At 40.6% G+C, this 121896-nt stretch overlaps 1 protein-coding gene across 3 annotated transcripts; it reads left to right on the top strand.

The window, feature by feature from the left end:
* The first annotated feature begins 19746 nt into the window (after positions 1 to 19746).
* Positions 19747 to 49753, top strand: INO80C (INO80 complex subunit C). Of its 3 annotated transcripts, XM_059856816.1 has the most exons (6): positions 19940 to 20068; positions 25270 to 25385; positions 39779 to 39889; positions 42801 to 42912; positions 44623 to 44690; positions 49039 to 49753. In XM_059856816.1, the coding sequence occupies exons 2-6, from the start codon at positions 25383 to 25385 to the stop codon at positions 49168 to 49170; spliced, it is 426 nt and encodes a 141-aa protein (XP_059712799.1). In that variant the 5' UTR covers positions 19940 to 20068; positions 25270 to 25382; the 3' UTR covers positions 49171 to 49753. The 3 variants fall into 3 exon arrangements, with proteins under 3 accessions (XP_059712809.1, XP_059712789.1, XP_059712799.1); XM_059856826.1 differs by lacking the exon at positions 25270 to 25385 and having other exon boundaries at positions 19747 to 20074; XM_059856806.1 differs by lacking the exon at positions 25270 to 25385 and having other exon boundaries at positions 19866 to 20068.
* Positions 49754 to 121896: the final 72143 nt, after the last annotated feature.

Here is a 121896-nt window from a genome sequence, read left to right as displayed (position 1 = left end):
ATTAAGGACAGAAAACCAGTGAGACTGGACCTGCAAAACTGGTCGAAGGCTAACCCTAAAGATATCATGTGGGATTGACAACCTAATAATTATTAAATCATTTGGCATCATGTGCAAGCTGCATAGCAGCCACATGGCACTCCTGACATCTATGTGGCAATATTGTACCACAGAAGGGTCAGGAGTTGCAGGAGACCATGAATCATTAAGGAAAGCTTTTGATAAAAGAGCATGCTGGTGGTGACTTTTGCATTTTTTTTTTCAATATTCCTAAAACTCATCTTGACTGATACTATATCTTTCCTATTGGGCCTACTGGAGGAAACCACCAGAGGGTAACATCTTCAGACTGTTAGTTCCTCATTGGGGGATAGTTTGTCATATCCCATTCCTTAAATTTTTTTTTTTTTTTTAACTCTCCTATTGAACAAGTTTCCCACAGAGGTTGTGGAGTCTTCTTTACTGGATATATTCAATAACTATCTGGACAGAGTTCCATGCTATGTGCTCTAGAATGACCCTGCTTGAGCAGAGAGGTTAAACCAGAAGACTCACTGTGATCCCTTCCAAAAAACCCATTCTGTGATGAAAACGAGCTTTCAGGTAAGATAACATCAGAGCATATAGGTATATTCATCAGTTTGGTTGTCAGAGGTCCAAGAGGATTTAAACCAAGTTTGCCAAAGTAGGAGGTTGCTTCTAGATAGAAACAATTCAAAGAATGTAAATACCAGTTTTCAAAACATTATTAAAAGGTTTTGGCAGGTATGAAAGTGCTTCCATTTCCATCTACATTAAACCTGGAACATATTAATCACTCTCACACAGCCTGTTGTTATTCCATATGTGGTAAGCTGTTTTGATACCTATTTTTAAGTTCTGTAACAGGAAAAAAGGTGAGTCCCGTTTTTCTAGGACATTACTGTCACAGCAATGTTTCAATATATTTATTACAAAACACTTGATCCACAGCTACAAAATGTGGATGTTCAAAAGAGAAAAAAACCCAAACCTATTAGGTTTCATTCAAATACACATGCGACCAAAGGACTTATGATTTATCACAAACAGCTCCAGCCTATACAAAGTGGTCCCATTCTGGAAGAAAAATGAATGTGCTTTCTCCCAAGAAAAATAGAGGCAGCCTGAGGGCAACATAAAGGTATAGTAAACTTATAAAAGATGAAGACTCTATTTTTTATCACAATAACTTTATGTTATGGATAAACGAAGACAAGATATAATTTTATGCAGCCATTTGGAAGTTCATAAGCCTGGCTAAACCTTTTCAGGAGCAGCCTTAAAAGACAACAGTAAAACTAGCAACTAATAAGTTAGCCTGATACACTGTCTCGTCTAGAGGATAGTAAGGTCTGTCTAACACCACCAGCTCTGCCTGCAGATGGGATCCCAGTGTTCCTATTTCAGCAGGATGTTTTTGTCACTGACTTAAAAATAATAAGCGATTAAAGTGAGAGCAGACACTAAATGTTTTCACATAAAAGCCTGTCACAGATTTCTCACCCAAATGCTTCCATCTATCCTTCACTATTTACCATCACTGTTCACACAGCGGGTCAGCAGTATAATTTTTTTGCCAAAAGTGAAACAAGGCAATTTTGCAGGGAATGCTTGAGGCCACTTGGAAACCAATTGCTTGCAGGAGAAGGTACCTTCTGAAAAGGAACTGTTAAAGCAGTACCCGAGGCTTCAACTTCGTACCTCGATGGCTCTTTTAATAAACAGGCTCTGTTTATAACATACAGAAGAGCAAAGGAGAGGAAATGGGCTTCCCACAGACAGGTCTGCATGGCGAAGGTACCGTCTGCTTCACACATCATAGATTAAGCAGAATAAAAAGGCTGAATTCATCAGTGTAGAGATGCACTGCATCATTAAACTATGCCTTCAGTGACAACTGAATAGTCCATTTGCCTTCAGCAGCTTTCTAGTGAAGGCAATGATTGGAACTTAATAAACACTTGTGTTAGAAAAACACTATTTGTTATATATATGGCTTGTTAAGCACAAGCAGCAGAAGAAAGCAGGAACATTGTTTGGTGGGGTTTTTTTTTGTTACAAGCACCAGAAGAAATTACTGGCAGATGAAGGAACTGGACTGATGTGACAAAAATACACTACTTACTGCTCAATTTTCAGGTAGAATAAGCCCTTAAGATGTATTTGGTAAGTCTTCCATTAGTCTGGTATTCCTAAAGTGTGCATTGAGTAGCATTCCAACATGTTATTTTCAGTAAAGTACTCCACCCTTAATCTAGATTCCAATTTCATGTCTCAGCTGGGTTTTGAAAATGATTAATACCCACAGCAATTCAATAATTTCATTACATTTACCATTTACCTAAATGGCATTGCAAGTGAGCTACACTGGCACTAATGGATGGTTTGGGACAGACCACAGGTGTGTCTAACTTTGTATCATCTCTGACGTCTCCCAAAATAAGTACCCTGGAAAAGATTAAGAAGGCCACTACAAACACATTGTGACACTTTCCCAGCTTCCAGCTGAACTTGGGTTTCCTTCCTCTTTTCAACACAAAAGAGATTTGCTGTTCACTTGTTTTCTACAACTTGTAGGAGTCTGCAGAGGCAATAACCCTGAAGATATTCCTTAGTTAGGTTTCTCCTGAAGTACCTGCCTAATGAAATGTACTAACAATATGCAATTGCTGCAGGTGAGCTTTGTAGACAAGCAAGCTGCTGGCAAAAGCAAAAGGCAAACATCACCCCCATGTCTTAATTCAGTTTCTCCATTATGATCATTCCTAGACCATGGGAATTCACATACCTTCCCAGGGGTTTGATTTCTGGAAACAGTGAATGATATCAATACAGGTCAAATAATTTATCCAAAGTATAAAGATGTTTTTCTGTATAACCGAGAAATAACCCATCACTCAGATTTCCTTGTTAGCAATTTTCAAGAATTAGGAAGATGTCTAAATTTTTACTGCTCCATTCTTATTAATAAATCCTCCTACCCCACTATATCAAGGTATATACAAGTATAAAATATTTGGCTCAGGATATGTTTAAGTGATAAGGGCATTCTAACATGTTTCCTTCTGTCTTGTTGTGTAGCAATGATTTTTGATCTTAGTACATTCACTGCCTCCTTTCCAGGCTTGCACTGATTTTAGACAAGGTGAATGAAAATCCCTCCACCTGGAGCTATTTTAATGCTTACTGCCCAATTCTTAAATCCCGTACAGGAACAGAGTGCACTGTGGCTGAGCACAAGCCCAGGATGGAGGGATTAGAGAAAAAAAAATCCTACACCTCGAGGCAGTACTTGGCAGCTGCTGTTTCAGCCTTAGAGCTACAGCAGCTGCCACAGCCAAAACAGCAGTGCTTGGCACAGACAAAATAAAGGAGGTTTGCCTGATGTGCTTCTTCCTTTGTGGAAGAAAGGAAGGCAGGCAAAAACCTTGTGGCTTGCCTGCATTTTTTAACTCATCCTTTACATAATGCAAACAGTTCTACCTGGAGAGTAAATTTGTGGATCCAAGAGAAAGGCTATGTTTTCATCCCTGTTACACAATACAGCCACAGAAACTCTCCTATATTCTCCTCAGGTAAATATTATGCTAAATTAAAAATAAACCACATTATTTTCAGAGATTATACATTAAATAATTATATATATCATACATTAAAATTATATATCAGAAATCCTAGAGGTGGACAGTAAGAAAGATCCTTTCCTCAAATGTAACAAACAAGAAGACTGTGCAAGCAATGAGCTATACTATTAGGAAATGGTGAGAAAAGATAGAGCATATAGTCTAGAACCAACAGAGCAGCATTAATGTATTCAGTTCTATATGAATCTATTTTCATAGTTTTCTTTTCCTCCAGCCTTTTCCAGAAAAAGGTTTAACTCTCCAGAGTGCCATTTCTGAGACAGCTTCCCATAATGCAAGAGGGAAAAGTCTATGAGCTATCCAGTATAATAAGCGAGTAGCAGATGTGTGTGAGTACAGCTCAGTAAGTAGGTATTTCCAGAGAGCTTAGATAAAGTGCTTAATACGATGCCCAAATACCACAAGTCCCAGAGGGACAGTGAAGCTTGCTATGGAAGAGAGACAATGGAAGAAAGTCAAAGACAGTGGAGGAATATGACCTTTTTGAACCGTTTCAAAATCCAACAGCCTTTGTGTGAACTTGTCAGTCTGATGCAGTCAACAGAATGATGCAGCATAGGCTGTGGGCATGGAAGGTAAAATAGTACCTGCTCAGGGTTATTAACTGCATTCCAACTGTCCTGTACTAATTCTAGGGTTAACCATCAGAGCCAGGAGCAAGCACAATTTTATAATTTCTAAAGTACAGTTTTAAAGTTGCACCTTTGCATCTAAACAAAGTCTAGCTTTTTGCTACTCACCTGAAGGCACAGGCACAGATTTGAGTTTTATTAAATATTGAAGCATTGGCACTGGTCAGTGCAGGCGCTAGGTGAGTAAACATGCACATCCCCCATGCTTTTAACCTGAGGTTCTCACAGCTTTTGCAGATGTAGCTGCCTCAGCCCCGTTCCTTTTAGACAGACAGCTACACTTGCACCAAGGCCAGGAGGCACCATACGGAATCCTAACTACACTGCAGGTGACCCTGTAATGCAGGGTGCAACCCTGTGACCTCCCTCCCTGCTTCTTGGGAGGCAAACTGGGGTCTTGCCTCAGGCTGCAAAGCAAGTCAATGACATAGTGCCAAAAGGATTCAAGATCTCACCCTGCCTCCCATTCCTGAGCTCCCTTTTTAAGTCATGCTTCTATTTTATCACATGCATCTCACTTTTCATTACAATGTATCACTGTGTAGCAGAGTTTTAACAATAAAACTTACTTTATGATTTTAAGTATCCTTCTTTGGATGAAGAGAAAAGCATTTTCTTCTAAAACACACTTCCATGTTTGCAAGTGTTAAATCTCTAGCTGAAAGACTATTTATGGTCTGCATAGTTATTCTTTCAGTGTATGACATCATCTTCAGCACATGCATAGCCCAGAACACGTAAATTATTCTTCCTGAAAATTCCTTTCATTACTCTCAGATTGTTTAACATCACCCAGTGGCAAATTTGTAACTAATGTCGCTTGTCTGAAATTGATTTGCATGCTTATTTCTTTTGTTAACTCACTGGGGTCTCTTACCTTTTGTGTCTACAATAGAACAAAGGATGTAAATAATTTAGGATTGAGAGAATAAATTATTCTAGCCTATTTACTATTTTCTAAACCTGTATTTATTTACTTCTTAAAAATGACTTTTTTTCTTGCAAACAATACTCTTTCACACACTTACACATCCTCTGGTATTACCTCAGATGCAAAATACTATTTTCTACCCAACCTTTGATATAGGACTTCAGCCTCATGTGCAGCCAACTTCTGCCCATGGCTACTCCCCCTGACTTTGCAAAGGAGTGACCTTTTGAAGTTAACACTGTTTTGTTCATTCAGTATTACTACTCCAACTAGCTGAACATTATCAGGATGATCTGAGGCCTCTGAAAGCAAAAGGTTTAATCAGAGCCCCTCATTCAGTCTTTGCAAGTATTCTTCAGAAAGATAATACAGGCTTAAAATTGATTTCTTGCAGGACCTGTGAATGGCTGCTGCAGAGAATAAGGAGATGGCACAGATAGGAGTCCCATGAGGAAAATCACTTTAACCTGAAGAACACTGGAATTCCCAAAAGCTGAATGGTGATTAAAGCAATTATCTGAAAATATAGGCAGTGTTTTGATATTTTTGCTATTGCCTTTTCTTCATGGCTTTTGGAGCTGTTTTCCTCTTAGTTCCAGTAGTAAAGCCAGCCGTGCAGCTTGCTGCTGTCTATCAGCTAAGCAAGTGGCCAATATTACCCTTTTGTTATGGTGGGTCAGGCCCTTAATCTGAACAGTACTGTCTGTAATGAATCAGAAAACCTCCAGGGCATTCTCCTGTATATGGTACAGTTATTTGCTTCCATGTAAAACATGCTTTTTAGTCACAAGTGCTGTGCTGCTTCTAATATCCAAACAGTGATAAACTCCTGGTCACATATTCAAACAGAGCAGGAAATACCTCTCCTTCTAAATTTCTTTCCCCTATGCTGTCAGCCAACCAGAGTTTTTATTTTTATTAAATGGGCAGATTTTCCTTCCCTCATGTGTCCAGCAAAAGCAACCTGCTCTAGTGGAAGATGTCTCTGCCCATGGTACAGGGATTGCAACTAGTTGATCTTTAAGGTCTTTTCCAACCCAAACCAGTCTGTGACTCTATTTTTTTTTGCTTGTTTGGGCTCTCATAGTCGATCACCTTGCTACCAAATAACACACCCTGATCTTCTGACTAGTGCCTTTATTAGGATTGTTGTGCTAGAGACACTTCCCTCTTCAAATTCAAACAAATTTTTGGACATATACAGATACAGAGGTAAATAATGGAAATGGACATAACTGATTATTTTTCTATTTGAAAACAAGTTTTCCTGCTGTTCTATACAGATGGAGAGCAAAAAATATAGTACTTAATGAGGTGGGACATATTGTACTTCTTGACAGTACTGCTGAGCCAGAATACAATTTTTAACATGAGAACCAATGAAGTAAGCAATGTGCCTTTCAAATACAGATTTAAAGAAAAAAACAATACACAAACTAAATAATCTCACCTAATTTTCTCATAACATAATGGCTTTATTGCCTATATTCGTGATTATTACTGCTCCCTCTTCCTCCCATTTCCTACTCCACTCTTTTTTCTCAGAAGATAACAGATGCTAGCAGAGTAACCCCTCAAGATAAAAAAAACCTAAGAAACCATGCACAATTTCCCATTAAATCTTTCAAAGCATGGACCTAAAGGAATATGCTCATGAACTGCAGCCTCATAACCGTGCTCTGGCCAGTGTGGGACATAGTTTTACACTGCTAGAATAGAAATGGTGTCCAACTGTAGGAAAAAGCTTACAAAGTTTATAAACTTGCAGTAAAGTTTTGGAAATTCTCTGCTGGCAAGGTTAAATTACCCCCTGCTCTGAAAGCAATGATTGAAACCATCTGTGAGGAAAAAAAAAATGAGGTGTCAATTATCTAGAATGAGCCTGTGCTTTATATACAGCTTATTAATAAATATATTATCAGACCACAGCAATTCTACTGAGCCAACCCAGCCTGCAGAAAACTTATTTTATGCATGTGATTTGGGAAGCATGGAGAGAAGAAAGCTCATCCAGGGCTGGTGCAGTCACTTGGAAGAATGTTGTTAGCTGGAATGGAGTTCAAAGGACTCATGGGTAAAAGCAGATATCTTTGGCTGCCAGCATCAGAGTTAACAAAAGCTGGGATCTTCTACACTTATACCCAGCTGAAGAGAAGCCAAAGTTACCTTGACTATCAACATTCATCAGTAGGTTGGAATCTTACTGTCCAAGGTCTACAATCCTCTCTCAAAAGCCACAAAGATGGCAAAAATGAGATGAGGCCTGGAGCAGCACTCAAAAACACAGCTCTTGAAATTTCAAAAAGCCAACTCAAATTCCTTAAATGTGATTTTGGAATAATTCTAATTTAATTGTTGTGTTTTGCCTCAGAGTTTTTGTGCCTATGTGTTTCAATTAACATTTTTAAGCCAAAACCTAAAAGCATTTTGCTGTAAGTAACAGTAGAAGCTAATGTAAAAGCTAATGGAGATTGTTTTTACCATTGAATAAGGCACAAAGGAAAATAAGAGCCCCAAAGAATTTACCATCCAAGGGCTCATTAAATTCAGTGGGACTACTTCCAAGATTAAATGAACACTTCTGGGCTGAGTATTTGTGAGATCAGTTTCATACTGCAGACGTAAGATACAAAACTTCCCCTTGAGACTGGAGAATAATTATGCATAACAGAAGGCATGTACTCACTCACTGTACTCTACAGCAAAGCTTTAATGATAATAGGAGGGTCCTCTGTGGTCTTCTTGTACACACTCACTCATACCTCTACATATGTGTTTATATAGATGTTTTATCCTTTTTTAAATACATAATTGTGTCTGCATATGTGACGTCCAATCACATAATATTGAAGTATATTTATATTTATATATTTATAAAACTATCACTAAATCTTTCACTGCTGTATGGCATACAGTAATATGAATTACTGAATACAGTAATATGGCATACAGTAAAAAGAATTCATAAGCTAAGAAAGCAAGGGGGCACTTGGAAACAAAGTCTTTCATACACATTGCAACTTCATTCTCGTAAGACATCAGAGCTCCCACTTCCAGTTTTAGAGAAATATAATCTCATTAAGTACATGAAGTAACTCCTCTTTCTGCAGGGATTCTAGCTGTTGCTATGGTCAAGGGAGAGTTTTCCTCTGCTTCCAAGAGTAATCAGACCAGGCCTTGCTCCCCCCAAACAGAAATCACACAGACAAGGCTATGGTGTCCCTTCTGATGCAGGAGTTACATATTGTAAAGCAGCAGATATTTCATTATCACCAATAAAGGAAAAAAACTTCAAACAGCATAAAACCCAAACCACACTAACCAAGTTTATTTATTCTATGTATTGTTTCAGATGTAGGAAAAAATTGCCTCTTTTTAACCTCATGTGCAATTTTAAACAATCAGAATCATATGAAAGTCGGAGAGTGGATATTGACCACTGCTTTGGGACTAGGCAGGGTAACATTCTGGCAACATTTAAGAATTTAAACCTTAAAACTACAAGGGATTATGATCTGCAGGAAAACCCTTGCATCTTGCCAGGCTGTTCAAACTAGTTTCTGGTATTCATACTGAGCTCCTAGTGGATTGGGTATTTTGTTTGTTTGAACAAAAATTTGGGATTTATGCAAACATTTCTGAAATACAATGAACTTGTATCTTTTTAATCAGGAGATTGAAAATTGCCTACCTGCCTACAAAATCATCATTGCTTCATCAGTAAAATCACATCCTATATTGCTCTCATTTAATCAAAAGCCAGTCTTCTTAGGTTAGAAAAAAGAAGTGGCTTATTGGCATTAGCTAACACCAACATTAAATAAATAAAAATAAACTAACAGCTCATTCAAAAATTAAAGCAGGAGTGGAAAGGGAAAAAAAAAAAAATTGGAATAGGCTCTTTTCTCCAAGAAACATAAAGAAAATACCATCAATTTTCAGTAAGCATTGGCAAAGCACACATTTAGAAAATCACTTAAGATTTCATCATGGCAAAAGCAGGATAGCATCAATATTTTAGATTCTGTAACATCTGTTTACAGTCAAGAATTTTTTCTAAAGTACTATAAATTGGCAATTGTTTATGTACAGTAATGGACTCAATTACTCCTACCCCAGATTATGCAATAAGCATATTCAGTAACTGAGATAATTAAGCAACACATATATACTCCAAGCTACAGCACAGCCTTGACAGCATTAATTCTGCAAAATCAGAAGACATGCACACATTGCAATGTCATTTATTCGCACTTCATTTTTCAGTACTTCGTCCTTCACTGTTCTCTTCTGTAATGCTAATGTACCATTGCCTTGCAAATAATTAAAATTATGGTCTGACCACATGCAGTTTGAAGAAATTAATGTGTGACCTTCAACACTACACAGAAGCACATGCATGCTAGAAAACAAGGTTATGTAGCATTAGGGAAACCACTATGCCAACTTCTGCACATTTTAAAAGTCAATACACCAACCAAAATTTTAAGACACCTTTTGATTGCATAAAGATGTGTGTGTTACATCCTTACATTACAGAAATGTTTTCTTCAGGTTTTTTTTTAAGTGTCCCTCAAAGTCTCAGCTGAACCACCATAATTTGTCTCCAAGATTTAAATCTGTCAGAAATCTTCTCCTATTAATTTTTCATTCTATTTTTGGTTTTTTTAGCCAGACACTTAAGTTGCTGATAGCTGCCTTTGAAGGTCTAAAACTCCTTAAATTTACTAAATCCGTGGCAGAACAAAAATGCTTCACATCACCAAACTCACATTATCTAACATCTCTTAGAACTTACTAATTGGGAGAGACTGAACGTCACTGCAGATTAATGCACCTCCTTTCAGTATGAGCACCTGAGTTGAATCTAATCTGCACAAAAGTGACTAAAAATCAATCTAATCTGACAGTGGTGAAATCATTATTTATAATTATATGCATTCTCAGATCCTTAGCTGGAGAAGACAAATTCCTTGAAACACTTCAAGAGAAGAATTTAAATATTTGTAGTTTTTTTTTGTTTGTTTTTGTTTTTTTTTAATAAAAGGCATGCAGATAACATTTTCAATCAGAAAAGATGAAAGGTGATCAAGACAATATCTTCTGTTCATATCAGCCCTCAGTATTTGCTACAGGAAACAACACATTCCCATGCCAGAAGTGTGCTGGAGGAAGGAATTGGGGGAAGGGAAAAACCTTGAAAAGTACTCAGATGCATAATTTTTAATTACCTGAAAATATGCATTACATTTTTAATGATGGGCTCTTTTCCATTAAAGGGGCAGAGATCTTAGCTTGCTCATATAATGACATAATCAGCAACATTTCCTGTTGGCAAAGGACTGTATACATCCATCTATTACAGGCAAGCAAATTCAGTCTTTTTACCAAATCCAGAGCAATGGACATGACTAGTAGAGCATAACCCTGATTTGAAGCTACTTTTCCTTTTGCGAGTGATATTCAACTACAAATTAGAAAATATAAAAGACAATACATCTATTTTTGTCAATAATGTCAGCAATAACACAACACCAAACAGTATTGAAAAAAAATGTAGTTTGTTTCAATAGGCATGATTAGTACTGAAAAGATTTAAATTGTTTTGCAAATTTTTTATTGTGCAACATGACATATTCAACAGCACTCAGTTAACAATGATCTTCATCAAAATCTTTCTTCCAGCAGTAAAATGCATTAATTTATAATGCCAGTATTAAAAAAAAAATCAAGACAGAAATGATGTATTGTATTCTGAGCATTAAAAAGCACAGAAAGGCCAAGTGTCAGAACTTGGAACATGACAGTGTGACTAAACCAACAAATTTGCATTTGGTGAGTAGAATAGCTTCTCATGCCTAAGATAATCATATTGTTTGCTACTACTGTCTTAATTTTATTCCCAAAGGCACACAGACAGTGGAAATCCAGATGATACAATCTATCAGGATTTCCAGAAGGCTTAAGGAGGCTAAGGACCTAGCAAAAAATAATGAAGGCTCTTGCACAGATGAAGAATTTTTCAAAAAATAGAATAAAATCACCTACAAGAGTTAGGGAAGTTAACAGTCCTCACAGAAATCTACCCTGGGACTCGTGCTGCTCATTGTATTTATAAGAAACCCAGAAAAGGAGCAAGAGAATAAAGCTTTCCAAATTTCAAATAAACAATAAGCTGACCAGTATTACTCAGGAAAAGGGGCCTTGAGGTTAGGACAGCAGATTACGGAAACATAAGCTTAGTGGTCAACAACATCACAAAAAGAAAAAAAAAAATCACTTATCTGAAAAGGAATTGAGAGTAAAACACAGAACATCTCTACTACCTATACAATGACTGCATCTTAACTTCTGTATGACTTTTGTGGCCTCCATCTGAAAGGATGTAGAGCTCAACATGTTCCAAAGAGGGCAACAAGGAAAATCCAGGCATCATCTGCCATATAATAAATAGCTATGTAAGCTAGAACTTTTGAATCAAGACACAAAAATGTTTCAGAATTAATAAGGTAGAGGTTGACAAAGTCTTCAGCTGCAATGGAGAGGATGGGTCTACAATGCCTGCCTAAAAGAACGAGAGCCAAGAAACACCAAATGAAGCTAAAAGAGGATCAGGTTCAAAACCAAGAGAAAGGCTTTGGCACAGGTGATGGAGCTGCAAGAGCTTCTGGTAGTGGAAGACCATGAACACCAAAAGCTCAAACTTGCTCAAGGGGCACCAGATAAGTACAAGGAACTGGAATCTAACAAAAGCTACTAAACAGGAACCATCTACAAGAAAAGTATCACCCTGTGTAGTCACCCTGTTTGTACAGTATTCCCTGCACATCTGCTTTCAGCTCCCATGGGGATGGTGCACTGGGTTAAACACTCTGACCCTGTCCAGCCAGCCTCACATTCTCACTGCTCTGTGTGAAAGCACATGCCTTTAACGAATAACCATGGAACTGACAGAATCACAGAAAACAGAACTGCAGAAATTCTTGAGAGGTCATCTAATCTACTCTCCTGTCTCTGGGTAGAATCAGTTGTGCAAGATCTTTTGTGGCAGATGTCTAACCTGTTTTTCAAAACCTTCAAAAGCAAGCTATTCTAGTGTGAAGCAGGCCTTCTCTGAAAAAAAGCTCTTTGTAATACAACCTGAATCTTCCTTGCTGCAAAGTTAATCCCTTTATTTCTTCATTGTTACAGACACAGAGAGAGATGGTCCCTCCCCTTTTGCAGTGGCCTTTCATATCCTTGGACTTCTCTACCAAAACCTAGAAAGAAAGCCCAAACCCTTTCAAATTGTTGTCACCTTATCATTGAAAGAAAAAACCAAACATTGTTCTTTGCAAATATTAAAGTTACTCTACATATTCCCACTTGAGCACATCACAAATAGTAACAAAACAGATTCTTCTAGTAGGGACATTCTTATTAAAAACAAATAAACAAGCAAACAAAAACCAAGCAAAACCAAAACAAACAAAACCAAAACCAAAATCCACACAAACACAAACCCAAAAATGTGTGAAGTCTGTTTTGTATACAAAGAATGGCCTATAGCACATAATAAATTGAGTTCATCTACAACAGGCACAGAGAACAGCTCTTCCTTTCCTGCTGGAACCTCCTCCAGTCCCCTTCTCCTCCTTATCCTTATGTTACATAGACAAACCAAATTCTCAACCACTTTTCATAGACTGCACTCCCCAGACCTCAGAGGATCCTCTTCTTCTCTTCAAGACAGGAAAGATTTGGAGAGAGCCCAGAGGTGTAATGCCCAAAGCTAGACATAGCATTCAAATTGAGCCTAACCAAAGCTTTGACAAGCAAAGGGAATACTGTGTGCCTTGCAGGCTTCCTGCTCGTGTGACGTGTGTGTTTCAGGGCACTGCAATCCTCTGATTCATAGCCAGCTCATAAATCACCCAGGCTCTGCAATGCCTTCTACTGCAATTGTTATCCACTCCTTTTTGCCCCAGACCATGATTTATGGAGTTCCAATCATTTTCATTTTTTTTTCCTTCACACAGAACAGTTTCTACTAAAGAAGACACAGCCTTTTTAGGAATTTTAGCTTTGCACTGACACTAAGCACTATCAATTTACTTCTTCTGGTCACTTCACATGAACTGTAAGGATTTCCCAGGATCAACAGGTGAGACTTTTAAAATTACTGGATGTGGAAATTTAAGTGTGAATTTGTGCTTGTTTGTGCTGATTTATTTACATATATATATTTTTTTTAAAGACCAAAAAAAGAGAAGCTCAGAAACATTTTCTCTAAGTTCTAATCTTATGCTCCAACTGGGCTCTTCTTGAGTATCTGCACATTTAATTAGGGCTTTTTTGTCCACCCAATCATCTGGTTTGTACAGCAGCAACTCAGACCAGACATGGGGTGCAGCCTGACTAGTTCTGCATACACCAGAGTAGTTCATCTAGCACTTGAAGTCCTAGCTAGCATTTAGGAAAAAAACAAGTGAAATTGACAAACAATCACCAAAGTCAAGACGTCATCAAGCAGATGTCAGACCTTGGTTGAACTCTGCACCTTCACCTTTTGAGTTTTTTTTCTTGTGTTGGGAATTAATAGTGAGAAAAGCAAGTAACATCCACAGATTGCCCACTAACATTTAGAGACACTGTTGGCATTTACTGACTTACTCAAATTTGTATCCCAATTGCAATAAAAATACCACAGGCTTAATGTACAGGCAAATGCAAAGTTACTATAGAATTAAGAGTGCTATAGCACCAGAAGACTTGCTGCAACAAGCAGAGATGCATGAGCTAATCCCTCTGAGCAATTTATTCAGTGACTACAACCCCTGTTCTGGTAATGAATTCAATGGGACAGTTTTATTTCTGTGAATTTATTCCTTAGAATTATTAATAAATTAATTATATAACTATGCTTAGTCTCCAGATTGCTTGCAAACTAATAGCCATCCTACCAAGATTTTATGTTCATAAATCAGATTAGCTATTCAGCTAATCCACATATTTTTCAGTCTACAAATCCTCAGCATTTTCAAGGTGGTTACTACATTAAAGATTATGCAAATTAGTATCATGACATTTTTATCTTTCTCAGCTGAGCCTTTAGGAAATCAAGAACTTGTTCACATGAATAACTGCAGAAAACATTCATCAGACTCTGAATGCAAACTAAATAGGGAAATTCTTAACCCATTTTCACTTTCAAAAAGAAAATATTAAATTTAATATGATAAACTAATTTCATAAATCTTTTGAGACAGTACATAAATATATAAAATATTGCTTAATAATTAATTATTTGGGATATAAAGAATACAGGATTCCATTAACTTGCACAATGGCCAGTTTCTTCCTTTCATACTGTATGCAAACAGAATCATGTTTAAAATCGAAGTCAAATACTACGTGTAATTTTTTTTTCCCAGCATAAAACTCTATTTTACCAAAGTGAAATCTGTATTTAACAAAACCTTTTGGGTTGCATTTCCTTGCTTCACAGTATTTTGGTAAAAACTGCCAGGCATAGCATGAATATAATTTTTGGTCAGTAGTCCACACTTCAAGTAACAACACTGACAAATATCAGCATAACTTTAGCTAAGTTAGTACCAAAAATTCAAGTAAAGTACAACTAAACTGCAAACAGAACAGCACTTTGACTCTTATTGCTCATTTCTGATGTGTCAAATTTGTCACATTTTCAAATAAGCTTTGAGAAGGAGAGACTACTAGGAAAATGACAAAAGGCATTTCTAAAGACCCTGCTTCTCTTTTTGTGTTACTAAGAATACAGGAATGGCTTCAGGAAGATTGCATTGTATGTTAGATATTTGATGTGTGCAGTAAAAAGGCCTTTAATATTACCAAAGTAGTCTCCTTAATCCACAGTTCAAATACCTATTTTAAAGGCATTTGGCATTATATTTAAACAAAGCTAGTGCAGTGCCTGCAGCTGCAAATTGCAGGGAACAAATGCAAATCACAAGAGTTCACACTGCAGGCTCTGAAAAGTCATCAAAGCTTCCAAGTACTTTTAAAGAATAAGGTACAAAACACCACCAAGACCCCACAAGCCACCCTGCAGGAATCCATTGCTTTGTACCTGACAGAGCAGTGAACATAAGAACTTCAATCCTTCCTTTTTCCAGAGCCTCTACGAAAATTCAAATGATGCCCAGTAGACACATACACAGCCAAAATGGGAAAAAAACAATTGTTTTTGTTTTTAATACAACTTGAGTCTTATTGAAGAGTTAAAACCTTACAAATTCTAGCAAAAATTGCACCTGTGCAATGCTGCTAAAAATGGCTAAATTAACAAAAAACTTGTCTGAACGTGTTGGATACTGTTACCAGGAAAGTGTAATACTACAAATCATCATGTAACCATCACTAGGAGCTATTTCTTAACTACCACAGCTTCCTATCTTTATTTCAACCTACCGTCCAATAAAAGGTAATCCCCACTTTGTAGGTACAAAAAACACCACCCAAAAAACCAGGAAGAGGTTATTTAAGAAGTCTAAACTCTTCATTCTAATTCAGTGATATACAGAGGGGTTATACATATTGTCTTGCTTCATTTTAGGTACCTGATAAACTTAAAACCTGCAATATAGCTAATGAGTAAAGCCATTAGTACATTTCTAATATACACCATTTTCTGCAGTACAAAAGTAAGAATAATAAGAATATTGACAGTTAAACAGCCAGGAAGGATGTAAGCTGGATACTGAGAGAGATTTAAGTTCAAAGCTTGAAATAAAATAAATACACAATTACATATACTAGCCTTTTCCTTTTGATGGAGCAGAAGAATTGCCATGCACTTGAACTGAAAGCATCCAGCACATTTCCTCCGAGGCAGCCTGAATGTGTCAGTCAGAGGGCCTCCCACCACAGGCAGCCACTCCACTGGGCCAGCTCACCGGTAGGAAGAGAGCTGGCACAGCTCTCCACTGGCTGGGAAGCTGCACTTGGGGCTGGGGCAGGGAGCAGCTCTGACTCACAGGGCTCCTGGGACCTTGCTCTCTCCACTCTGCTTATCCTAACTCACACAAGATATTTCTGCTGGCTTTCCAAACTTTTTTTTTTTTTCTCCCAGCACCTTCTTCCTCCATGAAAAAAATGGAATCTTAAATTGTGAGGCACCCACCACCCTTCACATGCCTCAAAAAGCTTCACATTGTACTAACCCCCCTGTGCATGATGAGAAAATTATCATGATCAATATTCATAAACCAAAGGGTAAAAAAAGCCAAAAAACCCAAACCAAACAAAAAACCCAAATCCTCACATCACAAATCTTGAATAAGAGCCTAAGATCTTCTTCCCTAATTCAGGAAATTCCTGCATTTTGTCCCAAATGTTACTAAAAAAAGTACCAGGGGCTCTTCCAGCTCCCTAAGACTATCCCAAACAGGCAAGTTGGAGACTATTCCCATCAGAAAGCATTTAGCGTTGTTGCTGAGCTGTATTTAATTTTCATATTAGCAAGATAGCATATAAAAACATACCTTGCAACACCAGTAAGGGACAGGTATTCAACTCAAGTCAGGTTCAAAATTAACAGCAGGAAGAGCCTTGTTGCACCAAGCCAGGTTAGGAATTACAATTTGCCCTTGTTCAAATGAGCCCTCGACTGTATCACAAAGCAACTGCTCATTTAAGTGTGTAACAGGAACCCAGCAAGGTACATATGACACTTATTCAGCAGAAAAACACCTCTTCATTTTCAGCAGAGCTGGTTATAGACAGCCATTTAAAGGAGTGGGGAGAATGTACCATGCAACTCCACAGCCCTTCTCTCATCCCTAACTCTATTACTCATCCCCCACAGACACCATCGTTGTTTACATTGTCATTGTTCCGATTTCTCAATGAGCAATGGGTGTTCCAGGATTGTGACGTGGATTGAGAAGTGGCTGAACAGCAGATCCCAGAGGGTCATAATCAGTGGCACAGGGTCCTGTTGAAGGCCTATCACTTGTGGTGTCCCCCAAGGTTCAATACTGGACACAGTGTTAACTTGTTCATCAGTGACTCAGATGAAGGGGCAGAGTTCTGCTCAGCAAGTTCCCTGATGACACAAAGCTGGGAGGAGAGGGTGATACCCCAGAGGGCTGTGCAGCCCTTCAGAGGCACTTTGACAGGGTGGAGATGGGCAGAGGGGAACTGTCTGAAATTCAACAAAGGCAAATGCAGGGTCCTGCACCTGGGGAAGCAGCCCTGAACCAGTACAGGCTGGGGGCTGAGCTGGGGGAAGGCAGCTCTGTGGAGAGGGATCTGGAGATCCTGGCAGACAACAAGCTGTCCATGAGTGAGCTCTCCATGAGCCATGGCCAAGAAAGCCAGTAAGATCCCGGGGTGCACATTAGGAAGAGCATTGCCAGCAGGTGGAGGGAAATGATCCTGCCCTTCTAATCAGATCTACTGAGGCCTCCTCTGGAGTGCTGTGTCCAGTTCTTGGCTCCTCACTCAGTACAAGAGAAACAGGAGCTCCTGGAGCGGGTCAACATCTCTTATGAGGAAAGGCTGAGGGAACTTGGCCTGTCCCGCCTTGAGAAGAGACAACTGAGAGGGGACCTCATGAATGTCTGCTGGTATCTGAATGAAGGGTGCCAAGAAGATGGATCCAGGCTCTGCTCAGTGGTGCTGAGCAAAAAGACAAGAAGTAACAGTGAAAAACTGATGTGAAGGAAATTCCACTTGAGTATGAGTAAGAACTTCTTTACTGTGCAGGTCACTGAGCACTGGAACAGGGTGCCCCAAGAGGGTATGGGGTCTCCCTCAACAGAGATACTCAAGAAGTGTCGGGAAACAATCCTGTCTCATGTTTCTGGGATGACCCCACTTGAGCATGGAGGTTGGACCAGATGATCCACCGTGGTCCCTTCAGCCTGACCCATTCTGTGATTCCACAAAGCATTTGGTACTGTGTAAAATTCTGTTGTACTTAACATTGCTGCAATACACACAGGCCTTGTGATTTTTTTAGTGAACCAATTGATAAAAACGGTACAGGTAAGAAAATGCCTGGCTAAGCACTATTTTAAAACTTTCACTGAGGCAGCACGTTAAGTCTCTGCATGATTCACTTGCATTAAAGCTGCTCCTCTCAGTAAAAACACCCCTGTGATAAGGTATGCTTCCTATTGAATTGGGCATGCCTGGGAGCTGAGCACACAGCATGTGCGTGGGAAAGGGATGGGACACAGCCCTGGGAACAAGAAAAGGCTGACTGAGACAAGATCAACATTTTTAGCGCACAGCAAAGCAGATCTGGCTTTACCAAGGGACACAACTCCCCTGTGATTCCCAGTGCCCCTGCTAATTCCACACTCAGGTCACTCTTTTGAGCATGCTGTCCACTGAAGTGAGAAGAAACATGAAATGCAGAGCACACACAACCTGAAACACTCACTAAGGGCAAATGCAATCCAGTCTACCAGCTGGCTTTGTGGTGCTGGTGGCAGCCTGGGTGCTCCGACAGAAAGACAGCAACCACAGTTAGAAAGGAGAATATGGGACTTGGATGTTTGTACAAGGCCCTGCTTATGCCCCTGGAAAGCAAATCTTGCCCTGCTTTTCTGCTACATACATAGGTGCCTGGAACACAGCCTGGAAGTCCAAGCTTTTGTCTTCAACTCTCTTTCAGGCCACCTTCAAAGTTTTTGTTTTACACAGCACTGCCTGGCACCCCTACTGTGCCCAAGCTCAGTCCTCATTACAGCACTGTCTATAAACGTGACCTAATTTTTATGCCTGAATATCAACTTCTTGGACCTCTGCCTCTCCGCAAGGCATGTGCTGGGACAGGATTGCATGCAGCTGCAGCTGGAAACCTGGCAGACTTGCACTGCGTAGAAGTAGCTCAAACAAACATGGCAATAAGTTGACCAGCATGTTAAATGCAGGTGCATGCAAGCACAAAGCTCGGGTTTCTCAGTCACTAAGCAGTTTAAGAACTGTGCAACATCACCTCGCCGCCAACCAGTTCTGTGGGGCATGGTGTAAAACAGCGCAGACAGTAAAAGGACCATGAAAACTCTTTAGAGCACAGTCCAACTTCCCTCAAATCTATTCTGGTATGTTTCTCCAGTGCAAAACTATTCCAGATTCCAAGAGGAAAAATCACTAGACCAGGCCACTAGCCACACCAAAACAATGTAGAAGCAACCAAATATTAAGCAGTACGAATTACCCAGACAGGCAATCAGTATCAGCCAGCTGTAGACATTTTTAATGTTAACTGTAATAACTTGCATTTTCAAACGTTACACAGTTAGAACCATAGAATTGTCAGCGTCGGAAGAGATCTTTAATACCTTTAAGTCCAACTGCAAAGGCCTCTCTGTGCTATAAATGACTCAGACCCAGCACCTTTTCCAGTCCCGCTCACCCTCTACGGGGAGAAACCCCTCACCTCCACACACTTTGCTACCTCCCACGCACACGGGCTACCCCGGGGCCGAGGCTGCCACCGCAGCTAGGTCTCTGAGACGGGGCCCGCGACACGGTAGGGCAACGAGGAGGCGGCACAGCTGCTTCCTTCCGAGCTCTACGCCTCACAAGCGCCGGCAAAGTCCCGCTCGCCCGCGGCCTCCCCGACTAGGCCCGGCCTAGGGTGGCGGAGCTGCGCCGCCGCCACTGCGCAAGCGCGTCCGCAGCACAGCCACAGCGGCCGGGGAAGAGGAGAGTTCCCGGCCCGGAGCGGCATGGCGAGCCTGGTCCCCGCCGCCGCCTCGTCTCCTGCCGGGGCCGCGTCGCGCAGCAAGAAGCGCCCGGCGAGCCCGGGCACCGGCGGCGGCCCCACCAAGAAAAAGAAGGCGACAGTGTCTGGCAGCTCGCAGGTACTGGTGAGTGGGGGGCGGCCGGCGCGCATGCGTGGTAGTGGCCTGCCTTTCCCCGCCCTTTCCCGCCCGCTGAGAGCGTGTTCCACAGCCCCTTCCCGCCGGGGCTGTCCCCGCTCCCGGTACCGGGGGTGTCCCGGGACACGCCCGCCTTCCCCGGCATCTCTGCCTTCTCGTCTCCCGTCCCGCCCATGGCCGCGCTGGAAGCTGCCGAGCCCTCTGCGGTGTCCCTCGGGCTGGCAGGGCCCTTCAGAGGTTGGGGCGCCGGCTGTCGGGCCTTCCTTCATGCCGCTGCAGCGTGGAGGTTGTGTCCCCTCCCCGCCATGTGCACAGCTGGACCGGTGGCGGCGTTCCCCTCCTTCCCCGGCCGGGTGTGTGGCCGGATGAGGCAAAGCTTAACCGGGGTGCTGTGGAAGGAGGCTGCGTTTCACGTGTGTTGGGTGACACCTGGTCCTGACCAAGCCGCCCCGCAGCTCGCTGTTCCCTGCGCTCGCCTCCAGTAGCAGCTCTGTACGAGGGGTTGTGCCGTGCCTGAGCTCCGTGCGTACCCCCAGATTCACAAATCTCTGACCCTGTGTGATGCTGATTGTAGAGTGAGGCAGTCGAGCTGTCGCGGAGGAGGAACTAGTGCTGGACAGAGTACAATCCAGCAGCTGCTAGATCTGCTGTGTGCAGTGCACATGGCCTTCTCCCAGTTGGATTGAGTGGATAAAAGATTTATTTACATGTGAAATGAAGATGTAACCTCAGAGCCTGAGTTTCGGGGATCAGTCAGGGAGAGAGAAGGGCTATTAATGTCAGTTTGTTCTAAACCCCAAACCTCAATCCCAGCAGGTGGTGCAGCCTTGTTTTCTGCATTGTGTCACACCAGCACCTATCCCCAATTGATGTCATCTGCCTCTTGATGATGAGGTGTAGATCGCACCATTATAGAAATAAGCAATTACTCAAAAAATTCTGTTCTTCATCTGCCTCTTGATGATGAGGTGGCATCTCGTGCTCCAGAATGAAGTCCTAGAAGATGTTCAGAGTCAGCGTGTACATGACATCTCTATAAACTTGAGACACTTTTATGTCTTGGATTACTTCTAGAAAGATTTTGGTAGCTACAGTGGTCAAAAGAGGGTTGGAAAAAAACGGCAGACTTTTTTCTTCCCCCTAGAAATGATTCTTCTCAGAAATATTTCATGAGCTGTAACAGTAGCATAGCTACAAAGTCTGCCCTACTGCCAGTTAGGTTGCTTGTTTTCACATCAGGAAAAATGCTTATGCATTTTTCAGCAATCTCCTCTCCAGGCAAATAGAAACCATTGTGCACGCATGAGAGCACAGACAAACTCTTCCTCCTCGTTTGAATGATGCTCTTGTGTTCACCCCGTGGCAGTTACATGGTTTCTTTTCTGGTGGGCTTATCTTAGGACAGGGAGTACACACCATAGTGCTTAATGTCACTAGTAAACTGCCCCACAACTGTGAAGAATTACTGCCTGACATGATAGAGGTGATGGTGATCTGAATTTTCCAGTGTGGAGCAGTCTGTTCTGTGCATATGTGTATGTGTGTATGCTGATATAAAGCATCATATATTGATACATAACTTAAATGTGTATAAAGTAGTTCATGCTTAAGACTTCCCCACACCCTTCAGCCTCTAAAACTGTTTTCCAAAGTTCACACCAAACTTAATCTTGTGGACAGTTTCCAGTGTTTTGAGACAATCCATGATTTCTTACCCAAGCTGGGTTTCAGAACTGTGTGATAAACAGTTTTTGTAATTCTTCTCACAAGCCATTTCAGTGGAGAAAAAAGTAATTTCTCAACACAACATCCAAGTCATCATATGCATTCATTGACTTCAGCAGTGCAGATCAATCCCAAAGGAAAATAAAAAAATGCCTCAGAAAATGTGTAACCTCAGGAATGGGACAAGAAACAGCTCATTCTAGCAATCTCATTCAATGTTGCTGTCTTGCTCTGGAGTAAACCAGTTCAAACAGAAATGAAATAGGGGCTCTGTATGCTTTGAGTTAAAAATGTTGATTATGCCATAGCTCACCAAAACATGTCATGCCATAGCTCAGCATTAAATGGTTTGTGTTTTAAGTAAACTGACATTATTTCCTTGGCTAACTAGCAAACTGCAGGGAAAATAATCCCTACTGGAAGGTTTAAAACTACCTGCAGGGGTCAACTTAGATCTGGGGACCTCCTCTTGTATTAAGTAGTAACTTCTGCTGAGAACCTTGTGCAGGCCTATGTGAAAATGCACTTCACATTGTGCTAGCTGTGAATATCCCCATGTCTCTGATTCCTTCTTTGTGAAATTAAACAAAAGGGATTTTTGTCAGTTCTGCAAATTGTATACTTAGTTTTTCTCTCATGTGCTCTATGTCACAAGCAGCTGTCACAATGCTCACCCTGAAAGACACACTGGTCTGGTAAAACTGCAAATTTCAAGAATGTGTTCATTTTTTTATATAACAAATTTGCTTAAGAATAGCAGTGTAATTAATTAGAGTGACTTTTTATATCCTACAAGAAGGCACAATTATCACACAGCATACAGGTTTTTATAAACCACATTTTGATTTTGTTTCTTCAACATGTGAATTGCTGCTTTCTCTAAGATACACCTTAGGAACATTACCAAAAAACATTCTTCATCTTTTCTTTTAGAGCACTGTGCTAATAACACCAAGGTTCTGGGTTCAATTCCCATATGGGCCATTCACTTGAGAGCTGGAATTGATGATCCTTGTTGGTCCCTTCCAACTCAGAACATTTTGTGTGATTTGTGTGAGTTACCGACCCAAAGGTATTGAGTCATATTTGTTTTGGAAGCACATTGCTCATAGGGCTTGTCAGTCATGTCTGCAGAAGGAGACACATGCTTTTTGGACATAATGCTGGTATTTACCAAATGTAATAGTAAAAGTGAGTTTACAGGAAAGCATGATTGCAAATTGATTACTTCACTTTCATCAGCATTACACAATTATTCCTCCCATGTTGTTGTGCCACTGCAAAATACCTCAGTCTTTGCTGCAGCCCTGTTGAGGATTATTATGTATATTAAATGGTAACATTAATATTTCAAAACCAGTGCTGTGTAGTGATTTATACAGCACCATTCCCTTAGATATCCCTGCCCAGTGGCTCCCAATAGCTGCTGATTCAGCTCCATCCCTGGCTGTTGTTCAGACTTGTTTCCAAGTCTCCTGTCTCATTAATTACGATCACTTAACCTGGGATAGAATCTTTGATACTGATCTTAAAATGCCACCAGTTGCTCTACCTTAATGTTCACACCATTATTTTTATAAATTATACTGCAACAGGAAGCTTTTAAAAGAGTATATTCTAGATCAAGATGTAAGTAATCAGGTAAAATGATTTTCTGTGACAGGTAGCAATCTTTAAAGATAGAATTTGCAGTAAGATAGGAGAATGATTTGGAAAAAAAGTTTCTGGTTTTATCATAGGAAAAATTAAAGAGAGAAATCATGCTAAATAATATGGTAAAATAAATTTGCTTACATTATTTGTGAAATAACTTCAGACTTAAACTGGTGAGGTATTTATGTTGATTTTATCTATAATTATTATTATTGCAGCAGTACTACTGGTTCGCCTGCTTAATGCTTTCTGTATTTCTCATTCTATGCTTAACAGCAAAAGCTTTTCAACAATGTTAGAAAATAAAATCAAAGTGGTTTTGTTACTATCCTGTTAAATAAGCTTGTCTAATGCACCACACAAAAATAAATGGAGTGACTCTGATACAATTAGAACTCCATTTTTATTTTAGACATATCTATATTAAGATGTTTTTATCTCATAAACTGAAGATCATCGGATTTCACAGTTCTGATAGACAGCTGTAAGTTCAATAAGTGGACTTAAATATATGCATATTAACTTGGTTACTGTTATGTACTCAAAAGCTGCCCACTAAAAGCAGGGAGCTTATCCTTAGTACATAAACAGCATAGAATTTGACCCTAAATTTCAGTAAATTTAATCAATTCTGTCATGCTATTTTACCAAGCCTAGCACTCTTAGTAGAAAACCATCAAATCAATTTCAAAATAACTTTTTTCTAAAGAGCCCATTTGATCTGGCTATTAGTTCCTGAAAATCAAGGTTAGGGTGAATGAGTTTAACTACAGAATTTGCAAGTACCACTAGAGCTACTGAGCTGAGCTGCTACTGTCACCATGTTCTGGGACAATCTCTTAGAGGACCTCCTTCAGTGTGCACAGTATGACAACTTTCTGAGTAAAAATTAAAAATTACCTACTTACCACTTCAGACCTTATTTACTGCAATCAGTATGATGCCAAACTTAGTCTAGTTATTTTGTATTAGACTTACTAGACTTACAGACTTTCTGCTAGACCATATTAATGTGCTACAGAAAAGCATGATTCTGCTTTGTAGTTGGGAATTTAATAAACAAGTAGCATTTCTTACCAATCCACCTGCCCTGAAAGACAGAAAGGAACCTGACACAGCATGCTAGCAGGGACATATAAGTACATATCTATTTGCCAGTTTATTCAAGTGCTATCATGTCATTATGCTCTAGACTACACTTCTTGTTTTAAAACCTCTCTCACCCTGTAAGATCGTAACAGTAACAAAAATACAAGAATTTAACCAGTGAAGCAGTTCCAGTCTGAGGCTTCTGCTTGCCTGGAATGGTATCTTAAAAAGATACAATGTGTTCCCACGGGATGCTAATTCAAACCTAATTAAATTGATTTAAATGACACTTCCATTGGATAGAATATAGATGCCATGATAGATTGCAGGTGATTGCTAGTTACTGATAAAAACTGCTAAAGTGAGCTCTTCGAGTTCAGCCACTTGCACAATTGCACCAAACCCTACCCAAGAGTTTTGGCTCTTACAAAACTAGCAGCCAGTTCAAGACAAATTGCTGTGTCTTAACAAGAGTTTTAGCAGCAGCATTTCAATTGGCAGAGCTATCCCACACATATTAATCTACTCTGGCCTCACAGTGCATGTCACCAGACCACAGAGAAAATCCCCCAGACTTGCCGCTCTCAGATGGAAACTCTCAGAGGGTCATTGCTTATATCTAATCCTTTCAGACTCTGCACCACAAAGATACTTTCTGCAACAAAGCTGATAGTGAATAGCTGCAATACTCTTCCCAAAATTCGTCTATTTTTCAGGCAGTCCACGAAGGAGAAACGGGATTATCCCGGAGTGCCATTTTTTGTCACTTGCACATTTGAAGTTGAATCTGTTAAAGAACAAGAATCCCTCCAGTCCCTGATGAGGAAAAATGGTAATTAAAAGACAAAAAACAGATTTTCTACAGAAATCTGGCAAAATTTATGTGTGTTTTAAGCTTAGCTGTATTTTAAAAAGGGAATTGCTTTTCTAGAGCAATCTAGGTTAAAGTGGAAACTGTCAAAACAGAGCTAAGAATTAACTTTGCTTGACATTTATCACATTTTGAAGGCTTCAGATGATCTATAATCATAAAAGTATGTGAATTTCTAAAGCAGACAATGCCAATCTCAAAGAATTACCTACCTCCCCCAACCAAATGTGAATAGATTTTAGTTTTACAGTAAACACAGATGTGTTATGTTGTAGAAAGGCAAAAGCATATATGTGTTACCTTTTACTATGAGCATCAGTATGCTGGTGTCATGGGTTTTTACCCTTCTTCATTTGTTCTAGCAGACAATTTTAATCTTTCCTTTAGCTAACACAAAATGGAGTCTTACTATGATCACACCTAGTTTCAGGATTCATAATAAACATGCAGGAAATTTAGGAGACTTAATAAAGATGGTTCGCCACATCAATCATAAGGAGATAACATAGGATAGGTTATCTTTTTGAAGGAGAAAGAGCAATCTAAAACACCTCATACATGTACTTTAGCGTGAAATTTTCTCTTGAGAGGTAGTACCCCTAAAAAGTGATCTCAGAATCCAGTTAGTGCTATAAAATATTCAGATTAACAAAAAAAAAAAAAAAATTGCAGTAACTTAACTGTCTAGATATTGCAGATTCGAAGTGGAGTTTGACAGTTTTTCACATTTTTCTAAAGTGCAATAATTGTGTTTGGTAGTAACTTCAATTCTTGCTGTAGCAAGGCATTTGTAGTTATATCAATTATATATTATATCAGTTTATTCAATGTGTTCATTTTGGATTAGAAAGGCTAATATTAATTTATTACCCAGGGAGGGTTGTGAACACATTTTTCAAACATTCCAAGAAAACAGAATGGAGAGATTGGCTGTTTACTTAAACCTGTCGAAAGCCATAAAAACTGTGACACACTGTGTTGGGAAGTATGCCTGGCCCTGACACAAGAATTTGTATCCATAAACAGCATGTCTTGCCTTACTGCAAAGCACACCTGCAACTTTAAGAGGCTCAATTAGGCAAATGGATCAGTTTCTCATTACTGGAATCCCACTATCCTCCTATCTTCTTCCCTGTTATCCACCTCCACAAGTCTCAGCTGCATTCTCCTGCTGTGTGCATCATGCCAGCTTTGGTTCTCCCCAGACCTGTTCCCACTATAGAGGTCTGCTGTCAGAATTTGCCAAATGTTCCCCCTCCCCTGGAAGCTGCATTGCTTGCTGCTGCACTGGTGAACTGGATTGATTCACAGGGAAGTCTAACAGCTGTGGGGTGTAGCACAAGGAAGAGGCACGACCAAGTGGCAAGGAAAACCACTTGTCCACTACAAGCAACCTACTTCATGAGTTTCATGAGAGTATGCATGAGTTTTCATGCGTACTCTTAATTCCAGATTTCATTAGTTGACTGTAACAGACTAAATGAAATGCTTGATCCCGTGTCCCTGCCTGCGGGAAGGCCTGCAAAGTAGCAGCTTCAGCTGTCATATTGCTTGTCTGTCAGTCTCTAAGTCCCTCAGCTGATTCTGCTAACTGTGAGATGCTACCAAAATAAGTTATCAAGATATATGTACTAGTCCTAGTTATACTTTTCCCTGAAGATTTAGGAAACTCATTCTACTTGGGATTCAGAACCATGAACATCTGCCTTTTTGAAAGCAGGTATTATATCCTTTCTTTCAAAAGTAGAAGCACACTTATGCACTGATACTTGCTTCTCATATCATCTGTCCTTACAATTCCTTAATCTGTCCTCCACTTGAAGTTACCTGTTCCTGCCACTGCCTGAATGAATTCAAACACTTTTTTTCCCAAGCACACCCTAACCACTGGGCTAAAAGCAGGTCTGATGTGGGAGTGTGGAAAGGTGTTCTCCTCTACAGCCAAGGATGGAGGTTTTCTCTCTGTTCCAAAGAGAACAAATCCATAATTTGGTAATTAACATGGTTATCAGAATGGTCTGCTTATGTATTTTAGGTCTTTTTTTCTGTTGCATGTTTTGTCTTGTGATAATTTTAATACAAAAAATACAGTTCTGCAAACAGGGATCAGAACTAATTTCCTTCTAAATTTTAGACAAAAAGTGAAATAGTCATGCCATCTAATGAATTAAAAGATAAAATTCCTTTTATAAAGCATTGTAGGCCATTGCCTAGATTTACCACATGAAAAGTATCATATTTGCCTTTTTATCATTTATTAAACAGAGAAGTATGATTTGTTGTGTAATTAATTAATTTTCAATAAACACACAAAATTCCATGCTTCTGTGTACAACCTACCTAGTATGTGTACTACATAAAACCTGATGTAATTAAAAAAGATAGCTCATTTTGCAAACATCCACAGGCCTAGAGGTAAAACCTTCTACACAGTTTTAAGCAACTTAAGTTTCTGAGTTTTTGCCCTTGGAGTGTTGACATGCTTGTAGCTTTACTTACCCCGACATTCATGAGGATGCAGTATGCTTATTATGACAGCCTTATTTATTGCTTCCTCAGATTTTTACTTTTCTGAGTTAATGAAAGAACAAGAAGAAAGGCAGGAAAGGCTAAGACACCTATGATAGTTTCTGCATAAATTAGACAAGGCCTACAGATGTGGCTAGTGTCACTTAAGCAGTACAGCTGGAAAACAAATCAAATTTCAGGCACTTAGGTGTTTTTTTCATATTTGGAAATGAAACAGCAACTTCCCAAGCTAAATACAGAACTACTGCTTGGAGTTTGGTTAGATATGAATCAAGGAGACCATATCTGAAGCAAAGGTTATTGGCATCTCAGGAGGATAGGTGATGTTCATCAGGCAAGGGAGAAAGTATTGTGAAAACACTCATCACTTAGGATAAAGGTGGAGGGAGTTAAAACCCTCTAGGAAACTGTGATAGTTATGTGCCATAAAAAGTCTTTCTGTTGAATCTGTGGTGTATTGGTATGCTGTCCATCCAAAAACTTGTCCTAATTTTCCAGATAAACTGGTACCTTTAATAAAAGATGACTTGTCTGTTTAAAAACTTTGTTTACATTTATGCCCCAAAACCATCAGGATTACAGCAAAATACTGCTGAATTGGAACATGAAGAAATTTGGGCAGTAATTAATGTAAATTATTACTGCTTATGACCAAAAGAGCTTTTTGTTACTAAAACCAGTGTTGTTTTTTTTTTTAATAAGATACTGATTTCTAGCTGGGGAGACAGAGAGCTGCACGGAGAGTTGTGCAATCTCTGCGCTTAGAAGTGTTTGGGGCCTGCTGGGGCAAAGCCCCAGGAATCTAGTCCAAGGTCAGTTTTGACCCTGCTTTGAGCAGGAGGTGAGCTGGTGACCTGAGACCCCTTCCAGTCTCAGTGATTCAGTGTTACTGTGTCAACTTCCAGATGTCTGATTGTGTGACTAAGATGGGTGTGTCCTCTCCCTAAACAAACAGTCCGACACCCCTGTCATAGGCTGATTCAAACGTGAAAGTTACCTCAAAAATCAACGACCACATTTAGACAGTATTAAGTCTCCCTATACTGTAACAATGGTTATGTTTTAGTTGAACTGCTCTTCACTTGAAAGGACGGGACAATGTTCTGACAACAAAATTAGCTGTTAAAGTCAGCAAACTGGAATAGAAGAAGGCCATTTTTCCTTGATGTATGCACAGTGTACTCAGGCTCCTTGAACTAAAGTAGTAAGGTCTTATTCTTTAAGTTGATTATCTTTATTCACATAGTCTAGAACTAGAAGTGCTAGTTTAAGTCTCACATTAATGACCTTGAATTTTCTCCACTCAGAAACTCCGTTTTCATCTGACTTTTTGTTAAACCTACTTGTTGCAGCCAGAATTGCCTTTTCTTACAGATACAGACTTGCCCTTTTAATGCTTGTCCTTTTTTTTCATCTGTCCAAAAGGTATTTTTTTATTTGCTGAATAATTCATTGTGGGAAGTGTCTTAAAGCAGGATCCTGTTAAACCCAACACAAAATGTTAAATACTATGTTTCCCCTCTCACCTACAATTGTGGATGTGATACCAAAACTTCACTGATTCAAATGTGGTGGCAAGTGAAGTCTTTTAATAGTTCTGTTTTTTTCAAGCAAAAAAGGCAGTTGGGATAGAAGTTAATTTGAAAACATGAACTGTCTGGCACTTTTCAGATCTGCTGCAGTTCCTCAACTTCAATATATGGTATCAGGGTGAAGTGCCACAGAACTTGTATAGCTGAGTAAACAACCACCTACTTGTACAAATGTTTCTGCAGAAATATGTCAGAAATTTGCCTTCAAATTAGCTCTACCATACAACTCCGTCTTCCCTTTTTCTCCCGAGCTGCCTCAAAATAGTCTACAAGAGATACTTATATTACCTTATTTTCATCTAAATTAGAATTTGCCATATGTTTATTTTGGTTCAGTTGTCAGGTTGGCTTTTTTTTATTATCCAGTTAAATGTAGGTATCCATCAGATAATGCACCTACAGTTCTGCTGAGTACAGGAAACTGGTGCGCTATTCAAATTTGGAATAGTTGGTAGTGAGGTTACTAGAGAAAGGAAAGTGAATGAAGTATTCAGGGCATGTGCAACCAGATTTTTTTTTGTCCCATAATATGAGACAAACAACGAAGATGACAGATTTAGCTTGAAGAAGTTTAAAGTCCGAGGTATAGTTTATTTTCTTGTCTTCTTTAAAAGACCTTTGGAGCATCTGATAAAATTACTGCTCTCTGATACATTATACCTTTGATAACTTTTTGAAGGTCTGTAGAAAGAATGTTTTTATTCTCAGTTCCTGTAGCATTGCAATGTTTCATAGATCAATGCACCTAAGCTTTGTGTTTCTGACATGGTGTTTCAGTATGGCAATCTTAAATACCTGTGCACAAATGGAAAAACCTTCTTCTAAGTAACTTTAGATTGCAATGCACCGTAGCAGAAGTAGTGTGGTTAGCAGTAATGAAATAAACCTAGAATTTTAATATCCTTAAAGTGACAAGAAAAACAGAATCAAGTGCTAAAATGTGCAAAAAAATAGGGAAAATGCAAAAGTGAATATTTGTTTTCTGTATTGGTTTACCCAGTAGTCCATAACATTTTGAAGGTCAAATTTAACTCTTCTAATTCCTTAGCAAAATAGATAGAGTAGAAGCTCTGAAAGATACCCTATGTTTTCAGTTGAAACTATTTAATTGCCTTTCCTTGAAGAAATGTTGTTTTGTTTTTCTTTGTTACTCAAGTGTTATTTCCCATCAGAATGGATAATGTTCTGCAGAATAAACTACAATGTGGAAACTGAAGGTTTTTTTTTTTTTTTTTTTTTCCAGAATGAAATTAGTCTCCCATCAATCATAGGAGCTGATAACTTTTTGCTTTCCTTGTCCTTGATTCAGTCATGTGTAGATGAATGGACTTGGATCCTTCTCCTACCTTGGCTGAAGGCTGTTACTCAGCACAGGGATTCTGGTATGCTCCCTGAGCAGCATTACAATGTTAATGGCACATGAGCATATTGTAATCCTCCACTCTTTTCTCCAGAAGTACTTTGACCTTAGCTGTGCTGTATCAAATGATGTATTTTAAACTTTAAGATGTAGTTTAGCCAAAGTCCTTGACTGATTTTTTCTGATAGAGAAAGGAACATGCTGGCAGTTTTTTTATAAAAATTCAATTGTGATTTACTGTAGTCTTTTTTGCTGGTATGCTTCCATCCATTTTCAGTCGTAAAGCTCATCAATTTAGGAGACTTTTTTTATTCAGAGGGATCAAAATATTCGGTTAGCTGAGCTCACTTTTACCCTTGATACAAGTATGACCCAACACATGCTTTTGGATTCTAAATATACTGTAAGTTTTAGCTCTAGGGCCACTTTGGCGATGCCATTCAGCTATTGCTTATGAATTTGTCCAAGTTACAATTTTCTTAATAAAGAAAACTGTCAAACTTTGTAAACAAGGAGTAGTCCCAATCCACCAAATTAAATCTAAAAGTGAGAGATCCCTTGCTATTATTTAAGCCAAAGGGAGCTTTGTGGCAAATGCAAATTAAACCAAGTTTTTCTGGGGTAGCGTGAAGCTATTCACAGTTGTGTCCCAATTACATTTTATTTGAGACTTTTCCCCACAGGAAATAGTATTTTTTTTCCTTTAAATATCTGTAAGTTATAAAAATTTGCCTATCACAGTACTTAAATGTCTTTAAATGGGAAAACATGTTTGTCATTTGAAATCTCTTGAGAATAAATCCAAGCTTTTTACTGAGGCTTGTTCTTCTTATTCCGTGTTTGACTGCTTAATAATTTTGAAGAGAATAAATTGAACTTGAATTTTTCTTGGTTTGTTTGTTTTTGGTTTTTTTTAAGTGAGCAGTACCATTATGAAAGGAGATCTTGTGTCATGAAATTGCTATGTCTTTTTCCCCCAGGTTTTTAAGAAATGCTTGAGAGGTGGGGAATGTAATTAAAATCTTATTCTCCCTTTGGTTGCATTTTTAATTTTGAATTCTAACCCTCGCACATCATAATAGAGCTTTGCATTACGGTGTTTTATACCTCTATCAAAGTGACTAAAGTAATTAGTATTTTATACATTTTGATAAGTATTTTGTCACTGGAACCACCAGTGCAGGTGAATGATAATGGTTTTATGCTCAGGCACTGACAGGACCCTAAATGAGAATGTCGCCTTTTAATCAAGAGCACTTGGAGTCTATGGTATTGAAATGCCCTACAGAGAGCATAGAAAAGCCATCCATCACTTTGTGACAGTCCAATCTTTTAGTGCATGAGTAAAATTTTATTCAGCCTTTCTGAGGCAGTTGGACTGTGAGATGTTTAACTCGCCTCAGAACAGCAGAAGTTCGAAAGCATAATGTCGAGATTGCTATCTGGGCAGCTTATGTGTCTTTGTGTATTCTCTTTATTTATTTAAATTGCAGTTGAAGTGTTTTCCACGTCCTGCTTCAAACACCTTCCCCCATACTCTCATATACCCAACAGCAGAGATTATATCTAAATTTTAGTCATATGTTTGAGTTAATTTACACAGTTGATTAACTTTTGATGCTCACTGGAAATACTCAGCAAGTCAGAGGGAAAGAACCACTGCTTTAGGAAAGGCAGGTTTTGTAAGTCTTGTATAGGTAAGTAGTACATGACTCAAAAATCCCCCAGGAAATGGTTAGAAGAAGTGCATTTAGTGATACGTGTACTTGGAATTGTAAATTATAATTATTATAATAGTCCAGCAGTCTCATTTCAAACTTTGTGCTGTTGTATTTGTTTTTAACAACCCTCTTTCAGCTTTCTTTATAAGTGAAAACAGCAGTAGCATCTGTGGACAATGTGGTAGTTTAAGCAAAAATATTTTTGTTGTCAGGCCTTTGGGATATTTACTTGTGATGTCAGTGGAAGCAGAAACCTATGCCAGGACTTTTGTCTTTTAAGATGAGTTGACAGTGATGAAACCCACTGACTTAAATGGATTTACTCCCAATTTAAACTATATACACAAATGACTTGCCAACCGTAGTAGCTGCTTGATTGAAATCGAGGACAAGGACCTGTACTGTACTTAATAGATGAATACTACTCAGATTTCAGGGGTTTTAAAGTAAATTCAGTTCTTCAGTGACCTGTGAAACAGAATTTGCTGTGAATGTGCAAGATTAGGGGGGTTTTTTTTGTTTTTTTTTTCCTTCTTGGCATTTGAACATTTTCAATTTTGTCGTATGCCCAAAATAAGGTAGGACCCTCTGTGAAGGGAGAACGTTGCTAAAAGCCTACCGTGCACCCAAATGCTGAGAGAGAAAAGAATGGGGAAGTTGCACTGGGCTTCATTTTAATGAGTGGAAAGGAAGAGGGAAAAAGGCTTTCCTGCTGAATCCAAGATCTAGTAAAATGCAACCTTACTGAAAAGGTCTTTCCAGCAAACCCTTCTGTCACAGATGTGGACAGAGTTAATCTTCTTCTAGGTAGTGCTGTTTCGTCAGTCCTGCATTGTTACTGAGTCTTCAGTAAGTTTGCTTTCAGAAATGTAGCATGGTTATACTGTTGGCAATGAGAAATTTTTTAACCATCATTTTAACTTGAGCTTAAACACATTTAATTCTGACACCTTTCTCAGTGAATTATTCCCAGTAATGTAAAGAGCTGCATTTTTGTCTGCCAGAGGGTACATGTTCAAGTTTTAATGGCCCCTGTCATGTCATCATGCAAAGTTAAATGATTTAAATATTCAGAATGTGCAAGAGCCTGGGCAAGCCTTGTTATAGTGAGAGCTAATATATTAATCAAACAGCTTAATATATGTTCCAGTATGAGCAGTATTAGCTGGCACTCCGTTAAATAGCTGACATTCAGGTTCTACTCCCAATTTTAAAAAGTCTGCTCATATCATTGCTGCTGTCATCTAGTGACATTCGTGCTCTGTTTCCACATGGCATTCTCACTCACTGTAATTGTCTGCTAGTGAAAATACAGGTATTATCCATCGATTTTATAAATTACCATTTTCTTCCCTGGCTGCATGCCACAGCTCTTGTCAGAATATCACAGAACTTACCCACAACTAAAAGCCAAGTAAGTTGCCACAAGTTGGATATTAGTTCTTTGGAAGTAACCTACTACAGGAATAATTAGACATTATTGAAGCTGAGTTAAAGAAACATTGTAGTAGTATTGTGATTATGAAAATCAGCTGCCAAAAGAAGGTAAAAGAAATTTAGACAATTTATTGAATTTCACATAGAAAGGTTGAAGACAAGTAGGTTCCTCAGTAAACTGGGTGCTTGGGGCCAGACCCCTCTAATAACTTTGTTTTCAATGGTGACATACAACACTCTCATCATGACTATAAGACGAAGCCAGCATTTCAGAAATACTGAATGCAGAAAAAAAACCAAACCAAAATCCAACATGTGCAATCACTTTCATCTATAATTCCTGTACTCAATGTATTGTCAAAGCTAACAAATTAATGATTTGCAGAAAACAGAAAGAATCAACGTTTTCTGTATTGTTTTTGCATCCTTAAATTAGAAACTCTCTTTACAGTTCTCATAGATTTTATTTATGCATTTAAATTTTGATTTACCAACACACTGTTCAGTTACCTTCTGGTTTTAATTTTTTTTTTTAGCATCTAAAACTGTTAACACCTAGTGAAACTGGACACTGATGGTCATAGTATACCTTCAGTGATGTGCAAATCCATTTTTTTTTCTAAGCCATGACATGCATGGTATGCACTGACAGGATGCCAGAAATGCATGTATTTACATCTTGACTTTGTGTTTCATATTTTCATGGGTTTTTTAATACATAGTAAAATCCTATTAGTCTAAAATAATTTAAAAATGTTATAGAATATAATCTGAAAGTAAATAGGTATGAAATTTTACTTCAGTATGTATCAGCTATTCTGATATATACTGAAGTTGTGCAATTTTAATTCTTGCTGGGGGAATTAAAAAAAAAAATTATGTGTGAAGCAAGCACTTTCATAATAAGCTAATTTCACCTGGTATTTAGTGTCATTGCAGACACCCATCCCAAACCCCACAGTGCTGATTCCACCTAGAAATAGCCAAAACAAAGAAATCAGCTTCCATGGTCTACAAGTTTTGCTTTTCCTCTCTAAATAAAACCAGACAGATGGCTCAGTTTTTGGAAATCATGTGAAAACATCTGCGGTAGGGAATTTGGAACAAAATATATACAAAAAATTAATAGCTCTACCAAAACCTAATACTGAAAGTAGTTTGTGAATAAGCACCCTCCCAGTGTGTTTCCTCCCAGTACAGACAGTATATACAGCAGGGTCCAAACTAGGCTCATTCCTGGGGTTTGGCTTTACTCTAAAGAAACCAGTGGAAAGGTAGCAAAGCTTAGGTCAGGTCTCTTCCCCAGACTTGGCTGCTTGTAAAACAAACTTATTATAATGACTCCCAAGCATTTGCTGCAGGTTTCAGGCTCTCTCAAATTTTTGCTCCCAAGTCCTCTGCTACCTTCCTCCCTTGGGCGACTATCACCCAGTCCTAGGACATAACAGGGAGGGCATTGTCCCACCCAGCAGGGATGCTCTGAATACTCCATAGATGGTCTTGTGAAAAGAACTGCAAAATAGAAGCTCATCCCCTCACTATTTCTCTCGTCTATCCCAGGAGGGATGGAGGTTGCCAACTTGCCATACTGTGATTGTAGTTAAAATTCAGCTGCAGCACATAAACACAACTTTACAGAGGGAATAAAATTGCACAAGTGCTCCTGTAAGAAGTATTTGACCTGCTGCCTCTGACTTTTAATACACGCCATTCCAGTCAAGGTTGTTCAATGCCTGGGGATACTGGGAGGAGGAGGAGAAGAACAGAGAGGGGTAACATGAGAAGTGGCAGCATGGACTTCAGTGGGGATTAACAGCCACAGAAGGAGGTGCTGGGAGAGGATGAGTTACTGATAGTTACTGATGACTTAGCTGCAATCTTTACTGCAGTGTTTTTTCCTTATTTGTGGTAAAACTAGCATAAGCATCAGCTGTACTGATGTCACATCTTCATTTTTCCATGCAGATGTAGCCTGTAAACGTAAAGCTACTCCAAAATCTTTGTTGCTATAATCTTCAACAGACTATGAAGAAAAACATACTGCTTAGTGACTAATGTAGCACAAATTCACTGTAGCCCTAGTTACATAAACTACCATTTAAAAGACACAATTTAGTTATAAAGTGCACGTTAAAAGCTGCTCTCTCCTGAAGTGTATATTGAATTTCCCATAAAGATTGTTTACAAGATCAGTTAAAAAGAAACTTTAAAGAAGCTTTTGAGCATTTCAGCCCATAGTTGCACCTTCTTTTTAGCCCCAAAGCAAAGCATTTGGGATTATCCCAGGAGTCTGGGGGTGAGGGATTTAGGTAAGAGAGTGGCTCGGTAGGGAAAATGTGCTGGGGATGGGCTGTGGACTGGGCAGGAAGGGGAAGCTGCCCCACACGTGACTGGGGGTTACAGCACACATTGAGCAGACCGTGTTCCCTGGTGACAGACACTTCCTCACTGTGCTCACGCCACCACCGTCACTTCACAGGACTACAAAGGGCATTTGAATTCTTCCTGTTTGTTTGTCCCAGCTCATGACAGTGAAGGATGAACTGTCTTCCAATCTAAACCACCAAGAGAACAAGCACATTTGGGAGAGATTTGTTCAACTGATATTAAAAGTTAAATATTACCTTTACTGTGCAGTAATTGTTCACTGAGGAATCTCTTTTCAGGCTGTAAATAACGGTTTGTATTATCACTGTATTATTCACTTTCAGGAAATATGTGTTTTGCAGAACAAAGGTAGATCCATATCCCCTGCCATTAAAAAACTTTCAGAAAACAAACCTAAAAAAATTACATGAAGTTTCCTATGCTTTAAATCCTGATGTTTAAAACATAGGCCAGAGAGATCTGTAGATTTTATAGGCACTTGCAGTTTGTGGCTATAAAGCTGCAAAGGATATCAGCTGAGACTTCTGCAGGCTGCACGGGAAGAGCTTTTCAAAGCTCTGTACTGCCAGAGTTCACGCCTCTGTGCAGTAGCACATTATTTGGGAAACAGTGCTTCTGCTCAACTCTTTAATTTTTTCCAGAAAGAGAAGTACATTAGCTGAGGGTCTCTCTGCCATGGTCCTGTTGCTAAAAATCAGAGTTTTCGTACAAGCAGTGCTGAGTGAGGGAACTGGCATGCCTCTGCAGTATGTCTTTATCTCAGTTCCCAGCATTTAACTGGAATCATAATACTCAGTCTTATTTGCTTCCCAGTCTGTCACAGGGCTCTGAAATCATGGTATCAGCTGCATGCCTCAGTGATATGAAAACTGCTTTACAGCCCTGCATCCTTTGCCTTGGACAGGAAACTGCTGCTCTCAAATTGTCCATGACAGATCCACAGGCTACTGCTGGCATTATGTCTCACTGGCACTGGAGGATGACTTGAGTGATTCCATGAACCTGATGCCTTGATGGGCAACAAACCCAAAAAGCAGCAGTTGCTGCTCTAGATCGTGCTGCCTCTGCCACCATGCAAGGGATACTGGCACCAACAAAATCAAGATCTGTCCTGTAATGAGAACTAGCCTGACTCTTAGCAGCTCTAAGGAGGTGGTACGGAAAAGAAATTACATGTAATATTTACATTGAGGAATTGCCCTGCCAGGAACAATTCCTTACTTTCCTTCCCACTGTACCAGCAAGATTGGCACTGAATCCACACAAAAAAAAATCACTGAACACAGTGAGGGTAGTATGTTAGTCTATCCAGCTGCAGAAATTACAGACTGTATGCGTAAGGAAGTTTCTTCCCCTTTACTATTTAACTATTTCTATTTGCTGAGTCTTAAAGTACTAGTTACTATGTTGAGTTATTGTTGAAATACTACTCAAAGCCTGTTTCATAGAAACCAGAATACTTACGAGAAGATCACTGAAGGGGCAAAAGTGATAAAGTAATTATCTGTGGAACTGGGTTTAAAACCAACCAGATGGTACCAAATAAAAGGCAAGAATGCTTTGAAGAATAAATCTGAGTGCTGATTCTTCTACTTAAGAGAATTTACACTGATAATGAGCAGTATCAGAGATAATGAATTCATGAAAAATAATCTTGTATTTCAAGTTTTGTCTTTCTCAAAGCTGACTAATGTTTGCTGCTGAAATCTGAAGTGCTGGAAGCATGCATGTTCAAAAATATACTTTGAAACCTAGGAGCTCAGTGTATAAAGCCACTTTATTCAGGATTGATGAAGATATTTTCTCTGCTCACTGCCACATAATGTACATGTTTCTAAACATCCATCTGCATTTGTTCTGTTTCTCTGACAGTCACTGCCTTTTAATGTTTTCTGTCCTCAATGGAAGAATCAAGTTTAAGCTACAGGCTTCAGTGTTGCTTCTGCTGATGTTATTATTGCCTTATCTCCTGTAATATGGACTCACAGACTACTGTGTTGTTTTGAAAACAGATTATTTCTATTCATATTTTTTATTTTAGTAAGGCACTAAAAACATTGCTTTTTTACTTTATACTTCCAATATTTAAGTCCTCTCTTTGCTATGTTGAAAATAGGCACTGTAGAGTGACTGAAGTATTTCCCTTAAGAAGAGTTCAACTTGCCTAGTCCCTAATCCTGTAATTACTTTTGCATGTATTGAAAGTAAAAACACTTCCCTTGTAGTCACATGGAGAAAGATATACTGAATCATGGCCTTTGCTCTATAGCCCAGTTTGTAGAGGTGCTCCCAATAAGCCACAAATAATAGCAGTCTTTTTTTTCATATTTAAATGAGTATTGTATCAACACAAAAGGTTGTTACAGGAAAACACTTTTTTCCCCTAAGTATTATCTCTCTAAACATAACGTGAAAAAACATTTTAACCATCCACTCAGTAAATCCTGACTTAGCTTTTACCCACGATTTTACTTCAAGTAAAAAAAATCAAGTTATGAATTCCTATTGACTAAACTACCAAACTCAGTGGCAAAATTCGCACTGACTTCAGGTTAGATGAGGATTTCAAGTAAACATTTATGTTTGTAGCTTGGGCTAGTTCTGGTAATGTGGAGCCTTATAGGTCACTAAAAATTTTTAAAAAACCCATAAACTCAGCCGTGCAGAATTATCAGAAATTGGTTAGACTGCTTAGACACAACTTTTTTAGCTTTCCAGTCACACACATCTTTTCTGACTGCTCTTCCTGCTAAATAAATAAACAAACCATAAAGAAAACTAGAAAACACTAACTAGTACCCGTGTAGATTTTGTGAAGCTTGCATATAAAAATAATGTATAATAAAATAGTTTTACTCAGTCCTTGCTCAAGCACAGCTGGCACCAAGGATGAAGAATAAAATGATTAATCCATTTTTCTTTAGAAAGTTGATGAAAAGCCTTTTTATAAATTTTATATATTCCTGTTAATACTTTATACAGAACATTCTAAAGCAGTGTGCATTTCTGCTGGTTTGGGTTGCACATGCTGTCTTGCACTTTATAAAGTGAGATGAGGTGGCTTTTATTAATACTGCAATAAACCCCATGCAGTTTTTGCTCAGTGGGCTTTGGCCACTGTATTCCCCTCCTCCCTTTTGTGTGTCAGTTGTAAATTGATTGAGAAATACTCTGTTTCATGCTTCCCCACTCTTGGCATACAACATCTTCACATCCAAAAGAGATAGGAAAGCTAAAAAGGCAATAGGTAGGTAGTACAGCAGATGCCTCCATCTCCAGTTAAACTTGCTCAGAGTAACAAGCAGTAAGACTGTATTTTTTCTGCAGAGTGCAGGTGGAGAGGCTGTGAGTGAAAATAAACTTCTGAACACAGACTCCAGCACAGGATCAGTGGAAACTACTGCCAAGCCGTTGCCATTTAAAGACCCAAACTTCATTGTAAGTATATTATTTTAACAATTTGAAATTCCAGACTTTTCCCATGAAAGACTTACTAGAATTCTATTTAACCATGTTCCTAGTGTAAATATTAAGAAAATAAACTTAACAGCCAAATGAAAGGTTGACAATTTTTAAGAAATTCACCTCAATCCATGTAACACCACAGTCTAAAGTGCACACTGTATTATAGCATGAGAATGGCACTGGTCCAGAGGCAGAACTGTTCTATTAAATTCTGGAACAGAGTGAGGAAACCTGTTAGGTGCAGGTAAGTGTGGAAGTTTTATGATATGGTATCTCACAAACTACCACAGCTAGAGAGGACCAATTAATGCTATGAATGTATGAATCCCATGTTCCAGTTCCAAGTCAAGGCAGGCTGCAAAGCAGTTGAGCTAGAAATTAGCCACAGAGCCATTAGCAAATGGCATTTTGTTTTTCTTCTGGTCCCTGAAACTCTTAACAGATTTGTGGTGTCTTCTTCCAGTCATGGCTAGATTTAGGAGCAAAATGCACTGTGCTCCCTAGAAGTCTGGCCTGCCAGCATTCAGTCATGTAAACACTGACAGCTGATGAAATGCAGGCTCCTAACACTCTGAGGGTTAAACTAGGAGCGAAGGTGAAGAAGATTAAATTAGTAATGCTAGGTTTGTTTTTGATATCTTTTTATCTTGCTGTGCCAAGGCCAGCTCATTGGCACACTGTACAAATGCTTTCTAGACAAGCAAACCTCTCAGACTGCTGGTCCTAAGCCAGTACTTAGAAAGAAGGATTTTATCCCAGATTTCACTCTGCATGAACAAGATACAATATCCCACAGCACATAAGGAGTAATCGGGCAACGCACAGCTCACTAAGCACAGGTTTGGCAGGGGGTATGAAATTAATCTCTGACATGTGAGTTGCCCTACATCTGCTTTGCAGACAACTTCAGTCATGAGAGGGGCATTCAAACAACCATATACTTTCCTCACTAATCCTCCAGCAAGCACCAGCATCTTTGAGAAACAGGGCTTACTGCAAAAGCTCCTTTTGTGCCCAGAGGCATCCCATGTAGCTTCCACATAGGATTTAAATATCTGTGAACCCCTGAGCTGATCCTTCAGTTCTTAGAGGGATGTCACCATTTCCAAAGAGGCAATACTAATGTCTGCATGCTTGAAATAATAATGAATGTACAGGGTCTTTGGCAACTGCTGCAGAAATAATAGGCAGTTATAATAAAAACCATGAAATTGTCCCCTCCAATACAGGAACTAATTTGAGAAGAAATGCATTGCATGTTAATCAGCATTGGTATGACCTGGCAGTAACAATTTGGATGGATTTTTGCATCTTTCCAGCCTAATTTGCCTTAAAAGGAAGAAAATAAATCAAATAGTCTCTCTCTCATATGTATGCCTAAGTTTGAGCCATTAGCTTACTGCAGAGGATAGACTTAAGAGAAGAGAAGGAGGAAGAAATTACCTTTTCCTAAACTTTCTGATTGGAATTTACATCCTTTGACAATGGGTGAGGGGAAAAAGACTTTCTGATACTTGTGTAGAGCAATAGCTGCTGTAGGGCAGTAGCTCCACCTGTCCTAGCTTTAGCTTTCTCTGAACTTTGTTTGGTTCATTGGTGCTTGGCAGTCATTGCCTTTTCATTGTAGGTGTGTGAGATGCTGTTCAGCCCCATTTTTAGGGGGTATAAGTTCATATAAAAACAGATTGGTTTTGAGAATACTGAACAAAAAATCATTTGGAGTGATTTGGGGGAACATTCATGCCATGAATTTGTAATAGTGGTGTGGAAGTATATGTAGTTTCATCTCATGCTGTAGCAGTCTCTATTATGCAACGATCTTTAGATGACTAAGGTCTTACCCTAAGAGCAAATATTTGCTTCTGTCTTTTAAATCAGATATCCATCACCAAAACCCAGTATATCATCAGCTCGTGAGCATCTTTTCTGAATATATCTTATGTCTACAAAAAAAAGCTTTCTCATTGAATCCTTCCTCCTGTCATCCTCATCAATTTAAGTAGTTAATTTATAAACATTCAAAGCAAAAGTGTGTTTACAGAACTTTGCTGAGTTTCAGTGAGACTCATGGTGTAAGTAGTAATTATTAACAGAAATAGCAACTTCTCAATTGTAAGAACATTTTCTTTTTCTGAAGTTAAGCTGTAAATCTGTGTCCTTTGATCATTTAGAAGTAGTACAGTATGTTGTGCAGCTTCTGTCTCTGGAGAGACATAAATAAATTACTCTGTAGCAATCGCATTTGATAACTGCAGCTGCCATTATAGTACCTGTGGCAAGCCTTCCATTAGTGCTCCTTTCAAAATGCAAAATTGTCTTGGCAGCCAACATTCTATTTATTATTCTTTTTCTATTATTCTGTCTTCTAGCCTTTGAAAGAAAAATAAAATTTCCAGAAAGTTTCTCAGTATTCATTACATTTTGCAAGATCAGTTGTGTTTTCTGCAGTCACGGATAATTTGTAAAAGAGCTGCACCTGTAATATGCCATAAAAAGGAGAGAGAAAATTTAGCTGTATAATCACAATTTTAGAAACAACTTCATAGTAATAACTTCTAATACGATAGGAAGTACATACAGCATCCTGTAATCTCAGGATAAGCCAAACCACATTGATTTTCTGTTTCCATGTAAAAAACAGATTTTAATTTCCTTCAGTTAATGGGAAACATGGAAGCTTTGACACAGTCCAAAAAGCTTTGTTCTTGCTTGCAGCCAAGATTAAAGTGTACAGTATAGTAGCCTGCTGATGAAATAAGTGAGAATAACAATTGGTTCATGACAAGATGAGACATATCAGAAAGACTATGAAATAGAAGTGTCATGCTCTGAAAGAGTATTGGTTATTTATTTTTTTCTCTAAACACCATATTTTTAATTCTAGCACTCCGGCATTGGTGGAGCAGCAGCTGGCAAGAAGAACAGAACATGGAAGAACCTAAAACAAATTCTTGCTTCTGAAAGGGCATTGCCATGGCAACTAAATGATCCTAGCTGTAAGCTGCTTAGACGCTTTGCATGTATTTATAAATAATAGAATCCACACAAATAACTTTCTTTAAAACTAACCTAAATTATTTCATCAGTGCATGCAGTATCCTGCTTGGACAGGGTCCAGTGGTACATTTAAGATTTCTCCAATCACACTCATCAGGCCTACGTGGAAAGTAGGGGGAAGCAAATAGTTTGGAGTATCATAGCAAAGTTCAAATACATTTGGGGGGAGAGTTTAAGAAGGAAAAAATATTTATCCAAACCAAGTCAGAAACCCTTATTCCCATGAGATTTTTGTCACCTTTTCACTGGTTAGGCACCTCTTCCTCTGTGTACAGTCGAGAGGTCTTTTGGTGGGTGGCTGCTGCTTGATTAGCTATATTTGACTACTTTTCAAATAGTTTCTGCTAAGCCACACACCTACAGTAGCTTAGACCTCAGCCCAAGCTTCCTATCCAGCTCCTTATCCTAGATTCTTGGGAGATTTAAATCCTACATCCTCTCTTTAGTGCAGCACAGCTGAAACTACACTATTAGCAGTGCTGATTAGCAGTCCTAGCTGGTTACATCCACAGGAGCAGAGTTACAGCAGTGGTCTTAATCTAGATACTCTTCAAATCTACTTGTAAAGTGGGGATACAGTTGAACATAGCTGCTGGCAGAATGCAATCCTCAGATTTTATTTAGGCAAGTAGAGGCATTTCAAAACTGAGAATATGCATACACTTTTTGTCAGACTTGGTGCTTTATCCAAAAATAGCTTGCCGTTTTTTTGAAGTGTTTTCGATGCAACTGTTACAGAAAAATGCAGACTACTGTGTCTTCCTGGCCATTGTAACTGACAATCTGCTGATGTTGCTATTTCTACTATGCTCTGTTTGCAACCAGAAATTTACAGTATTTTCTATAAGAAGCAGGAAAAAGAAACTCAGTTTCATATTTAAAACCAGCTGTCCATGGCATTAGGGTCTTTTGAATTGTGAGATGGTGGGTTAGAAATTTGATATGGATGGAGTGTTTGAATTGAACATAGCATCTGAATGAATTGCAAGGGATATCAGGAAAGAGGAAAAAAATCATTCAGGTACAAGATATTTTTGTAAACATCCAAAATTGACAATTTAACTACTTAAGCATACCAACTGTATCTTAAAAAATGTTTATGAATGATAATTGTTATCTAAAGGACACCAAAGAACAGCAATTTCCACCCCTCAGTTTAAACATTCAGACAATTTTCTAGGTCATTGACTGGGCTTAAAGTGGTACATGCTTAAAGATTTAACTGATTTAAAAGATTACTTTGCTTTTCTGGATTATAGTATTTCAGAGCTGCAATCTTGAGCAATGTTTCACAGTCTTAACATACAGTATGCATTTGATAATGGTTATTCTTTGCACGTGACTGACTGCAAGGGAATTCATTAAGACTTGGAAGAAATGGACACATTTCAAATGTCTCTGGCATTTTCCTTTAGGGGAGGGCAGTTCTGCTTGCTGAACTCTATTAATAGATGAGCAGGATCAGGCTGTGATTTACATGCTAACAGGCTAAATGTTTTCAGAGGTGATTCTGCTTCATATTTCTTTGCCTTAGTGTTGCTAGGTAATAGAGACCTCAGAGAGTAGGTTTATGTTATAGAATATATATATACATATATATAAATATATATATATATAGACATTGAGTTTATGCCTTTGTTTCTCTCTAGATTTTAATATTGATGCTCCCCCTTCTTTTAAACCTGCTAAGAAATATTCAGACATCTCAGGACTTCCAGTAAGTATGTTTTTTCCCTCTCAAAATTGACATCTCACCTTCCACAATGAAATAGTGCTGGTGCCTTGTTTTGTAAAAGATGTATATGCTGAAGTTCCTATTCAGAATTGAGCTTAATAATTATCCAGTGATTTATGACCAAACCCCAAATACTTGTCACTACATCACAAAATCCTTAGGTTGTTAATAGATTTCAGGACAGATTAAATACCTTGTCCTGCCAAGTAACTCCTTTGACATCTCTTTTTCACCTGTAGAATCTACATTGGTGCCCATAATTTCTAATTCTTAAGATAGCTTCAGGGAAGGCTGGTAGTCCATGGTCTCCATTACTTTTGATTTTGCCAAGGTACACCCACACTAACTGAAACTTTCCATTCTGTTTGCCTGATGTAGATTTATTTCGTTGTATCTTGGAGAGGAAGTTTTACAAAGATGGCTCAGCAATTTTCAATAATGAGATTAGGCAAAGTTTTATTGTTTGGCCTCTTTTCCACCAGGTTAAAAAAAAACCCAGCCTTGTTATCACTGCTCTCAAACTTTGCCTCAAACAAATCAGCCTGAAACAAACACTTGGCATAGACTGTTGAAAATTTCAGATATCCCTGTGCTTCAGAGCTGGAAGTTGGAGTTTGGCAGATATATAGCCTGTGTGTCACAGATGGGCTCTTTTACATGTTTTTGTTAAAGAAAGAGGAGAAAGGGGAAAAAAAAATACCCAAACCACATTTGACTTAGATATGGTTTGCATATGCTCCAGAAAGTCTTGGTAGTTACAATTTGGTGCCTGAATTCCCCAAAGATCCTGTTGACACAAAACAGGAGTAAAGTCATTGAATTCTGCCCAACAAAAATTTTGTATCTGCTCTTGAAACTGTTCCTATGTTACATGAATAATTTTACTTAGAACAAAACAGGTATGAGTAACAGCATATTTTTTCACTTTTCACCTTCAAATGCCAGTGATTTATTTTGCAGAAGTCTGTGCATTCCTTGCAATTGAAATGAATGGGAATGTTGTATTTTGGAAAAAACATGCTTAAGTAATAGTTACACTTAATAGGTACAATAATGAAAACTTTGTAATATCAAAGAGCCTTGCACAGAATTTCTGTGTCACTTCCCTCAGTTTGAACTGTTTCTCACCCATAGGGCACTAGCACACCTTCACAGGCTTGATATCACCTCCTGGAGATGTCCTTAAAGGTACATATTTGTTATGCTGATGCAGGTTAGCATACCACCTTGCATTCTGTGCACTGAATTAGGCAAAAAGTCCTCATTAGGACAGAAAATGAGTGAGCACTTAACTAAGGGCTGCCTTTTAGTGGATATTTAGTGTAAGGCATCAAAGAATAGCTATAGCTCCAACTGTAATCCTGCACATCCTGGCATTTGATCGTGATCTATATTTTCTTAGACTTTATTTTTTTAAGTAACACATTTAAATGAGGCACCTAGGAGGTGGCATGTGTCCAGCCTATGCCTCTAAATGTGGTTTGGAAAGGGAGTGAGTTGCTCAAATAAAGGCTGATAACCCTTGGTGTTCAAGAGGGAGTGGAAAAGCAACACCTCCCTCACAGATCAACTGGCAGACAGCAGATAGAAGAGAATGCTCACAAACTCAGGGAAGGTAATTCCCTCCAGCCAGGCAGACTCCTGCCCTGTCTCCAAGGAATGAGATAATGCTTTCCAGCACTAAACTTTGATGTATTTCAAAACTAATTAGTCATTGCACCTATAGTAAGCTGATGATGCAGGGTATAGATGAGAGTGGAGACCACATTCCTACCAGTTAAAGGTCAGTTAAACCTTAGGCAATTCTCTCAGTTCTTCACCTTTTCTTTACCAGCACCTCTTTTCCATCAGTGATTTATGTACTGTAACTATTCAAGCTTAGTATAGATTCTCTCTATACAAATCCATTCAGTGCTGCTTTTGTTTTCTTTTCTTCTCTTTCCGCCTTTTTCCCCTTAATTTTCCATCCTCTAATTGCATTGTGAGTCAAGTTTCCTATTTTACCTGGCCTGCAAGGTTTCTCCAGACTATGATAAAATTACCACATTTAAAAAACCCCTTTTGTTATTAAAATAGCTGAGACAGTGTGTCCTTTAAATTGCTAGGCTAGAAATGTTTCATAAGAAGCACTAAATATGCTTTCAAGATCATGTCCTAGTAGGAGCATATGTGGGACAATAGAAAACTGTAGAAATGTAGTATTAGAAAAATGCCCCTGTATTTTCTGTGTAAAATATAAAAGCATTTGTGTAAGAATATATTTTCTGCGGGAATGCTGGATTCCTCTTGGGGGGGAAAGAATTCCTTAGCATTACCCTTTTAGGGAAGAATTAAATTGTCTACTAGGTACAAAAAGAGAAGTGTATTAAAACATTCTCAATCAGCATACTTGCTCTTATATTAGGTGCCACAATTAAATTCTACTGATCCCCTTCTCTTTCTGCGTGTAGCACAAATGGAATTAAATTTACCAATGCTCTCAGCAGAGCAGCCAATTTATATTTGTAAGGCAGCCTAGAATTCTAAAGCTATTATACACTGTATTGACACTGCAAAATAAACCTATTATTTCCAAACTTGCAAAATGAGTATTTAGATATTTTAACATTCAAAGCAGAGTAATTTATTGTAAAGCAGATTTAAAAAAAAAAAAACAAACCCAAACCTTCAAATGTTTCTATTTCTCTTCCTTTTCTGAAAATGGATCAGACCTGTTACTATAGAAACAGATTGAGATACCTAGTTTATTGTATTTTAAGTGCATGTCTCCATGCCCTTTGACTTAGTTTTTAAACATGACAAAGTTTTTTATTTGCAAATTCATCTTAATTTAATATTCTAATCTCTAATTGTTGCTGGAGTATTGGTAAAGTTTGTTTTCAAGCTGAAGCCATGGCATGAATGGCTGGTTACGATACATTAGTGTCTGCAAACAGTACAGCCCAATACATAATACCAGAACAGTCAAGAGCTGCCATAATATTTTTAACCTACATCAGTGCACAATACAAATTGCAGATATTGCTTGGTTACTCTATTACAGAATTATGCACTTTTGAAAAACAGTCTAATTGCTTAGCTTTTTCTTACATGAGGCCAAATGTAAAGAGTGAAATAAAAGTAAATTTATACCTGCTGAACAAATTTATACCTCCTAATGTTCTAACTTTTCCATTTGTTTGAAACTTAATTGATGGCTTGAACTGTTAGCTGACTACATTTAATTAACTTGGCAGCATTTCTTTGTAAAGAAAACAAAGCTACAAATAACATTAAATTTCCTAAGTGACATCAGACCAAATGATTGGCTGGATTGTTACCATGGTCAACAGGTGCTTTCCAACATAAAAATGTAGAGAGCTCTGCACTATAACTGTGTGGCATGGGGGAGTACTCCAGCTCTTCCTGGCCTTTCCTATTTTTAGTATCAATGTCTTGAGGGATCTCAACTGCCTGTGCCTTGCAGCCTGCCACCAACTCGTGCTAAAGAAAGGCACAGAAGACATATTCGGAGCCTTGGCAGGCACTTGGTAATCCAGGGACGAAGAGGCAGGGATTGTCCTGGAGGTTGAGTGTGGAGAGGCAATGCCCTGATGCCTGCCTTCTCCCAGTGCAGCCTCCTGGCCTACCCCTGAGCTCAGCCGAGCTCCAGGTTTCTGTAGCAACAAGAAAGGGGAGAGGATAGAAGGAAACTGGCACCGCTCCCAGGCACCCAGGGTCCAAATATAGCAGAGGATACGAGCGTAGCCCAGGGTGAGCTGGCCAGGCTGCTATCCTGAAAGCAGGCATCTGGAGCAAACCACAATGCTGGGTTCAAATCTCTTATCAGTTCAGTCACAGAACCATAAGCTGAGACTCTCTAGCTTTAACAACCACTTTAAAGTAAATTAAAAGCTAAGTTGTATGCAGCAAGAGAAAGGCAGCCCAAAGCTATCAGAGCACCCATAATTCAGCCTCTTTGTGGGTAATTTATTGGCAACAGCCTGACTCTTTGGAGAGCTGCCTTGAGAGAGGCTGCACAAGGCACAGAGTTGCTAGGGTGAGTTTAGAGAGTTGAGGAATTTCTTTTGCGCTGTGTTTTATAGGAAGCTTACTTCAGCCCTCTGTTATGTTTAATGCATTTCTAATCTGATTTTATAGGGGGTCTGTTAACTTCTCGTAAGTTCTCACATGAGAAGGAAAAAAGACTTATGGCCACATGGTAGAACAGCAGTGCTGTTATTAGGAAGAGAAACTCACTGCTTTGTGGTGTTGCAATTAAGATACTTATTTTACTATTATGGTTAGAAATTTTCTTTGAATCCTATCTCTACCGTTGTTTCTTTTTCAGGCAAATTACACAGATCCACAGAGCAAGCTAAGATTTAGTACTATTGAAGAATTTGCCTATATTCGGATGCTCCCTTCAGATGTGGTTACAGGATACCTGGCTCTAAGGAAAGCAACAAGTATTGTTTCCTGAACAGACTAAATATTCTTGTAAATCGCTTGTGAGCAGTGCTCATTTGGAGTATCATGATGGAAACTGACTATGGGACTGAGATTCTTTAAAATTATCCATGGATTTTTACATCTGGAAGTAGTTGATGATACAGGCATTTGATGAACATATGGATTTAATTTTCACAAATGCTGATATTTGTTAGTTTGCCAATTTGTTAGCAATTTAGTTTGGTGAACAGAATAACTTAGACCGTAAGGATATGTATCTGTACTATAATTTCTCATGTACTATAATTTATATTAATTTCTGTAAAGACAGGATTTCATCTCCACCCTGTATATTTTATGTACTATCCTGGCTCAGAAGAAACTGTATTTGATTGATGGAAAAGGTAACAAGATATCCAAATGTCTAAACCTGCCTTACCAGATGTGCTTGCCACTTGGCCATGAAGTTGTCCCATCTGTAAAATGAAGCTAAAATACCCAGCAAGTGCTGCTGTTGGGATGACTTTTCAGGGTTCTGTAGCACTGTGGAAATTTGTGAAGACACAAATGTTTGTATTTAATTAACTGCCAGCATAAATAAAGTTGGACTCAAACTTGCTTGTAAAATGCATTGCTTGTTACATGTTCGTCTGTGAACATGTGTAACAGGATCCAGTCAAATCACTGTGTAACTCTTAATCATGACACTTGGCAGTTTTTGAGTGCTTCATTTCACAGCCTAAATATTCTTCTACCTTTCCTAGTGATTACAGTAAAAGTATTCATTAGTATGAAGAAAGTACTCATTTCCCAGTGTTTAAAAAAAAAGGTAAGAAACAGGAGTTCCACTCTCCATTGGCATTCTGACACCCAGATGGACTTCAGCAAGGCAAGACCTTCTACATTAGAACACTGAACTTAGCACCATGAGAAACCAAAAGAACACTTGAGAGCAACAGAACATCCTTAGAAGAAGGAGACTTAAAGAAAGTTTGTACTCTTGCTGGGGGGATGGCTGACAGGTACATGCCAACACACCAGCATAAGAATGACCATGACTTCCTGAAACAGTCTAGGGGCAAAGGGTCAGAGGGTTTTCTGCCCATTCTTTCTTTCTGTCCTCTTTCTTATGGCAAGCTACTGTCTTCCCACTTCTGAGTCTTTGTGCCAGCCTTACATTCTTGCTAGGTAATCTGGACTCCAAGTTCAGGCTCAGCTGTTCCTAGCTCCCAGTTACACAGCCTTCACTCCCACAGTCCATCAACAGTCCTGTAGTGGTGGCACTATAATTGGCTGCTACACAAGTTACCATTTGCTGTGGGAATGCTCTTTTCCCACGTGCAAAACTGCCCAGTGGAACACTCATGCCATAGTTAGTCCTGACTCAGCAAACTCCACCATGGACATCAGGATCTTGTCCGATGCACACTCTTCTCTTTGCCTGCACAAGCAGCACACAGTGGTGACTATTCAGTATCTAAGCTGGGTTTTGAATGCATTTTTCTATCGACATGGTAAAAGTTAATTTTTTTCTGATTGAAAGAATAAATATGCAGAGTGTTATTAATGCTAGTTTAATTTCAACTCCAAAACAGGAAAAACAATAACTTTCATTGTTTAATGAAAGTTTGTGGGACTCATTCCTTAGTTTTTGTCATCTAATATTGCCAAAACCAAATTCTAGAAGTCTTTGACATGCTTACAATAGATCCTTCAAAGCCCTAGATATCTATAATGCTACAACTGTATCGCAATACAAAAAAGAGTAAGACAGGATATCTCTCTACATGCCAGCAAGCTTCCAAGCCACATTCTCTTTGCATTGAGTTTTATAATGGATATTTTAAGCTTACATTACATGCTGAGCATGTGTTTATAAGATAAGCTTAAGACTGATATGAAAGGAAACACATAGAACTGTTGTAAGATCATTTTTTGTTTTAAATAAGCAGACAGCAGCTCAGAAAATCGATTTCACAAGCTTGTTCTCTCCCACAAATATTTTTAACATTCTTTGGGAATGACTGTGTAGGAGCCCAGGCTCCTCCACTGTCAGAAGTGTTCCTTACACTCCTGCACTCTATATTAAGATGTTGCTTCTCAGCTAATTTCCCCCATGCAGCATTTATACATTCTGTTTTCAAAATCTAAGTGTCTTGCTAAATGAATCAGCATCAGAAAATCAAATGCATCTTAAATTTGGCAAAGAACCTAGTGGCTCTTCTCTCAGTGCTCTGTGTCCATATGATGGCTATGAGATTCCCTTTTCTTCCCTTGTTGGCCTTTTGTTCCTATACAGTAGTACCTCCCTTTTACTCATTAGCTTGTGCAATGGTCAAGCCAAGAGTGACGAATCAGCCACCAGCACCATTCAGCTTTACCTCAATCAACAACAGTTTGCTATGTGGAACAATCAGACCAGGTTTCATTTAGCAGGAAGCTGAGGACACAACAGATCTAGTGGCCAACATGTGTGATGGCATTCAGTCCTGCTGGGTTCCTTTTGAAAACAGCACGTGAACCTGCTGCTCTCATCAGTGCCTTCTATGAAAGAACTGAGCAGTACCTCCTTTGCTTTGTTTAAGAGAAAATATGGATGAGTGAAAAGCTTATCTCTGCCACAGAGCAGTTTTAAAATGTTTTATTGACAGTTTTAGAAGAAGTAAAAATTGAGAAGTACATTTATGTGTAAAAGTACTTACAGGATATTATCTAGATAATCATACATGAGTTGAATTAAAATTGAGAAGAGGACAAAAGGAAAGCTTTTGAAAAGGAAAGCAGCAGTGAAAACCATTTCAGACTTGGGGAGAATGTATTTTGGCTAATAGCACTGCCATATCACTAAAGCAAAAGCCAGCAGTCAGGGTGAGGAGTAATCTGTTAGAGTACAACCATTACTGAGTGGGAAGTATCACCGGAGTGCATTACTTCACACAGACCATGGATGGCTTCAGCCTCGCCCACATTTGCATTGTGATGGTCCCCGTCATTGCCCCTGTAAGCACAGCAGTTGCTAACTGCCCACAGAAATCCCACTGCCATTAATGAGAAGTGAGCTTGTCCTGCAACTCTCAAAGTGCAGTCCAGCTGGCAGAGCTTTAGCCTCAGTCTTTTTGGCAGGTGGAAAGCACGTTTTCCATTTGCCCTATTCCAGAGGCCAAGCTCCTGTTTTCTTGTGCAGCTTCCTGCCCAGCACACACCGCTGGTCCAGTAAACACTGAAGATGGGAGTTGTCTCCAGCCTACTGTGGGGTTTTCTGGTTTTGTTTAAGACTGCGGTAGCTTTGGGTGGATCTGCTTGCCCCCAAAGGCCAAGGCAAAGCAGGCAGCTGTTGCCCCAGGGCAGCAGAACCATGGTAGCTGAGCTGTCTGGTGCTGAGCTGGGGCAGGGGCTGGGCCAGAGGGGTCTGTGGAGCCAGCTGCTCCCAAGGGAAGGGATCTGCTAGAAGCCGTGACAGGAATGAAGGAATCAACAGCCGCAGCTGCTGCCTCTGTGCTCTTCAGAGGAAGGGAAAACATGGTGCTGGAGCTCCACGGCCCTTCCCTTGATTATCCACTGCTGTTTCAAACAGCAGGTGTGTGCCCATGGAAACTTCCTGCCCCAGCACTTCCCTCTGCTGAAGTAGGAATGACCTTGGCCCCACATCCTAGAAAGCTGCAAAATTCAATTGAGAGAGGCCTTGGGCCAGCTCATTTTGGAGCCCCTCCATTTCACTGTCCTGTATTTCTTGGCTTTCTCCCATCATAGTGTACTAGATCCCTATGGAATTGCTATATATGGGCTTCCGTGGAGGACGGGAGGAGCAGTCATACTCAAGGAGATGTGCCTTAATCTCCTTTGACAGAGGAAAATGAAAGTAAACAAAGGGGAGGGCTTTTTACTCGTACAAAACATCAAGCTGAAAACTAACCAGTATGAGCTTAAAAAGGTTTTTCCAAGTCCACCCTGTTCAGGAAAAAAAGCTTGAAAAGCATGATTACAATCATTTTCCTGAAGGGCCAAGTAATCTTTAATAAATTCATGAAACAGTAATTTATTACTAGAAAACTAACCAATGGATTTTAAGGTCTCCTATAATCTCTAACAATGTGGCTTACATTCTCAAATAGCACACAGTTTTTCTTCTTGAATCACTCAAGAAAGGAGAGTTTCACAGACTTGATGTCAGGTTTCAGGAGGAAAACCCTGACTTAGTGCTCATTTAAACAAGAGTCAAGTGGTATCTGTATTGTTACTGAACATTCAGTCACACTATGGTGGTCATACCACTAATTTTACAAGTCAAGAAATTCCTTCATAATTGCCTTTTTTTAGTAAGTGCTCCCCAATGAAGGACCACTTTGTCTGTTGGCGAGTGGATGGGTGGAACATAATAAAATAATACATCTTCAGGCAAGAAAAACATTTTAAGTCCATTTGGTATCTGTAAGTATTGCTTGACTGTTTTTTGTATTACCTGAGAAGCTTAACAAACCCAGTATTTTCAGGTGATTACACTACTGTAAATCACAGCCTACAAACAGCAATAGCACTAAGCTCTTGGGAGAGGTAATAACAACAACTAACAAACACTGTTTGAACTACTGTAGTAGTTTAGTACTGCCTGTGTAATTGCACATGGTTTATGACTTATGAGGTCACTTGTACAAACCATTGCTGTCTCTTGACACTGTAATCTAAAATCAATAATCTCTACACAAAAAGCATAGAACTAGTGCACTAGACAGTAAGCTGGGGCTGGCTGTGGTTTCTGTTTACCAGCATGTTCTCCTTTGGGCAAGAGCTCACCTCAGGTATTATATGCTGACTGCTGTGCTCTGCTACTTGACTCCAGCATTGCATCCAGTATTGCAGCCCAGGAAACTGCATCTGGCTCATGGAATACCTGAAGCCTTCTCCAATGTCCCCAGTCTGGGATGTAAACACTACTCATCTCTCAAGTGAAAAAACTCATTTAAAAGTCAGAGCCCATGTGAATAGTGTCCCTTTTCTCAGCAAGTCTTGAATCCAAAGCACAGTTTATGGTAAAGGGGAAGACAGCTGCCTACCCGTGCATGAGAAGAAAGTGTTTCCTGCCTCGTCATATTGAAATAAATGGGGTGTGTGTGCATTCAGTGCTGCTGTATAGAGCTGATAAATGTACAGCAGTAAACCCTTGTAAGCAGAAAGGCAGGCCTTCTCTGCTTGGCTGATGCCTGGTGTGAGTTGGGCACTGAGCAAGCAAGGAGTTTATGAATTTTTGCTGAAATCCCACTTATATCCTGGGGAACAGCAGCTTCTCTCAATTCTCTTCTCCCAGGTGGAAGAAATGCCTTTAAAAGGAAACCATAAATACATGTACATTGCCTACATACTGTGTGTCTGGTCATTAGTTCCATGACTAATGGATAAAGACGATGCAAAGGGGACAGAATTAAGGATGTTTTAATGAATTGTCTGTGGGCCCAAATCTTGTTCTTGCAGCAGAGGCAGTGTGGGATCTGATAATAACCTTAATGAAGAAGAATCTCAGGAATTTCAGCAAGAGTTGGACATAGACTAAAGTGGAAGGACTTGAAGTAGGACTGTAGAAGCAATTGCCCTGACAATATAAGGCTATGTTGAAGAGAAATCATTTATAAAACACTCTCTGGTGTGATCTGTAATCCTCTGAAGTAATACATACAGCATTATGGTGGCCTTAATATTTGAAATAAAGAATATAAATAGGGATTAAATGACCTCTTTAAACTGTGCCTTTCAAGAAGGTGTATATATGTCATAGCTGGTGATGTGAAGTCGATGGCTGACATCAGTCTCATGTACACAAGTGGTAGCAGCTAATAGGCACAAACCTTATTCTTCTCCAAATAAAGTGGCTTGTGTTACTGAAACTGGTGGTAAAGCACAATCCACTGAACATTTCTGGCCTCTAACAACTAAGAATTAATTTGTTATGCTTCATCTCTTCTACCAGTCTGTACAAAATCAGAGCTAAGAAATAAGTACCAGCAACTCCTTTCCAGTGTTATGTGCGCCCTTCTCATGAGCTATGTAAACTGAGAATCACCATTTTAGTGAGGTACAAGGTGTTCAGTATCCATGGGTTTGGCCCATGCCTCCTGAACCCTTGGGAAACAGCACATAGACTCCCACTGTGAAACACAGCCCTGAAACACATGAAACAGCTTTCTCCACATGGGTATAATTTACCTAATAATGAATTGGAAGCCAAATTCTCTGTGAACCTTGAAATGTCCTTCTGAAAGATCAGACTGGGACAGTGAGTGCAAATGCCATTCTTCCTGTACATTTCCTGTATACAATGCCACTGGGACACACAGACTTCTCCAGAGCCTTTAGGCAGAAACTGTCACCCCAAGGCCTGTTTATATCTTTCATGAACAGTAGGCATAAGCCACAGGGATGATTTCTGGCAGAAACAGTGGAATCCTGCTCTTCCACCTTTTACACACATGCCTAGCTCACTGCACCTCACAGATTCTTGGTTAATCCCTCCAACTCTACGAATCTGGATTGCACCCACTGCAAAACAGTTATACACAAACCTGGAAGTTCAGACATGCTTCAGAGAATGGGAGAGCTTCTTTGAATCTGTTAGCTGAAAGAAAGAAGCTGAAAGATGAGAAGACCAGGCTGGGTGCAGGGAAGCATCCTTACCCTCGGTGGTGAGGTAAGGAGAACAGGAGCTGCAGCAGCTGCAGTACTTCAAATAAAGGCAGTAGCCTACAACATTCTTTTTGCAGATGCAGTATGGAAGAGCTGCATCTGCTGCTGGGGGACAGACCTGGCACTGAGCTGCTCAGTTCTGCTGAGGCTGACATGCCTCTGGTCATGCTCAAAGGCAGGAGCTTCAGCTAGCTGGGTAACACCACTTCATCCAGTCAGCGGCGGTGTGAGGATAGAGGAATGCAGATTTGGGCATAGGCTGTCTAAACTCCAGCCCAGATCTGCAGCTCTCTGAAGATTTGGGAATGAGTCGTACCAATTCAGTGGATTTTGACTCAACACCTTTACCACCTGACCAGCTTACACAACACACACTTCTGATCACCACAAGGCACATGGTGTTGCTCCCAGCATTGGATCTGAAGTGGTGAAACATGAGCATTAGAGAAACAAAGAAAATATTTGAGGTCAGACAGGGATCCTTTTACCATTCTCCCAGAACTTCTTTGCCTCTGAGGCCACATCCCCATTACCTTCATGATCTGCGTTGCACTACTCTCTACCTCCAGCTTTTGCCAACTTGACATGGATAAGACATGGACAAGGTTAAAAATCCTGTCCTACAACATACGTTTCTAAGGAGTTCTCAAAAGACAACCAGAATCCAGCACTAAGATGTGTCCTAAAAGTACTGCTTTGCACCTCTGTATTGCTATAGGTGGCAAAGTTTTGGTAAAAGGAGGGCTGCAGGCATGGCAGCTGTTAGAAGGGGTTCAGGAGCTGTTAGGACTCATAACAATTATATAAGTAGTTCCCTGAACCCCTACAAATGAATGTTTGAAGTAACAGCTGGCTTTTTGGGTCACACAGAAAGAGAGGCTTTCTTTTGTCCTAAATAGCACATAGGAGTTTGATCAAGTACTAATTATATCTGAGCCATGAAGTAATAATCTCCAAGGCATAATTAGTAACAGCACCTTCCCTGGGAGATGTGATTCCCTCCATCTCTCACTTCTCCTCCCTGCTCCAACAAACCCAATAAGCAATCAACCAAAACTCTTCACAAACCACAACTCTGTGATGTTCATCCTAAAAATGAGGACCGAAAAATACATGACTGACTTAATAAAAGGAGAGAGTTTATACAGAGTGACTAAATTCACCTGCAGATCTGCAGAAGCTGCTTACTGAAAAGAGAAAAGAACCACTAGAAGAAGAAAACTCCCAAGTGAAAAGCAAGAAGAAAAGCTGAAACCACAAGAGGAAAGCTAATGGCCCATGTTGCCGAAAAAGACAGACTTCTACAGAGGTTAAACAAAATGCCAGGGTGTGACAAAGCCAGAAGCTCCACCTGAAAATAAAAAATGGTTTGCCTTGGGGCCAGCCAGCTGTCCTAATGTGGGACAAGCATCCTTCAGCAAGTGTATTTCTGCTGCCCAAGGCTTGCAGTTACCACTTGAGAAACTTAAACCATCTTAAGTAAATAAAGAAAAAGACACATGCACACACTCCAGGCTCACTAAAACCCTCCAGGCCTCACTCAAGAAAGCACATGGACACTTATTCTGTTCTTTTAGTGTTCCTGTACTTATTCTGTTCTGTTCCTGCCAACTTGTCTAGATGGGGATATTTGTCACACTGTAACTGTATCTACAAACCCCGAGTGTAAATGTATGTACAAATCCTGAGTGTAAATATATACATTGTAAACAAAAGACTTTGCCAGGAACTTAATAGTGCATGAGCACTTCAGCCTTATCTCTAGGTAAGGACTTCCATTTGATTCTGCTAAAACTAATTCTCATCTAGACCAGCCCACATCCAGAGCCATGCATGTTCCTACCGCCAGCCTTGGCCTCAAGGGTGTGGCTCCTGTAGGAAGTGGTGCTGGGGGTGGCACAGTCATCACAGTCACAAGAGTGACAGGGTTTATTGGAAGATTTATTTTGCTTTGCTCCAACTTCATAAACATCTCCATACAGAACCCCCCCACATGACATTTTTAATGGTATGTGTCATGTAAAACAACATGACTGTAAAACGCATCTGCATGACATAGGGTTGCACCTTATAAATATTTTATTGTAGTTAAGCAAAAACTAGAGGATAAACTTTGATTTTGTTTGCTAAAATATAATACCTGAAGTTGCTAATAGGAGCTAAGAGCTATGTGAGAGACTGCCTATTACAAGAAATCTCAATAGGACATCTCGTTTATCTGGGGAAAGGTGAAACGGGTCAAATGTTCTTGAAGTTTTGTGGGGTTTTGGGAAATCCAGACATGCATTTTAATATTTGGAAAATCCTGAGATCAGCAAGACTATCGTCTGCAAGATTTAACCACAACTTGGACCTACCTCCTAGCAAGACTAGAAGTCTTAAAATTGCTGTAAAAAAAAACCCACCAGCAACAAAATACCCCACCAAATAACCCCAACCAAGCAAACTAAAAGACCCAAAACAAAACACAATCTTTCTTTTAAAAATGTACACGTAATAATGGGGTTTGTGCTGTAAAACATTTATCTATCTTTAAATGACACAGTAGAATATCATAATTCATGCTCTCTTCATAACCGAACTGACTGGATGTGTCACAGTGACTGATTTAAGTAACTTGCAGCTTTTCGCCCACTTGCAATGTGTGAGAGAGGTGAGAACATCTGAAAGTCTTTGCAAGACTCATAGGCTCACAAAGCTCTCCTCCTGCCTTCTAGATGGTCCTGTCACCCACTTGCCATCACATCTACCTCTCATGGTGGGATATTTTTTAAACATGAGTAATGTGGTTCAGCAAAGAGGTGCTGCCTGTACACACCAGTGGTTTTTGCTGTCGGGCATAGTCTTCAAAGCTTAGCATTTTCTCTCTTGTTACTTGTCCTTCCACATTTGAAACTCAGGAAAAATGGGAATGCAGGCCCAACTCTTCACAATATTTGAGATTTTTAATTGAGTGGGACATTGAAACAGCTCCAGCGCTGTCAGCAGTGACTTCCAACTAAAAACATAATAACACGATGACTTCTCTTTCAACGTAAGAATCAATCATGTCAAGCACTCAGATTAGCACATCCCTTCATATGTACTAATCTACAGAACCATAACTGCTTTACACATTTCTAGTATTTACCTTGGCTTCCTACATCCTCTGTTAATCAAGTCTTATTTTTCCATGACTCAGGCAGACTCTAACTTTTCTAGATGCTTATTACGACACACTCTCCTTTGGAAACCAAATCATGGATGCACAGCTAATGCAATAGCTCCAGTAGAGTCACTCTTATTAAAAACTGCAAATAGGTGGACTGTGCTGTGTGGTGCAGCAGTGCTGTGGCAGCAATACAGCACTGCTCCAAAATGAGAAAAAACCCTGAAAATGTTAGAGCCATTTATGGCACTTATCTCCAACAAAGACACTAATTTCAGGTAATTGGAACAAAGAACACAGTGTACTATGCTCTTTTTTAATCTTTCTGCTTCTAGACTGGGCAAATTAAGATTGTTTTCTTACCACAAACCTCTGGAGACATCGTAGTTTAAGAATGTTTTTCTGAACTCTCATGCTAAAAAGCAATCAAGCAGCTACTGAGCTTTGCAAGAAGGGGGTGGCATCTTGGTTCATAAATCCACCTCAAAATAAGTTTTCCTGCAGGGAGCCAGGCTGGATGAACTGAGGAAAGACAGAAGCACTGCAAAATCTTCTCCCCTCCATACAGAGCCAGGGCAGCTCACTAAAGCCCGTATTTCACACACACCATACTGATGAGCTTAGATTAAAAGACATACACGCCTCTTCAGCGTGCCTTATCATTATCTAAACCACCATATGCTGAGGAGAAAAGTAGAGAGGCACGTTGTCCCTCTCTCCGCCTTCTCCATACAGGGGGAATGCTTCTATCCCAGAAAGCTGGCCTGCTGCCTGCTGTCCTAGCCCAGCCCCAGTACAGCCATGTGTGATGGAAGTTGCCCAAAACTTCAGTGATTGGAACCCTACCACAGAAAAAATGTGTGTGCATGGCTAAGAGAGAGAAAAACAGAAAAAGGAAAGAAACATGACTGTCATCCAATCTGCAACATATTTCTCTAGAGAAAAGCCATTTTTAAAAAACATTAGCCATTATATTTGACATTTTTTTTCTTTTTTTCTTCATCGTGGCTGTCTTAGTGGAGCAAAGCTTTAGTTCGTTTCTGAGAAAAGAAGCAGAGGTTAGCTACCTTGGCAGGGGTAGTGGAAGGGGAAAGAACCAAGAAAATACCCTTTGAACTTTTCCAGTAGGCTCACGCAGGACTGCCGCCAAACCCACCCCAAGCCAAGCAGCTGCGGAGCCCAGCGGCTGGTCCAGTGGTGCAACGCGTCTATCGGAACCTCCCAGGACACACGGATGCTCGGCTTGCTATCTGCCAGACAGATAAGTTTCCGGGGAAAACCCGTCCCTTCCCCCGCTTTCCGTGCCTCCCGGCTGCCGTGGAGCGCAGTTGGGAGCCCTGAGCAGCGCCGAGCCCCGGAGCAGCGGCCGCAGCCCGGCCGGGCACAGCGGCGCTCCCGCAGCACCGCCCGCTTCCCGCTCCGGGCGCTGACGCACCGCGCCATTCCCCGCCGGCCCGGCACTCCAGGAAGCGGGCTGTTTGCCTTGGACACGGGCACGGTGACACACACACACACACGCAGGTGGCTCCATCTCTTGCGACACAGGGTCAGGCTTGCTGCAAAGGCTCCTGCTTTCCGCAGTTGGTCCTCTAGGGATCAGGAAACGGGGCGAAAAGCACACCCCTCGGTGGAATTAAATTCTCGTGAAGTTCACTCTGGGAGTGCAGCTCCCTGGTGTTTCTTGATAAATCAGCCCAGGCCCCCAACAACATTTTCTGGTAGCAAAATTTCATTTATGTACTGCATTTGGGGAACATTACAACCCAGGCTTGGAAGACACTTTGTGGCTGACATGCATTTCCACTGCAGGTTTGGCCAAAATCCCACTGGCTTCTGTTGCGGGACATTTGGGTCTGGCACAGAGTACCTGTGCCCTGAAGTAGGAACTCTCTGACTGAAAGATATGCTTGCTTGGATGTGGGGCACCTCTGGATGTGTGCAGTTTTGACTTTGACCGGTTTCTCAGCTGTTTTTCACTTCTTGATTTTTGGTGTAGCACCAATTTTAACGTTTGCTGCCAGCTTTTACCTGGTGCTATTTTCCTCACTTGGGAGAAAGTATCAATGTTTTTAAATGTACTTGAAGGAAAAACAGAAACTGAGCTCTCTCTCAGCAACAGGGGCTATTTCTTTTTCTGGATGGTCTACACATGCTTCATTGCTGTAAGTATTTTTATTCTGAATAAAATTAAATGGAGACCCTACCTGCCAGGCCTGAGGCAAGCAATTCATGGCTTGAATTGGTCAGCACATGTCCGACACTGCTCGTAATAATGATTCTTCTTTGCCAGCACTGTTTGATTAGGATGCAGGAAGGAGATGCTCCAATTAATGGTGGCAAATGCTGCATGAAAAGGCAAATTTCAGAAAGGGAAACAAAGCACAGCTCTTCCAAGTGGGGATCAGGTGAAGTAAGGTTGCAGAGCTCAGCCTCAGTGGTCGCTTCCCTCCTATTTCCGTCTGCAGGCTCTTTGGCCAACACGAGGGGTGATTCACAACTTGGAGCTTGTGTCCCCCTCACCCCCCGTCTCTTTTTCATCACTGGTCTGGCAGGGGAAAGGCTTCCCACATGATCCTTGAGCCAAATCCTGCTGGAACTGCAGTTGTCTCATGGTGGTTTCATCCCAAATATCTTAGCTGCTGTGCTGCCTTCTGTAGTTAGGAACTGCTCACATTTTCTGTTTTCTTAATAGAAAGCATCTCTTGATAGGCGCAGTGAATCTGAGACTGGGAGCAGGACTACGGCCTGAGGAACAAAAAGTCCAGTATTGCACAGTTGGTTCACATATCTTCTAAAGATTTCATTTGTAATGCTCTCCTGGAGTTAAAGCAAATCCACTGTCAAGTACAGTAACTGAAGCATTCACTAAGCTAATTTGTTGTGCTTGATACTTCTGACCACAAATGGATAACATTTCTTACAGTCTTTTCTGATGACCATGTGGTGAAGAGGTTCAATAAAATCATTTTTTGCCTACAGTTTGCTGAATGGTACCAACACCTCCAAGAATTTTTGTTCAGGATTCAAATATGCTGTGTGACTGGTCACTGGTATTAAAGAATATGGTTTTTATTCCCTACCCAGATTCTTACAGAGGAAAATATAAAAAGGCTCTGAAAGAAGGGAGAGAGTAAATTTTGGAAAATTCAGCAGTATTCTCTCCTCTTGCAAAAGTACCTCATATAAAGCTATGCATATACAGTTCAGACTTGAAAATACCCACCTTCTTTCTGTGCTTGCAAATACACCTTCCAAGATGATATTTTACTCAAGACATCTACTCCAAGTCCTTCCTTGTACATGTATACCTCGAATTTTTTATTGCAAAATGTGCAAACAGTTGAATTTACTGCTTTGAAATATAAATGCCAACTTGAAGGATCACAGAGATGATTACTTTCATATGGCACATACCTCAAACTGCTTTACATATTTACTGGTTCTCTGAATGGAGTGGTCTGCTGTATATCATGGTGTGGCTGGCTAAGTACAGCACTTAAGGTGTGTAAGGGGCACAAGAGGGTCCAGGAGCCCAAGGGCCTTCTTGGTTGCTGGGAGCTTCAGACCTCATCTTGCTCAAAGTTCTCTTCTCTCATTGACTTTTTGCCACCACAAAGAGCAACGATGAGCTGGAAGCAGTTGAGGCCCTTTGATGTGGTATCCAGACAGAAGTCTCCAAACTGGTGAAAGAAGTCAAACAGGGGCAGACTATTGTCTCCTGTCAGAGATTTCTGTCTTCTGTGTTTTTCTGCTAAAGGATGTGTGTTTAATGCTTGTAGGCAGAGGACTTCTCTTTTTCCTCTAGCACCCATCTCTTGATCCTGCTTTTGTGCACCCTGGTATTCAGGCTAACAAGTTTTAAAACACATCCTAAGATGTATCCATTAGAAAACATAATTAACACCCAAATTCAAGCAATAACAAAGTCAATGAACTAAACTGTCAGCCTGTCCCAAAAACCTTATCAAAACAAACTGTTGTCTGTAGCTGGAGGCAGCTTTATATTTCATCTTGTAGTGCAAGCTCTGTGACTTCTCCTTCTAAAGACTGCCTACAATACTAAAACTCACAGCTTACATTAGGGTCTTATTTCTAAATCTACCAGTCAATTAACAAAGACAAAACAAAACAAAGCAAGCAAAGCAAACAAAAAAAAAAACCCAAAACAAGTGAAAAACCAAATAAACCTAAAACAAAACAAAAAGACACCTATATTTTGATTGTTAAAGCCTGTAGTCTCCATCTATGACTGGTGAATATGCTGTTTATTAACCTTGAAGCAGTAACTACTTTATTTTCAAGCAATTTCATAGAATCATGAAGGTTGGAAAGATCATAAAGTCCAACCTTCGACTGAGCACCACATGCCCCCTAAACTATATCACAAAGTGCCACATCTTCACATTATTCACTGAATACCTCCAGGGACTCCACCATTTCCCTGGGGAGCCTGTTCCAATACTTAGCCACTCTTTCAGTGAGGAAATTTTTTCCAACTGGGCCATTACATAGTATAAAGAGATTTGCAAATTTCTGCAGTGTCTGTGCAAGCAGCCAGCACTGTTGTACAGGATAGTTTGCTGTAACTTCACAGAACAGATCAGGAGCAGTTCATTTTGATAAAGCCTCTAGAAACACAGTATTGTTGTTATTGGTCTTCAAATGGTAGCTGGCTCTGAGTGCTAACTATCTATAGTAACACTGCATCAAGCTCAGTGAATATGGATAAAGTTTAAAAGTCCATGTTTCATTTATTTAAACTTGCATAAGCATACTTAAAATATAAGCCACCCCTAGCTTTGTATTTTTTATCTTGAAAACATATTTAGGCTTCAAATAAATATTTTCCTCAAGATACACAGGCTGCTGCAGAACGTCAGCTGTAAGGATTATACATACAAGCCCTCAAAAAGTGAGGCAAATAACAAATGAGAAATCTGCAGTGCTGAGAGTCAAGTACTGAAAAATAACCTCAATAAACCTTGCTTTACATAACCAGCTGTTGGGAAAGCATATCATATGTTGAAAAGAGTTTGAATAACAAAACCTGAATCCTGTCTGCTTTTGCTGCTTATTCAGGTAATCTTCTGGGGGGCTCAGACAACTTAAATACTGTGGTATATTAATGAAAGTGGAAGTTTAAACACCCTACATGAGTTTCACAACCTCTACAATATTTTAAATGCTTTGTCAGATAAATCATTTGGTCAAGCTAGAATACTATATCATCAAAAATTACATATTTCAAATGAAGATTTGGTTAAACACCCAAACAAAATCTCTTCTTCATATCAGGTAACAGAACACATAAATTAAACTCTTTCAAAATGAAAGGAGAAACTAGTAAGCATGCCTATTATCTGTGCCATAAATTCAGTGACAATACAACATGTGGTATGAATGGAATCTATTATTAAAATGCATTTCCTGGGCACCAAAGCAGAAAATGTGTTATCATTTGCTGGAAGCAGTGTAAATAAATATCTTCCAAAGATTAAAACAATCTACAAGGGGACCTTCCTGTGTCTAATGGGACTATGGGACTATGGGTTTAACAATTTTTCTGTCTTCCTATTGGTGTTTGAACTGGGTCACAAACATTTCTCTTATGGTGACAGCTTAGAACCTGTTTACAGACACTCATCCTGTCTACAACACTTTATTTCAATTAAAATTTGATCTTGAAACAGACAGAACGATGGAAGTAGGGGCACACTGTTGTACCAGGTACTGATGATCTATTAAAAGATTTTCTGCCCTTTGAATTGAAGGGAAGGCTTACAGGAAAACACCAGCACAGAAACACTGCCCTGAAAACCTGCAAAGCTTCCCTCTGTGGCAGGAGGACAGTCCCAGATGCCTCCACCCCTTCCACTGGCACTGCATGCTACCCTGAGCCTTTTTTGAAGCACACTGTTGCTCTGCAGGCCCCGTTGTTCACATGTCTTTTGTCTTTTTATGCAATGCTTTTTGCTCCCCTTCTCTGGGTTTTTCAGAGTCTGAGACCATTTTCTAGTTCAGAACAAGCTTTTGCATTTCAGACTATTATTTATCAAAGGTCTTTGTAGATTTCTGTTTCAAACGTGCTTCTGGGACACAGGTAGGCTCTTCTGAGTGTCACTGATCTTGGAAATCCTAGCTAGTCTGGGATATTTCATCTACTCCTGCAACTCCAGTTCATGTCTTCCAGCCACAGTGAACTCAACCTTCCCAATAATACTGCCACTTCTCCTTTCCCTGGGTCTCCTCTCTGATATGTCACCTCTGGCTGACTCCCAAGTCCCCTGGGTCCCCCTTGAGGAGGACTGAGATCTCCACATTCCAGTCTGGCTGAGACCAGCACGTGTGGACATGAGCAGGGTCAGGGACAAGATAACATAGGAGGAGGAAAAATTGATGGAAACATCAAAAGGCCTAAAAAGATAATCTGTTCATTTACAGCTATGGCACCCCCTTGTAAGAGAAAACACCTTACTTCAGGTTGCATATGGTACAGTTCACACTTTAAAATAGTTGTGCTCTTTTGAAAAAGGCAGGGAGATCTGCCTTAGGGCCTCTGGAAACTCCCTCTGATCGAACTCCATTTCCACACAAGCAGACAGTACTTTAATATCTAGTGACCCTCTGCCCTCTCAAGTGAGGCTGAAATCAGCCAGCTGGTTCAAAACCTGCTGGAGAAATGGTGGAGAAAACTTGCACAGTACAAATGTGGGGTTTTTTTCTCAACACTGCTGCTGTCAGTGCCTTTACCAAGCATTGGCAGTGGGGAGCAAGGGGTTTGGGAGCACTGTCCTGAGCTGCCGGGCACAAGCCTGGTCTCAAAACCACAGCTCACACCTCATGACAAGAGGCACTCAGAGCTGCCAAAACATATAATACACACTTCATACCAGGCCTGGTAGAATGGAGAGACATTTGAGCATCTCTACTGTCACTCCTGGGACCCCTGCTGCCCCAGGTCCCACACCTCTCCTTGCCTTGTGCTGCCCTCCAAGGTCACGGCAGCCCCCAGCTGACCTCACAGCTCCTGCATCCCACATGTGTGGGGTGTCACCATCCCAAGCCTCCTTGGACATTGCACCCATCCCATGTTAGCCCAAGTGCTCTTGTCTCCTCCTTCTGCCTCTTATATTACCCCAGACTGTGGTATTCCCTCCTACATGCATGCGCACACACACACACACACACACACTCTCACATTTCCTTCCTCCATTTTTATATCTCTGAAGTTAAAAAATTTTAATGTTTTTATGCTAATTTCTTTTGAATAACAGCCTTTCTGGATAACAAAAGGTTTCCCAAAGTACTGGTTTCTTTGGAAATGTTCCCATGGCCAGCTACAAGCTGAAATAATAACAGTAATAGGAAAATTTCCACGTAAGTATATAAGACTCTTTTTTCCAACAACTGATGAAAAATGTTGTGGAGTTCTTTTTGGGTTTTTGGGGTTTGGGATTCGTTTGTTTTTTTGACATTTTCAAGCAAGTTTTCCCCTTCAGCCTCCCAATTCCCCCCTCCTGCCAGGAAAAGGGCACAAAGCAGAGTCTTGCTGCAATTTGCTTCAAGAGAGGGAGAGGCAGGACCTTGTTTACTGAGAGCAACCTCAGTGTGTATGAGCAACGAGCTGTGTGGAGAGGCTGCCTGCCTTGGCTGCCATTCCTCTCTTGTTAAAGACCGCAGGAAATGATGGACATTTCTAAACTGGAAAAATTTGCATGCAAGCTTGGGCTAACCACAAGAAAATAAAGCACACGGCAAGAATCACAAGGCTCATGGCATAAGAGGAAAAGCTGACAACTTTTGATTCATGCACTGTTAAAGGTTATGATGCTGCCATCTAACATTATGGAAATAAAGCCACTGTTTTGAACACTAAGCAGGTAGCTGCTTCAGCAAAAAAATGCAGGGTTTGCTCTTTTTCATGTATTTGAATGTGAGTTGGTGGTGAAGTTGGGCTGGTCTCAAAGAGCCGGTGACACAGAGCTGGAGAGGGCCAACTCATATGCAGAGCATACAAACTCTCGCTTGCTTTCCTGGAGCCAAACCATGTGGAGCACAAGCCTGCTAAAGTCTGCTTTGGTCTGGCTTCCATCTCCCGGAACTTCTGGAGTCTTAATGTCCCCTTCCACCTTTATAAAGTGAGGGTCCAACAGGCAGGGGCACAGAGCCAGCAGTCCCATTACAGTCAATGCGAGTGGGTGAAAGAAGAACAACCACATGGATGCAGTCCTACCTTTTTGCCTTTTGCTCTGATAGTCACAAACATGAAGATTTTCCTTTCAGTTGGTTCTTCTCAGCTTGTCCTTTCTCTGTTATGCTCCAGTTCCACAGACTTCTTAAAAATAATAAAGAAAAGAAAAATAATTTAAAAGGTGTTGTACAGGAAGGCATACATTACACACCATCTCATTTCCATGCAGGATTTTTCTTACAGCATGCACATGTTTGTTAACTACTAAAATATCACAAAGAGTACAACCATCTCATATGTTGTGTTGGCAGAAAGAGAGGAAAAGCATTTCAAATCTTAGCTTCCACCAGTGACTGGCGCACTTAGGGGCTTGGCAAGGAAAGGAACTACTGAACAACCTTCTGCCAGTGCAGAGATTTCCCCTGAGCTGGCACTGGCATGTGCTGGGGGTTGTCTATACATGGGGCTGCCAGGAAAGAGGGGAGAAATCATAGAAGGAAAGGACCCTTAAGATTATCTAGTTCCATCCCCCTGCCATGGGCAGAGATCCCTTCCACTGGACCAGGCTGTTCAGAGGGAAGAAGGTTTTGCTCATCACCTTCATGCCAGTGATCTCATGCACGCACAGGGTGGAGGAAGATAAAGCAGAGAAGCACTGTGGTACTTGGTGCTCTCTACCTTCTGACAGGGCTGAAGGGCTTCATGAAGGTTTCCCATCACACTGCCACATATAGGTACTGGAAAGAATGTTTCTGTGTTCTCCACCAAATTTTTCTCATGACCAATTCTCTTAAATCACAGAGGGCATTAAAATGAAAGGAGAAAGGAACTCAAAGGTGAAAAAAGGACAGGAATACTTGCAAGATGAGAGAGAGACCACACTGGCAAGCAACAGCTGTTACCAAATAAGCCCAAAAGGCTGCAGCTGCTCATTTTTCTCTAGGTTTGAAGCAACAGCTTGCAGGAAGGCTGCTGGAGCTTTGCAGGGGTCCAAAGAGCCAGGCAGAGATCATCAGCTATTTTCAGTGTGGAATATCAGCATAAGCATAAAAACTAGAAGATAACATGGAATGGTTTGGGTTGGAAAGGACCTTAAACATCGCCTAGTTCCAACTCCCTAACCCCAGGCAGAAACACCTTCCATTAGATCAGGTCGTTCAGGGCTTCATCAGCCTGGCCTTAAACACTTTCAAAGATGGGGCATCTACAGTTTCTCTGGGCAACCCCTGTTCCAGTGCCTTGCCTCACAGTGTTTTCACTCCTTTCCAAAAGTATTTTCTGTGTTCAGTGATAGCCTTGGTCTACCTGCTAAGTAAAACTTCCATGAGCTTTGTGAAGCTGCCTATCTTGATTCCATCTACAGTGAAAATGCAGCAGACTTCCCTGTGAGTCAGGTGAAAATATGGTTTCTAAAATGGGGATCCATACAAACGGCGTTTTGAGACCAAGCCTGTTGTTGGAGAAGAGTTTTCATTTCCTTGGACATCCAGTGTTTGCATCACATTAAAAAAGAGACAAACTGCTTGCCCTGAGGCTGCAGTGCTTGCTTGACACCCACTGCCTGGGTGTGCATCCAGACTTGAGTGCTGACAGAATGGTAAGGCACAGGAGGACCTCCTGTATCTTACCAGCACCTGCTGCTGGGAATTGTGTTAGAACAGCCTCCAGAAAGCCCTCAGTAAAAAAATTTCTCTCCCATAACTACTGACCTGTGTTGTCTCTGCTTATTCTGGTACAAACTGGGTGTGGATAGACAGACAGAGATGCCACAGACCCTGGTACTGTTCTTACGGCAGACTATTTACACAGACATCAGGGTCTGTATTCCCAGAGGTACTCAGGCATCTTTTACACACCGCAGCCACAGGGGTCAGCTTCCCATCTGCTACATGTCCCTATTCCCATAGTGGCTTTGTCCTTTCAGATCCCAAAACCCAGGGAGTGGATATCAATGGATATCTTACATTTTCTGTCTCTGAGTATCATTTACAGTAAAGGTAGATCCTCAAGGTATGAACAGGGTGGTAAATGTTGGAGGGAAGAGTCAACTGAAATTACAAATATTTGGGAGCCTGAGATTATGAGCATACAGCTGGTGAGAAAAAAAACTTTATTCATTCAGAGATGGAAAAAATAAACCAAAAAATCAATACACTGTCCCTCTGTGCTGTACATACCCAGATGAAAATAATTAAAATGCATCTCTCTGCCTCCTGTGCAAATTTAACAAAGCATAAATGGACTGTGCTCCTCTACTACTCTGGAGGCATGGAGGAGGGATGAAGTAGTGCAAGACACCAAAATGGGTGAAGCAGCCACTTCAGCTCTGCAAGCGAGCACAAAGCAGTGTGAGACAACTACGAGCCATGTGTAAGCACCAGGCTGCCTCCTGGCTGAGTCAAATTCCAGCATGCAGAGAGCACAGAGGGACAGGCTGCTGATGGACCTGCACAACAGAGATGCACACTCACTGCAAGGAAGGGAAATGCTGGTTGGGCCTGGAGACGTGGAGAGATCGAGAGCAGAGGGGACTTCAGCATAATGATCTTCATCATTGAAAGATTTTGCCCTTAATCTCCTCCACTTGCCAAGAGAAGCTACAACCAACTCAAGTTATTTAAGTAGGGGCTGTCTACATGCTGTCAGCAAACTATTTGAAGTTCTTGCTATTGAGGGATAAGTAGCTTTTATGCAGAAAAACCTGGCACTTCAAAACTTTTAAAAATTCAGACATCACACAAGGAAGTCTTTAAAAGCTGCCCCTGATAGAGATTTTGTGTAAAGAACAACTGCTTTTCCCTCAAACAGCAGGGAAGTAAAGAAATGGCACTCTCCTCTCCTAGTGTGCTGAAAGCAGCTATGGGCTAAACCTGTCAATTTAAAACAGAAACTGAATGCAAATGCAAGAATCCAAAAATGAGTTGGATGGCATGCATATAAAAAAAAGGTTGTCAATAATTTCTACTAATTATTATTGTATGTGGAAAGTAATGAGTGCTCAGCCCTCTGAGACTGAGTTACTGAATTGTCTCAACTTTGGACATCCGCACAACAGTGTATTATTTACTATTGGTTACAGGCACCTTGAAGAATGCCACAGTACAGATAACCCTGATCAGCTCTCCTGCACACTCTCAAATATGTGGAGAGTAAGCAGCGTCTGCTCTCTGCCCTTACCTTAACAGCAATCAATCCTTTATTAGTCTGGGGAAAGCCCAAATCTTTTCATGGGCACACATGAATCATGTTCCACCTGTGCGCTATGTATCTATTCTGCTGTTTAATTTATTGCACTTTCACTTTGTATCAACGCTATTCACACATTGCAAACAGGAAAACTGAGTCAGGAAGTTTGGGAACTTCTTTTATGTCATGGATTAAAAAAAATACTTAAAACAGCACATTCGTTCCTGTGTTGAACAACAGACTAATAAATTCTAGTATTGCATATGCTATATAGTAAAATTTAACAATCCCTTATTCTTTAGATTAAGTGTCTCCTCACACAAAGTACACCCTGAAGCACTCAGCAACAATATTTTTATCATCTATCCAGGTTCTTATATGGCTCCCATCACTGCAGCACCTGCTTTTATGGTAGCTGTGAAATACAGAGCCATAGAATCTATTATGGAATCAGAACCAGGAAACATTGTTTGTCCAACTACTATATAAGCCAACAAAGGAAAATAAACTAGAATTCCAATGAGCTCTGAGCTCTTTTTATGATGTTGGATCAGTTGACTTTTATTTCATTGATCACAAATTGCTATTGTTAAGAATCATCTGGAAGAAGGTTACCATTTTGTGAGAGACTTAATTTTGCAGAGAAGGAGGGAAGAGTGTGATTCCCATTTCTTCTCTGACAACCCCCTCAAAACAGAGAATATTTGTCTTGCTGTCAACCATCAATTGGTACGAGTTACTCCTAGCTTTTCTTCTGAAAAAAAACAGGGAAGGAGAAATGAGAAGTGCACACAAGAAAGTAAGGGCACGTACAACCCATCTGTTACGACCTGCCTCTCAGAACAAAATGGTATTATCTCCTAGGGGAAGGACCACTTCATTTTGCTCCCACAGTCATTAACATCTTCAGAAAGCAAATACAAGAGACAGCATTGGGCACTGTTTTGTACTCTGCAGGGATATGATTGATGATACAAGACCGTGGAAGAATCAAGACTGTGAGAAGACAAAGCTTTCGTATGCCCCTTTCTCCTGTGAATGTGGTGCACTGTAGTAATGAACATGCTCAGGTATTCCAATCTCAGAAAAAAACAGGAGTTTTACTACTGAGGAATCATTCCCATGAGCAGGATGAAGCAGCCAATGAGTGGGGCTGAGGTGCAGCTCTGCCTGCAGCTGCAGCACAGCAGACCTTCTGCAGAGTGTGGAGGTGCACAAGGATTGTGTGGAAAGTACCCTCAGAGCTGAGAACAAAGTGGCTGAGAGGTGAAGTGGGTTGATGGTGTCTCTTGGGCAATAGGGAGGTGTAGGGAGCAGTATGTGCCAGAGGGAAGGGAGGTTGGGAGTAAAATGGACATGATATAAAATCAGCCTGGGAACACTGATTACCTAGAGAAGAACAGCTGCCATGCATATAGAGATGCATTAAGATTTCCCCTAGGAAAGGTTCCCCAGGAACCCCCACAACACACAGGCTGCAGCAGCCAACCATCTGACCAGCAGGACCATGCAATCACAGGAAGTTCTCCTCCCAGATTCACCCCACTCAGCCATGATAAACGTGACTTTGTCAAGGATCAGTCCCAGCTTTCATGAGTGTCTCAGACAAAGTCTTAGTCTGCAAAACACAGGAAGTCTAGGCAGCAAGACAGAGGAAGAGCCACCCACCAGAGCAAATGTGAGGTCTGGGCCAGGAGGTGCTTAGCAGGGAACTTCATGACAGGTCAGAAAACATGCAGAAGCAAACACGGGGCTTGAGACAGAAACAGTGTCTGTGCTGTAAGTGCTGGATTTAGGTCTGTGCTTCAGACAAGACATCTCTCATGCTGTAGCGAGCTCTAGGGCGACCAGCCTGTACATGAAATCTGTCTTACTTGATTAAAATAGAGGCCAGAATCTTCTTAGTTCACCCACTGAAATGTCAAGGAGCAAGTGGAAAAGAAGATATTCCTTCATAGGAAAGATATCTCTCTGACAGTGTCATTTCACAAAGATGTCAAAATGAGACAGGGGAAACACCTGCAGTGGTGTCTGTTCTCTGTTTCTGAGGCAGGGGAGAGAAAAGAGAGGGCTGACAGCTGATGCCATTTTGAAAGCAGTTTTTCTGTGTCTGAGTTACCAGGCCACCCATGGGTGTAGGTGATGCCCATGCTGACAGACAGGGCTGAAAGGTGAAGCCAGGGAAGGAGGCACAGGTTCCGCAGTGCCCAGGATCACCCAGAATCGAGCACTCAGGGTGGGAGAGCATGACAGGAGTCCAGACCCACCGTGACTGTCAGAGTTCCCTTGTCTGGGGAATTGGGTCTCGCCTGTGCTCCGGGGCTATGGAGGGTTACACTGAGGAACAGCCCTGCACAGGCATGGGGGCAAGCCACAGTTTATATAGGGCTAAAAAGTAACACTTGCTATTCTTTATCTTGTTTGTGAGGCTTTATTGTGGCACCCCAAGTGGCTGGAGGGGTGACTTCCTCTAAGGCCGTGGTGCTCACCCTGTTCTGACATGGCAGCTTCTGGGGGGGTGCTTTGGGGAGGGAGAAGCTGGGGAATTCCATCTCCCCTGCAAGTGACTGCATGGTGGAGAGGAAGAAGCACATGGGGGTGAGAGTCATGGGACTTCAGGGACTCTGATACTTGTATGGTTTGGGTCACTGCTTCTAGAGAAGAGTTTCAGAAGCAGTGACATGACCTCCCTCCTGCCCTTCACTGGCTCTGGTCACTCTCAGCCACACCAGCTGGGAACAGTCTTTTTCTGACCTCAGGTCTCAGCCTGCATGACAGAGAGACAAGTGATAGAAGTTTCTACCTCTTCCAGAGCTTGGCTCAGAAAGAAAAAAAAAAAAAATAGAATCCCTGGGTCTCTCTTCTGTCCTCTGATGCTGGCACCTCTCCTCCCTGGAGAATTCAGGGAGGGAAAAAAAGATCAAAATAGTCTGGCTAAGCCTGTGTGTCTTTTTACCACAAACACCTTCTGTTCTGGCCTATGCAGTTGCTTTCACAGGTGGAAAGGGAATATTTTTTACCTTAAATAAAAAGAACAAAAATGGCTGGACTGTTTTCAGTGTGCTCTAGGGAGCTTCAGGGAGCCACACGAAACTGAAATGCTCTCCATCACACCTCTGGCACCTCTCCCCAGCTCCCTGGGTGTCACTGTGAATTGTGTGTTGGCTACACTTGAAATTTTTTGCAGGACATAACTCATCGAAGGTAAACACATGGAAAACCTCTGGCTTTGGTAGTAATTAATGGAGACATCTTGATGGCAAAAACACATGTTCTTCCCTCAGGCCTGGCCTGAGGCATTCTGCCTTAGTGTGCCTGCACCTTGGTCCAAATTTTGAGGTGACCCTTGAAAGACATTTTCTACTGCCTGCCTCAAAGGCTGGATGAGAAGCTCTAAAGGGAAGCTGAAACCTGTTACAGCTGAGATTCTGCTTTCAGAGCAGATGTCAAGTTCAGAGCCCTACAAGGACACAGGCAGGAGGGAAGAGAAAGTGTGTGCCTGCTCTCTGTGAAACACTCCTCAGCTATCTAACATCTCCTGTGATGTTCTCCCACCAGAACAGCCAATCCCTCCAGTAAGCTGAGTGACAGTGTGGTCCTTCCAGCCAGTTTCTCCTCACTGGCTCTTCCCATGAAGAGCCCAGCTCCTTTGTCTGCCTTCCTTCAGAGGCACTGTCCAGAGAAGTTCTTTGGGTTTGTTTTCTCCCCTTGCTGGCACCCCCCATGGCAGTGACTCAGGATGTAAGCCATCCCAGCCCCCATGTGGGAGCAGAGACAAGACTCCTTTGCAAGGACTGAACACTGCAGCCAAGGGCTCTGAAGAGTTCATGTGGCTTGTTCCTGAGGAAAGGTGAGGCAGGGAGAGATGTGGCCATGGCTGCTCTCTTTCCATGTGGATATTCAAAAAAAGTTCCCTTCCCCATGCAGATGTGTGGTTAACATGACCTTCATTTAGGGCTGGGGGAGAGAGAAGTTTACATTTTCCCCCTCTTTTCATTACATTATTTTTAATAGACAAGTGTTTAATGTACTGGGACCGACCCTGACCTTATACCAGTACAACTTGGACTTCACTGATGTGTATTTCTATTTATACTGGAAGAAGGAAAAAACAGAATCACTTTCTTCTCATAGCAGCACTACAAAGATGAGAAGAAAAAGGACTGTGAGTTGCTTTAAGACTAAGTTGTCATAGCAGCATAATTACATTTGAGTCTACTTTGTACAAAAGCAGACTGCCAGAACCTCATTTTGGAGGGAGAATTGCTGTCAGGAGAAAAGGGGAGGGCTGTGCTGTTCTGACTAAATTGTGTTAGACAGCAAACAGCAAACTGGATCTGCATCTCCCTGCAAATGAACCTCCTTGTATGAAACCTAGCAGGCCATTTTCATCTGTTGTGAATTCAGAAAGAGATCACATGAAACATTTCTTCATGGAGTTTGAGGGAAGTATATCAAATTTTAAACTACAGAGCATAACAATCTATTAATTATAGATGCAAGCAGTGTTTTCCAGAGGTTACATTGTCACTGAATTAAAATTTAAACAATGATGAATTGGTGAGATAAGTAACTGTTGAATAAATAATTTCAGTAATCATGTAAATGATGGTTTCCCTAACCATCAGCTTACAATCCCTTTTTTGGATGTTCTGATTGTGTAAAAAAAAACCCAAACAGAAAATCCAAATCAAACCAAAATGTACCCTCATTGCTTATTCTCTGCTATGCATATAGGCTGGCTGCTCAGTGCAGGTTTTCATGGCATACCTCAAAGTGAGATTTCTCGTGGATGCCAGCTCTGGCAATTTTGTACCCCTCTTTGCATCTTGGCAAACTATCCTAAGGAGAGACATTTTCCCACTGTAACACGGCCATATTCACACCACATGAACAGTGTTTCTTGGAGGTCAGGAGAAATCAGGTCAGACTGGCTTTACTGCTCACATCTCCAGTGAGCATCTCAAATCCCTCTGGCTGGGGTGGAGGTTGCAGGCAGCATGTCCCCTTTTCTTCTGACAGCCTCCTGAGCTGGTAACCCTGAGTCACCAGAGCAGGACAATGGATACTTGGTGCTGTCTGGGCAATTTCTTTCAATGACTTTAAAATCACAGAGTCACAGAATGAGAATCATAGAATGGTAGGAAGGGATCTTAAAGATCAGCTAGTTCCAACCCTTCTGCCAAGGGTAGGGATGACACCCACTAGACCAGGTTGCTCAAAGTCCCATTCAACTTGGCCTTGAGCACTTTCAGGGATGGTGCAACAAGAGCTTCTCTAGGAAACCTGTTCCAGTGTCTAACTATGCTCACAGTAAAGAATTTCTTCCTAATATCCAATCTAAACCAAATCTCTTTCCATTTGAAGCCATTCTCCCTTGTCCTAGCATTGCATGACCTTGCTAAAAATTCCTCTCCATCTCTCTTTATACTGCCTCTAGGAAGATGCTATAGGGTCTGGACAGAACTTTCTTTTCTCCAGAACTTCCTGAACAGCCCCAGCTCCCTCATCCTGTGCATAGGAGAAGAGTTCCCCCACTATGTTCATCATCTTGGCCCTCCTCTGGACTCATTCAGAGTTTATGTTTTGTATGAATAATTTGAAAATTGTCTTTTTTATAAAGAAACAGATAATAAGTGACAGAAAACAAAAAATGAAACATGCTCCAGATGGCACAAGATTACTAACCAGAAATAAGCAGACACACAATTTCTGCAACAACCTGGAGCAGAAAAAAGCAAAACTATACAGACAAAGTCTGAAGTTGAAGGTCAGAGAAGTAAAAGAAGGGAGACTATGTCAGCAGTAAAGTGGAAAGAATATATTTGCTAGCAGAGAAATTATTACAGCTAGCCAAAACTTTCATCCAGAGTAAAATAAAATTCCTCACTAACCTTTTTTTTCTTTCATTTCACACCATTATTTCTTTTTCAGAATATAAAGGCTTTTTTTGGTTTATGGTTTGCATAACCTTTCTGCTTTGCTTGTGAGGAAAATCTTTATTGTGAAAAAAGGTGTAATTGATGTGGTGTCTGAAAACAGCACCTATCATATGCTGAAATAGTATTTCTGAATCATAAGCAGCTTCATTCATCTCCAGAAGACATTTGTGCTGAAGCTTCACTGTGACCATCTAAGTGTCAACATCATTAAAAACTTTGCAGACACTTAAAGTTTACTTTCAAGAGAGGAGAAGTGTCCTACCAATCTTTCTTCTTATATTGATGGCTGCATCTGTATTTCTGAACAGTCAATATTGCCTGTGCTATATTTTATTTTTGTGGTAAACACTAGATAAAATGAAAACGCTATTAGTTTTCTCTTGAATTTACCAGTCTGGCAAAATACCCTGACTCACTTTCCAGGTAAACATTCACATTAAAATACATCTTAATGACTCCTACATTTTCATTCTTGTCATTTTACAGTCATTAACATTATCTACCTCTGAGTTAAACTTCTTTTTCTTAGGAGTGACATTAAAAAAAACTTCAAAAGTTTTGTTTAGTTGGTTGGTTTGGTTTTTTACAAAACATGGAGCTGGAGCTTCCTGATTGTTAGTGTGGATGTTGTGCTGGAGTGGAGTGGGCTGATACTAGGAGGACAGCAACAGCACCCAGCACAGCTGTCAAAAGAAGACAAGACCTATTTTTCAGCCATTTGGTTCCTTTTCCAAAAATCCTGCAAGCACAAGTTCCTTGCTAGGGCTGATTTAAACCTTGGAACGTCCTTGGGGAATCAAAACTATGAGGAGAGCCACCGTGCTGCCCAGTCCTGCCCCACAGAGCCCTGGGGGTAGAGGGGAGGTTCTGGAACCACATCAGACCTAAATGCCAGATAAAAACTCCTCTTTCAGTCCAACCATTTTCTCCCATCTCCAGTAAGGATCGATCCCATACACTTTCTAAACCTTTATCTGATCACCTTCTCCCTCTTTCCCATCTGTTTTGAAGCATAAGAAAACACCGAAACCAACAGCTGTGTACTCAAACAAGAAACAGCAGCTGCCCATCACATCCTGGGGACAGCAGACAAGCCACTGTCTGTACACAGCTGGAAGCCACAGCATGGCCTCCTCCCTTGCAGGAGTCCTAACACACCCAATTCCCCAATCCCACAGCTGCAATTCCCAGGCTGTGACAGGGAGGCAAGGAGATGTTATTTAGAGCTCTCAATTGACATCACCACCTCCCTGTTTGTTTCCAGAGCTGCTCTAAGACCTGGTGTCTGAGCATGTAACTATTTATTATTGGGTCTCCCAAAGAGATCTGTGCCAGAGCTGCTGCAGGAGGGTCCTCTCTCGTCCCAGGATGAGCCAGTGCTGTCGCAACGCCCTACTTTCCCCTGCAGCCTAGATCTGCCTGTAGCTCCAAGGACACAGCTCAACCCACATGTCTTCAGGTTCACTTTGTCCTCTCCTCTAATGATCTCATCCTTGCCCCTGCCCTGTGCTCTGCCTCTGACTGTACTTTCTCAGCAGCTCAGCATATCAAATTAGGAACCTGGTTCACCTGGAAGAAAAGCACATTATGTTCCCCTGTTTATTCCTCACCTGGATCAGTTTCCCAATGTGGTCCACTGGATGGACACAGAAATAATTCAGCTAGCCTGAGCATAAGGCTGGGATCAGGAGCAAGCAGCTGGGGGCCAGGGATATGTTTCGAGACAGATCAGCTCCTTTAACCAAATCCCAAGATGTCTATCCCTGCATCAGTGCCTGCCCAGTGGAAGAAGCAGGACTAAGGGGCAGAGGAAAAAGGGTCTGGCAGCAGCTAGGTCTTGGACTGACTTAATTAAACCAACTTCAATTACTAAGGGAAAAGAAAAAGAAGAGACTTACCAGTTGCTTACATTTATTTTGTTTTCCAGGAAAATCACTTAAAAAGATCGAGTAGCTGGACACCCTCCAATGATCATGACCTTGTAAATCTTTGGGGGTTTTTTTCTGTTGCTTTGTCAGACTTGATAAACATCCCAAGGCTTGTCTATCTTTCCTTTTTATATTACTGGATGTAACAGAAGAGGCTATACCTTTATGGAAAGCTGGTCTCCGTGTTACTGTTCACACTGATCAAGAAAACCATAAGCCCACTTATTTCTGGGGGCAGAGGGGTAGTTCCTGGCTTAAGGAATTCAGGACCTACATAAACTCTGAGGAAGGAGGTCAAGAAAATTATTTTGAATATCAAACTCCAGAGAACAGCAACAGCAATTGAAGTCATAGCCCAAAAATGGCCAGAGTACCATCCAAAACTGCAATTGATCATCTTTTGACCAATTTCATGACAGGGAGATGTCATTAAATTTAATGTCATTTAGTTTGACAGAAGGTTGCTATGTCAGGGCTACCTAAGGTGTGCTACTCCTATAGTGACCCATGGCACGGGACTGCCAGAGAGAAAGCACCCTAAACCTAATCCTAACCCAAAGAAAGCATCCTCCCCAACATTGATCATTAATGGGTCTCAAACAGGGAGAAATTAATGGCCAAAGCTTTCTTAGAGACTCAGAGAAAACTGATCCTTGTTTGTTGCAACCTTGAATTGGATCTTGAAGCAACTAAAATACACCCAGTCTACAAAATGACCTCAATTAGTGTAGCTAATTCTGAGCCTCATGGGTTTTTCCAAGTCAAGCACACTCCAACATCTGCTTGCAATAAAATCAGATGACAGTGCTTCTACATGTTCAGCGGAAGATGCCTGCCCCTTAAAATAGGAGCCCTCCCATCCATTAAATAGAGTGTAACTTCTGACTTGCTTCCTCCAGAGATCAGTGAATGTAACTTAGAGGGTTTGGGATCTGAAACAAAAGAGGGTAAAGATGATCTTTTAATATCCCATTCTATTGAAAGTGGGGATCTTGGCTACAATGTCTGATTACTCAGGTGGGTAAAATGTGGATAAAAGTGCGTGGAAATAGGGGCCCCACTCCACAAGAGACAAACCCACCCACACAGCGGTGAGAAAGGATTTGAGTGCTGCGAGTGGAGCATGGTTATTACCAGCCAGCTTCAGCCTGCCTGATGCTGAGTTAACATGCCATTTTCCCTGTGCTGTCAAAGCCTTTGTCACAGTAATAGCCTGTTTCCTCTTTTTGTTAATATCTCTGTCAAGTGAATGAAGCAGCAGAATTGAAAGTGCCGTGGTGTGCGATAGCACCGTTCTGCTCAGGCTGCGCTGGCAGCCTGCTGTGTTTTGATTAACTGGATGTTCCTCTAAAATTTGTATGAAATTATTTTTCCATGGAAGCGCAGGATGATGAAAGGAAGAAGTGGAGGGAGCTGGAGGCTGGTTGTCTGGTCACTCAGGAGCAGGCAGGGCTGATCGGGCTGTACCTGCCTGCATCTGCTCCTGTGCCTTGCCCGTGACCTGAGGTCTGGTGAGGAGAAACTACTCTTGTCCTCACAAGACAGCTCCAGTTTCTTCTCAGCTCTCCCAAGAAGAGTCTGTCAATAAATGCAAATTGTGACCTGAGATACATGGGTGGTAATTTGGAATGAAACCCTTAAAGCCTTGAAGCACAAAATCTTTAGATATCTGGCAAACATAGTATATCAGCCTGTATGTACAGACACTGTCATCCCCACCACACAAACACCACAGTACAGGGGGGAGGATGTGCTGACTTTCAGTTCTGCAAATTTCTCAATGACCCCTGATCTTGCTGAGGCCCTACTGCACAATGCTGCTGGCATGGCATGGCTGGCATGCCTCTCCTCTGCCTCTCCTGCCAGTAAAACCAGCAAAGATTTTGCTAGTGCAGGGCTTGGATTTCCTTGCATGTCTGGTTGGGCTTTGGACCCCCCAAAGAAAGAAACCCACTTCACTTTGCCTGATCTTGGCCTCTGTAACTGAATGGGACTAAACTGATGAACAGGGAGCTCTAATTTTTATTTTCTTGGGCCCCTCACTGCTCTGGAAACAGGGATCCAGAATCCAGGATCCCATTTCTAAGATTAAGCACAACTCACAGGCAAGGTGCAATGAATCTGAAAGTCTGGTGTAGAAACTGCTGGTCTGTAAGACCAAGGTATTACTTGCTGCAGCTCAGAGAAATGGACAGAATAATCCAAACTGACACATTTTCATTCTGATTTAGCACCAGTGCAAATGACACAGGATGTAAGATAGCCAGGACTCAGGCATTCCTGTTGTTGATCTCTGGTTTTACTGCCTCACTGAAGCTGTGGAGGGCTTTTGTGCCACAGTCTGATCAGTTTTCTGCTCAGAACTCATGAGTAAAACAGTTCTGACCTGTGCAACGTCCATAGAATTTTTTTTTTTTTTTTTACTTGCATCTACAGACTTTGTAACACCATTACTCTGCAATCAATTCAGATTCTTGGTATGAAATTGGTATGAAATTAACTTTCCCACCATTTACAAACTCAACCTCATGTTTCACAAAATATTTCAGTTTTTTTAATGAGTTGGTTTGACTTTTCAATCTGCATGCTTATTATAGATATTTCAGAATATTTTATATCTTTTATGTATTAATAAAAATATTATTCCAAATGCAAATTTGGAATGTATTTGTGATTATGTCTCTCACACTCTTCTTCCCCCTTTCCCCTTACATTTTACACATGCTTGGTATGCTCTCTCTACTCCAGCAGCTTTGTAACACATAGGAAGTTTGAGACATAGGTTTTGTTTTAGTAACTTAAAGAACTATATATATTAAAAAAACCCCAAAAAATTAGAGGACTGGGGAAACACCAGTGAAACCTGATGTCTGACTGCTTGAAGAAAGTGTGCCACTGCTCCACACAGGCAGCTTCCAGCTCTCCTGTCTAGGGCCAGTCCTCCCATACCCCTCTCCATGCAGAGGGCCAAACATGTCTTGGACCTCTGCAACTCACCATAATAGGAAAAATTATTTTATTTTGTCACCAATTCCCATTAAATTGCCTAACTCAATTCAAAGGACAGCATGCCTGCAAAAACTTCATATCCTACCTCTAGCAGAACGAGCAAGTTGTTGCTCCGGATGAGATTTGACTACTGCTAACTTGCATTAAGCAAGCACTGACAGCTGGTTTTGATTTTTTTTTTTTTTTGGAGGTTTTGTGTCGTTATTTTGGTTTTTATTTTTTTTTGTTTTAATAATAGACAACAAATATTGGCATGGGATGGACAAGCATGATGCTGTTTACATGACACATTGTACTCTAAGGACTTTTAGCAGAATATTGAGACACACATCCTGACAAAAGAACATGCTTGGAAATCCAACCATTTCCAAGTCAGATAATACTGTGCATTTAAACACAATCATTACTGTAATGCTTGCAAACCACTGTTTTTTGATCTTACTAAAGATCAAGTAGGCAAAGATAGAAACGAAAAGAGTATTGAACAAGGCTGCAATGCAATAATAGCACAAATAGCTCTTGACTCTGGAAGACAGAAGAACTACAGAAATTAAGTATGACAAATAAAATGTGTGAAAGGAAGACTTAAAAATATAAAATCCAACAGAGGTGCACCAGAAGAGAAAAATAAAGAAATGTTTACAAGGAATGGGCTGGTTTTGCATTTCAAAACACCAGGTAATTGTGCTGGATAAGAGGAAACAAACAAAAAAAGAAATTATGGGAAAGATGTGGGAAAATGACAGAGGAAGTTTTGCAAGAGGAAATTGCCTTGGCAGGGAATGTGGATAGGGTAATGTGTGTCTATGGAATATAATAGTTAAGTGCCATAAAGCATTCACTGCTCATAGCCAAAAGCAGCAAACCTGCATGGCTGGGCTAGAGCACGAGTGGGTATTTTGGGTCACAGCAGGAAACACCACACACAGTATTTTGTTAGGCTGCTGCAGTGTTTTGCAAACATGGAGAGGAGGGGGGAGATTGTAGATATGAAAAGGCAAGGCAGGTTGCTGCATCTGTTTATATTGAAAATAAATAGCTTTTGAAAATATGACCGAATCAGTGGAGAATATGAAACACAATCCTCTATTTGTTGTGATTTAGCAAGTAGGAAGCAGAGGGAGGTAAAATCCATGCAGCAAATGCACACAGGAGCTTTCAAAATTCCCCTCAGTCCACAGAAATTCTTTCAAGAGATCATGCCAGTATTGTTCTAAGACCAGCTTGCTTCAAAGTCCAGCAAAAATAGGCAGGTTTTTATAAAAGAAACAACAGCTCCTGCCCAAGACCAGGCACAGCACACACCTCAGGAAGAAACACTGCCTAGCATGATGCCAAAGGAGCTCAGTGGTAGAAAGCCTGTGGCAGTGCATTGTGTCATTAAATGAAACCAGAGCACCCTGAGGGACTGAAAGCCCTGTCAACTGCCCACTCCCTGGCCTTCAGCATTGTGTTGGATTAAGAACATAGTTCTCAGGTTATTTCTTCTAGTATCACTGAAGCTTTGCCTAATCTCAAAAAGTTACTCTGTCTGACCTCCAAGTGGCAGAGCTGTGATAATCTCAGGATATAAGTGAGGTAAAACTCATAGAGAGAGATAATATTTTTTATTAGTCTAAGCAGCAGAACTGAAGAAATCTGCCAAGTGTGGACAGAGCCTACATTCATTAGAAGCAGATACAGTGATTTCCAGCTTTGTGTGCTTCAGGAATGCTGAGACTGCAGTTTATATGGGTCACAGGCAAGCAGGCCAGCTCAAGCATCACACCCAACCTAGCTAATTCCTTGTGGAGCCTCTGCAGCCAAAGTTTGAATGGCTAGATTGCTGCAGATCCTAGGCTGGGTAGGTTAAGCCTAAACTCTGTGCTCTGCATTCTGGGAATGGATACTTGGGCACTTTTGTCCCAGAAGAGCAGCAACAGCCTCATGCAGTGATGGAGTCCTGCCTGGCCCAGACTGCCCCTGCTCGTGACCCAGCTATCAGCAGGACTGAATCAAGACTGGGGCAGAGGCTCATTTTAGCAGGGCTGTTTCTCTGAACTCATTCAGCTACTTCATTTATTTCTTCCCTTCATTTGCACACCCCTCAAAAGCACTGTAAACATACTCGTCACATTTCACAGCACTCAGCATACGAGAGCAGGATGAGGCTGGAAGCTCAGGTTGCAGTGATCTCTTTTCCCAGAGGATGAGCATGGTGGAGGCTCTCTAAAAGTTACCTCTTAAGATAAACCACGAAAAAATTAGAACTTACTAGATGAATAAAAAGCTACAAGTTTTTATTAAGAGGAGCCTTTGAAAAACTCCAGAGCTAGGTTTAAGACAAGACTAAGAGATATTAGCAACATTTGGCTTTGTTTTCTTTTAGATATTTTTGACATTGAGGTAATGATAATATGATTGCCGGGTGATATGTTCTCTTTATAGTTTCATTATCTGAAATCCATAGACTTTCATCCTTTTCAACATCTTCTGTTGCAAATATATGTATACAAACTTGCATCTATTTATATATTTAACTAAAGCATATTTCAAGAATAAACACATAATATTACACAAAGGGATGAGACCTGAGAGGCTTTTGACACTAAAGGTTTCACCCTGTCCTTTGAAGTACCAGCTTTAAGGGGTGAATTGCCATCACTGCCTTCTTTATCTTTAAATTAGAAAGTTCAGGTAAGCTTTAAGGTCTGGCTGCCTAGAACTATCTCCAGTACTCCTAGGAAAATTATTTCCTTCAGGCACACAAATTATATAGCTGAAATCATATCTCTCATATATTAACTTGATGATAGGCCAGGATCTTTGTACTGTGATCACATAAAAAAGGATGAAGAATTTCTAACAAAAAAAGCACTTGAGCAGTAATCATATATTTGAAAGCAGAAAATGAAAGTGCTCAGTGTTACAAGCTTCAAGAAAAGACTGAATCCTCTGTTTAAGATCTATTACACCAATAAATGATTAAATTATCCTCTGACTATAGGAAGCATAGTAGCTGCAGTTTACAGTAGAGAAGTCTCACCCACATAATTGCAATGGAATAGAAGAAAAAGAGGGGTGCACTATATTCAGAACAATGTGATCACTTTATTTTTCCTTTATAAAAACTTAGTTTTACAGGGGCCAGCCTAAGGAGCGGATGTGTTGGTTGTGGCTCTCACTCTGACTGCAAAATTTAGAGCACCCTCCAGATTGTGAGAGCAAAAAAAGACACTGCAGGGCCTTCTCCCAGCTCATGGAGCTTTTTGTGTAGCAGGTACATGGAGCTTGTTGGTGTCTCACTATCGATTACTTTTGCTCCTCAATGAAGGCAGAGTCAGCTGCAGTCAGTCAGAAACCTGTAGTTTTAACTTTTTGGAAATCCTGGCCTTTGGGGGATATCAGGATGAGCAAATTTTAAAACCAAAAATAGAATTAAGGTCAACCCACAGAAAGCATGCATACATATGTGTGTGTGTGTGTGTATATATATATACATACAAACACACACACACATTTATGTATAGCCCCAGGACAGACAAGGCATAACTCTTTTTTAATTGCTTCCCTATTACATTGTTACTAATACTGTAACTCTACCTGTGTTACTTTAATGAAAGCTAACATTGAAATAAAAATTATGAGACTCCTTCCTCCCTTTTAATATTCTTCTTTTAATACCTGGGATTTAGACTAAATAATGCAAACTGTTTATTGGAACATAGCCATGTTATAAATTGTAGGCCATGCTTACTTTTAAGACCAAAGAACTGTGGAAGGTAAAATGTGTTGTTTTAGATCCACACAGGAATGAGTTCTTGTTTTAAACACAAGAATATTATAACAATTCCCTCACCAGTCCATTAACCAGTGATGTAGGTAGGTGCTTCTATCAACGCTTCAGGGAGGAACACGTCATCATTTTTTGTTGTTTTGTAAAAAAAGAAACCAAACAGTTTTGTCTCATGCAACAGCCCTGTGATTATCACTGAGGGTCAAAGAGTTCACAAATGAGGTCAATTCTTCCCTTGAATTTTTTTCAGAACAAAACAATGAATCGTTTGCAACCCAAGGTCTAACCAAAACAACTGTGGACCTGCTTTTTCCTGTTTCATCATCCCGCTTCTTCCTTTCTTGACATTTTAATGAGCTATCAGATGTTCCCTGATTCCCAGTCTGTAGGCTTAGTGGCAGAATTCAGAAGCACCTCATGTGTAGTTTTAAAAGCATGCCTATTTTATTAATTTAAACAAGTTCATTCCTTGATCATTTGAATGAATTCCAGTGTCCTTACAGTAGAGATTTGGCACCATACCTATCAGAACAGAAGGTCACCTGTAGTCAGGAGGAGGTTGTTCACAATAAACTCCAGATCCCTATCATTCAATAGATTTAATTATTACTTAGAGCCAGCTGAGAAATGGCTTATCAAGTGTCCAGGTTCAAGCATGTACACACTTGTGCTTCTTCTAGACACTGTGTTTCTCAGCCTAAAGAATTCTAAAAGGTCAATTCCATTGCATTCTTCCCTCCAGTTACATAGGTGCAGAAGAAACAGGTTGAAATAAAAAAAAAAAACATAAATCAAGTCTCTTAAAACAGCTGTTAACTGATAATGCCAGGCTTTGAATTACGTAAAAAAAAAGCCCCAAACCACCAAACCCTTACTAAATGTCTGTTTCTAGTCTAACATGCTTAGAAAGTCCTGCTGTTTCTGATCATCCTCCTGGAGCAGATACATGGCTTTATGATCAGATTCATCTGCTTTAATTCCTCACAGGGGCATCATACATGTCACTTAAAGTATTTCCTGCAATCTGGAGTTGTCACCAATAAGGTGTCTGGAAAGAGTTAAAACTCCACCCAGGACTTCCCACCTTTGTTGCTCTTATCTTCTACCATGTCTTTGCAATGAGATTCTGCAGATGCTATTCTCTCCATGGTCCTGGCTCTTTAAAATGAGTTTGTGCTAGAGGAACCTCTTACAAACAGAAGAGTTTTTAAGTTGTCAAATGTTGTAATACTGACAGCCACCGTAGCAAAAGCACAGTTTTTACCTTCAGGAAGCATTGTTAATGGCAACACTAATCTGTTAGGAATATAAAATTTAAGGAAAATTTCAAGAAGTTTCCAAAACCAAAGTGGTCCCAGAACAGTGTTTCTTATAACATCCAGACAGAAGAGGCACAAACAGCACTGAAGTTCTACAGAATCCTGAAGCAGAAACTGTAAGAATGCAAACAGGCACTGCAAGATCTAGTTAAGCTGTGTTTGAGCACTGTGCCATAAGATGAGAGCAAACTTCACTGTAATCCATCTGTATAATTTATCATTTATACTGCTTATAACTTCAGCTGTGCCCAGACCCAACACACCATGCCTTTCTTCTAGCCATGGTCTGTTTGTAGGAGACAGGAGCTGAAACTCAGCTTCCCAAGTTGCTGCATCTGTTGAAGGGAGCCCATCTGCATAGAAGCCATCAGCACAGACTGATGCAAGAGGGGCTATTTGTGGTAAAGTGACTGAGCCAAGGCACTGAGAGACCAACACTTACTTTTCAGTTCTATATTATGAGCAACACCACAACTTATTGCAGAAAAACATTATGGGTTCAGGGGATCAATAATTCAATTGACCTATGGTTGTCAGATCTAGGATTGTTTGTCTGGCACATTTAAAAGGATCAATCTTTCTGAAGTAAGGACCATGGTATAAGCTACCCAGCACACTGAGAGAAAGGGCAGAAGGTAGGAGCTCTAGCAGGTGAGTGCCACTATTCAGTAAGCATTGGTGTCTCTGTGAGGTAGCTTCATTAGGGAATTTGCGTGGAAAATCTTTGAAAATTTGAGGATAAAATCCACTAGGAAGGCTTGGCTCTAACAGGTGTAAAAGACAAAGAATTTCAATGAAAGCCACCTGTTCTTGACCAAACAATCCTACCTCACATCCCTTTCCTTTGTTTACCCCAAGGTCCCACCTTGCCACCACCTCTATGCTCACCTGCATTCTCCCTCTTCCACCATCACAAAACACCCTGCTTTTCCTTTTCAGTCCATTCACTACTCTGCCTCATCCAAGGCCAGCATTCATGGCAGTGACCACTTGTTGTTACTATATTGCAAAGGTTCCATATTGCTAGAGTTTCCTACCTCCTTGAGGTTTCTCATGGGCAGCTCCTCTAAGCACAGGCTCCTCCTTCTTCTCACAGTAGCCAGCTAACTCCAATTCCCCCTCAGCTCACCAGCCCACTCTTTTATAACACTCTTCTTCTTATTGGCTACAGCTTGAGGCCTGTTAAAGTCAGCCCTGTTCCTAATCTTTGATAATTGGCTCAGCAGCAACTTCTTAGGGGTAAAAATACTTTCTATACTACCTTTAATTTCTTATGTTGTATCCCCCTACAACCTATGCTGTCTCTTGTCTTCTTGCTGTCTGTAGCCTGTTCTGGTAGCACATGGACTACCTGGCCAGAATCTCTCTGCCCATAACAATTCTCCTCATTTGTGCTCCTCCAAGTCACGGAAATAATTTGACCTTCCACAAACTGAGGTGCTTTGGTGCCTGTGAGCATTACTTTCCTCTGCCCTCTCAAAACAAACCAAAGGAAGCCAAGATGATTAGGAATAAATAAGAAAATAAGAGTTCTCACTCAGACAACTGCTGGCATCACTCCAGTACTAACAGCAATAGGGTTTTGTAGGATAAAAAGTGGATCAAAAGTGTTTCCAAAAATCCTAAGTTGCTGAAGTTTAGGTTAGATGTGGTTCTAATCTTATGAGATACATGGAACAAGAAGGTGGCTCCAGAGGAAGCCATATGCAGACACTGGTTAGCCAATGCTAGCTGCTCCACTGAGCCAGGGTCAGGCAAAGTGTCAGTGTCTGCTCTTGGGTTTCAGTCCTTCCTTCTCCAAGGCCAGTTGCAAGCTCAGTGTAATATCCTTTTGGGATATGAAGCTGGAAAAGCTCAGCACAGCTTTGTTGGCTGACTGGGCTGAAAATGAAAGCTTTATTTTCAGATCCAGCATATAACACCTGCTTCCAAAGCTGACAAGAATTTATATTCTTTTGATTGGCAAAAGAAATATTCTAATATTGTCTTTGAAGGCTGTTAAATGTACAACTGGATTCATCATGTTTTAAATGCTGTGGTATTAGCTGTTACTGTGATCACTGTCAGCAAAATACACAGACAAAAGTATCTCCTTTCACCTCTCAAAAGTGCATTTCAGAGAACAGATGGAAGCAGAAAGGCTGGGAATGGCAGAGAAAAGCCAGTAGTAGACCTAGCAGCCTCAGAGGGCTGCTAGGAAGTATTTTCCCTCATGACAAAAGGATGATTTCATTGAGATCCTCTCAGTAACTGAAATCCACCTTACTAGGGAATGTGCCCCAAAAAAAGGCTTGAAACTGTAAAGGATACCTGACTGCCAGAAGGCCCCCAGAGAGGTCAGCTAGCTTGTGCAGTCACCTCTGTAAATGGGGGGAAATCTCAAAGTAAATAAAAATGTGAACTTCTATTGCCCCTAACTATAAGCCAAATTGTTTACCCCCACCTCTTCATCTTTTTTTGTGGAGGCCGGGGGGGTGGGGTGTGGGAGAGGGCACAAATAATTGACCTTTCAGCCTTCCCTGTTCAGGAAGATGTTTTTTCCAGCACACTTCTGTGCTCTTTCTACCTCCAACACACTGTAAAAACACAGAAAAACAGGTTGGGTGGACATATCTTTTAAAAGGGTTTATGTAGGTTACAGGAAGAGGCACTGAATTGTTGGCAGGTGGAAAACCTGACTGTGGGTGATCCAGCCCTGATGACAATGCAGGGAAAATACAGGGGAGCAGCTGGTTTGCTCCTGAGCACATTTCTGTGTGCCATTTCTTTAAGGATAAATAATTAAGATGTAATTGAAATAAGTCCAATCAATACTTCTTCACAAGAGAAAGATTCTGGTTCTCTACAACTATGACCCATGTTGCTTTTATCTCATATAAACTAAACAGATGCAACTAAAGCTTTCCAATAAGCTTTGTGAATCTATCCCCATCTCATCATTCCTACCAGCTCACTTGGAATGATTTAAGCTAAAAGCAAACACCTTGTAGCCAAACCCTCTTCTTTAAATGGAAATATTTATTCTTTCTGCCTTTAATGGGTTAATTTTCTAAACAAGTCTTAATTGGTCCAAAACACCTTAAAACACATGCTGTGAATTCACATTTGGGAAAGTATGCCACTGTCCATGTTTTAAACCAAACTTAAAAATACTTTAAGACTCTAAAAGAATGCACAGCAGTTTAATTGATTCCAGCCACATTAACAGTTGCAAAAATCTGTGGTGCTTTACTAGGGAAGTAATGGGTTGTGAATAATTTATTTTTTTATTCCTTGCTTGCAGGTGATGGGGATTAACCTGGCTATTTCAAATGAGTTTTAGATTGTTTTAGAGTGCTGAATAATATCCTGTTTGAAGGCAGCTATTATATGTCAACAAGCCAATGTTTGTGCAGCAGGTCATTCAGAAGTGAGAGGAAATTCTGACCACATACTCAGAGTTCAAGTGCTGAATATTTTATGAAGTTTGCCTGTAAAACAGGGAATAAACTCAAACTGCTTTTCTTCATTCCTGTTCTTTCTTCTCCTAATTCCCCTTTCTTCTATGCCTTTTAACACTCTAGCATCACACTAGGTGCTCCTCTCCGGAAACATAAGAGTACACTTTATCACCTCTGTTCTAGTAAGCGCCACAGAACTTCTGACTCCAAAGAAATCCTACATAAAATTAAATATAGCTGTCACTAAGTAAATATCTGTGCCTTATGGTTACGGCTGCAAAATTGCTCACTAATGACCAGGTGTGGCTGATGGCAGGAGCAGCTGTCCTTGCTCACAGAGGAGAAGCACTGCTTCCATGTGGCTGGACCCATGCCGTGGAGCTGATGCAAGCAGGTGTGCCTACAGTCCAGCAAGGTAAACACATGCAACAGAACGTGGGTATGGGGTTACTTCTCACAACTCTAAATAGTCACAAAAACCATTTTCCTGGTGTTTTTCATATATCTGCTAGTGCTGTTCATCATCCTGCTTAGCTCTTGTCAGGAATCACCATTTCTAAGCTTGCCTCCTTCCAAAGAGTTGTTGAATGTCAAATCAGTTACTTGGGCAGCAAGGAATGAGAAGTTTCTGCAGTGCAGTCTGGCCAGAAAACTTTTGCTGGCCACAGTGGCATTAGTAATCTCAGCCATCTCTCCCCCAGTTGCTAAAACAAAGGTTCTACAATGCTTTCTGCAGAGATTTTGGGGCAGATTTCATCACATTAAGTTCAGCTTTCATTTGATCAGAGGGCCTAGAGCAGCTCAGATCTCCAACACAGTGTTCCTATTAATGTTAGATTTGGGTTTGCTTTTAGTGTGCATGTGTGTGTTAAGATGATCCACATACGGCCTATTGCACTTCTTTACTACTGAACAGGAATATTGTACACACTACCCTTGTAGGAAACCGCTATTAATAGAGGAAGTGATTCTTCTTATTGGGTGTAAAAGCAGATAGAAAAGCAACAATTTAGCCTCTCTGAGCCCTTCTGATAGTGTCTGGGCAAGGGCAACATTCTGCTTCACCTAGACTGATTTTCTTACAAAGAGACACTGTTAAGACAGGTCCTGATTCTGGTTTTGGCCATTTGAAGGGACAACATAGTTAATAGAGCCTGATTTCCCTGATGTGGTTAATATCTAGGCAAGCTTGAATTTCTCCAGGCTCCCCTAGCCTGTACATGAAGGCAAGACGTTTCTGCCTGAGGGAAGATGCAGTCCCATAGGGATGTTAATAGGAGTATTTGCTCCCATTTTCTGAGCATTGGGTTGTTACCTGTGCAAAGGCAGAAGGAAAGGCGTGTCACCTTCCTCACCACAGAGTTACATAGGAGATTGGGAGTGGAGACAGGAATAGACTCACCATGAGCCACAGGTTGACTCAATGTGTGTGCTCCCGAAAGGCACAGGGGAGCCTGATGAAGCAGTGCTTTCCAGGGGGAGCAGCCCCTGGAGCCCAGCCAGTCAGCACACTGCTGCCTGCCCATGCCTGTCTTTAGTGGCATAATCCAGGCCATAGGAGGCATGTTGCTGGGAAGAGCACGTGTGTGGGTTAGAGATAAGGTGAGCCATGGTACACGTGAGCTCATCTAGCACAGGACAGCAGCGGAACATGAGCTGTTTGAACTGCACACAGGCAATTGTTGCAAGCAAAAGTTGTCCCTTTGCCAGCTGATTTGACATAAAGTGTGATACACAAGTACTCATCGAAACCGTGGCAGATGCAAGACTTCCTGGCCCTTATCCCACTGTTTGTAGACCACTACTCCCATGGCCTTAACACTGAGAGGACTTAAAGACTCCTGGGAAGCAATGACAAAGTAGTTTCAAAAATACCAGCTCGTCTGAAGAAGGCTTTATGTGTCAAAAAGCCTGTTTTTTTTTTTCTTAAATGCTATAAAAGTTTCATTTTTCTAAAATTATTGCTGAAATGTGTATTTGTATGTAGCTATTATATCTATATTTATACACACATGTTTAACCTGTCCTTAGAAAACCTGCCTGTGGGCATAGCAGTGGCAAATCAAAAGAAACCTGTTACTCTTCATAACTTATTACATGTAGTGTAAACTATTATATTTTAAATAGCCACTAGAGTTATTAAGGACTATTTGTAGAATGACACAACATTTTTGAAAAGCTTGAGATCACATCAGACCCTTCTAAAGGCTATCAAATGAAGGAAATAAAAAATAATCTACGGTCAAATGCAAATGGAAATTAGTAGGGAACATTTCAGACATTGCCATTACAGGAACAAAAGATGTATTTAGAACATTTATTCACAGGCACCAAAAAGCCAAACCTTATCAAAACACCAAGCAAAACAAAACAAAAAAATATTGTGCAGCAGCCCATCCCTTCAAACTTGGGATTCAAACAACCTCATCATTCCACAGGGGAGATGGCCATTTTGCAAACAGACGCAGTTGCAAGCAGTGCCAACAGCAGAGGAAAAGAGGACATACTTCATACTGAGGAGGGAAAGACAAACACACTCACACCCTCCCTCTGCCTGCCCTCTTCCCTGGCAGAGGCCCAGCTGTGTCAGTGAACAACAGCATTTCTGGTCTTCAGAAACCTCTGGAAGGAATCCAGAGCCATACGTATATGACTTGACACTCTCCCTTTTCCTGGTATAAACCTGGCTAGATGTTAAATACCTGACTTGTTCCTTGCATTCTGCTAATCCTTTCTCATTCTTTTCCTTCTTCTCTGCCTCCAAAATGACTGAGATCAAGAGAAAAGGGTAAAGTGGATCAACAATACCCCACTGCCTCCCGGAGCAAACCTTAGGACAATAAACCCCAGTCATGGCATTTTCATTTATAGCAAGCAAGATCTTCTTGACTCTGGCTGCACATTACTGCACCCTTGGCACCAACAAACTAGCCAAAATAATTTACTGGCTCATAGATACTCAGCGCTCCAAAAAACTTTTTTCTGAGAACTTTGCAGTTGTTCTTCCCAAACACACGGGAAAACCACACCCAGTTTGTGTGAGCTCGTTTGTCAGCTATGCTCAGCACTTGAGAGTGGATTTCAAAACCAAACAAAGACCTCAGACCAACTGCTGCACACAGATTTTTCCTCAAAGCCTGAAAATCAGCCTTGTGGAGTCAGGACTACATCAAGGCTTGCATTTGTAGTGGTCACATTAGGTCCTGTGGCTGCTGATGCTCGCAGTGATTACAGCTAGTGAAGAGGAGCAATCCATTATCTTTATCACAACACTTTTGATCATGATAGACAGAAGTGGTCTAAACATAGTACATGATTTATTCCCAGAGCTTTCTAATTTAGCCTCCCAGACAGGTTAGTTGCTTAGACTGAATATTAAGGATTTCTTACTGCGTTAGGTCAGAGTAGAGAAAGCGATTTTCATTTCTAGAAGGTAAAGCTTTTGGGGAAAAAAGAAATATCAGGTACAATTATGTCTCTGGTCACTACTTAGATATTCTTTCCAGATATCAAGAGACTGGCACAATCACATCAGGAACTCCTGCTGCTTCTGACCTCTGTGCTCCTACCTATCCAGAAAGAACAATCCAGGAGCTGCTCACATATAAGCACCTAATTTGTAACTAATGGTTTGTAAGTTTTTTGTGGACATTTTTGTCCTCAACTGCTTTTTTTGAGAAATTGCACTTCTTGAGAGAGAGAGAACAGACTGCGTGTGTATGTTCAGAATATACATGTTCCAATGCAAAGAATTTTGCTTGAATTTCTCTTTCAAAGTGTGACTCTTTCAGTTCTAAAATCTCAAAGGTAAGCCCCCTGCTAGTCCCTTCTTTAAATCATGTGTGGTGCTATTTACAATGTGTATTTTTCATATACATGTGTATATATAATTTATTACCATCATACATACGTATATAAAAACACACGGAGATGTTGCTGAGTCCTCAATGGTTTAAAGGACTTTAAGACTAAATACCAAACAATGTTTGTCTAATAACACATCATGTGTTTATAAACCTCTTAAGCGCTTTCAGCAATTATTTCTGCTGTTTAAAGATTTGGTTTCAGTAGGTCTTTATCAGATCCCAGCAGTTATAATTCAATACCAGAAAAATGATAGTAATTGTTACATGTCTGTTACCATGTGTTAACTAAGCACTACATGTGTTACTACATCAATGGTTTATTCTGGTATGAAATGTCTTATAATTCTCTCTCAAGAAATAAATGAAAAATAATAAAAGATCTATTTCTTGAAGTCTAGTGGGAAGTGGGACTACTCTGAGTAAAAGGACAATCAGACTCCCAATAGCAAATAGCAATTACATTGGTGACTTTTGTGTTTGAAATAAATTATTCTTTTTTTTTAAGCTTCATTTTAAAAAGCAATTTCTTTACTTTTACATTTTCTATTACATATTAAAACATAATTCTCTGTCTTGGAAAATTGTGAAATTATGAAGCTGAAATTGACCTTCAGACTCTGAAGTAGCTACAGTTTAGTTTTGGGATCCCAATGAAAACACTTACCAGAGTGGGCTGCATTTACTTTGTAAATCATTGCCATAAAACATAAAATGCAATTACTTTTTTTACATTATACATAATATAAAAAGGGCAAAGAAGGCAAGCAACATTTCAAATTGCCATCAATTTCATTTGACTTTATTTGAAGTTCCATTCTCCATAAAATACCAGTGTCTAATGAGGAAACACATGCAAGAAATGCTTGTCCACAGGCAGGCATTTCTTCCTCAGAAGTATAAAAGTCTGAAATAGGTCATCAGAATTCAACAGCAAAGTTCTATATTAACTCACCAGTTTAGGTCACTCTTCTGTATCAGAGGAAGAAAATATCTGTCCAAATAAAATTATGCCTCTCTTTTTGTACAACTCTATGTAAGGTATTTTTCTTCATTTCACTTCACAGAAGTGCAGTTTATAACCCAGGATCTGATATCTGATATCTGACCTTGGTCATATAATTTGTCTGCTGCAAAACTGTTAATGGTAACAGAATGATCTAATCCTTTAGATCTTGCAGATCTTAATTTTTATGATATGTTGCTAGTACTGAATTCTACAGAATTATTTCCTTTCATTTGTTTTAAGGCTATTCAAATTGCTGCTACTTGTGACTGTAGCTTTCATTTCTTGGGGACGTGAAGCAGGACTTTCTCATTGCTCTTCCATACCTAGGTGTAGCAGACTGAACTGCTATCAATAACCACTCCTAAGTCTCTGCTTCTGAAGAAAAGCTTCCTTGTTTTTCATTGCCATTTCTGTAAAAAAAAAAAAATTCTTCCTATTGTACATAATTCTGGATCTGTACAAGTTAAAATTTACCCATGATTTTGTTCACTGAAGTGAAAAAATGCAGTAGGAATGAAGTTTTGAAATAGGAATTAAGTTTTCTACATTTTGTAAGCTCCTCTATTTTTCCTAACATGGAACACCTTCAACTCAGCCTTAAAATCACCAACAAAATTGGTCAAGAGTAATCCCAGCACGGTGCTTCTAGGTGGTCTAAAATTCAAAAAGCAGCCAGGACTTAAAGAATTTGATGCTTAGCCAATATTTAATTCAGAAAAAAAAATTATCTGTCTAACAAGAAGAAAGAACATTATGTTAAAAATATGACCAAAACCTCCTAGAAACCTGAATGATATATGCCAGATTTTTTCTTCCCAAAATTGTAAATAAAACCTTCAAATAACTTCAAAGACCAGCTGAGGACTTTCACCAGAAACCATATTGTTAGTCAGATGATGTAATTCTGGTTTTTTCTAAGTGTATGTTTCTGTTTTGACTGGCCTGAAATGCTTCCCCTCTATGTAGGTTATTGCGCGTTCACCTGCAAATCCCGAGGTCACTCTTCAGTGCATTTTGAAAGCGATGCTCCCTGGTGACACTTTCACAGCAACGAGGAAGAGCTCCTATTTTAGGGAATATATTGCATGTGTTTGTCAGAAGCTTTCCAGTTTTGGAGCTGAGATCCCTCACAGCTTGAGATGTCACCATCTGGTCCTAGCAGTTCACTAGAATTAAGATTCCCAAATTGCTCTGTGAATTCCTTCTTGGAGGTTTCTCCCCTTCTTAAAAACATAGTAAGGGCTAAGGTTTCCCTGGTGAAATTTCCTTGGGATGAAAATTTTAACAGCGACGTCTTTAGCCTAGTTTAACTGTTTCAGGCAATTAGCTTTTTTTTCAGGCTCGTCGTCTGTCTTTAAACTTTGTTTCCCAATTGATCCCTTGTAGAAACAAGTGCAATCCTTCTGGCTCAGACACACATTAATACTTCTAGCTTAGTAGCAGTATCCATCTCTTTACCTTTTCTGCAGTTAAGGAAGAGATCTTTACTTATGAGCTTAGAAGTTAAAGTGGAATTTTTCATCATGTTTGGAGATAGGACAAATTTTGCAACTGGAAAAACACATTGATGCAGCTTGTACAGATAAACAAAATCCAAGAGCCTAAAGGAACTTAAAAGGGTCACTGTGATCAGCTGATTTAACTTATAGCTCAAGCTGAGCTTCTTTCTGCTACCCAAGTTTCTAAATCCATGTTTTTGTTGGGATAACAATGTCCAGGAAACTGATCCACAATTTGCTCCCTTTTATCCCACAGATTTTACACCCTAGAATAAAGGGGTGGCTTTCAGCAATGTAAGCAGTAATACAGAAGAGAACTATTTCTGGTCTACATCTAGTAGGACAGCAAATTGAAAAGGAAAGAAGGAAGGAGGCAGAATCTGAAGGGAGCCAGCATTGTGAGGAGAAGAACATGGCTGAACAATCAATACATGTAAAAAGATCCTTAAGGTTAAAGACAAAAATCTTGGTGACCAAGCCAGAAGGAAAGGAACTGGTGTGGTGGAGGTTAATTGAAGCAGGGTTAGGATTTGGATTTAGTCTTAGGGCATGTGAAGCAGGAAAGAAAGGGAGAAACATGTTTTGGCCAGATGGATCACAATGAGAGATGACCAGCCAGTGGTTAACCACCTTCACACAGAATACACTACATCTTCTTCAAAGATGAGAAAACCCTCACTTTGCTCTAGCAAAAAGAAATTTGGAGTACTCTAGGTTATCCTCCCTCAGGAATATGAACATGAATACTCATAGCTTGGCCCTACTGGGCTCCCAGTTTTTGGAACACTGCAGTTGTGGGAATTTGTGAGCAGGACTTGCTGACTATTGGTGAATCTGTCTCCCTCCTCTTCTTGAAAATTATGTCATGCATCAGGCCAATTTTCTTTAATGATAAGAAGACTGCTGCCAAATCCAGATGCTCTCATAAATGATCTTGTTAGACACGGATGTGACAAAGCACACTCTACTGACCTCTGTCTGTGCAGACCCCTGAGCACTATTCCAGGAGAAGCCCCTGGGTTGCTGCATGTATACCAGTACATCTGTCTCCCTTTTCACATTTAACAGCTCCTTTTTTCTCCACACTTATTCCTTGTCATCCTCTTCCCTTCAGTACACTGACTCATACACGATATTCAAAATTGTTTTTCAAAGCTGTTGACTTAAATGAACAGTCAACAGCTTACCAAGCCCTGACAGAGAAATTAGACACAAGCTGATAAAATCAAAGACACATACCAAAGGTGTAATGGAAACACAGAACTCCCTGTGTGAAAGTACTTTTGAATAAAGAAAGTATATATAGGAGCAAGATAAACTGCTCTTCTAATGGTAGATGTTCTTTTCTACTTTTCAGGTTTTCTCCAATACACGAGAATTAAATCAACTTAGAGCACACACAAAGCTTTCCTCTTGCTTGAACATGAGTGAGACAAAGCTACAGGCAGCTCTGAACTGCAGTTCACACGTGGCACTGACAGAACCATGTCCTTCCCAGAAAACCCTATTAAAACTTGTATGGCACACACCACTAAGGTTATTAATGGACTCCAGCTAGCAGCTATTAATTTGGTCTCATAATCTCATTTAAGAACAAGATTAGGTGCCTCCTATAAAATGTGCATTACTGTTTGACTCCTGATCCCCAGAAGGCAGTTTTCTGAGTCGTCTAGCACTTGTAAAGTTGGGACAGGTCATTTTAGAGCTGATGTTCCAGGAGATAAACAGCACAGAAAGAAAGGTTGTACACTTCTGGAGGCTGAAATCAATGGATGCTTTTTTTTCTTGTTTTTGCTTTTAACTTAGTGTGCAAAGCAAAATAAAAGGCAGGTTCATGGAACCAGTCTTGTGCCCTTCCCTCTGTGTGCTGCATAACGTGTTCTGCTTCTCACCCACACCCACAGTCTAGGAGACAAGGCAGTTGTTTTGCTCATGTGTCACTAAAATCAGACTGTTCCAAAGTGACCTGCCAGAGGACAAAATTATGGTCTCTAGAAGCCGAGGACAAGGATCCTCATTTCAGATTAAACCATAAGACCATTTTTCTTTTCTAAGTGTGACTGAATCTCCTGTGAAAGATGCCTCCTCTCGGAGATGCTACACTCATTCAAGGCAGTGGTTTCACAGCTGAGATGGGGCTGAGTGCTCTTTAAGCAATAGGGTTTCAATTAAAGTAGCAAGAGAGTTTTTGGCTCTTGGAGCAGTACCACGTCAGTGAGCCTAAGGACTCCAGATGTTTATCCAAAGAAATGTCATGGCAACAGCCTCTCTGACACAGCTCTTCTGTGCTGCAGCATGCTTCAGGGGTTGTCATCATGACCTTCTTATTGTTGCCACTCCTCTCCACTCCAATCCGTAGAGATTTGTTACTTTGGCTGACTTAGCCTCTTCTCAGTACTTAGGAGACTTCACCACAACTCTTTCAGTATTGCTGCTGTCCAGTTCCAGGGCTCTGGATTATTGCAGATTACAGGTAACAAATTGCCTCCTTGATGAACAATCTCAACACCTCACTATAAACTGCCTGGCAACTGAATATTTCCAGCTGGAAAGTTGGGTTGCCAAAGATTTTCATCAGCTCAGAAAACCCTTTTCTCACTGGATAAATGATACTTCTTGTCTGCAGTTTAGATAGGTAGCAAAAAGGATGATCCCTTATTCTGAGTGATATAGTTTCTTGCACCCTTGACTGCTCTTGAATAGGTCACAAAGTCCACATTGAAGGCCTGCATCAACTTGTGCATCAGAGTGCTCAGAGCCAAAGGGACTTGATGCCCTCTCTACTGGGGCAAGCAGAGAAGTATTTTCCACATTGTTTTGAATGATCTAATGACCCAACAATACTCACATCCAAAATCCTGCTTTATGCCCATTTCCACATAAAACTATGTTACTGCTAACTGGTAAGGACCAGAATAGACTGTTTCAGTGGGAAGTGACCGCAAATGATCATCTTGTTCAACCGTCTGACAGCTTCAGGGCTGACCAGAGTTAAAGATCATTATTAAGTCTCTCTGTCTCTTAAACACTGACAGGCTTAGGACATTGACCACCTCTCTTGGAAGACTGCTCTAGGTTTTGAACACTCTTTCAGTAAAGAAATTCTTCCTAATGTCTAATTTAAATCTCCTCTTGTCACAGCCTTGATCCCTTCCCACATGACCTGTTATTGGGTACTGGAGAGAAGTACCCAATGACAGGTCATGTGGGAAGGGTACCTCTCCATGTCCCCTCCTCAGGAAGGTATAGAGAGCTAAAGGACCATACTAAGAGCAAGTTAATATGAATGGGAGCTGGAGCAACTTGCTAGGAGTGTTTGAATGAATAGTTTGAGGCATACCCCTTATTCTTTTAGTTTGGTTTCACTTTTTTTTTTCTTTTTTCAGGGTGGCCTATTTGAGATATAAGCAGTTCATTTTCTCTAAATGGGTCAGAGTTTTTAAGTCCCATGATCTTCTACTGTTGCTAAGACATCAGTGCTTTTCAATCTGATTGCCCAGTGAGACCTCAGAGGTGCAAAAATATGATTCAGACTGGAAAGTGTAACTGCCAGTAGAAGGAATTGATTCATCCTGTGAGAGACTCGGGAATCAAACCTGGAGTAGCTACAGAAATGGATGTGTGCATGGCCAGGTTTTGGTAGCGGGGAGCTACAGGGGTGACTTCTGTGAGAAGCTGCCAGAAGCTTCCTCCATGTCCAGCAGAGCCAATCCCTGGTGGCTCCAACATGGATACACCACTGGCCATGGCTGGGCCACTCAGAGGTAGTGGTAACACCTCTGTGATAACAAATTTAAGAAGAGGAAAAAAGTTGTTGCAGAGTTGTAATTGCAGCCAGAGGAGAGCAGGGTGAGAACACATGAGAGACAACTCTGCAGACACCAAAGTCAATGGAGAAGGAGGGGGAGGAGGTGCTTCAGAGCCAGAGTGGAGATTCCCCTGCGACCCATTGTGGAGACCATGGTGAAGCAGCTCTGCCCCTGCAACCCATGGGGGGATGCAGAGATCCACCCACAACCCATGGAAGAGACCCACACTAGAGCAAGAGGGTGCCTGAGAGAAGGCTTGTGCCCTGGGGGACACTCATGGTGGAGCAGGCTCCTGTCAAGGACTTGCAGACCCATGGAGAGATCAGGTGTCCTGGTAGGACTTGTGACCCCTTAGGGAAGCAGCCTATCCTTAAAGGACTGCAGGCCATGAAGAGTGACCCATGCTTCAGCAGTTTGTGAAGGGCTGTGGCCTGTGGGAAGGACTCATATTGATGAAGTTCATGGAGAACTGTCTCCCATGGGAGGGACCCCATGTCGGAGCAGGGACGGACTCTTCTTCCTGAGAAGGAAACATCAGCAAAAACAACCTGTAACAAGCTAGTCATAGACCCCATTCCCTGTCTCCCTGCACTGCTGAAGGGGAGGAAATAGAGTTCGGGGGGAGGGATGGATGGGGGCAAGGTGATGTTAGGATTTATTTTATTTCTCATTATCCTGCTCTGGTTTTGGTAGTAATAAATTCACTTGATATCCCTAAGTTCAGTCTGTTTGGTTTGTGATGGTATTTGATGAATGATCCCTCCCTGCCCTTAACTCATAAACCTTTCACCATATTTTCTCTTCCATGTCCAGTTTGAGGGGGAATGATAGAGCAGCTTCAGTGGGCACCTGGCATCCAGCCAGGTTCAACCCACCAAAGGATGCCATGTCCTTGGGTACTTTTGATGAGGCATTGTTTTTCTTTCACAGTCTCAGAATATATTAATCTTTCAAATAAAACATTTTTTTTGTCAGGTTTTTATAGTCACAGAAGTCTGGGTCAAACTGGTATCAGACTGAGAGAAGGAGGTGGGAAGTGGGATAAGGAAATGAATCAACCCACTGATGGTGTCTTGTGTCTTTCTGGTCTCAAAACAGAATTGTTCTTCCTGTCTAGTGAGCCTGCAGCAAGACCCCTCTGGCACTTCTTTCCAGAGCATTTCCAGTGTCATGAAGCAAAGCACATATAAAACCTTAAAATGCTCCTGTGGCAGGTTTCTGTGGACTTCTCACAGACCACCTGTGAAACAGCCATGTAGACAGGAGGAAAACTGATCCCTGACCCAAGGCCTCCTCACCAGCAATCATCACATAGAAAATGGGCACAATCCTTTTGTCTGTAAGCTCTCCCACAGCCATTCCAAGTAGACTTTTTCAAATAACAAGGAAATTGCTTCTAAGTTAAAAAGTGCCTGTTCCTCAGCAGGCCTGCTCCCTCCTGTTCTTTTATTCCACTGAAAGCTTAAAATAAACTCTGCAAAGACCATGTTGCAAAACAAAAGTTAAACCAGCATCCGGCAAAACACACATGAAGACAAATGGCTAAGACTGACAACTTGAAACTTAGCAGTGTCAAATTATTTCAGTCCCTACCTGAATTCTTGTGGATGGAGATGCTGCAGCTCAGAAATGAGTGGCCCAGAAACACTAGCAGAAGAGGCCAAATGCAGTGCTGAACTTCCAGAGAAGCTGGTGGGATAACAGTGATGGGAATGAGATGGGCTGTCAGCCTTCTGGACAAGTTGAAGGAAAGGACTGTCAGTGTCAGATACTAAGCTTTTTTTTCAATTACTTGTGCTAATACATAGTCTTTGAATCTAGGGCATCTTCTTAGGGAATAGACAGAAAGGTACAGTTAGTGGGTCCAAGGACAATTCAGACAATTATTTTTTCTTGTAGTTAGCTCCTGTCCATAAAATAGAATGGCTTAAAATGAAAAGATGTGCTAAAAATTTGGACAACAACAGAAATACTCAATTTTTATAAAAAGCTTGTTAGGAAAATGGATTAAATGAATTCATTGTTTCCCAATTGCCCTGCAAACACTCTTCTCAGGTCCTCTTAACTCACTCACCCCACTTATCTACCCAAACACAGGAGAGATGTATCAGTTCTCCATCATACTTGGTAAAAATACAATATTTTCATGTTTACTCTTAAAGGATATTGCTTTTCCAATTCTGTTTCCTGGAAGATATGCTAATTCCTTCAGGCTTCTTAAGATATGCTAGTAACATCATCATTTTATCTTAATTACTATCTCAGTTGGAGCCACCAAGTTGCTATCTTTGATTTTGTTGTCTCTGCAAGTACAAATAAAAAAACCCCCATAGTTCAGTGGTTCTTTACAAGAGACTATACTGTGCGTGCCTCTAGCTCTTACACAAAGAATTAACAGACACAGAATTCAGCAAGTAGTACTTTCCCAGCAACCAGAGTGCTGGAGCAAAATGGCAACAATATACAGGACTGTACCTGCACTCCTGGGATTGTGCAGAAGCTGCTGGAATATGGGAAAAGTTAAGGTCACAGTGTGGAGCAAGCTGACTCACTCCATATTCCTGTGAATGGCAGGAACATTTAATAAGTGCTTTTTAAAAGTTATATAAATTTCCAGATTAACCTCAATTTGGCTTCATGAAAACTGAACATTTCAAAACTTTAAAAAAAAGCATAATTTCTCCCTTTGATATGATAAAGCTCAAAGACCACATAAAAACCTGGTACTTCTTGGAAATGTGGCTCCATTTTTTACCTTGTCTAATTTTACTACTTATTTGGTATGCCAAACTTTCACATCCAGTGCATAATAAAATCCTATTGATGTTGAGTTTTTTTTCTGGGAGTTTTATGCTTCTCCCTTAAAAAGGATGAAACAAGTATGTTTTTTTGTTGTGATGGACATCAAAATCAATGGGCCTCACCACCCCTGGAGTCTTGCTGGCAGGGAATACTTATGTCTCAAGAAATTTTCCTAGCTTTTGTGGTATCTCTATATCCATCCCCAGGAGTGGGAAATTCTCTCAGGAGCACAGATTATTAATTCATTCTGTGATTGTAGCTGAGGCTTGACTGCTTTGAAAGGATTGACTTTTCTGTCTTTGCTCCTTTCCTCTTCATTCTCAAGCTTAAACTCAAATCATAAGCTCATGGGAGGGGAAGAAGAATCCCCAGTGCCAACATTCCACTATTCCCTACTCTCAGGTCCATCAATCTACAAATGCACATAACCCTGTATTTTTAAGATCCAGGTTGTAACTGATACTATTTGAATCACACAGGTGCACTTATGTCTGTGGGACTTATTAGCATTTTCTGCTCAAAAAACTGACAGTAAATGGAAAAAGAGAATGCTTTCTAATTTTTTTTTTTCATATTTATTTCCTATATTTCTTTTAGATAGTGAAATCTATTAGATATTCCTTATACTTTTTTGATGTCTATCTCAGAATGCTGTGTGCATTTTTGTTATTCACAAGCCATCCCAAGGCCTTTTGTGTATCTGATTTTTCACCTGCTTTCTTGAGGAAAAAAAGTTTTCTTCAATTGCATTGTTTGCAAGACCCTTCTTCTGATGCTGTTTTTATACCACTGGTCAATCTCAATCAGATTGGGAAGACAGATGAGCTCCTAAAGATGTGAAAATTCCGCAAGTTTTGTGAAATCCAGATGTATTTGTGTCCCCAGTAGGACAGATTAAATTCAGCACTTTACAGACTCAATCAGTGCACACATATACATACAGTAAAACACGTAGGGAACATGGGGAAGAACTATTGTTTGTGCATGCACCTGCACAGAACAACTGGAGAAAAAGAGAGATTAATGGGTAGAGATGAAAAATTCAGATATTGAGGAAAGTGGTATTCAGGACTGTGGAAGGTTACAAATTTTAGAAATGAGAGATGGCCATGAGGCCCCAAGAGGGAGCAGGAGTTATTCCAGAGGGCAGAGGGTTACATATTACCCAGGACACAAATCTATGGAATGTCAAGCTTCGTGGAGATAACAGAAAGAGGGATTACTGCTATTTCTGACATTCCCCGGTTATGAGAGCATAGCTGAGTGTCATTAAGGGGTCAAACATCTGGGTTGTGCTGTCTGTAGCATTACAACCTGTGCACTTCTGTCACAAGCCAAGTACTGGGTCAGCTGATGTCCCTGTGGTCTGAGAAGGCACCCATACAGGACTGACATTGTGTTAGTAACTGTCCCCTACTGCCAGGGGGACACGTGAAAACTTCCCACTTTCTTTCCTGGTAGGGTCTGGGAGAAAATCAGTAAGGCAAACCACTGGAAAAAAGAGCTTCCTTTAAGTGAGAACTTGCAAAAGTGTAAAACTTGTATGGAACACAATGAAAGCAGAACGGTGAGTCACTTTGGCCAAATGTCAGTGACTGCAAAAGGTTCTTCTGTTTTCAAGGACCCAAGAAATCACAGAATCACAGAATCAAATCTTTGACTAATTACCACCTTGTGAACTAGATCCTGGCACTGAGTCCAACATCCAGTCATTTCTTGAACACTTCCAGGGATAGTGACACCACCACCACCCTGGAAAGTCAGCTCCAATGCTTAAGTGCCTTTGAGTGATGAAATTCTTCCTGTCTCCTTTACTTCAGGCTAAACAGCTCCAGGTCTCTTAGCCACAACTCATATGACCTACCCTGTAAACCCTTTACCAGCTCCATTGTCCTTCTCTAGACACTAGCCCAGAACCTCAGGGAGCTTTTCAAAGTGAGAGGCTCAGAATGGACGCTGAGATGTGACCTCACTAGTGCCACGTGCAGGGGGATGAGCACTTTCCTATTCCTTTTGGCCACACCGTATTTGATAGCAGCCAGGATGCCATTGGCCTTCTTGGCCACCTGGGCACACACTGGCTCACCTTCAGCTGCTGTTGACCACCACTCACAGGTCCTCTTCTGCTGAGCAGCTTCCCAGCCTCTCTTTCCCCTAGCCTGTAGCATTGCATAAGTTGTTGTGACCCAAGTGTAGAACCTGGCACTTGGCCTTGTTGAATCTCATATAGTTGGCCTTGTCCCAACTGATCCTTTTCTGATAGCTTTGTATTGATACCCTAGTAAACACTGTGTGTACTGTCATTTTTCAGGTCACCTAAAATTCTACAAATGCAACAGAACCATTTCCCCACCTATTAATGCTTCTATTCTTTCCAGACAGAGGGATTTATGGTTTTGTGTGGTAGATTGTGAAATGTTAATCACTTTCAGTATTATTCTGTCACACAAGCTGGCTGGAATTATTACAGAACGATAAAATAGAGGTAATTTTTTCCCCCCATTGGGCAGTATTTACTTCAAATACGTTTGCCAGGGCCTGTTTAAGGAATTCACAAATTTCAAAGGAGACTTGCCAAATCAGATTCTGTATCTTTCTGATAATTTGCTCACTGGAGCATTTCTCCCTTCAGTATTTATTAGGATAATGACTACGACCTGGATTTCACAGAAGGAAGGTTTGCAAGGAGAGTCACTACCTTACTAGACAGTGATGTAGTTGAAGATAGGAGGTGAGATTTCAAGGGTACAACCTTGATATCGAACCAAATTTCACAATGCTGCTTCTGCAGTCTGAGGGCAAACTCTCCTGCCGCAGAGAGGCAGAGGTGTGGGACAGATGCACATGTTTTCTTAAGGAGACAAAAGAAGTTGCAATCTCTACCATGTTAGCTACTGGTGCCTAAACAAGATTTCCTTCTCAGAAAGGGAAAGATCCGAGATCCTAAAAATAATCCTGGGTCTTCCACTTGGCTTTGCTCTCAGTCAGCTTTGTTTGTACTTCAACTTCCCTGTAAAGGAACCACAAAACTGCAAGACACCTCTCCTTCCAGTAGCTTTGTGTAGACCTACAAGCCTGCACCTGTAGTGCTTGGCCGTGCTCCTTATAACCTAACTAGCCACTTACTACAGAAATCCATGGAAGAAGTCTTTCATGAGCCAGCATGTCTGATGATGTGCATGGTGGCCTGTCTCTGGGCCACTGTGAGCTGAGTGCTCTCACAACCCAAGCATTGTTATTGACTCAGCTGTAATGCCGCTGCTTCTTCCACTCATTAGTGTGAGGCTCCTTAATGAGCAAGTAAACAATTTTGTGACATTAACAACATGTTTTCGGCATACGCAGCTTGTAAAAGCACCAGCAGTGAGGAAAACAGCCTTCTATCAACCCATTGCCTTCAACAAAAAACAAGCTCTGTGGCTTTAATCTTTTAAAGATTTGCAGTACATTATCTGACGACTGCTAATTGCAAGCTAAGCTTGGGACATGAATCAAAGCTTCAAGCTACAATTTTCAGTGAAAAGCATTAGGCATTTCAACAAAGCTTAGCTGCTGCAGCAAGGCAAGAGATGATATTTCCTTACCAAATTTAACTCAGGTTCTTTAATTATGGGTGAGTATTAACAATTCAGCTTCTGACCTTTGCTATAAATATACATTACATGTCTGTAGCTTCAATTAGTTGAGACTTGTCTGAGTCTCAAGGTGAAGGTGCACTCATGCTTCCATTTCAATCAAGAGGGAAGAATGCAGGCTGGCTTCCACCTTGATAAGTTTAAACTTTGACTTATGTGGAGAGAAAGACAGAAGGAAATGTAATTTAATGGTTCAAGGAGATTTTCATGCCTCTGTAAGACTTGAGCAATGTTTTTTTCATAGTATAAAGAAAACCATAATTTTGGTCCACTGCAAGAGCTGTGGTTTTTTTTCTCCTACCTAGTGAATTCTAAGCTAGTCAAGCTCTGTCTCATCTGCCCAGTTCCTTGCTCAGAAAGACTCACAAATTTTTGGTCTTGTTGCTGCTTTGTTATGGCAGATACATCCATGAAAATCTGCTACCCTTGTGTCTTCCTGATGTTGAGACCTTGAGAAGATGTGGGAAATAAAAACTGTAATGTAAAAATTCAAAATTAAAAATGCCTAAATAAAGTATAATTGTGACAGATAAAGAAAGGACAACTCCAAAACCCAATCCACATGCTGTCCTGCAAAGATCTTTCAACAATGTTTTAATTTGTAATCAGAAAGTGTGAGGATTATCACTCAATGCCTCTGTTTATGGCAAAAATCTGATTTATTGATTTTGATTTGCTACTCATGTTGATCAAAACTCCATTAAAAGGCCACCCTAACTACATTGTGGATTTGAAGTATATTTCCCTCTTCTGGTTTCACAGGTTTGGATGTTCAATTTCAGGAAAAAAGTCTCAGTGACCTTAAAGTTCATATTTAGACTCAGCTAAGTCTCTTTCAGACTGCAGGATTTCTTTTTCTTCCTTTTCTAAGCAATTCCTTCCCTCTAGCTACAGCAGCTATTTATTTGTGAGTTACTTTAAATCTCTTCCATTTTATAAGGCACTTCACTTTTGACAGAGCTGGGAAAAAATGCAGCTTTCCCTTCTAAATTTAGTACAAGAGGAAAAAAACCCCACCAGATTGTTTGCTGGTCTCTCTGCCTCTATTCTTTGGTTCCAAACTATTCTCCATAAGTTCCTGTCTATTTCTTTTTGTAAATAACATCTGCTTTTCAAACTCCCTGTCTACTAATTAGTCTGAATCGTTTGTAAGAGTACAGAACTTATTTAGAAATGTACAAATCAAAGCTAATGGATAGTAACAAGAATTTCCCACTCACTCAGCACTTACATCAGTTTCCACATTAGAACTATGTAAAAAAGAAATAAACCTAGAAAATTTGCTGAGGGAAAAAAATCCTGCTGTTTTGAAGTTATGTCTTTGGGTTGACACTGCCAAATGCTTTCAATCTTGAAAAGATTTTTCTGGTGATAGAAGTGTATTATCTGTCATTAACTCTTTTTAAAAATACCAACTAGGTTGGGAATATGTCCCCTTTGCTGTGAAGAACTTCAGCCCACATCCTTTCTTTCTCAGGGGAATATCTTAACTCCAGCCTATAAAATAATCTCCGCTCAGCTGCTTTCTGTCTCTTTATGACTATTTAGAAATTCCATACAAAACAAAATAGTACAGACCAGCCCCATCAATAGAGATTGTAGGAAGGAAGTCCTGAAGTGCTTATTTCCTGATTATTAAGGACTTGTTATTAAGATATAGGAGACAAATATAAATCTACTTTGCCAGTGGCAAAATATGTCTTTGATCCAAAAATTTCTATTTTCACCAGGTAAACTTCCTGAGTTCCAGGATTCCAGTGACAAACCCTAAAATCTGATCAGTCCAACCCTAATGGTCTTTCCTCAGTAAGTTCCTCAGCTGAATTAAGAACACTGAAGGACAAAGAAAAAACATTAAGACACTACTTTAACTAAAGCCCAAGTAAGGAAAGTTCTCAAGAGCCAGCTGGAAACACAACCATGAGCCAGAGCTGTGTCAGAGGGGTGCTGTGCAGCTTCACTCTGGGATGCATGGCTTTTAATACATTTTATGAATGTTATCTGTAGGAAAAAAATCCCAACAAACCACTGAATCTGGCTCTACATTACCTGTTAACAGCCACTAAATCATTCCCAGAAAGACCACCTACTGGATCCACATCCCTTTATAATCTTAAGGATACAATCAATACTTTGGTCAAATGCTTGAAAGCTGGAACTAAAATTTATACTCACCCCAATTCTGGTCCCTCAGGTGTACCAGTGTGTCTTCTAAAAAAACCAACATCTTTCTGAATCCCACTCTCATGGATTACAGTTTAATTGTTCCAGAGGCATGTAAGCAATGGTGCCAGACATGTACTAAAGCCAGCAACAGGCAAAGCCATTACAAAATTGTTTGTAAGCAATGTCTCTAATGCCCTTTTATTAGGAGGGGACCCAAACCTAGCAACTTTTATTCCCCAAAGAGGGAACTCCATGGGGAATAAAAGTTGCTAGGTTTGGGTCATTCCTCGCCTCTGGCAAGTGAGAATGGCTGAGAAGCCCCCAGTAGCTCAGTTGCTGTCACCTGAGTGCTAGCCAGGCTCTCACAGGTAATTTCACTGCTAGGGGGATACCTTGACACCAAAACAAAAGAATGGCCATAAGAGCTCAGGCCAAGAGTTTCTTGTAAATCAGCACCCGAACTCTGACACTTATGGCCATGAGTGACCATCAAGGGAAGGAAAAGAACAAAATAGGCATGCACATTCATTTTCTTGAGTGTTTTCCCAAATTTCAGCTCTTGCTAGTTCAGAAGATTTCCGGTGGTCTGACAGCTTCTTAAACCCTAAAGTTTTATGGTGGAATACTCTTTCAAATATTCACCAAGTTCACTTGAAACACATGGAAACTGTGCATTTACAACCTTCATCAAATTCTCCAGGACTGCTGTGAATCACTTCCCTGAGAGAGAAAAGCAATGCAAAGTAAGCACAGCAAAGCCAGTTCTAAACCCCCTAGAGCAGCTGCTGACAGAAATTCAGCCACAGCATGAGCTGATCATTTGATTATTCACAGAGCTTCCCCAGTCAGTTTCTGCAGCTCCTTTGAAGCTCTACAGATGCTACAGTGACACTGCTTCCAGATCACAGCTCAGGTCTGTGGGCACCACTCTACAGTTCTACTGATTGCAAATATAGCTCTTGTCTCCCACAGCTTACTCCTGCATAAAACTGGTAAAGAATCACAGATTTCCTACTGGGACATGGTTCATAGTGGTGGAAGTCCCACACTGACATAACAAGGAGCATGAGTGATGCACTAAATAAGCCAGAAGCACTAAGCAAGAAGTAAAAGCTAAATTCCTGTCCTTCCTCCCCAGCTACCTATAGCATACTTGGGAGCAAAGTCTGACACCGAATTAGAAACCATCCAGCTGCAGAGGAGCAGTCTGCTATTTTTTATGGATTCCATTTTGCATATTTCTCAGTCAGTGCAGCTTGAACTTGGATCATCTCTCTGATCATGAAAGTTCCTAGCTGAGTCACTTATCAATTTCACCCATGCTATTTCCATCTCCATTTATCATATTTATGGCAACATGTTTACTACTTAATGTTCACATGAAGCTTGGAAGGTAAAAAGTGCTGTGTAACTACTAAATGTGGTCATGTATACTGTTCCTAAAGTCTCCAAGGTGGGAAGCACATGTAGAGGAAGCAGCTTGCAGTGCCTGTTTTCCAGCACATGAAACTAAGGGGCATTTGTATGGGGGCAACCATGGTGGCTACCTGACACAGCCAAAGGCAGGGGCAACAACCCCCCTTTTTATGGCTACACAGGCTTTAATGAAAGCCATGCCACTGAAAAGGCTGCCCGGAGCCCCAGTGCCACGCTGCCTGTGCCAGCTGCACAGGCAGCTCCCATTGCCTCTGCTGGGTCCTGGGAGGCTCCCATTGCCTCCCAGGGAGCACAGCTCTGGCACCTCAGCCAGAGCCATTTGGCACACACAGCATATAGTTATGGTGCCATTTAAATGATTTATAGGAACACACACCTTATTAGTTCAAGAAAGAATGAAAGATTTCTGTGCACTGTGGTCTGTTAAGTAATAGTAATGGATCTCAATTACTTGAAAGACCTCTAATTAATTTCTATATTGGCAACGCCTGAGTTAAGAGGTCAGTCAAGAGATTAACTCCTGTTCTCTCTTTGTTGCTCAGCCTGTCAACACCAATTTCCATGAGCCAGGCAATGCTGCAGGAATCAAATACCTAAAGAGAAAAAAAGAAATCTAAAATAGCTATTTTCATTTCCTCGTTCTCCTCCTTCCCTCACTAGCTGACAAGAGATACTTTAATGCAGAAGACTAATGGAGGGAAAAAACCTTATTTTGCTGTCTAAAAGATACCTCCCTCACTCTTGCAAAATCCTCCTGATCTATTTAAATTGCTTCCCTCCTTAGCCTCCCTCTCTATTTTGGCAGCTCATTCATTTTGAATTTCCTTCCGAACTGTTTTCCTTCCCTGCTGCTGGCTAAAGTGTTCTAAGTCATACTCATGAGTTAGATATTTCCTGATGTTCTTGTACCTAAGCCCCAACTTTTCCTCTAGTTTTCTGAAAAACATAATCTGTAGTCAGCAGCCAAGCTTGGACGACAGGGTAAGCTCTATGCTGAACCTCTTTGTATGCGCTTTCTATTACAGAAGCATGCATCAACCCAGGGATGACAGGTGAAGCAGTTTCAAATGGCACATTTTCATTCTACTTTACTGAAGTACTTATATCCTGCTTCTAAGTATATATTACTCTATGCACACACACTCTATACACCCTTAAAGACCAAGCATCAGGACTATAATTTTTAAACAGTGGTTGAAATCCTCAGTAACCAGTATGGTTTTGGCAGCATACTGCCTTTCATTTCTCATATCACTTTTTATCACATTTTTCATATCACTAACTCTGTTTGACTTTAATTATTTCAATTTAAAAAATTGTTTTATTATGAGTTCACTAGTTACATCTCAGACATCTCCTGCATCATCTAAATTGAAAAACAAAATCTCATCAAGAGCCAGGAAATCTGTCGAGATGCTTAGTGTAATGAGAGGTAAGAACTGCTCAGCTAACAGAAATAGATAGGCTGAGTGTTACGTTAAGCTCAGACTTCCCCATTCCTAGCTGATCCTCTGACCATAGTGAAGTTCTGCTACCTGTTGTCAAAAAATATTCTTTCCTTACAGGACATCTCAGGAATGTGGCAAGAAATGAACAGCTAAATTTTCTAAACTAAGGCTGCCAGTACCACCTTTCTGAGCCTGTGCTGACCTCATAAGATACAGCCTGGTAACCCCGTGGTTTCCAATAGATCATTTGGTTAGATTAGTCTTTGATTTTCCAAATGCTTCTTAAGATGAGTTCAGCCTAGGCCATAGATCGGAGCTTGTGAACAGTCTCAAGGGACACAGGTCTTGCTAGGCACGAAGCACAGGCACACTCTGTTCAGTAGTTCAGGAGATTAATCACCTTCCTTTTTCATATCCAGGGCTGTGTTATGATCTCAATTCTCTCTGTCAGTCAGCTTAGCCTCACCTCCTATATCTTTTTTTCCCAAAAGCAATGCACTGAAAACAAATGACCCAAAACACTGAACTGAATCTCTTCACTGGTACATGTGAACAAGTCAGTGCTGGGCACCTCCACTGGGGTTCTGACCAGAGCCTATGTAGTCATGGCACTGGAGCAAAGATGGAGAGAATCACAGTCTTGCACAGGTACCAGCCCATCAAATTCCCACAACAAAACCACTTCTCAGACTAGCAGGATAGGGGGCAAAGGGGGACAGAACAGTGGTAAAGTGATTTGGTGTTTGAGTTTGTTTACGTATTTTTAAACTTTTAAAAATATTCTTTTAAGAACAGATTTATTACAAGGCCTAAACTATTTTACAAATGGCATTGCCTGCTACTTAAAATGCTAGCTTTGTTATATTCCAAAGCTTTGTAGATATGTAATTTATTTTAAGGAGAGGAAATAAAGGATATCTTTATCTTTCTTTTGGCCGAGTTTGGGCCTTGTTTAAAGTCAGTGCAGTACAGTACAGAGCTTGACTGTGAAGACAGAATTTAAGAAAAACAACCTCTGAAAAGGTTTTGTAAGGCAGAATTAAGAACAAGAAAAATCCATTCAGTCGTTGTTCTTAATGGGGTGCCTGGTGAGTCAGCATATTTAGAAGTTATTCTAGGTTAGGGCAGCCTGTCTTCTTTTATGTTGTGATCTTACTTTGATTCAGCTTCTTTAGATATAACATTGTAAACCTGAAAGTCAACCTGAGGTCAGGCTCTGATGCCAGCTGAGTAGAGGCTGTGGAAGAATAGCGAAGTCATTTGTTACAGTGCTGGGAGACATAAGCTGAGGGTTTAGATGGTCATGCTCCTGCTCCTTGTGCCTCCTTGAAGGCTTAAAAAAGGGCAAGACCTTGCCAAACAGAAGTCACAGCTCCAAACTGAGAGCTGATAAAAGCAGAGTGTGGAATGCAGAATAAAATTCTATTACCCCTACTAGAAAGTTCAGTAAGGATTTGTAGCTCAAGGAATGAGAAATACTGCTGTTGGAATGACTAAACTTAATAAACTTCAACAGAAGGAAAGACAAACTGAACAGTCATTTCTTACCCTGCAAATATTAGAATGGAAATCAGATCCATTCATTTGGAAGCAGCTACTACTGTAAAGGATCTGAGGTTTTGCCTGGTTTTTGCTGGATTTTTTTTTGAAAACACAAGTCACACTAATCAATCCCAGCTAAGATGCAGAAAAAAAAAATGTGTGAAATTCTTTCCATATGGTTCTCTCTGTAAACAGCAATATTTTTGAAACAAAATTCATATAAAGAATTCTAGAGAGTAAGCAGAATACTCTGAAGTTAGTTTTTAAAAAGCAGCTTTCAGAATTATTTAAAACATATGGGAGAACTGGTCTTATGGTTAAACAAGGTTCTTCAATCTGAGATTCAGTTTTATGCCTGACAGGGGTCTTGGTAGATTTTCAAATAATTTTACTTTGCCTGCCTCACCATTACTGACTTTGAGTTACAGACTCTTAGAACGCTTTTTTTTTTTTTAATTCAAGACTAACCATAGCTGGAGCAGACAACGTAAAATTCCCAGCTCTGAGATGTCTGAGGAAGTAGAAAGTTCAAAACAAAGCTTTAATGGCCTAAAGGGTACTTTTACACTTTAGCTGTTACATAAAGTACTGCCAGAAACTGATTGACATTCCTATTTGTTCAGACAAAATTTGAGGCTGACATTGAACTACAATTCATATATAGAAGCCTGCCTGACAGCAGCTGTACTTAAAGGTGTGCTTAATACCCAGTCACATATGTTATATCTACAAGTCCTCCCTGGTAAAACTTCCAGATCTTTGCATGTACATTCTGCAGCCGAAGGAAATATTGATAGGCAAATTATTCAATGACCTCGCGTCAGAGAGCTCAGGAGCCGAAAGCTTTGAGGTCTGAGATCTTCCTGCTTCAGGAATTAAACTCCTTTAAGCTCATAAATAACTAAGGTAGCCAACAGGTTTATGCAATATGTATATTATTTAAATTCATTAGCAGTACAATTTCTTAAAAGTCTTCCCATCTCCCTGTACTCAAGGTCTGGCAGCAGACAGGTTTGCCTCCCTCGTGCTTGTGCACACAGTCCAGAAGACCACTGTGAAAAACAGAACCTCTCAAAGCAGGTGCTGTGGACCAAGGGGACACAGATCCCCTGGACCAGCTAGCTGGCTCTGCTCCTTGTCTCTGGCTGCTGCCTGTGAAATGAAGGATCAGAGACTCAAACTGCTGTTCCAGGTAGGCCTTTGCTGTCATTGCCATCAGGGAAATGTGGTAATCTCATGTGGGAGAGGGTATAATACCCTTGAATGGGTTGCGAAGTATCCAGGAGACAATTTGTCTGTTAAGACATGAGCTGTGCTGTGAGCCACACACAAGCAGATCTTGTTTGGCTGTTTATGAACCATTAAGGATCTGTCTTACTCTTAAGGGGGATGCCCCCACTAAGAATAGACTGTGTTCCCTTTTATGTCAGGCTGTGTATCAGCTAATCTGCTTATGCCGAAGGGCAGACACTTCACCATGCTGGGCACCCTGCCCCAGTTCAGATTCAAAAGCTCAAGATCTAAATATGGCCTGAGGCCTGTATATGGTGGTGTTTAACACATTTTTAGAACATGCTTTCTTCTCTTTGTCTTATACACACACATCCTTCAAGTTTGTGTTCAAACACTTTGTATCTGATCTGGAGCTTACTGGTGTAACTTTACCACTTGGTTAGGATAAACCAGGGCTATCTGAGCTATACGCTGGTTTGAGACAGTTGAGGTCCATGACTTTTGGCATCAAAGAAGACCAAAGGTGCCTTGAACAAGTGCAAAGAGCCTCTCAAAAGCTTCTGAATATTTAGAGGGTCCATACTTGTCCCATCTCCAGTGAGCTGCATGCAGGTACAGGGAGTACAGGCAGTAAGAAAGGCATGAGAAGAGCCTGGGAAGGGTCTAGGAAAAGTGTAGCAGCCAAGGAGGCACTGAAATAACCAGCAGCAACTTGCCACAGATTGCATTAACTCAGGACTAAGGAAAAAGGAGACCAAGACACAACAAATCTTTTGCACAATCACTGAGAGGAAGTTAAAAGTCAGAGTGAATACAGAAAGACTCAAAACCAGGTTGAATCTCCTTGTAAAAATTTTGCAGTCTCAAGTCTACCCTTCAGACCTGCACCAGACACTGGGCTCACATGCTCAGCTTCCCTTCCCCCTTCTCTCCCCAGACCAAGTGACCAAAGTTGCCTCTTTCACAGTATTAACAAATACAGTAGACAGAAAGGAAAACCAGCCTCAGCTGCAAAATTCCCTCCTTAGTCATAGGTATGAGAAAATGCTTCTCTGTAGACAGGAAAAGAGAACACCCTTCTCCTCCCATTCGCCTCCTCCTGGGAGACTGGGTTCAGTTAATGGAAATATCAGAGGAGTGTCTTCTTAGAATTTAAGTGGCGTGTTCTCACACGGCATTGGGGAAAAAGTAGATTGCCCAAATTCTTTCTCTGCTTGTATTGTTTTAACTTTTGGTTCCAGCATGTATGCACTCCATAGCTCAGAGGAGTTATGCAGTATATCCAGTACCCTGAAGCCCTAATTATCAATACTGTATGCTCCTGGCATCTCTGTATTTGTACATAACATCAAATTAGCAATATCCACTGGGCCAAATTCTTCCCTTCACACTGGCACAACTGTTCCTGTCTTAGTCTTAAAAGTAGCTGGGACCCATGTTCAATTTTCTCTGCCTTAGTGTAAAATTTTATGTCATTCTTAAGCATGCATTTTATTATTAGGTCTCTTATTTCCATCTGCTCATACTGACTTCCACAAAAAGTCTCTCTTCAGGGCATTCCATAAACAAACTAATGAGATGAATGCAAATTACAGCAGCCATTTCTTCTACCACAGACATCTCAATGCAAAGGCCTGTGTGTGCAGAAGGAATACATGGCATTATGTTTCCAAATTAGAACTACAGTTTTTGTTGATTTAAATAAAATATTCACATTTCTTCCAAGAGATTTCTTCCAATTTGAAATTTGCCTGTTTGGCTATACTTACATATTTTTTTTTTATTTTTTAAAAATTTAAATTAATTTTTAAAAAATCAAATTTATTTTTTAATAATTTTTTAATTATAAATTTAGGGAGCACTGGTAGAACTTTGATGGCAGTATGTGGCTTTCTTCAGAGCAGCTTCTTGGGGTCAGCTCTGACTGTATTCCTGAGCCAGATACTTGCCACTGACCATTGCTGACCTGCAGTGCCTGGCTGTCTGAGCAGCTCCTGCTGCTTACAGAGCTGAGCACTGTCTCACTCTGAGTCTCTTGCAGCAAGGCCTGCCACTGCCCTTGGTTCTGCATCACTCTGACTTCTCCTGAACACCCCCTTGCAAGGACTGCAGAGCAACAGTCCAAAGCCTGCCAGAGACGAGGTTCTACAAATCACTGGGCTTTCACCAGAGGTAAAAAGCTGCATCAGGGAAGATGATATTTGGTGCAGTATGTTCTCATTTGTTCTTCAGCTGTGACATCCACTTATTGCAGCTCATGCAGAGAAGCAGATACTGATGCTAATGAGATGCCCTCAGCAATCTGCAATTCCCTTTCTTCAGCAGAACAGTAACTTTTGACCTAAATGTTCCCTTTTTTCTGGCAGGATGTGGAAAGAAGGAGCAAATAGATACATTTTCACCTTTTTGTCTCATAAATCTGAACAGCATAATAAAGCATATAGTGAACAGGCAACTAATTAAATTCTTCTTTGGAAGAACTACAGCAGCAGCATAATCTTTTTACGAGCCACATTCTTTTAACTTGGCTACTTAACTTTCTGATTCTTTAGCCTCCCTTCTTTCTTCTACTTGTAATATACAGCTGATGAAATACTGGAATTAATTATCTCCACAGCAATATTCATCAAAGCACTACTGCTTCTATGGAAGCCAGGGATGAAAAGTTACTAGGCAAATCTAAAAAAAAAAGTGCACCCATTGGATTCTTACAAGCAGACTAAATGTACACAGGATAAAAAAAAATAAAATAGGAACATTTCCCTCAAAATGTATTTTCTCCCAGCTGATGTCTCTGAGTGGTGCTAGTATTACCTATCTTGATGATGAACATATTTTCAAGAGCATTTTTCTGCTAACAAATAGACATTCTGAGAGGTAACCATATGTTTAAGTGCTCCACAGAGCCACGGTCTGAAAGACGAAAGGTTCTTAAGGAAAGTGTGCCAAGACAAAATCCTGGCCCACAGAAGTCAGTAAGAATTTTGCTTTTGATTTTAATGAAGCCAGAATTTCACTCAAGAGAACTGCAGAAGGGTCAACATATTTAGAGGAAAAAAAAAGTATCCAGATGTCTCGCAGCATTATGGATTTTGAATCAGAAATTGCTGTAGCACTGTGAAACCTTTTCTCACTAGCTTTGCTGCATGGAGTGCCTTATTTTTAACTAATTATTCTCCCAATTAAACTAATATAAAATAATGAATTGGAGAAGAAATGCAGCTCTACTGTGTTGAAATACTTACAAATTCCTGTGGTATCTTACAGTTTAATTCTTCTCCAGAGAGTTAGATTTCTCTTTTTTCATACATTGACATCTTCATTTACTTTTACTTTATGGATTTACATCAAGAAAAAAGAGAACACTGAAACACTGGACTGATAATAGGGCTACTATTCTGAGTTTGTTGTTTTTATTTTTTTTCCAAAATGTAAAAGTGATGGAAGATTCACTAGCTCTCAGGTATGCATGTGTGCACAGCTAGTCAGAGACATGATTGGCCCATTTTCACTCAGCTGTCTTAACTATTGTCTTAGAAAATGGACACTTGCCTTTGGTTAGGACCACGTTATATATTCATTTCAGAACCCAGGGGAATTTTAATCACCATCCTATTATAATTTAATTGCATTCAGTCTCTTTTTGTCCTCAGAATCCCTTCCAGACTCTGCTTTTCTGTTGTGCTCAGATAGTACCCTGTTGGGATGCTGACATTCTGCCACATCTTTGTTTAGAAGTATGCACAAGGAGAATATAATTCCTGTCAAGGCTCTCACTAGTTGTAAAGCAAACAAAAAGTGTCCTCAAAATGTTCCATCATATGCAAAATTAGACAAAGTCAGGGCGAAAGAAGCTTCATGTGTTCAGTGTGGCTTGTACCTCAGTTAGTCTCTCAGTGTCTCCTCCCTGATAGGAATGGATATTGAAATAGTGGGCAGTAACCTTGCCACCCAGCCTTTTCCTTGGGAAATCCAACACTGCAAGCCCAGGCTCTTTGACTTACACAGTCTCAAGCTGGTCTGACAGAGCAATCTGTCACTGTCGGCCCAAAAAGAGAGACCAACGATAATGCGTGCAGTAAGTAATCACCCACAAATACTCCTCCATCCTTTCCCACTGGAATTGCACACCTTTGAGGTTGAAACTGATCTCAGTCACATCAGCATAAATCCTGACTAACGTCACAAAACTATGCAATTCTCAGTAATTATTTTAAGGGATACGAAACTAGATTCCAGCTCAATGAATCCTAAAAGCCAGATGAAACTTAATATAGCCATATAATTTCATTTTTATGAGCCAATACCCAAGTGAGCAGCAGCACTAACTGACCCTCAGTGTACACTCTCATCACAAGCAAATTACACAATATTACTATTACCTTTTTCATTAGTGTTGCAAAGAACTATTAATTTTTTTTTATTTGGAATCAGCTAAATGCAATTACTGTGTAATCACCAGAAATAAATGCCATCTTTGCCAACTGTTGGTTATGTAATGACCAGAGCAACACTCCCTCAATCTATTCTCATATCCAGAACACTAAGAGGCTGAGAAGCACTTTGATTCCAGATCAAAAGATAGAGCGATATAATTTAATCACTACAGTGCCCATGAGAAGCACTCAGAAGGGAAGTTCAGTTCCTCAGTACCAAAGCAACTCCATTGAAAAACAGAAACACATATTTGAAACAGGCTTCAAAATTTAATTGGTCTGTCCCAGGCTCGATATAAACTTTCATCACCTTGATCAGCATTTGCAGACCTTCCAGGGGGCAAATGTGCAAATTTGTGAGGTGCAACTCAGCACTGAGCTGCAGCAATTAAAATGACAGCAGCACTGCTGAATTGAGCTGATTCCAGCTCTGAGAGGGCTGGAGAAAATCTGAATGAAAAATGCAGCCTGCTGCAGGGTCACTTTTTTTCCTGCAGAGTGACTGCTATCTCCAAGTTTGTTGTCTTCTTCCTCCCATTTGCTCAGTAAAACAACTGTCTTGGCCAGACATGCCATTTATGCAGAAAAAAATCTTGAAGAAAAGTTACAAGATTTCATCCAAGTATGAAGAACAGAATTTCCTCTTGGCAAAACAACTGCCTAGAATGTATTTAAGCATTAGACTCAGGTGAATGTGGCAGCAGGGGCAATTGCTTTCTTCATCAAGGCATACTTGCATCAAGCCACCTGTCATGAGATAGGAGTTGAGACCCTGTACCTATTTCTGCTCTGGTTTGAATGTGTCTGGTCTGGTTTCCTGTGGTTTTGTGCTGTGACTCTTTTCCTTCCTGAGGTGGAATTTCAGTTCTGGGTCAAGAATCAAAAAAACTAACCATATATGTATTCTGCAAGGCTCACCCACCCACAGTTCCTTCTTTTATGCAGGGATTCACAACCCTTCTGTTGAAGACATAATACATTTGAAAGGCAACAGAGAGAGTGCTCAGCACAAAAACAAAAAAAAAAATCTGATCATACAACCATGGATTCCTGCCTATATTATCTAAGGCTTTGGCAAGATCCTCTTACACCAGCATATGCATAATTCAGAGTATGGATTTCTCCATCAGAGTTTCTGCTTCTCCCTCGATCTTTTGACCTTCTCATGGTAGTTCCTCTCAAATTAGGTACACAAAAATACATGTGTCGAAAATAAAACAAAGCCCTAATTATTCCCCTAATTTTTACACAAGGGTAGCAATTAGTTTACAGTTTGTTGCAATGAGCTCCTGTGTGGCTTGTGTAACAAATGAGGTCTCTTCAATTAGATGGTCACTGCCAGTCATAATTTATTTTTGTTCCAAACACATCACTAGCATTTGTTTATCCACAGATCTTGCCCTGTTCTTTCAAGATTTAGGGAAAATGAGTGTTTGCTATACATGATAGGCACACTAAGAAGCAAAGCCCAGATATTTTTTTTCTAAGTACTCAGGTGTCTGTCTCCCATTTAAATAGAAGAAACCTTTAGAGCCTGCCCCCCACATGACCTGGCACTTGTAGTTTGTGTCTCTCTCCTGCCTTGGGTCACATGCTCAACCAGTTGATATACCAGCTGCTACAAGAAGCCACAAAACCAGCACAGATCTGAGTCATCAATAAAGCAAGAGCAGTTCTGTCAAACTAAATTAAGGGTCTGATGAAGAGTAAATGCTACAGCCATTAATAACATCTCTGAAAGCACTTTCTCTTCTGGATTTCTTATCCATATGGATTAGAGCTGTTGGAAGTGTACCATACAGTAATGAATGGCAACTATTTAACTTAAAGCATAAGAATTGGTGCAGGAGATCCTACAAAAGGACATCATTGTGAGTGACCTGATTTGTGCCCTGGTACTAGCAAACATCATCCATCTGAGGAGAGGGCAAGAGAACCACACTGGATCTCACAACAGAGCTGCCCCAAGGGATTTATAGCACTTGTACCTTCCTCTCAGTACCTGGAGAGGCTCACAGGTTTTGCTAAGACATCTTTCATAAACCTCAGCATGCCAAAGACTGGCAATGCAGCCAAAATATTTAGAAATTTATGACTGGATTTTTCTTGCAGCCCTTGATGTGAAGTACAACAAAACCAGTAGGCTTCCGACCAATATGAATAATTTAGCAAGAGCGCTGAAGGCCAAAGTGCAGCAGGAAGACTTTCAGAATCCTCAAGCAGGAAGAGTGGTTCCTTCACAGCTGTTGGTGACAGATTTGTGGGAACAGACAGGTAAACACTGAGATCCAGCAGGTGATGGGTCAGCCTGCTTTAAGCAAAATTTGAAGGATAGACCCTGTTTTTTAAAAATAAAATGTTACTAGCCTTTATCCTTAGAAATAATTCTGAAAATTAAAAAATCCACCAAAATCAGTCATGAAGGCTGTAGGTTTTCACAAAAGATTTCTAACATTGTACCCTCATCTTCAACTTCTATTCTGAGGTATTTCCAGAAACTATACCCTATGTCTCATTTCCTGACTTGCTGATTTCCTGGTACACTATGTTTGCCAGTGGTGGGGGACAAGGAGAGGAATCGTAGAGTAAAAAATAGCAACTTAGGAAAACAGATAGATCTGTTTAGAAAAAAAACCCCAACTTTGTCTTCTCTGGATTTGTCATCTTGTTAAAATAAAAGATTTTCAAAATCATCCCCAGCCGTAAGGGGTCTGACTGCATTCAGATGTCTGATTTTTTTCTCTGCTTTTTTATGCTATTCCCAGCAGTCTCATCCCTTTTCTTCACTAGTGGAAGATCCCACCTTAGTGACAGATCTGTGACTTAAGATGATAATTAACCTTTGCAAAACACATCTTTATAAAAATGCCAAAAAGCAGAGAATATTTCAAGGATAACAGAGAACACTGTTGACTCTTCCCTCACCAGCTCCCTCAGATTCCTACTGAGAACACTGGCATGAGCTTGCTATGCTTGCATAAATCATGGATCCCTAGGCCCATCCAATACACCAAAAGTCATTCCCTTTCAAAGCTGCTCATACAAAGAGGGAAAATCCTAAACAAAAATAAGCCAGAGATAATGCCAGGGGACTCTATTCCTTCCAGAGGCTTGGCACATCCCTCAGCAGGGATGATGTTTTGAACAGGAAGGGTACGGCCCCACCTGACACCTCACCAGTGCTGCCCAGGCACTGTCCAGTGGCAGCTGTGGCTGGGGACAGTATTCGCAGTGTTTTGGAACAGGAGCTGGTCCCTCCTGCCAGGAA

Source organism: Haemorhous mexicanus, chromosome 1 (assembly GCF_027477595.1).
Source record: "Haemorhous mexicanus isolate bHaeMex1 chromosome 1, bHaeMex1.pri, whole genome shotgun sequence".
In the NCBI taxonomy this organism is placed as follows: Eukaryota; Metazoa; Chordata; class Aves; order Passeriformes; family Fringillidae; genus Haemorhous; species Haemorhous mexicanus.
The sequence above is the reverse complement of the archived record's forward strand: the minus strand, read 5'-3'. Positions and strand labels throughout refer to the sequence as shown.

What these genes read in the sequence shown, in the direction of transcription:
- INO80C (XM_059856826.1), top strand. Translation starts at nt 19,934, where the DNA reads ATGGCGAGCCTGGTCCCCGCCGCCGCCTCGTCTCCTGCCGGGGCCGCG. An exon ending in GCAACTAAATGATCCTAGCT is followed by an intron (nt 42,913 to 44,622) that starts GTAAGCTGCTTA and finishes GTTTCTCTCTAG; the next exon opens with ATTTTAATATTGATGCTCCC. An exon ending in CAGACATCTCAGGACTTCCA is followed by an intron (nt 44,691 to 49,038) that starts GTAAGTATGTTT and finishes TTTCTTTTTCAG; the next exon opens with GCAAATTACACAGATCCACA.